The sequence below is a fragment of the Grampus griseus genome (assembly GCF_964374135.1).
Source record: "Grampus griseus genome assembly, chromosome: 9".
NCBI lineage: Eukaryota > Metazoa > Chordata > Mammalia > Artiodactyla > Delphinidae > Grampus > Grampus griseus.
This window is the reverse complement of record NC_139003.1, coordinates 12343294-12480008: the sequence shown is the minus strand read 5'-3', so window position 1 is coordinate 12480008 and position 136715 is coordinate 12343294. Positions and strand designations below refer to the sequence as shown.

Genomic DNA, 136715 nt, shown 5'->3' with positions numbered 1-136715 from the left:
GTCTCTGTGGGGTCCTTCTCCAGAAGTTGTCTGATACGATGGAGGGTGCACAGTCCTGGCTTTTCTGATGGAACGGGGACGGTTATTTCCAACTTCGGTTTCCATTACCTGGAGAATGTGTATCCAGACCGTGGCCTCAAGGAGGACAGGCACCAGCTCTGGTTTCTTCCATCATCACCGTAAGCGAGGTCAGTGCTGCGCGCCACGGATTCTGCTCGTGCCCTGGGCTGTTGCTGCTTCCTACCACAAGCCGTATTTCTTGGACCAAGTGAAGGACTGCAGCACACATGTTCATGTTAAAATGTGAATTTTAATTGTAAAAACTGTCTTCTGTAAATATAGTTATATCAACCTCTCTGCATACAACTTGGTTCAGATATATACACATATGATATACACAGATGTTATTTGTACCACAGAACAAAATCAATTCAAGAAACATTTACTCTTCGGGATGAACCCCAGCTTCCTTTAGGCCTTTAAAATGATCACCATTGAAGAGAGAGAACACCACACCCAGATGCAGTATATTCAGGGTGAGATCTATGAACTGTCTTACTAATTTCATACTATGAGGTAAACACTTGAAACAAAAACAGATTCCGTTTCTCTTATTGCTGTAACTCTTGCACTGGGGTAGTAATCAAAGTAGGGGTTTGACGTTTAAGGCGACAGGGAGACTATGCTGATCCTACCTTGGCAAAAACAGAACTGTTCCCAAGGCTTACAACTGTTTCTTTTTCAAAAAAGGTTTCTCTCTCAGACCTACAAAAAATTTAGCCAACAAGCTTGGGATAAACAAAGGAGGTTGGTTTGTTCTTCGTCTACTCTGTACCCCTGAAGCCTCCTACCCCGTCTGTTCAGAAGCACAGAATCTGCAGCTTTCCTCACGGGTCTTGGAGGGCTAGACCGAAACTCATTTCCTGATGCTGCCTTCAAGATGTTCTGAGACTTTTATCTTTGCTTGATTTGGCCAAAGGAAGGAGTTTTCACTCCAGTGTCAATGGTACATGTTAACAACCAGTGAACTCAGTGACCCGTGCGTGGATTTGTCATTTCGTGGATCATCTCCAGCTAGTTCGTAACACCCTGCACCCCACCCCTGCATCCCCCAGCGGTCCTCAGAAAGCAGAGTACATGGACCATGAGTCTAAAGAGGCATTCCACAGCCAACAGAGGTCATGCATACCTAGCCTTCCATGGTAGTTAAATAAATGTTCTGAATTTAGATCCTATTACCTCTAGAAGCCCACTACGCTGAGCTTCTAGAATAAATGCTAAAGAGATGAAAGCAGGGCTTTACTTCTCCGTCATCATTTCTCTAGCTCTGGAGAATTCTTACTTCCCTTCTAAATGTGCAGGTTCACCAAGTGGCCCCTGTGTTCCAGCTCCACAAATGAGTCGAAGTGCCAGTTATAAAAGTACCCCTGCCTCTCACCTGCCTCCAGCATGATCACATTCACCCCCTCTCATACAAGAATCTTACTTAAGGTTGGTGAATGTGTGTCATCCTCCATCGGACTGTCAACTTTATCTCCTCAAGAGGCTGTGTTAGATTTCACAGGACAGTCCTTATTCACCCACCCAAACATTTAAATAACAAAACTCTTATGGGGTCTCAGCTGCTTCCAAATTGCAATACTGCCCGTTTCTTCTAGGATTATAGTTTTGAAATTTCCTTCCAACATCTGCATACTCAATTCATCACATAGTAATATCGATATAAAAATAAACTTCCATTTCTTATAAGAAAAACATGAACTAAATTCACAGTTAGCCTTTTTCCACAGCACTCCACCCCAGTAGCTCCGGGGAACAGAGGTATACTGGTAATACAAATGGAATATTAAAAATCCATGACTTGGGAGTAAAAGGAGCCCTGAACTCCTCTTCCCCTACCTGAATCACAAAAGGGCTTTCCTGAAATGAGAGGGGACGGACTGGCCTGCTGGAGTGAGCCCCAGGTCTGCAGGATCCTCACTGCAGGGCACTAAGTACAGCAGGAATGCAGGGAAAAGACCCGAGGACTGGCCCTTTCGCAGAGTCTAAGCCCACCAGCCAGGAACCTAACGGGGAGATGAAAGCCCGTGTGAGACACGCCAGTCCCCATACTAACCTTGCCTGTTGGAGAACTGTCATCACACCAAAGCAAGTTCACTGTCTTATTCTATTCAGCAGCGCCCTCCCCCTCCTCTACCTCTGCAAGTATGATCCGTCCTGGGAGTGGAGGAAGCACCTCAGCTCATTCCCTGGGCTCTGCAGTTTCATTTAAAACAAAACAAAACAAAACAAACAGTCCCTGAGGTCCCCGCCTCTTCCTGGAGGGTTGCTGTACTGCCGTTAAAAGGTTAACTCTTCACTGCCCTTTACAAAAGGTTCCCCAAAGGCCTCGGTTTAAAGGTGAATAATCTTACCTTTTTATTGCGTTTGAAGGGCTTTCAGTGTATCAAGACAAATAGCAAGTTCATCCTCAGAACCACCAGAATGAAAAACAGTGATTCAGCCATGATTGCACTTATCTTTACCTTCTAGCTAAAATACAGGAGTTACACTGATAAATGAACCTTCACACGTGGCACTGAGAATTATCTGCACCCTGTGCTATACTTAAATTTCCCATCTTGATTTTCACGTGGGACAAAACAAGGTAAGTTATAAATGCAAATTCCTATGCTAAATTATTTCTATCGCTATATCAATGAAGTTAGCGTCCCTCCTTCAGCCAAATGGAAGACATGATGCCAGGATGAAGGATGGCTCCGGGAGACAGATGCCTGCTGACCCACAGCAATCCTAACTCACCGGGGGCTGTACAGGCACTTCCGCTAGCAGGGATCTACACCAGGCCTACAGAGTGCTTCAGGCTTAGTAAAAGCCAAAGCTAATTCTAAACTATTATTTGGCCCATACTTTTTGGTCTGGTGAAAGATAAGTCCTACCATTTCTGACTCCTGAAGAGTCCTCATCCAGAGGACAACTGGACATTGTCCCAAAGGCTGAATGGTACCATCTGCCCAGCCTGCATAAGTGAAAAGTCCATTTCACCAGAACTCTGTCGTACCTTACAGACATCAACAAACCCCAAGCCTGGGTTCTAGGTCCCACAAGGACTCTCGCCACCGAGAGTTTCTTCTAACTTGACTCAGGGGTGACCTGGCAGCCCCCGTGTCTCAGGTCAGCAGTGTTTCCAAGTTAGGACGTGGCTCGCAGCTTGGCGTTAGATCAGGCTTAAAGTCCCCCAGCAGGACCACGCCAGCTGGTACAGTGGGGAGGGAGGGAGGTGGTCCAAGGGTCTAGAGGGACAGGAGGCCCCCGACCTGCTCCAGAAGGCCACAGTAGCAACAGTAAGCCCTGTCCCTTCTGGGGACAGGGAAAGGGACATTCTCCAAAGCTTCCAAACAAAAGCAGGGGGTTCTCAGAAAATATTTCCACAGTGACACACAAGCAGGTCTGTGTGGCTTCGAGCTTCTGCCGTCCCTGTGCAGGGAGTCTTGCCTGGTACCTCACCTACGAACTCCCCTTTCAGGGACCTGGCAGCAAGCGACGCTGTGGGTGCTGCCCACCTGAGAGAGCCTTCAAACGGTGACCTGTGACCTCGGAAGCAAGAGGTGCCACATCTGCATTCCCGGGGGAAGACAGGCAGTGACGAGGGTAACCACAGGGCAACGGCGCGCTGGCCGGCCCAGCAGAGGGCGCTGCACTAGACTCCTGGCCCCCCCGCAGGAAGCTGGCAATGCAGGGAAGAACCAATGCTTGGGTTTCCTCTTCAAGGTCGGCCGAGCCCAGGGTGCGTATGACCTCAGAGTGGCACTGCCTCATGGGTGCACCCCTCCCAGGACCACCCCCAGCCCAGACCTCTGCGTGAGCATCGGGGGGACACACAGAGATGCCAGATGGACAGCTGCCTAGGACGGCAGGGAGCTAAAAGGAGCACAGAAGCCTGGGCCCACCATTCAAAGGGAGATACAGGAATCTCATCTTCATCCTACTACCTTTACATCAGCACGTCTGAACTTGGAGTTACAATACCACAAAAACAAAAGCGTTCTCACGCAGAAGGCCTCTGGAGCAGAAGTGCTTAAATAGAGTATTCTCCCAGCAAATTCCCCAGCTGCACAGAAAGAGGGTCTGCCTGTGTCCTCCACGAGAATCTGACCTTCCCTTTTACGCCCGCCCCTACTTCTGACCACCCACCCCCAACAGAGAAAGCCCTGAGCCTTCGGATACCACTAAAAGTATATAAAAGTAACCGTAACTTGACCCAAGTTAGAAAGGCCACTTCTTCTCCAGTCACTCTTCCAGGAAAAAGGCAGTGAAGCTTCAGCTTCTAAACACAGATTCTTTTTTTCGTTTGTAAACATATGTATTACTGAAATGAAGGCTAAAGCCACAGGGGAGACAAACGTACAGTTTACAATTCAATGCCCGACGTGATTTATGTACTTACAGAAAAGATGCCACCTCGATTAATCAATGTCTGTGCATTCCCACATGCGGATTTCTTTAGTCTTCAATTCCATGTCAAGGGGCTACAGTGAAAATATTCTTAAATAAAGCAATAAGCCCTATAAAGCTAGTCTTCAGATAAGACATGGGACCCATCTATTTGGAAGTCATCTCTGTGGACATTTGCCTGGCTGGAACTTGGTCCCAGACATGGATATACGGATGGCTACTCCAATAACAGAGCCAGGCAGGAATGGCGAAGGGCAAGAAGTTATTTGTCACCAACAACCCAGGATCCCAAGTCAAAATCCTAAACAGACCCCAAAAGACCTAAACGCTGCTCCAGGAGCTCGCTTCTCTGGCTAACAGACTGTGGCTGTCTCACCTAAGCTGGCATCCACCGAACGCCCCAGCCAAAGAGAACAGGCAGGGCCGACAGGAGCTGTCCCGGGGCAGAACACTCCGGAGCAAAGCAGAGGAGCTCACTCTCAGGGTTCCCAACTACTTTCCTGGGTGGAGGGACTGCCACGTTTGCTCTCTAACAAACCTGTACCTCTCTGGTCCCAATTACTCAGCTCGACAAATGTCGTCTCTGCTAAAGAGAAGTTTGTTTATGAGGGCTCCAAACTGGTACACACTCTTGTTAACATCGGCCCGAAGGAATCTGCCGGTCCGTCCCCAAGAGGAGGGGATTCAGAGAAAAAGGACTATTACGTGGAGTGGCCACCATTAACTTAACTCAGAGAAAGGTTTCAAGGCTTCATTCTACAATTTTAGCTCTCAGGTGACTGAGAAGCAACCTCTCCCTGTCATCTGTCCTTAGAGAAGCTCACACTGGGTGACAGAAATATCCTTTGTCCCTCTTTGAAGTCTCTTACCTACGTGAACAGAGAAAACACAGATTTACTCTAATAAACAGGAAAAGGGATTTGATCCCAAGACTAGACTCCCAGAACTGATTAAAATAACCTTGAAAGGCCACCTGGTCTAGCTTCTGCTTCAGGCAGGTGGACATCCAACGCCACACTGGATGGACAGCTGTCTTATTCTTGATATGTCAAGCGACAAGGACCAGACAGACTTTCTCAACAGTCCAGCCCCACGTTTCCAGAGCTCAGCCCGCGCCTGGTGATACGCGGCCTTCGCCCCATCTCCTCAAGTCCCTCAACAAGGCAATGAGAGAATCTGCTTTGATAACTCCTAAGACCAAACCGGCGGCAGCTCTGAAGGCGGTAGCTTTCAACGACCTACAAAACCAAGGTGCTCTCACCTTACCTCTTGGGAGGGAGGAAGGGAGGGAAGGCGATGCAAAAGTTACATTTGTTGGAAGTATAAACAGTATTCCTTTGTGTCAACTTAATTAAAAATCAGGCCATCTGGGGCCTGGGTGAACTCATCCTTCCTATGGGCAACAGGGGTTGTCAATGACCAACATGACATCGATGCCGTAGGCCTCCAGCAGGTCCATGAGAAAGCTTCGGTCTCCTTGGGGGTCTAGACCCATGCCCCGGGCATGCTCAGCCGTCAGAGTTTTGTCTTGACTGGCAGACACCTCCAGTAAAGTCTGAAATATCCGATTGTTTTGCTCTAGGAAAAACCTGCATTCACAAGACAAGACGTGGGAAAGGGAGGGCAGAAAAGACACGAAAGCTCACCAAGTAAGCCGCACGTGGGGAACCAAAACTACACTGCTTTGCTTGATATACTTTTAAATAGTTTCAAATCTCAGACTGTCTTTTAAAAGAAGAAAACAGGATAGAAGTTAAACGGTTATTCAAGTGCCGCTAAGGTCAGCAAAAAACTGGCGTTAACCGTGGTACGACGAGCAAAATCTCTAAGCAACTGATGGTCTGACTGCCAACAATTTCTTTTCCGGTTGAGAGGGAGGTCACTAGGGGTTTAAACACAGCTGCAGGGAGAGGCCCCGTAAACTTGGTTCCCCTCTTTCTGCTTAGTCATAAAGTGAAGAGAAGGACAGAAAACAAAACCAAAAAAACTGATAATGCAGTTCTGAGGTCAAGACTTAATGTGAGAAAGTGAAATTCACCTTCAAAGCCCTGGCTGGGTAAGTAGAGCCCGCAGCAGGAGGTGAGCCTTCCTAGAGGCAGAGAAGGGCTCTGAATTGGCTCTCCAGGCCCTGAGGCACCCACACAGAAAAGGTGGAGCTCAGGGGCGCTGCGGCGGGCACGGGGCAACCTGAAGCCAGCCCTGCTGGAGCGGGCAGTGAAGGCGGAAGGGGAGTCAGCCTGGAGGTACCGGTATCGCCACAGCTCACCACCATCTGTACGCAGCTGTGTGCTTTCAAATGCTTTTTTTGTTTTAATTATGCACAGAGCATGATTTGAATGTCACGAACTTAACAGTACTGTATGAATATATGAACTGTAGTCAGAAAAGGCATTAACTGTCTGGACTTTTCAGCTGTGTTCCACAGAGCAAGGTGCCTAGTGCCCAAAGCAGCTCCGGGCGCTCTGGAATGTCTGATTCAATAGACCGTGTCAAGCCTTGATGAGTCTGCTGCTTCTCTGCTCAGTTCCCAGATACTTTTACAGCTAAACAGCATGTATGCATTAGAAAGTACACTTTATTAGAATCAAAGTACTGCACCTTTGTTGAATTATCAAAGCCAATATCAAAGCCAGAAACAGTTCTAACTCAAGTGCTATTCCCCACCCCCATCCCGGGAGGCGGGGTAGGAAGACCAAGCCGGAAGCTGGGAAGATTGTTTCTGGTTCAATTACAATTCTGTTCTTATCACTGAGCACTATTTCACACAGCTGCTTATGAATGGGATCAGTGCTATGAGGTATAAAGGCCATGGCTCCCACCCTGACCACCAACAGCTCTGAAGGAAAGAAATGTCCTTCGATTCAAGAGTTAAGTTTCTGATTAGCCCATAATACTCAGTACAAGGAACTGCTCCATTCAAAGGAAGCAATGGAATGAGAAGTCCCTGCATCTCGAGGGACACACAGAGCTCCTACGCAGCAGACATCTGGATGTAGATGCCCAACAGGAAGACAGCTGCGGGGACTCCCATTTTCCCTTAAAAACCTTCCCCTGCTGCTTTAACTTTTCTGGGTCCCCCTAACAGCATTTTGGGGCTCAGGTTGACTCTGTGTGGAGCCCAGCTCTAAGTGCCCTTGGTGGCAATAAAGGGCATCCTTGGGCTGCAGCAGGTAACACGGGAGGGATCCAGGCTAAAGCCGTTAGTGCTAAGAGACCCACGGGGAGGCCCACGACCGCCGCCTGGGCCGACTTACAGCACAAAGAGGTCCTCTTCACAGGGGTTATAATCTCCTTCTACCTCCTGGGAATACAACAGCATCTGCCTGTCGGGGAGGAGACGCCCGTCAGCCTCTGGCGCAGCTACGAGGACCCCAGCGATGGGCTAGGTCACCAGCCAGGCATCTGCACGGGCCACCGCCTCTCAGGAAGGAGGCTGATCCAGAGCGACACACGCACCCTGGCCCCCGTCCAAAGGCAGGGAGAGCAGCAAAGATAAACGGGGCTTGGAGTCCAGGGCTGGTTCTGCCCGTGTGTCATCCCACTCAAGTGACCACCTTTCCTAACTGTCATAAAATAGGGATGAGGTGATGAGACCATTTATTTCGCCACTGATACTAACACGCTCCCTCGGGCCTCACAGATTCCAGAGGCCGCCAGAAAGGAGTCTCCCCACACATGCCTGCTGCCCATCGGTATGTGCTGGGAGCTTCCTCAACCCCGGCTCCCGGCAGAGGGGCAGAAAGGTGCCCAGAGGGAAGGGGCGGCAGGCGGGCTTGACGGGAGCCCCCACCCCACCCCCCACCCCCCGCCGCAGCCCCGGGCTCTGAGCTACCTCTGCTCGCTGAGCCGCCGGTACTTCTCCCGGTCGGCACTGTTGATCTTCAGCAGCGGCTGCAGGTGCTCGTGGTGCGTCTTCACATTCTGGTTGTCCACGTAGACGTCGTACAGCTCCCGCTTCTCCTCAAAAATCTTCTCGGTGGTGCCTGCGGGAGCTGGGCTTCAGGCGGCAGGACCCCGGAGGACGGCCCTACAGGGAACCAGCCCGACGCTGCCGGGAAAAGGAGGGCCCCGGGCGACCCCGCCAGGGATGTGCGGGCAGGATGGGGCGGGCCCCGTACTCACAGGCCACGTAGGACACCTCTACCTCCAGGCTCTCGATGTCGGCCACGTTCACGTAGAAGAAAGGCTTGGACTCGGGAACGGTGCCCCCGATGCCGGGCAGGGAGACGTTGGCTAGGCAGCAGCAGCAGTACACTGCGGGGAGACGGCGGAGGTGAGGCCGCCCGGGCCCCTCCGGCCCCTCCCTCCCAGCCTGCGGCCACCTTCTCGGAGCTGTCAGCTCCACCAAGGCGCTCAAACCCAACGGACACGTTTCAGTCTGCGTCTCACGAGGCCCTGCTTAGCATTTGGCGCTGGTGACCCTCTCCCTTCTCAGAACTCTTACCCACCGCGACCCCCGCATCTCCTGGTCCCCTCCCCTCTTCTGACTGCACGCCAACACCCCCTCTGCCTTCCGCCTTCGCTGGCTCACCTCCCAGGCCTGCACCTTACACGCTGGCACGTCCCTCCTCACTCACATTCTCCCCAAATGACGGCACCCACCCCCCGCTATCAGCTCGGCCTCTGTGCCACCCCCAGGTCTGTCTCTGTGGCCCAACCTGTCCCCCAAGGTCCTAACCCAACTGTAGCAGTGCCTAGAGTACCGCTCGAGAAGGCCTCAGAGCAGCACACACTCGTCACGTCCAAGGTGACTCTGTCACACTGCCCCCCACCTGCTCCTCCTTGGTCCCCCCCCGGTGGCCTCACCGTCCTCAGCATCCTGGATCCTGCCTCCGTTACGTCACATACATCAGAACCTTACAACCCAGACGCCAGGCTTTGCCAGGTTTCTCTCTAAAACATATCAAGCATCCATCCTCTCCGCTTTAACCCAGACCCTTCTCCCTCACCAGACCACTGACGTGTTACCCAATCCGTCTTCCGTACCGCCAGAGTCCACATTCTACAATACTAATCCAACCGTGTCACTCCCAGGCTTAAAACCCCTGAAGCCCTGATATGGCTCAATCCCTTCTGGCCTTGGTCAACACTGGAAAGACTGGGGCAGTTTCTGTTGCAGAGAACTAGGGAAGAGTCCCTGACTTTGGCTTCTAGTTACCTCTATAGCACACGACGCCCACTGGAGGGGGAGAAAATATCAAGATGCGCTTTCGAAGTAAGGCAAATTTCCAAAGGATGAGTATCTGTTCCCCAAAGAACTTAATAAACTGAGACATGCAGCCAGCTGGGTGTGTGATCTGAAAAAATTAAAAGGGGGTGGGAGGGGAATAGCTTGTTAGAAATATTGCAAAAAATATTGAATACAGGTGTATGCTAACCATCCCTTCCCCTGCCAACAACGACAACAAAAAAAACAAGGTACCACCAAACAGATTCAATAAGGGACGGTTACTTCCACGTAAAATGGTATTTTTCACGTTCAAAGTCTTATCTTTAAACTAGAGGTCCATCATTCGACAGCTCCCCTGATACACCGAAGTGTGAGTTTAGGGATCTTATAAACTACTTCAACCGGGGGAAGCGGTGCAGAGGAAGCGAAGCTGGGCGTAACTTCTGAGAGTCTCTCCGAGGTGACGGACACCTCAGTGAGAACGTTCAGCTCCCAACACGACTGAGCACCGGAAGGAAGAAAAGGATGCGCTGACAGTGCCGGGTGAGACCCCAAGCGTACAGGGACCCGGCTCCCGTGCGAGGTGACGTGTGGGCACAGATGACAGGTTACCCCACGGGGCTCCCTGACACAAGCCCCCGCACCTAAGCCCACCTCCGCCTCCTCTCAGTGCTGGATGCGAGGACCCTCAACCCTGAGGGTCGCCTCCCGGGACCCTGCCGCCAAGGCACATCCCGGCGTCAGGAGCTCGAGCTCTGACCCAGGGAAAGCTGGGGGCCTGTCCTGCTCTGCCCTCTACTCACAGGGAAGCCTCGGGAAAGCCAGCCAACATTTCGGGCTCTCTTTCCTCATCTGTAAAATCGGGAGACCATCCTTCATCTGGCTAGAAGGACCGTTTGAGAAAAACCATGTAGAACCCTTAGCACGTGGGAAAAGCCACATGCAGCAGCCACAACTGTCGCCGACGAGACATGAGGCTTCAAGCCAGGTGCTCTGTGAGCCTTCTGGAAGGTCACTTTCATGCTAAAGCGTCATAAGGGACACTGCTCTTCACCCGTTCGGGACGCAGGTGAGAGCACTTCTGGAGGCAGGTGCCACCGGCACCAAGGCCGCGCGCTGGCTGTGACACCTGCTAGCCCCCTGGGGCACCCGCCACCTGAGCCCCGGGGTGGCCGCAGCGCTCCGCCAGGCCCCCTCCTCCGGACCACCCGGGAGAGGGCTTCCCTACCCAAGGCATCGCCCCGCACCACAGCCACCCCCCGCCCCGTGCCTGCGGAAGGGCTGTCCCCCGAGGGGCCCCGCCTGCCCTCTGCCACTCCTTTGCCACCACGTCCCAGCTCTCCGGGAGGAGGGGCAGCGCGCGACCACGGCTGCTCCCTGCGTCCAGTCGCACGCTCTCGTGAAATAGCGCATCCTCTGCTTCCCTCCCTTCTCCTGACTCTTCGCTCAGCCCCTGCCGGCCTCCACCCGCCAACCAGACAGAACAGAGCCAAAGGCCCTCAGGTTCTTCTCAGCGCCCACTCTGCTTATCTTCACGCCCTAAACGTGTGCCTCTCCTGCACGAAGGTCTGGCAGGGTTTTGTCCAAACGTGTCCTGGGCCCTAGAATCCTAGAGTAAACCAGCAGTCCTCAGTTCTGCCTGTACTTATTTATTCATTCATTCATGGACACGTGTACCTTCTGGCAAGAAGCACTTCCCACGTGCTCGCTTTGTGCCCTGAGCTAAGCAGTCTGGCTCCCACAATGAACAGGAGGCCAGGCCCTGCCCTGGCACAGGGTATAGGCTGGCGGCAGAGGCGGGTGCACAAGCCCTTAAAGGCCAGGCTGATGCGAGCCGCGACGGGGGGGGGGGGGGACTGCAGGAGGGCGTGCGGAGGCTGCCCCTCCTGGGCCCGGCGAGGGGCCCTCCTCACTTTGGAGAGAGGCGGCCCCGCAGACGGCGCCTCGACCCGTCTCCGGCCCAGCTGCACGGCGCCACCCACATTTCTCCTGCTTTTGCTCCAAGCCGTTTCCCTCCTCGTGGCCTTGCAGCTGCTTCTCTTGACTGGCCCAGTTCCCACCTGTCTTCCCTCTGCCCTTTCATGCCAGGTACACTCTCCGCTTCCTGTTCTTTCACCATTGCTGGCAAGCCCCTCGGGGTTCATGCTTCATCCCTCACCTTTCACCTGCAGCCCCCTAGGAAATGCATCTGCTCCTGCGGCTCACTCCCCCCATTTCTGTCTCTCTCCCACTTTCCCATTTCCCTGGGGGAACATTTACCAGCCACCGTTGGGCCTCAGAGAGACTGCGATCCTGCCTTCCTCTCACTTTCCAGGTTTTTTTTTTTTTTCCCTCTGTAACAGTCTTAAATCTGACCTCTACTTTATAAGCTTATTTAAAATTTTTCTTTATGTATGTGTTCACTTTGTAAAAAACTCACCGAACTATATACTTAAAATGTCTTAACACGTCACAGGTGCACAGTGCCAGCGGTCTGAGCGCCAGCTGTGCAGCGCCCCTCCTCCAGCTCCTGTGGTTTTGATAACGTCACTTTTCCCTCTTTGTTACTCCAGCCCCGGGAGCATGTGGCAGGCAGCCTCCAAACCCCCAGGGACGTCCCCACCTATTGGTGTTTATGGCCTTATGCAACCCCCTCTTCCTCTTGAGGAACTTGCTTTTAACCACGAGAATACGGCAACATTGCAGGGCTGTGACTTTCCACGGTTAGGTACAAAGGATTATGACTTCCATCTCGCCAACAGTCTTTTTCACTTGTTGGCTTTGATGAAGCAAGCCATCATGTTGCGGAGAGACCCACTGGGGGCAACAAACAGTCCGCAAGGCGCTCAGTCCAACAGCCCTCAAGGAACTCAATCCTCCCAACAACCACGTGAGCTCAGAAGTGGCTATTTCCCCAGTCAAGCCTTCAGATAAGACCCCAACCTTGACTGCAATCTCATGAGAGACCATGAAGAGGGGACCCAGCTAAGCCACGCCTGGATCCCTGACTCACAGAAACAAATATGTACTGTTTTAAGCCATTAATTTGGGGGCAATCTGTGATGCAGCAACGGATAACTAATATAGGGTGGTGCCGCTGTCTGTATCTCTAGTGTTTAGGTTATCTTGTTACCTTTCTGTGCTTTTGGTTTTCCAATTCCTGTATTACCAATTCCCTGTATTGAATTAGTTCGAAATATCTGACATAGTTTGTGTTTTCCTAACAAGACCCTAACTGGTACTTATTCAGGTTCAAATTCCATGGTCTAGTATTTAAGATTCTCTACAATCTGATTCCAACCTATTTTTCCAATCCTTTCTCTCCTGGCCGGCTGACATTGAAATTCAATCCCAGTCAAACCATTCTGCTCACATCCCACGAACTTGCCCTGGGCTTTCTCACGCCCACGACCTCACAAAGGCAGTGGGGTGGGCTAAGGAGTGAGCGGTGGCCTTGGCATCAGGCCTGTGTTTACATCCTGGCTCTATCTCCTACTAGCTATAAGGCCTTAACCAAGTCACTAAACCTTTATAAACCTCAACTGGTTTATCTGTAAAACATGGATTTTTAAAAAAAAAATCCACTTTAAAGAGTGCTGCAGCAGGTACTGATAAATAGCTAGCAGAATGTCTAACTCACAGAAGGTGCTGACAAAGTGACGGACCGTGGTCCCCACTGTCGCTCATGCCTTCCCTCAGTCTGGAATTAGCTCCCCTCACTTTCCCCCAGACAAATACTTCAAGGACCAACTCCTCTTGCAAGATGCCTTCCCAGAGTTCTCTAGAACTCATGGCATAATTTCTCTACCAGGGAGCCTGAACTTTCCACTGAAGTATCTTGTGACCACCTGTAGGAGGCGGGAGATGGGAAGGGGGAAGTGCAGGATGGAGGAGGGGGGATGGGGGAAAAAGAAGGAGGAGGGGTGATCTTTGTACCCTCCCAACGCCTAACACTTGGCTGGGTGTGTCGTTAATGGTAAATAAACACATTCTAGTATTTACAAAGTACTTCAGGAAGAAAATACACAATAAAGGAATACCGAAACTACTGTAACTAAGAAATAGCTTAACTGCGCAAACGCTTCATCTTTAGTTCAAATATCTGCATTTAAACTACCTGAGGCAATCGCTAGAACCAGGAGTCCACCACCGCTGGCCTATCAGTACGGCTCTGCACCATGACAGAAGTATTAGAAAGCATGTTAGTTTAAGATAACTTGCTTTATGTTTTAAAAGCATCAAATGCTTAGGTTACAATCCTATTCTATCAAAAGCAGACTTTGGGCATCAGCCCAAGACACAATTTCCTTATTCATGAAAACAATAATCAACAACTGCTGTCCCCAGACCTAAGTCCGGGGCTGACCTACCTTCATCTCGGGGTACATGTACCGGTGGATGGAAGGCAGCCAGTAGACAGGGGGCAGGCTGCCACCTCTCCCCGGACTGTCATGGAGCACCCCCTTCTTGTCCTCGTAGAATGCAGCCAGACGAGAGTAATGTCCCGGTGTCTCCAGCTGGTGTCTGCACGACACACACGCACAGTGAGAATGGCTCTTCCCACAGACCTGCCACTCACTCCCTGGCCCCAGGGGAAGTACTACTTTGGTGGGGGTGGGGAGGGCAAAGGCCTGGACAAACTAAAAGACCCCCTTCTTGAGGCCGCCTAGAACGCCTCCTTTGGTGTTACAGAAGCTCCTTATGAAAAACTCTAACATAGGCTCTGAAGCTCCCCAACAGTGCTGTGGACGCAATCTCCTCCTCCTGGGAAAGAGGAGGAATTAACAGTCTGTAACTAATGTCTATTGTTCTCGAGCAAAGGATGCTTCCCAGAGAAGGGGTAACTTGGAAGACCACAAATTCCCTGCTTGAAAGCTGCTCTTTGTTGAGAAAGCATGCTCGTGTTCTTGCTTTGCTGATACAAAAGAATAAGACGGAAGAGTACCCCTCAATGTCTCAAATAACGGAAAACAATTACTGGATGTCACGAAGGGCTTATAATTTTTGCACCAAGTAATAAAGTAATAAAAAGCTCAGAATCTCTTTTATTCCCCAACCTAGTCTGCTCGGGTGGCAGAGACTCGGCTGTGTGTAGTTCTGTCAACTAACCCCCAAATCAAGAAAGCAACACTGAGGCCTTGGAGCATCTGGGCAATGGAGAATCCAATCCTGTCTTCAGGTCAAGCACAGGAGGACCGTGGGTACCATATTGGCACTATGATTACTGACAGCACAATGGGCTGAATTTTAAATGAGGCCATAATCCAGTATCACTGGTGTCTTTATGAAAAGGGGAAATTTCGACGCGCACGCGCACACACACACACACATACACACACACACACACAAGAACACCATGTGAAAATGAAGGCAGAGATCAGAGTGGCGCATCTACAAGCCAGGGAAGAGCAAAGACTGCAGAAGGTAGGAGAGAGGCAATGAATAGATTCTCGGAGCCCTGGGGAGAAGCCAAGCCTGCTGACACCTTGATTTTAGACTTCTAGCCTCCAGAACTGTAAGATAATACATTTCTGTTGTTCTCAGTCACCTAGTTTTTGGTACTTTGTTAGAGCAGCGTTAGGAAACTAATACAGGGAGAAATAAAAGGCACTAAAACCTTTTTAGTCCATTTAAATTTCTTTAGAACCCTATAATTTCTATTCTCTTACACTGAAAAAGAATCAAAATATAGCTTTACTGAGAAGGGGAGGCATCGCCAATGACGGTTGGCCCTGGTACAATGATGGCTGAAAGGCAATGATGCCTCCAACCTGTCACTGCCGGCTTCCTCCAAACACTGACACAAACTCAGATTCAAGATTTGCACAATCCAACCGGTACCCAGCTGCTCGCCAAACATCTCTGCTCCAGGGGGACGTACAGCTCCTCATGTCAAGGCCACGGCTGCCACTTCTTCCCTGTGAGATCTCGGTCAAGCTACCGAACTTTTCAAAATCTGCTTTTTTTCCCCTCCTTAAAAACACAGATACTAGTAACACCGCGATATCATTTTGAGGTGTAAATGGAGTTAAGCAGAAAATGGGCCTCATATATTTCAGCCCCTCACAAAACACTAGGTTCCTTCCTCCCTAGCACGTGGGGCAGAGTCTAGCCAGGTGCACAGGGAGGGTTTGGAAACAGTGGGTAAATGGGGAAGATTCAGGCCAAGCCCTGGAAGAGAACTTAGGGCAAATTTACATTTTTTTAAATAATTAATTAATTTATTTTTGGCTGCATTGGGTCTTCGTTGCTGTGCACGAGCTTTCTCTAGTTGCGTTGAGCAGGGGCTACTCTTCCTTGCGTTGCGCGGGCTTCTCATTGCGGTGGCCTCTCTTGTTGCGGAGCACAGGCTCTAGGCACGCGGGCTTCAGCAGTTGTGGCGCATGGGCTCAGTAGTTGTGGCTCGCGGGCTCTAGAGCACAGGCTCAGTAGTTGTGGCACAGGGGCTTAGTTGCTCTGCAGCATGTGGGATCTTCCCAGACCAGGGCTCGAACCCATGTCCCCTGCATTGGCAGGCAGATTCTTAACCACTACGCCACCAGGGAAGTCCCAAATTTACATTTTTAAAAAGAAAAAAAAAATCATCAAGTACACCCAAAAAAAGATTACAAAAATAAACTCTCCTCTGAGTGAAAGCTCTCTAATTTGGGGGCTCCTATACATTTTGTTTTAAGCTTTGCAAAAGGAGGCAGTCGTGTGATGTAATAACAAATGACCTTGGGGGTATGCGTGCTTATAATCATTTCTTTCACTCTTACAAACGTTCACACGCTAGATGGGAAATCCATGGGGGCTAAGCTGTGTTTGACAATTCTGATGGCCGACTTCAGACACCTTTCAGGGATGTGTCAAAGGGATGAAAGCTTGATTACTACAAAATAACAGATAGACAATTAAGTTCAAAGCTGTTTTCATTAGGACCTAATTTCCTTAAAAAGAACTGTGGGAAGCATTTTATTGTATTTCTAATACTATGTTTTGGCTACTATTTTCTAGGTTCCTTGTTGATTTGCTTCTGAATTAACTGTCTTACCTGTTTGACTACATTAAACTCTATACTTGAACCAAGATTCGAAAGAACAGCTCACTATTAAGTTAGGGTCTCTTACACAAAAAGCTAGTTTCAGGATCCTGTCCTCTGACAGCCTATACCACTGGCTGATGGGACAGAACAAGGCAATCATATGGAATACAGAACGCGAACACAGACATAAATATAAATTGGTAGTTCCCGGATAAATGTTAAGCAACCGTTTTAGGAAAGCCTCAAATTTTAAACACGATATAGATTTTGCAATAAACAAGACTGATTATCAAAGTGTAACATCAAGATAAACCCAAAGGTACTGAAACAAGGCTGAGAGTGTTGGAAGATAAGCTGGGCTTCAAAGATGATTCAGGAGGAGGCCTTCCTGGTGATCTTACCTACACAGATACATGGATTAAGGAACACAGCCCAAGTATCTATGGAAAGTGCCCAAGAGACATGACAATGTAGAAATGAGAGAGTAACCGGCACAATGTGCGCTACTGACCTGAAGCCACGGGCTCTGGGCCAGATCAAGGATTCCCCTGAAGGACCAGAGACACTGGGGTGTTACGTAAGCCCGCAGCCCCTTCACTGATACAACATAAGCTATGTGTCCATGCTGATGCCCACCGCAACTAACCCTCCCTTCCCCACCACACCAGGCAATAATGCACCCAATGTAAGTATCAGAGATGCCCCTGTACAGCAATTACACTTCATCACTCCTGTGTACTCATTACTGCTCTGCACCAGTCTGTCTTCTGGCCTTGCAAGTACAGAACAGGCATTCCCACTTGCTGCTGGTGCAGGTACAACATGGTACCACCTTTCTGAAGGGTCACTTGAAATCTGTATCCAATTGTACCCTGTATATACCCTGAAACCCAATGATTCCATTTCTAGGAACGAGGCCTAAAGATCTGTATATGGATATGAACAATCATTTACCCGTAAGGATACTCATGTTCACGGTGGTGAAAAATAAGAAACCGCTTAAAAGCCCAATAACAGTGAAACAACCGAATAACCTGTAATCCGTCTGTATACTGAGACGCTATGGAACCAGCACAATGACGACGAGGACTATCATTATTCACGATCAGTGAAACGTTAACGTACCTTTTGGTTAGAAAATTTAGATACTGAACGACCTCAACATTCTTTTTTTTTTTTAAATTAATGTGTATGCACACATTTATACCTGGTAAAAAGACCAGAAGGATATAAATGTTAACAGCAGATATGTCTGGCTAGTGGGATTACGTTCTTTTTTTTGCGGTACGCGGGCCCCTCACTGTTGTGGCCTCTCCCGTTGCGGAGCACAGGCTCCGGACGCGCAGGCTCAGTGGCCATGGCTCACGGGCCCAGCCGCTCCGCGGCATGTGGGATCTTCCCAGACTGGGGCACGAACCCGCGTCCCCTGCATCGGCAGGCGGACTCTCAACCACTGCGCCACCAGGGAAGCCCAACGTTCTTTTCTTCCCGTTAGCCTTTGTCCATTTTTCAGTCTTCTGCAATAACTCTATGTTAATTTTATATTTAGTCTTTTTAAACTTTTCAATACGGAAAATTTCAAACATAAAGTAGAAAGAAGAGAATAATAGACCCCATTATCCACCACTTAGTTTCAACAATATTTTATCAATATGGTTACATCTATACCCTCTCCACCTGCCCACCCACCACTCTTTTTCCTGAAATGTTGTAAAGCAAATCCCTTATAACATTTTACCCATAAGTATGTCAGCATACATCTCTAACTAATAAAGTCTATTTAAAAAATAACATAACCACCACGGCATTATCTTGCCTAACAAAATAATGGGTCTTAATCCAAACTAATACCCAGTCCACCTTCAAATTATACCAACTGTCCCTGAAATGTTCTTTTACAGTAGGTTGTTTGAACATGATCTAAGCAAGGTCAAAAATGTGGTTTAAAATTAATCCTTTAAAATTATATAGTAGTTCTCCAATATCTTCTGATTAATAAGAAATAGTCATAGAAAACACTCTCTAACTAGTGAGATATCAAAGCCAAGAGTTATGGATGAAATACTAACAAATAACGTTAGGATATCATAAGTAAGAATAAATATAAAACATGGATTCAGTGTTTTCAAAAATCAAGTCTAGTTAATTTACATAAAAGTCATTGCTGCCGTCAAGTGTCACCCCTGCCTAGACCTGGGCTTACAGCACTGTGCTTCTTCCTTTTCCCCGTACCTTCTCATGCAAGTCCTTCTCTCATGTTATCCTGAGCCCTCTTTAATCACCAAACTGCAGAACCATCCTAGCTATGACTCAAAATCTAGAAGCCATAGGAATATCATCGAACTCAAGGAAGAAGAACATCTGCATGACAAAAAGTAATGTTAAACGACAAAGTGGAAAAAATATCACAAAGAACAAATCTCCATATTACACACAGAACTCCTAGAAATTAATAAGAAAAAAACAACGATCAAAAAATAATGTAGCAGGGCTTCCCTGGGGGCGCAGTGGTTGGGAGTCCGCCTGCCGATGCAGGGGACACGGGTTCGTGCCCCGGTCCGGGAAGATCCCACATGCCGCGGAGCGGCTGGGCCCGTGAGCCATGGCCACTGAGCCTGCGCGTCCGGAGCCTGTGCTCCGCAACGGGAGAGGCCACAACAGTGAGGGGCCCGCGTACCGCAAAATAATAATAATAATGTAGCAAAGGCTCGGAACAGTTCACAGAAGAGGAAATATATGTGACTCAAACATGTATGAAGGTGCTCGTCCTCACTCCTAAGAAAACTGTGAATTAAAATTATACTCACGTACCATGTTTTACCAATCAGAATGCCAAAAATCCACAAGTTGTACTTTTGTGTGGACAATGCTGTGAGGAAACAGCATTCTCTTGCATTACTGCTGGGCATGTAAAATGGTACAATCTCTATGTAAAGCAATTTGACAATATCTATTAAAATTACAAACACATATGCTCTTTGAATCACCAATTTCATTTCTAGAAATTTAATGTACACATGTACTACTCATGTGTGAAATTATACTTGCTCATAGGTATTCAGTGCAGCCTCATAACAGCAAAAGACTGGAAACAACCGAATGTCTATCAGTAAGCAACCTGACAAAGCAAGCATGGTTCCTCTACGCAGGGCACGCAATACAACTGTGAGAAACAATGAAGCAGCTCTCCATGTACTAATATGAGAAGATCTAGATATACTGCTGAATGAAAAAGGCAAGGTGCAAACAACATGTATAACATGCCACCTTTTGTACGAAAAGAGGGAAAATAAGAATATACATTTGTATTTGTATATAGACAAACTCTGGAAAGACACATGGGAAATCAGCAGGGATTACTGGGATTACTGGATGGATATGGGAACTGGGTGAAGGCTTCGTTTCATGCCAGTGGTTGAGGCTGCCACTCTCTTCTTCCCTTAGTAACAGAACCTTCCAAAATTTAGCTGGTCACGTGGCCACCCAGTTAAGGACCCCATTTCCTAGACTGTCTTGCTGCTAGAGGTGTGGCTAGAAACTAAGCATAACTCAATGAAACGTGGGCAGGAGCGATGTGTCTGATTTCTGGGATTCCTGTAGGTTTCCCCTTCCTGCATGACCTAGTAATGGTGAATCAACTTTTACCATGTGGGTGAGGACAATACTCTAGCAGATGGCAGGACACAAAACAGAAAGACTTGGGTCCCAGAAATGACCCAGTGGGACAAAGCCATCTACCACACTGGACCACTTCCCTTCCTCTGGGATTGTCATCCTAGAAAAGCTGTACTTCTACCTTGTTTGAGTCACTGTATTTTGGGTTTCTTTGTTATAGCAACTTAGCCTGGATTTGAGCTAAAGCAGAAAATGATATTTAGGAATGATTTACCATAGTATCAAAAACCACATTGTAGCATTGGCTTAGTAGCTAGAAAGGGAAGATCGCTAAAAAAAACAAACAAACAAAAACTTTGCTAGAACTTCAATAACTTGGAAAACAGGCCTTGTATCATCTGAACTTGTAACTTTAAGGGAAGCAGTGAGAAACAGAGCACTGATAGCTCCTTGATGTTTTTAGTTTTTAGTAGTTTTCATCTTACTACTACAACAGCAAGATGAAAATATGCAAGACTTGGTCAGTTTGCAAGCAGAAATGGTGGGATATACAGCAGCATAAGGGTGTACATTCTGAGTTCTGCAATATAAATTAATTGAGGCTTGAAATATTTGGGACCCCACGGGACTGAAAAAAACAATTCCTCTGTACCCCAAAAGCAGGAGATAACCTAGAGAAATGGAAATAAAAACAAAAATAGACAAATGGGACCTAATGAAACTTAAAAGCTTTTACACAGCAAAGGAAACTATAAACAAGACAAAAAGACAACCCTCAGAATGGGAGAAAATATTTGCAAATGAAGCAACTGACAAAGGATTAATCTCCAAAATATACAAGCAGCTCATGTAGCTCAATATCAAAAAAAAACAAACGCCCCAATCCAAAAACGGGCAGAAGACCTAAATAGACATTTCTCCAAAGAAGATATACAGATTACCAACAAACACATGAAAAGATGCTCAACATCACTAATTATTAGAGAAATACAAATCAAATCCACAATGAGGTATCACCTCACACCAGTCAGAATGGCCATCATCAAAAAATATACAAACAATAAATGCTGGAGAGGGTGTGGAGAAAAGGGAACCCTCTTGCGCTGTTGGTGGGAATGTAAATTGGTACAGCCACTATGGAGAACAGTATGGAGGTTCCTTAAAAGACCCAGCAATCCCACTACTGGGCATAAACCCTGAGAAAACCATAATTCAAAACGAGTCATGTACCACAATGTTCACTGCAGCACTATTTACAATAGCCAGGACATGGAAGCAACCTAAGTGTCCATGGACAGATGAATGGATAAAGAAGATGTGGCACATATATACAATGGAATATTACTCAGTCATAAAAAGAAACGAAATTGAGTTATTTGTAGTGAGGTGGATGGACCTAGAGTCTGTCATACAGAGTGAAGTCAGAAAGAGAAAAACAAATACCATATGCTAACACATATGTACGGAATCTAAAAAAAAAAACAGGTTCTGAAGAACCTAGCGGCAGGACGGGAATAAAGACGCAGATGTAGAGAATGGACCTGAGGACATGGGGAGGCGGAAGGGTAAGCTGGGACAAAGTGAGAGAGTGACATGGACATATATACACTACCAAATGGAAAATAGATAGCTAGTGGGAAGCAGCCGCATAGCACAGAGAGATCAGCTCGGTGCTTTGTGACCACCTAGAGGGGTGGGATAGGGAGGGTGGGAGGGAGACGCAAGAGGGAGGAGATATGGGGATATATGTATACGTATAGCTGATTCACTTTGTTATACAGCAGACAGTAACACAACATTGTGAAACAATTATACTCCAATAAAGATGTTAAAAAAAAAAAAAGAAAAAGAAAAAAAAATGCAGGAGATTAAGAATTTCTCTCAAAGCCTCTAAGAAACTCTCCCAGACATGGGAGTCTGCCCATTTATACAGCCCAGATTTAGGCTTCAGTCTCAAGGTAGTTGCCACTAAAACCAGGGAAAGATAGACAGGCCAAGAACAGTGATCAGTAACTAGGCCACCATCTACTGACTTAAAAACTAAGACCCAGAGGAGATCTTTGGCAGTGGATATTTTTACGTGGAATTGAGTGGAAGCAAACAGAACAAGAAGCCTATTCGGTTTCTGAGGGATCTGTACTGTCACATTCTTGTCTACGGCCATGCCACTCTGAAATCGCCAGATCTCATCTGTATTGTCATGTTCTTGGCCTATATAAGCCGCTGACTTCTCAACCCTTAAAGAAATCACTAGACCCCCAAATCCACACCAGCAGGAAACATGTTCCAAAGCCATGCAGCTTTCTCCCATGTTCACCAATGCCTGTTTCAAAAGTGGTTATGGGACAAAACGGATAAAGAACGCTCAGAAGGCAAAGCCAGGAGCCATGGAGGAACATGGACAAGGGGATTCTAGTGAGCAGGACCAAGGTGCAGCCAGGAGCATGCTGCTCTGTGAGGACAAGGGGTCTCTGCCGTCCCTACTCAGCAAATTTCATTATGATGATGGACTAACGACCCCTCATATTATTTCTGATTCTTCTTTTCCAAATGGGAGCTTGCACTGTGGTTCCTTCTCTACTTCTGTATTGCATTTAGGAAGTGGGAATGGAGGACGTGACTGTTCTTTCATAGCTTTCCAGGATAAGAGAACCATGTCCTGATTGCCTCAAATCACACAGAAACCCTGGATTTTAGACTAGAAACATTAACCACATGAGACTCTATGATGTCTCGGGGTGGGAGGAATGTCCTCTATGTCTGGGAAGAAGAGTACACACGGATACCTAGGTCGCCAGGGGGGGCAAACTGAAGCAGAGGCTGCTAAAATTTCCTCCAAATCCATTCTTCTCTTCTTCCTGTTTGCAACAGGAGTCCCCGAATTTTAACCGGTCACAAGGTCACCCAACTAGAGACTACCTTTCCCAGTGTCCTGTGCTGTCAGGTGTGTCTTTGTGATGGAGGACTTGACAATGGGATATGAGAAGTGATGTATGCAACTTCCGGGTCCTTCATTCCTCCCTACGGGCTGGAATGCAGACATAATAGTGGTGAGCAGCTTCCAACAGGTGAGAACACCTTAGAACACAAAATCCCTCTTAGGCTACGGCAGAATAATAAGAGAAGCAGCGTGGGCCCTGAATTGTGGGGACAGGAGGCTGCTCACCCTGACCACCCTGCTACTTCTAGAACATTACATGGGGCAGAATCTTCTGTCTTATTTGAGCCAGTGTATTTTGGGGCCTCCGTTATCACCATTTAGCCAGGACTCTAATATAATACCTCCTTATAACTTTTGGCTTTTGAACGATGAGAATGTATTGCCTCCTTGGGAAATTAATTTTTCAAAAGCAGTAATAATTTTTTTAAAGTGTCAAGATCCCAATAAAAATGTTTTTTATTTTAAATTCAATGTTACTTCTGAGACACAAAACTGAGGAAATGTTTCAAATACAGAAAAATATGTATCACAGCTCCAAAATGTAGAGGAGCAGTTAAAACAATTAGAAGCATGCTAACTGCTTAACCATAGGGAATAATCGAGTAAACTAATGGGACAGCTCTAGCACTACAGAGCTATTAAAATAATCATCAACGGTTTCCCTGGTGGCGCAGTGGTTGAGAGTCCGCCTGCCGATGCAGGGGACACGGGTTCATGCCCCGGTCCGGGAGGATCCCACATGCCGCGGAGCGGCTGGGCCCGTGAGCCATGGCCGCTGAGCCTGCGCGTCCAGAGCCTGTGCTCCGCAAGGGGAGGGGCCACAACAGTGAGAGGCCCGTGTATCACAAAAGAAGAAAAAAAAAATCATCAAAATGAAAAATATGGAGGACAATGGGGAGAAAACATACACATAACTCGTGTTCCTGAAGAAGAAGGGAAAATGCAGAGGAAAAGTTTAGTATTTTATTGTAGAAAAAAAGGTTCCTGAAATTAAAAATAAATGTCATATCTATAGATAAAAAGGGACAAACTACCCAGAAAAAAACTGTTCAGAAACATCACAGATAAAGAATCTATAGGGATCTAGACAAAAGAGACTTCTCTGAAACAACCAATATCAGAATACTGCTGTGCAATATTTATAGCATCCTGAGGAAGAAAGAAAAGATTTTAGGATCTTATACCCAGCCAAGAGTAAAGGTAAAAGACCAATACTATCAAGCATGCAAGATTTCAGAGAAGGCAGCACCCATGATCCTTTCATGAAAAAAAAAAGAAACAGAAGATGCTTGATGGCAAAATCTAACCAACCAAGAAATAAATCACGAGCTCTGGAACGTAGCAAGCCACAGTTAAGCCTTGGATGTGGTCGTAAACATGTAACTGAGACTTAAGAATCATGGGAATTGTGATTACAGAACTAAACGTAATAAATCTCACAGTATATGAAAGTTGAGAAGTAAAGTCGGGGAGGGGTTCTGGGAAGAAGTATAAGATACCTGACTGTCTACAACTAAAAAAACACAACCTAAAAGCACCAATGATACCTATACAAAGATTTGTGCACTTTATTATATATACATTATTTCTCAATAAGAATGACACTGTATCTTCATGTTTTGCAGTCTTTTTTCTTAACTCTGGAAGAACATTCTAAGAAATAACATATCTTACTGTGAAAAAAAATTAAAGTTTGACAATTCCTTCAGTTTCACTTTTTTTCTGATATTTACAAATAAATTAAATATATTTCAAACTAGCCTATTTGATAAAATTAAATCTTCATAAAATATTAATCCTATTTTTGTAAAATTATGTCTATTTTAGAATGGCATTCGCTGAATACTGACAATGGATATCTCACTGGGTGTCAAGATTTGGAAGAATTGTTAAAATTCATTTGTACGTTCACATGAATTTTTCAATAATAAACATTTTTTTCCCACAATTTCATATTCTTTCAAAGATGATGATCAAGATAGATTATATCAAAAATTAAAATAATAACTTTTAAACGCATATGACATAAAAGTATGTATGTCGTATGGTGCCAAGTATGTATATATTGAAGTACACACACGGGACTTCCCTGGTGGCACAGTGGTTAAGATTCCACACTCCCAATGCAGGGGGCCTGGGTTCGATCCCAGGCCAGGGAACTAGATCCCACATGCATGCCACAACTAAGAGTTCACATGCCACAACTAAGGAGCCCGCCTGCCACAACTAAGACCTGACACAACCAAATAAATAAATAAATATTTAAAAATAAATAAATAAAGTACACACACATGCATACCAGAGGAGAGGCAAATGTGCTAAAATTTTAACAGTGCTTCAGGGCTTAGGGGTAGATTTTCCCTTCAAAATATGAAATAAAATTAGGTTACTCACAGGATGAAAAAAATATGAAGTAATTAATAGTTCTGCAGCTTCTGTTAAAAATTCCCTTCCTATTACCCCCAATGATAATAATTACCTCCAATAATAAATGATTAGGCTTAAAAAAAAAAGTTGAGAGTCTACTTGCCTGGGGCAAGGAGATAATTATTGTGGTTTAAGGTAAAGCAAAGATCACATCAATGTCAACAAATTAATTCAACAAAATTGATGACAGGGCTTCCCTGGTGGCGCAGTGGTTGAGAGTCCGCCTGCCGATGCAGGGGACACGGGTTCGTGCCCCGGTCCGGGAAGATCCCACGTGCCGCGGAGCGGCTGGGCCCGTGAGCCATGGCCGCTGAGCCTGCGCGTCCGGAGCCTGTGCTCCGCAATGGGAGAGGCCACAACAATGATAGGCAAAAAAAAAAAAAAAAAAAAAAAATTGATGACAATATTAATATAAGCTGAAAGCGAAATCTACCCCAACTTTCATTCGAGGATGAAGAATCATTTATGCAGGACGCTGGTTGAAACACGAAGACCACCACCCGAGGTGTGAGACACAGCCATGGATGTTCTTGGTGAGGAATCTGCTGTTCTGATGGACAGCCTTTACCGCTGAGGGCTCATCACAGCACACCACCTGGCAGAGCCCTGCTGCCTCTGCCCTCCCTGCACCCCACCCCGTATGTAAGCCACATACCGAACTTGGTTCTCCAGGAAGTGCATGTACCGGTACAGCAGGGTGTAGGATGGAGAGAGGATGCCCACGGATTTCATCCGGGCGCCACGCTCCAGCTCGCTTTCCACAGGCATGTTGGCGAAGCAGGCCAGGCCAAAGAAGGGCCCCTTTCGGAAATAGCTAAAATAGACCCAATGTGTAGCGTGGCTCGAAATCAGAGAGAGAAATTTCATTTTACTCTGTGTTTTGCCTTTGAGATGCAGTCGCGAACAAAAGACATAACTGCGTCCAGGGCTCTACGTGAGAAAACTCAGCCTGAGAAAAACCTTTTTTAGAACCTCAGCGGGACGATCAGCCCAAGCCCCTCAACCTCACAGATGGGACAACCAAGGCTCAAAGAAACTGTGGAACCCGCCAAGGGTCATCCCGCCGCAGCCAGGACTTGATCTCTGCAAAGCCTGCTACTCAGTCGCCCACGACCATGGGTACAGCCTTTCTCCTCCTGCATAAAAACTGACCTGATGGGGGGACCTCTGTTTTATTAGCATAAACTGTGTTGATTCTCTCCTCGCTTCCTGAGTCTCTGATATTTTAAATAGAACATTTGACCAGAGCTTTCACTTTGTTTCCTTCCCGTTTCTCACACTTATGTCTGTCATGGTTTCAGCCCAATGAGAAGATGAAAGCTATTCCATCGCCCTGACATTCTCTCAATTTGCTCCTCACGAGAACCTTAATCACACAGGACTACAGACTGGCCTTACTTAAAGCTGGAATTGCAAGTTTTAGCACGTACGTGCCTTAAGTTAACCCAAATGTGACCGAAACTCTATTCCTTTATTAAAGCCAAACCCCAAGCAAGGCCCAATCATTTCTTAGGAAAGGAGAGAGAACCTCTAGGGCAGGAGTTCTTAACATTTTTGGATCATGAAACTCATCGAGAACCTCAAGCTTGGGAACCTCTTGCTAGAAAACTGATATAAAAACACAAACCAGTATATATTTTCAGGGTATTTACACACACTTCCTGAAAATGCCCCGAGGAGAGCCCTTATTCTCTGGGGGAAAGCACAGAGCGAGAGGAAATGGTACAGAGAAGACTTGCAATCGGCAGTACTTACATGAAATCAGACTGAATTTTATGGGACCCACTGGCCATAGACTTGAACTCAACGCCTTCAAGGTCAATATCTTGAGGCAAGCACCATTCCACCATGTTTCCTGTGGGGAAGAAGGGAGGATACAAGTTTAAAAGAGACAAAATCATTCAAAGGGCTTAGTGCAGGGCTAAGTGCACATGGCTTCGGAGTAAATGTACTACTGACTTGACCACCAGCATGCTCCGGTGGCTCATCCCTCCATCGCCTACATGCCAGCAGAGTCCCTGAGGCATCCCGAGGGCCAGGAGATGGGTGTTGAAGGCACCTCCAATCTCTGCCTTCAAATGAACACAGTTCTTCCTAGCGAGGCTGCTGGCTTTGGTTCTCCCATTCTGCTTGGCCACCTCCAAATCTCCTTCCTTTTGCAGCCTCACTTCTAAGCGCATGTTTTGACCCTCCACCCCCATTTCCTCATCTTGTACTCTCTCCTTAACCCCTCGAGATCCTGCTTCCATCTTGCCTTTTTATGGCCACTAATAACTCTGACAAACCCCCACACTCTTTTTAATTTTTAAATTAATTTTTAATTTAATTTTCATTGATCTCTTTGTGGCATTTGATAATTCCTCAAAAATATCTCCCCTTTTTCCCTTGACTCCCGTGACAGAATACTATTTTGGTTCTTTTCCTTCTTCTCTGATCAAACGTAGCTCTGCTTCCTTCCCTAAATCTTTCTCCTCTCTCCTCAAAATGAGGCTCTTCTCCAAGGTCCAGACACCAGTTCTTTGCCTGCAGAATTTAAGAGCTCATTCACTTATCCCTAATTACTGCGTTTCTACTGAGCTAGATGCTGGAGCTACAAAGTCAAATAAGACACAGTCCCTGACCTCAAACAGACTAGATTCCAGGGACAGATACGGAGATAAACAAGGAGACCAGCGATTACAGTTCTGGAGGCTGAGGGTGGTGGTATGTGGTAAATTCGATGACAGAGGATAACGTGGGATTTTAGAACGTAGCAATCACAAGCAGCCATAAGATTGAGGGAATCAGAGAAGTTCACAAGAGCAGTGTTTCCTCGAGGATTGAGAGGATGCTACAGGACATGCCCTACTGTTTTCTTGCATATTCAAAAATTTTCCAAATAAAAATACTAAGATACTTGTAAGATTTCACTTTAGAACAAACTTCTCATCAACACCTCAAACCCTAATTGCCCAAGCATTAGAAACATCATTAATAATCCCAGACAACCAATGCTTTCAGATAATTGTTCGGGGCATCAGAGGTACCGCATATCAAGTCTACCCGGACACGACCCAGTCTCTGAATGGGGTGGGCATCACGGGGGATCAGCCTATCCCATATTCAGCAGCCTAAGGCACTTTCAAGTAGTTTATTTTCAAAAGAGGACTCTTAAACTCAAACAACTAATCAATGGGCTAAAAGAGAAAGCATGAAAAAAGGAATTAAGATTTCACACAACAGAGAGGCCAGAACAATGTTGTATCTGTCAGGGTTAAAGACGAGCAAAAGCATGCTGCACGCCGAAAGAGGGGCGAACGTGGGGAGAAAGGTAAGGTTTCGCACACCGACTTCCCCCACGTTCCTGTCTTTCCACTAGCATCCCTGTCTACGGTCTCCTCGGTCCAGTGGCTCTCACCCTGTGTTGTGCAACAGGACACCCAGGAAGCTTACAAGGGGGCTGACCCTCCCCCCAAATCTACACCGTCACGGTCTGTGCCACACGGGCACTTCAGCTGATGAGCCCCCTGTGCACACGGTCCTAACCCTTCATGATGGCAACAGATGGCTCGCCTAGGAGAGGGACAGCCTGCCACGGACCCTCTGGCAGACTCTGTCCTCTCGCTTACCTGCTCTTCTAGTATCTGCTGCCTTGTTCCCCGCCCCCATGCCACTCCATGCAGGGTTCAACTTGCTCTTAGCTCCTTTCCTCTGACCCAGCCTGTCCATGACTACTCAATGACTTGTTAAAACTTTAACGTACCTAAACTTTGTGCTGAGGGATAAGTTCACAAAAGCGCACAGATCATAGCTCTGCAGTACAATGAGTTCTCCCAGCATGAACATACCTGTGTGAGCAGAGCCCAGACCAAGCAGCAGGACATGAATAGCAAAACAGAAGCCGCTCTTCTGCCCCGTCCGAGTCATCACCCCTCTCTCCAGGCTGACTATTATCCGGACTCTGAACACGATAAATTAGCTTTGCTGTCTTTGAAATTTATAGAAATGCAATCATAGTTTGTATTCGTTTGCGTCTGTCTTCTTTGGCTCCATTTTTTTTTTTGCAAGATTCATCCATGTTGATGCATGTAGCAATTATTTCTTCATTTACTACTTCCATCCTATGCATGTAACACAGCTTACTTACCTATGTGACTGTTGGTGCACATATAGCTTACTTCTTATTTGAAGCTATCACAAACAGCACTGCTGTGAACAATTCCATACCTGTCCTCTGGTGACTACACGTGCGGTAGCTTTGTAACGCATGACCCGGCTGGGCTGATTCACATTTCTCAGAATTCCCACTTGCGTCTGAGACTGGGGAGGCGAAGTGAAGCAGTAGCCATGTTGTGTTTATGTCAGAAGGCCAGTGTGAGGGCATCAGGTAACTCATGGGCGTTGCTGCTTATCTTGCAGGCTCATCACACTTGGGGGGTGGCTGCCAGGCCTGCGGTCGATGGATCCACCTTCCCTGGATCCCCTGTCAGCTTCTCGGACTCCCACCCCAGGCGTGTGCTTAGTTCCATAATGAAAGGCATCAGCTTCATCAGGTCAGGGCACCACGTCATTAGAACAGGAGGCAGTGACACGCTGACCTGGGTTCCCACCCACCCTCATGAGTTCCAGCTTGTTCTCCTTCTTCTCAACTTTACTCTCTGCTTCCTAACTGTCCGCTCAAGAGACTTCAAGCTCCACCAACAGACACAAGGCAACAGCCTTACACAGACTTTCTAACCAGCTCCCACAATTGCACAAGATCAAATCCCTGCAATAAATCCCTTTATTTGTCTCCCAGTGGTTCTGTTTCTTTGATTAAACCTTTACTTTGACTGACACAATATGCACACATTTCTGTTGACTACATCCCTAGGAGTGGAACGGCTGTAAAAATGTTTGCATCACTGCAAACTAAGGAAACTTTAATGATCCCCAAAGCAGTGTTTCCCAAAGCTTAGGTGACCAGGGCTTCTGCAAAACACAAAATTTGTAAAAAGGGATTTTGGCCAAACAATCTTTGTTTAGGTTAAACAAAGACAGACAAGTTCCTTTACTGCAGAACTTCTCAGAGCCTCTGATGTTTCTCCACATTACGAATCTCTGTGAGATCAAGACCATGCTAAATGTTTCCAAAATTATTTGGCCAATAGACCTATTTTTAAGGAGCATCTTAAGGACCAAATTTTATAGAAGGCTTTTTTTTTTTTTTTTTAAAGAAATAGCAGTATATTAGGGGCTGCAAGTTGACCCTTAGTACATACCACTCCTCCTTTCTTATAGGGACTAGGACCTCCTATTCTTAGCCTGGCATATGGCCTTCCAAATGATGACTATGTTTCTCTGTACCTTCTTGCAAATAGGTATGGCTACACAAGTAAATTCTGGCCAGTGGGATATAGGCAGAAGTGAGGTGTGTCTTTCCAAAATGTGCCTTAAAGGGAAGGCGTATGTAGTCCCTTCTTCCATCCTGCTGCCTGGCATATGGATGCGGTGACAAGCCGTCTTGAATCATACAGGTGAGGGCACCAGCCCACATATCAAGGAGGGGATGATGGCGCGAGAGCCAACTTGAGTCTAGGTCCTTGGATGACCCCATGGGTATGAACCGGCATTCCAGCCCTGGACCGGCTATCTCCTGACTGTTAAGTGAAAACTAAACTCTTATCTTGATTAAGTCACTGCTAATTTGGGTCTCTGGTATTCATGGCCAAACATACGTCTTCTTACTTAATACAGCTGATCTGAAGAATAAAGCCCCCAATTCCTCAGCCTGGTCCTCAAAGCTTCTCTCTTATTCCTCTGTGCCTGGCCAATCCTCATTGTATAGGAACTGAAAGAATCAGACGAAGTGAATGACACCCTGTTAGTTACATCCTTCACTTCTAGATGGATGCAAACCCCTCTAGGTCGGGAAGAAAGGTCCATCAGGGTCAGGCTGGTGAATCACAGCATGGAGCATGGACTCCAGAACACCACTCAGGGAACAGTTCTTTATCCCACAGGAAGAACATTTCTGCTGACACACTCGTTGAATTAAAGGAAAGTAGATAAAGCTACTATGGCCCTCATCCCAGCCTAATACAATCATTGTCTTAGATGTCTGTCTCCCCAGGAGACTGGACTTCTTAAAGGTAGGAACTCTGATTGTTTATCTTTACATTCCAACATAGCACAGTGCTTAGCACAAGACAGGATGGACATTAAAAACAAAAACAAAGCAAAAACCCAGCTTTATAGAGGATATGCATGTTTTTAAAAAGCTAGTAGTAATGATATTGTGGTTATGTAGAAAAATGTCCTTCTTCTTACGAGGTTTATACTCAAGTATTTAGGAGTGAAGTCACGTCTGCATTTACTTTCTTTTTTTTTAAATTAACTTATTTTATTTACTATTTTTTATTTTGGGTTGCATTGGGTCTTTGTTGCTGTGCGCAGGCTTTCTCTAGTTGCGGTGAGCGGGGGCTACTCTTCGTTGTGGTGCGCGAGCTTCTCATTGTGGTGGCTTCTCTTGTTGCGGAGCACGGGCTCTAGGAGCACAGGCTTCAGTAGTTGTGGCACGCGGGCTCTAGAGCGCAGGCTCAGTAGTTGTGGTGCATGGGCTTAGTTGCTCCGCGGCATGTGGGATCTTCCCAGACCAGGGCTCGAACCCATGTCCCCTGCATTGGCAGGCGGGTCCTTAACCACTGCGCCACCAGGGAAGCCCTGCATTTACTTTCAAATGGCTGAGGAAAAAAGTTTTTATCTGTATTCAGTCAATTCTAGTACAATGCTTGTTGAATTTGTGCCAACACAATTGATATATTAAGAACAATGTGCACATAGGGAATTTCCCATTTGCTAATGCTATGGATTCAATGCAATCTCAATAAAAATCTCAATAAGCTATTTGTGGATATTGACAAGTTAATTCTAAAGTTTACATGGAAAGGCAAAAGGCCGAAGTTAGCCAATACAATACTGAAGAGAACTAATACTGCCTGATTCTAAGACTCACTATAAAGTAAACAAGACAGTATGGTACTGGCACAAGATTAGACAAATAGATCAATGGAACAGACTAGAGAGCCCAGTAACAGACCCACGCAAATACAGTCAACTGATCTTTGCCAAAGGAGCTAAGGTAATACAATGGGAAAAAGATAGTCTTTTCAACAGCGGTGTTAGAACAACTGGATATCCATACGGAAAAAAATGAATCTAGGCACAGACCTTACACTTTGCACAAAAATTAACTCAATATGAATAGTATACCGAAATGTAAAATGCAAAATTATAAAACTTCTAGAAGATAACACAGGAGAAAATCTAGGTGACTTTGAGTTTAGCAACGAGTTTTTAGATACAACACCAAAAGAATCATCCATGAAGAAAAAATTGGTAAGTTATACTTCATTAAAATTAAAAACTTCTGACCTGTGAAAGACACCATTAAGAGAATAAAAAGACAAGCTAATGATGGGGCAAAATATTTGCAAAAATATATCCGATAAAGGCTTATATCCAAAATAAGAACTCTTAAAACTCAACATTAAGAAAACAACTCGGGCTTCCCTGCTGGCACAGTGGTTGAGAGTCCGCCTGCCGATGCAGGGGACGCGGGTTCGTGCCCCAGTCCGGGAAGATCCCACATGCCACGGAGCGGCTGGGCCCGTGAGCCATGGCCGCTGGGCCTGCGCGTCAGGAGCCTGTGCTCCGCAAAGGGAGAGGCCACAGCAGTGAGAGGCCCGCGTACCGCAAAAAAAAAAAAAAAATGAAAACAACTCAATTTAAAAAATGGACAAAAGATCTGAACAGATATCTCACCAAAGAAGACACACAGACGGTAAACGTGCATAGGAAAACATGCTCAATATCACATATCATCAAGGAATTGTCAATTAAAACAACAAGATCCTACTACACACCTATCAGAATGGTCAAAATCCAAAACGCTGAAAACACCAAATGCTGACAAGGATGTGGAGCAACAGGAAGCCTCACCCACTGCTTGCGGGAGTGCGAAACGGTGCAGCCGCTTTGGAGGACAGTTGGGCAGCTGCTTACAAAACGAAACACATTCCTGCCACGTGATCCAGCAATCATGCTCCTTTGTATATTTATCCAATGAGCTGAAAACTTAGGTCCACACAAAAGCCTGCACGTTAATGTTTATAGCAGCTTTGTTAATATAACTGCCAAAAACTGGAAGCAACCAAGATGTCCTTCAAAAAGGTGAATGGATTAAAAAAACCTGTGGGATATCCATATAACAAACTACTATCCAGCAATAAAAAGAAATGAGCCACCAAGCCACGAAAAATCATGGAGGAAACTTAAATGCATGTTGCTAAGTGAAAGAAGCCAGTCTAAAAAAGCTATATTCTGCAAAATCCCAACGATGTGACATTTTGGAAAGGAAAAACTACAGATAGTAGAAAAGGTCAGGCGGTAAGCAGGGATGAACAAGCAGAGCACAGAGGATTTTTAGGGCAGTAAAACTATTCTGCATGATACTGTTATGGTGGACACCTAACATCATGCATTTTCAAAACCCAGAGAACGTACAACACAAAGAGTGAACCCTTATGTAAACTATGAACTTCAGATAACAATAATGTATAAATACTGGTTCATCAATTACAACAAATATACCACGCTAATGCACGATGTCAATAATAGAGGTAACGGGGGGGCCAGGCGGGCAGGTAGGGGAAGAGGGTACATGGAAACTCTGTACTTTCTGCTCAGTTTTCCTGTAAACCTAAAATTGTTAAAAATAAAATAAAATTTATTAATTAAGAGAGGTAATAAATTAATTAACCTAGGTTAATTATCCTAGGGGTAGTAATGATATTGTGGCTATGTAGGAAAACGGCCTTATTCTTAGGAGATTTAAACTGAAGTATTTAGAAATGCAATGTCATGATGTCTGAAAGTTACTTTCAAATAGTTCAGAAAAAAAAAGTATATTTATACATCCTCAGCTCTGCTATAATGCTGGCCGAATTTGTTCCAAAGCAATCGATATGTTAACAATTCATAGGGAATTTCATGTTTGCTGATATGTGGTTTTGAGCTCAAGGTTCAAAATGTGAACACAGAAAACTGCACCCAGCTGTAGCACTACACAAAACGCATCCCCACACGACACTCAAACGTCTGCCTGCTACCTCGGTTCACCATGTGTGTTCTGAGCCACACTTATCTCCTCTAGTGTTACAACTTTCCATCCAATTTCACAAAGCCCTCTTCCTCTGCTTCATTATAATTCACAAGCTCAACCCTTCCAACACCCACCTTCGTATGCAAACTGCAGGTCTTTTTTAAGGTAGAGTGCCGTATTTTGAGTATTGATGCATTTCTTAATTATTTAACATATGTACAACCATCCTACCACTTTTATTATGTTCCTATCTTTCTTTAATGTGTCACTGACAAAGTTTTTGAGTGTTGTGCCCCTCACCCCATCTTCCCCACAAGCCCTGTGATTTTTACTGCATGATTTGCTTAGCACAGTGGTTTTTAGGAATGCGTATTTCACATTATTGTGGAACTGACTTTAGATAAAGCAAATATGGCAAAATGTCAACAAATGCGGAGTGACACATATATCTCAACAAATGCAGAGTGACACATATATCTAAGTCAGGGATATACAGATTTTCACTGTACTATTCTTTCAACTTTTCTGAGGTTTAAAAAATTTCAACATATGAGAGGGAGACAAGATGGCAGAATAGAAGGACTTGAGCTTACCTCCTCTCACGAAAACACCAAAATCACAACTAACTGCTGAACAACCATCAACAAAGAAGACTGGAAACTACCGAAAATGTATTCTACATCCAAAGACAAAGAAGCCACAACGAGACAGTAGGAGGGGTGTTTTCATGATATAATCAAAACCCATACCCACCAGGTGGGTGACCCACAAATTGGAAAATAATTGTATCACAGAGGTCCTCCCACAGGAGTGAGACTTCTGAGTTCCATGTCAGGTTCCCCAGCCTGGGGGTCTGGCATTGGGAGGAGGAGCTCCCAGAGCATTTGGCTTTGAAGGCCAGCAGGGCTTGAGTGCAGGAGCTAAACAGGACTAGGGGAAACAGAGACTCCACTCTTGGAGTGTGCACACAAGGTTTCATGTGCACTGGGACCCAGGGCAGAGCAGTGACTCCACAGGAGCCTGGGCTAGACCTACCTGTGGGTCGTGGAGGATCTCCTGGGGATGCAGGGGTCGGCTGTGGCTCACTGTGGGGGCAAGGACACTGGTGGAAGAGGCCCCAGGGAATATTCATTGGCATGAGCTCTCCCAGAAGTCGCCATTTTGGTACCAAGACCTGGCCCCACCCAACAGCATACAGGTTGCCTAAAGTCATCCTGAGTGCACAGCCACCTCTAAACACACCCCTCGACACGGCCCTGCCCACCAGAGAGACAAGACCCAGCTCCATCCACCAGTGGGCAGGCACCAGTGCCTCCCACCAGGGAGCCTGCACAAGCCCCTGAACCAACCTCACCTAACGGGAGTAGACACCAGAAGCAAGAGGAACTACACACCTGCAGCCTGAGAAACGGAGACCACAAACACAGAAAGTTAGACAAAATGAGATGGCAGAGGAATATGTTCCAGATGAAGGAACAAGATAAAACCCCAGAAGAACAACTAAGTGAAGTGGAGATAGGCAATCTGCCTGAAAAAGAATTCAGAGTAATGATAGTAAAGATGATCCAAGATCTTGGAAAAAAGAATGGAGGCACTGACCAAGAAGATACAAGCAATGTTTAACAAAGAGCTAAAAGATTTAAAGAACAAACAGAGATGAACAATACAATAACTGAAATGAGAAATACACTAGACAGAATCAAGAGCAGAATAAATGAGGCAGAAGAACGAATAAGTGAGCTGGAAGAAAGAATGGTGGAAATCACTGCCATGGAACAGAATAAAGATAAAAGAATGAAAAGAAATGAGGACAATCTAAGAGACCTCTAGGACAGTGTTCATCACACCAACATTTGCATTATAGGGGTCCCAGAAGAAGACAGAAAGAAAGGGTCTGAGAAAATATTTGAGGAGATAATAGCCGAAAATTTCCCTAACATGGGAAAGGAAACACTCAAGTCCAGGAAGCGCAGAGGAGGCTAAACACGTGGAGGCTAAACCATATGCTACAACAAACCAATGGATCAATGAAGAAATCAAAGAGGAAATTAAAAAATACCTCGGGACAAATGAAAATGAAAGCATGAAGATATAGAACCTACGGGAGGCAGCAAAAGCAGCTCTAAGAGGGAAGTTTACAGCCATGCCATCTTACCTCAGAGAAAGGGAACCCCCATACGATTATCAGCTGATTTTTCAGCAGAAACTGCAGGCCGGAAGGGAGTGGCCTGATATATTTAAAGTGTGAAAAGGAAAAACCTACAACCAAGTATACTCTACCCAGCAAGGCTCTTGTTCAGATTCGACAGAGAAATCAAAAGCTTTACAGACAAGCAGAAGCTCAGAGAATTCAGCACCACCAAATCAGCTTTACAAAAAATGCTCAACGAACTTCTCTAGGCAGAAAAGAAAAAGCCACAACTAGAAATAAGAAAATTACAAATGGGAAAGCTCATGAAATAAGAAAAAAGAAAATTACAAATGGTAAAGGCAAACATACAGTAAAGATAAGAAATTATCCACAAATATGGTATCAAAACCAGCAATTGTGAAAAGAGGTGAGTACAAATGCAGGATATTCGAAATGCATTTGAAATTAAGAGACCAGAGACTTAAAACAATCTTGGATATATATATATATATTTATATTTATTTATATGCATATTTATATATATATATAGACTGCTATATCAAAACCTCATGGTAACCACAAACCAAAAATCTATAATATATACACACACACAAAAAAGAAAAATCAATCCAAAAACAACTCTAACGATAGTCATCAAATCACAAGAGAAGAGATCAAAAGAGGAAGGGAAGAAAAAAAGACCTACAAAAACAAATCCTAAACAATTAACAAAATGGCAGGACTTCCCTGGTGGTCCAGTGGTTAAGAATCCACCTTCCAATACAGGGGATGTGAGTTCGATCCCTGGTAGGGGAACTAAGATCCCTCATGCCACAGGGCAACTAAGCCCATGCACTCTAGAGCCTGTGCGCCACAACTAGAGAGCTCATGTGTTGCGACTACTGAGCCCATGCACTCTGGAGCCCGCGCGCCACAACTACTGACCCGCACACTCTGGAGCCCGCATGCCACAACTACAGAGCCTGCGCGCTGCAACTACTGAGCCCGCGCACCACAACTAGAGAGAAGCCTGCATGCTGCAACGAAGAACCCACATGCTGCAACAAAAGATCCCACGTGCCACAACGAAGATCCCACGTGCCGCAACTAAGACCCAAGACAGCCAAATAAACAATTAACAAAACAGCAATAAGAACATACATATTGATAATTACCTTAAACGTAAATAGATTAAATGCTCCAACCAAAAGACATTGATTAGCTGAGTGGATACAAAAACAAGACCTGTATATATGCTGTCTACAAGAGACCCACTTCAGATCTAGGGACACATACAGACTGAAAGTGAGGGGATGGAAAAAGGTATTCTATGCGAATGGAAATCAAAAGAAAGCTGGAGTAGCAATACTTTTATCAGACAAAGTAGACTTTAAAATAAAAATTGTTACAAGAGACAAAGAAGGACACTACATAATGATCAAGGGATCAATCCAAGGAGAAGACATAACAATCATAAATATATATGCACCCAACATGGGAGCTCCTTATATATTAAGGCGAATGCTAACAGCCATACAAGGAGAAACTGACAGTAAAACAATAATAGTGGGGGACTTTAACACTCCACTTACATCAATGGACAGATCACCCAGACAGAAAATCAATAAGGAAACACAGGCCTTAAATGACACATTAGACCAGATGGACTTAATTTATATGTATAGGACATTCCATCCAAAAGCAGCAGAATATACATTCTTCTCAAGTGCACATGAAACATTCTCCAGGACAGATCAGATGCTGGGCCACAAAGCAAACCTCTATAATTAAAGAAAACTGAAATCATACCAAGCATCTTCTCCAACCACGATGCTATGAGATTAGAAATCAGGGCTTCCCTGGTGGCGCAGCGGTTGAGAGTCCGCCTGCCGACGCAGGGGACACGGGTTTGTGCCCTGGTCCGGGAAGATCCCACATGCCGCGGAGCGGCTAGGCCCATGAACCATGGCCGCTGAGCCTGCGCGTCCGGAGCCTGTGCTCCGCAACGGGAGAGGCCACAACAGTGAGAGGCCCGCGTACCGCAAAAAAAAAAAAAAAAGAAATCAACTACAAGAAAAAATTGCAAAAACACATACACATGGAGGCTAAACAATATGCTACAACAAACCAATGCATCAATGAAGAAATCAAAGAGGAAATTAAAAAATATCTAGGGACAAATGAAAATGAAAGCATGAAGATATAAAACCTATGGGAGGCAGCAAAAGCAGTTCTAAGAGGGAAGTTTACAGCAATGCAATCTTACCTCAGGAAACAAGAAAAATCTCAAACAACCTAAATTTGCACCTAAAGCAACTAGAGAAAGAAGAACAAACAAAACCCAAAGTTAGAAGAAGGAAAAAAATCATAAAGATCAGAGCAGAAATAAATGAAACAAAGAAAATAGAAAAGATCAATGAACCGAAGAGCTGGTTCTTTGAAAAGATAAACAAAATTGATAAACCTTTAGCCAGACTCATCAAGAAAAAAAGGGAAGGGGCTCAAATCAATAAAATGAGAAATGAAAAAGAAGTTACAACTGACACCACAGAAACAGAGTCATAAGAGACTACTACAAGCAACTATATGCCAATAAAATGGAAAATCTGGAAGAAATGAACAAATTTTTAGAAAGGTACAGTCTTCCAAGACCAAACCAGGAAGAAATAGAAAATATGAACAGACCAATCAGCAAGTACTGAAATTGAAACTGTGATTTAAAAAATTCCAACAAACAAAAGTCCAAGACCAGATGGCTTCACAGGTGAATTCTTCTATCAGACATTTAGAGAAGAGTTAACACCTATCCTTCTGAAACTCTTCCAAAAAACTGCAGAGGAAGGAACACTCCTAAACTCATTCTATGGGGCCACCATCACCCTGGTACCAGAAGAAGACAATGATAACACAAAAAAAGAAAATTACAGGCCAACATCACTGATGAACATAGATGCAAAAATCCTCAACAAACTACTAGCAAACCGAATCCAACAATACATTAAAAGGATCATACACAATGATCAAGTGGGATTTTTCCCAGGGGTGCAAGGATTTTTCAGTATCTGCAAATCAATCAGTAGATACACCCTGTTAACAAATTGAAGAATAAAAACTATATGATCATCTCAATAGATGCAGGAAAAGCTTTGGACAAAATTCAACACCCATTTATGATAAAAACTCTGCAGAAAAAGTAGGCACAGAGGGAACCTACCTCAACATAATAAAGGCCATATATGACGAACCCACAGCTAACATCATACTCAACAGTGAAAAGCTGAAAGCATTTCCTCTAAGATCAAGAACAAGATAAGGATGTCCACTCTCACCACTTTTATGCAACATAGTTTTGGAAATCCTAGCCATGGCAAACAGAGAAGAAAAAGAAATAAAAGGAATCCAAACTGGAAAAGAAGTAAAACTGACACTGTTTGCAGATGATATGATACTATACATAGAAAATCCTAAAGATGCTACCAGAAAACTACTAGAGCTCATCAATGAATTTGGTAAGGTTGCAGGATACAAAATTAATACACAGAAACCTCTTGCATTTCTATACACTAACAGCGAAAAATCAGAAAGAGAAATTAAGGAAATAATCCTACTTACCATCGCATCAAAAAAATAAAATACCTAGGAATAAACCTATCTAAGGAGGCAAAAGCCCTGTACTCTGAAAACTATGAGATGCTGATGAAAGAAATTAAAGATGACACAAACAGATGCAAAGATATACCATGTTCTTGGATTGGAAGACTCAATATTGGCAAAATGCCTATACTAACCAAGGCAATCTACAGATTCAATGCAATCCCTATCAAATTACCAATGGCATTTTTCACAGAACTAGAACAAAAGAATTTTCAATTTGTATGGAAATATAAAAGACCCCAAATAGCCAAAGCAATCTTGAGAAAGAAAAACAGAGCTGAAGGAATCAGGCACCCTAACTTCAAACTATACTACAAAGCTACACTAATCAAAACAGTATGGTACTGGCACAAAACAGAAATATAGATCAATGGAACAGGATAGAAAGCCCAGAAATAAACCCATGCACCTATGGTCAATTAATTTAGGACAAAGGAGGCAAGAATATACAGTGGAGAAAAGACAGTCTGTGCTGGGAAAACTGGACAGCTACATGTAAAAGAATGAAATTAGAACATTCTCTAACATCATACACAAAAATAAACTCAAAATGGATTAAATACCTAAATATTTTTAAGACCAGATACTGTAAATCTCTTAGAGGAAAACATAGGCAGAATACTCTTGACATAAACTGCAGCAATATCTTTTTGGATCCACCTAATGAAAATAAAAACAAAAATAAACAAATGGGACCTAATGAAACTTAAAAGCTTTTTCACAGCAAAGGAAACCATAAACCAAATGAAAAGACAACCCATAGAAGGGGAAAACATATTTGCAAACAAAGTGACTGACAAGGGATTAATCTCCAAAATGTACAAACAGCTCATACAGTTCAATATCAAAAAAGCAAACAGCCCAATCAAAAAGTGGGCAGAAGATCTTAATAGGCATTTCTCCAAAGAAGACATACAGATGGCAATAGGCACATGAAAAGATGCTCAACATCGCTAATCATTAGAGAAATGCAAATCAAATCTGCAATGAGATATCACCTCACACCGGTCAGAATGGCCAACATCAAAAAGTCTACAAACAATAAATGCTAGACAGGGTGTGGAGAAAAGGCAACCCTCCTACACTGTTGGTAGGAAGGTAAATTGGTACAACCACTATGGAGAACCATCTGGAGGTTCCTTAAAAAACTACCATATGATCCAGCAATCCCACTCCTGGGCATATATCTGGAGGAAACCATAATTCAAAAAGATACATGCACCCCAATGTTCACTGCAGCACTATTTATGATAGCCAAGACATGGAAGCAACCTAAATGTCCACTGACAGATGAATGGATAAAGAAGATATGGTACATATCAATATATGCAGTGGAATATTATTCAGTCATAAAAAAGAATGAAATAATGCCATTTGCAGCAACACGGATGGACCTAGAGATTATCATACTAAGTGAATTAAGTCAAAAAGGGAAAGACACATACCATATCACTTATATGTAGAATCTAAAATATGACACAAATGAACTTATCTACAAAACAGAAACAGATTCACAAGCTTTGAAAACAAATTTATGGTACCAGAGGGGGAAGGTGCGGGGGGGGGGGGAATAAATCAGGAGTTTGGGATTACTACTATATATAAAATAGACAATCAGGCTTCCCTGGTGGCGCAGTGGTTGAGAGTCCGCCTGCTGATGCAGGGGACACGGGTTCGTGCCCCAGAGCGGCTAGGCCCATGAGCCATGGCCGCTGAGCCTGTGCGTCCGGAGCCTGTGCTCCGCAACGGGAGAGGCCACAACAGTGAGAGGCCCGCGTTCCACAAAATAAATAAATAAATAAATAAATAAATAAATAAATAAATAAATAGACAATCAACAAGGATCTACTGTACAGCACAGTAAATTCTACTCAATATTCTGTAATAACATGGGAAAAGAATCTGAAAAGTAATGGATATATGTATAACAGAATCACTTTGCTGTACACTTGAAACTAACAACACTGGAAATCAACTATATCCCAATATAAAAAAAAAATTAAATTAAAAAATTTCAACATATGAACTAAGAAACATAACTGAAATAACAGAGATTTGCAAAAAACCATAAGCTAAGCAGAAAGGACTTTGCAAAAGCAAAAAATAATTGAGACAATGTGTTATATTTAAGGGGATGAAACAGCATGATGGCTAAAGGTCATCCTTTAACAGAAATAGTACACTAGTCTCAAAAATTAGAAACCCGTTTATATATGAAACTTGTAAGAGGCTTAAAGGAAAGTGATTTGGCAGAAATAACAATCCTTGTCGTGAGCTATTTAGGGCCAGGAAAACCTCACAGAATGCTGCCTACCTCAGGCTCAGCCTTCACACTCAAAGACATTTTGGTTTTCCAAATTTCCTCACCACACTTTAGGAACCCAGCCAGGGAGGTGGGGCCTGGCAAGATTGAACAGAAGGGCTCATCCCAGGGGTAGGCAATCAAAGAGAGGAGTCAACACTGACAAGTGCCTTATTTCCTGACTTGCTCTCCTTCCATCTCCATGTCCCCCCTTGCCTTGGGCCCATCACAGGTACCCACAGGCCCTGCCTAGCCTCTAGAAGGGATGGACATGACCGCACGAGGAACAAACGTGGCAATCGGCTTTGTGTACATTCAGTCAGTCATTCAGTCAATATTGGTGGAACATAACTTGGCAGCCCAGTGCCAGATTCTGGGCTCAGGCAAAGGAACTTGGGCTAACAGATTACTGAGTTGGCGGCTCAGGTACCCAGGGAAGCCACAGGGCAATGCTGAGCCTGGCTGTAGATGCAGAGATGGTCTGAACCTCGTGGCCCTGTGTGCCAGGGCCTCCCAGAGCTGATGTTTCACAAGCTCCAACGCTAGGTGAGATGTACTCTGTCCTATCTACATACAGGGCTGCCTCTGCCTTCTATTTCTGTTGAAATGTGAAATGACCACACCCCCAAGCATATTTGGATTTCATCAACCACCATCTCTCCAGGGAGAATAGTATTAGCTGCTACTGCTACTGCCTGTTAAGAAAGCTGATCTCAGAATATTTAAAATGGAGAAGGCAATGATCTTGAACCAAAATAATCTGTCTAGTGGGAAATACGTGGCTTTCCTTCCTCCTTTTCTCCCTCCGTGTTGGGCGGTTCCCAATCAAGAATTTCCTCCTGAGCCCTTGATTTCATAAGCAGTGGCTGCCTCAGCTCAAGGTCCTGTTACGGCTCCTCTGACCTCAAGAGTGGAGCTCTGTACCAGCTCTCGCCTCTCCAACATGTGCGCTGATTTTTACTCTTTCCATCAGCTCTGCCCATTGGCATACCCACAAGCCCTGAATAAAGGCAAGAATCCAGGTGTACTTGTGGTCCCCACTTTTGCAGGAGGCCCCCAAATCCCAGAGATGGAAGAAACCTCAGAAGCTTATATGGTTCAGACTCTAACGCCAGAAAAGTCGACAACTCTGGGTCTTAAATAGTTTTGAATTGTCTTACCACCACCTAGGATGAGAGTATATCCAAAGCAAAGGAAGAAAGAATCCGTATAAAGAAACCTGAGGCAGGAAGAAATTAATCCTGGTGATTTCAAGTCAGCCATATGCCAACCCATGGCTGAATTCCAATGCATTAATTTTACATGGAAGAAACTTTCCATTTCACGGGCCCCATATCGTTTTGCGCCAGGCAGTGGTGTGGTGCGATGTGGGAAGAAGCACAGGAATTCTGCCCGTCTCTGCTCTGTGACTTAATATGACCTAACTGCCCTGTGCCTCTGTTTTTCTTGTCATTACAGAGCAGACTGTTGAAAGGATTAGCTAGCTCCTGGTCCATGGTGGGCACTCAGTAAGTGGTGGTTGTTTTGATTCCCACTCCTACTCTAGTTTCCATCCACTTTCAAGAGGAGAAACAGAAGTCCCTGCAGATGGTGATCAATTGACTTCTCCCTGAAAACCACAAGCAGGTGAATCACCAACAGCCTGAGAAAGAGTTTGCCAATGTGGGAATTACTGAAATTCACCACAGTTGTGTTCCACTGACATCTGATAGAAACTACAGAGAAAGGACGCGGCAGAGTTAATCATTCGAACCGGCCTTCTCTTGGCCTCTTTGAGCTGGTCATTCGTAGGACTGCTCTTTGAGACTCAAAATGGCGCTCCAAATTTTCCATTCTCATTCTGCTTTGTCACTTTCCCACCAGTGGCTGGAGCCATTTAGTATTGCATGAGTCAGATGACCTGGGCAGCCCTCCAAGTTATGCCTCAGATGCTACACCTGGCCCTGTCTCGCTGTGCCTCCACATTGCCATTGTTTAAAAGAAAATGCCTGTATTCTGCTGACTATACGCAGAATGTATGGGGGTTAAAATTAGCGTATGTGAGTGATTTTAAATACTACGCTCATTTAACGGGAACACAGAAGCATTTTGATGCACTAAGTAGGGGCTTAGCTGTAATTTAGGCACTGGCTAGAGGTTGAGGGAGGAACAGGTAATTCATCCCTAATCAGGAAGAACAAAGGAAAAAGAGATATCTTACCAACCTCAGCAGGTTTTCCTCTGCTCAGCCATTCCAACACAAACACGCACAGCATAGGAATTTCCCCCAGACACTCACCAAATAACTCGGGGGAAAATGCAGCTGTTGAAAGTGAATCTCTTATAAAGAAACAGTCCAGAGAGGCTGATTCACAGGTGTCATACACTGCAGATCCAGAGCTCTAGCTACCTCAGGCCCACACACAAGCCCTCAGTCACATGGTGAGACAGCTATGTCACCTTCATAGAGGGGATGGGGGAAGCAGGCTGATTTCCAAGTGCGACAGTGACTTTTCCCTTAATTAAGCGGACAAAAGAACGAAAATTTTACCAGAGACCCAAGGAAGAGAATCAAAATTAAAACCCAAAGCTCTAAATAATGGGTTGGACACAATGAAAAAGCAGGATTCTGGCTGCCAACCTCTCCCACTTGGCTCCCATAGTCGGCATCTGGGCCTGGTTTCAATAGCAGCTTTGTAGCCCACATGGCCAGCACCACCACCATCCCAGGGACTCCCTGCTCCAGATAAAGACTGAGTGTGTCAGGGAGTGAGTGAGAGAGAGACAGGGGAAGGAGAGTGTGTGTGAGAGAGCGAGAGCCTCTGCCTCACTTGACCCTGAAGCCCCTACAGACCTCACAACATCGGTAGATCCAACAACCATCATTTTCAAACCGTGACTCTGATGAAAATAACATTCTTTATGGCCCCAGCCTCTTCTCTGATTCTTTCTACAGATGCCCAACCCAAAATTAGTAACCAAAAATACAGGAGAATTACTCTTATTCCCATTCACCGGTCTGAGGATCACTGGGCACATCCCTGCCCAAGAGTGTGTGAGTGTGTGCGTAACCAGAATCCACTCACACCTCTCTCAGCACCCAGACCACGCACACCCTGACAGATGAACCACGGCTGTGGATTCTCTCCTCCCCCATCCCCTCTTGTACTCTCGCAGGCACATGTGCCAACAGTTCCCTATACCAGGTGGGAAGATGAATGAAATACCCATGGCCTGGGCAGCAGGTGACTGGAGAGGTTTCGGGAGAAGGGAGGAGCTCCTGGGGAACACTGAGGACACAGCTGGGAGACACATGGGGAGCAGACAGGCAAGCGCAGAAACTAGACAGTTTCTCCCATGGAAGAACTTCTGTGATATGTTCTGATTTGGGTAAAGAAGCCAGTATTCACTTTACTACTTTGGGTATCACGGGCTAAGGAAGGCAAAAGCCTTGGTGGACCAAGATTAAATAATAACACATAGCAGACCTGCCTCCGTAGCAGAATGAGGAAGACACTGAACTATTAAAACTGGGAGACGTAAGTCTGGCCCCAGTGACATCTCCCGCTCACTGGGCATCCAAGGGCCTCCATCTCCCCTCTCCAGACCGCGATTTCCTCAACCTTCACCCAAGGGACACTCCACGGGCTCTCTGAGGCCCTTGTCCTAGCGTCGACCTTTGCAGCCCTGGGAACCCCAGTAGCATTCATTCATTCCATCTTCTACTCTTAGAATTATACTGCACCATATAACTTTTACTTGCTGTAGGTACTATCACAATTTTTTACAGGAAGTAAAGTGCCAATTGGGACTGAGAAGATGACAAGAGAGTTATGGGCAGGAAACAGCAGCTTTCCAAAAAAAACAAAACCATCAACCAAAGTTAAAAACACACTCTCTCCCCTCCCCCACTCCTTCTCAGCCTCTTCCCTCTCTGCACCCAGTAGGATAAAAAGTTAGGGGCCAGAGTTTAAGGCAGTGCTATATTCTAGAAAGACAACCAGACTCAGAGTCAAGTATTTATTGGCTAGTTAATATTTCCAAGTTACTTAATCATCCTTGGTTATAAACGATCATCAAATTACAATGGAGATGAGAATTAGATGAAAAACCATTATAGGGGACTTCCCTGGTGGCGCAGTGGTTGGGAATCCACCTGCCAATGCAGGGGACACGGGTTCGAGCCCTGGTCCGGGAAGATCCCACATGCCACGGAGCAACTGGGCCCGTGCACCACAACTGCTGAGCCTGCGCTCTAGAGCCTGCGAGCTACAAGTGCTGAGCCCGCATGCCACAATACTGAGGCCCGCGTGCCTAGGGCCTGTGCTCTGCAACAAAGAGAGGCCAACACAACGAGAAGCCCGCGCACCGCATCCAAGAGTATCCCCCTGCTCGCCGCAACTAGAGAAAGCCTGTGTGCAGCAACGAAAACCCAACGCAGCCAAAAATAAATAAATACAAATTAAAAAAAGAAAAACCATTACAGTAAAACGCCTGCACAAAGCAAGTGTCCAAGTATCAGTTAAATTCCTTCTTTCCACAATAACCTTAATCTGAAAACCATTACTAATACATACTTGTGCGTGTGTGCACATCACACGTACACACAAATACTCCATATACACATACCCACAAAATCATGCTCACCAGCTGTGACTGACAAGGCAGGGGGAGGGTTCCAATTCTGTGGTGCTTTTCAATGTTATTAACTCCATCTGTGGTTAGTGTAGGATTTTTTTTTTTTTCTTCTCCTCTTCCCCTCTCTAGGCTCTACCGCCAGAGCGACCACTGCTAAATCAGACCCTGTTAGCGCTTTCTCTCCATTTCTTCTAGTTACTCTTAAACACTTTCCAGAATGAATCTCATGCTCACATCTATTTACTGTATGTAGGTGATGGGGTAGGGCATAAGGAATATTATTAGTTACAAAGTAGTATCTGTTTTTGTCTAGCAATAAAGGTTACTCTGGTCAAAAAAAGAACAGGTTTTCTGTCTGGGAGTCCCAACCGTACGTGAGCCAACCAGCCTATGTGATGAGCATTAAAAAAAAGAAAAATAGAAAATGCCAGTATGCACTACATGTAAAAGGGGTTAATACCATTTCATGAAACTTCTGTTTCAGTTACGTATGTGAGCACACTGATTGGTATGTAAAATGAATTTCATATGGTGGGTCACAGTCAAAAATGTTTGAAACCCACTGGGATGGGGGCCAAGGAATAGGCAGGAGTCAGAAAGGCCTAGTCTCCCCACAGCTGTTCCTACTTCTTCCTGGGTCTTGCTGGTTTATAATCCTCCCTGGATTGTATCTTCTGCCATCCCAAGACCCTCACCCTTTTTCCTCCCACTCCAGCGCACAGTATCAAGTTTTTCAGAATGCCTTCCATACCTCATCCTTGCCAGACCAGGAAAGGAACTCCGGAAAGAAACTGTTCTGTTTTTTTTTCCCCTAATAGACACTCCACATTCCAGCAACCTCAGTGGAGTTAGGATAGAAAGACACACCTGCGCTTTTTTAAACCCTAGAACCAAGACTACAGCTCTCATCCCTCCAATCCTGAGAGCAGGGTCCTTCCCCGACCACCTAAGGCTCTCGGAGGGAGGTATTTACTCATTCACTTTTGAACCCCATGAATTCTCTCACCAGTAAAATGCACACTTCCTTACTGGATGGTCAGGGTAAAGCCTACCTGAGGAGGCTTCTCTTTTCATCGGTCTCCAGCTTAATCCCTCAGTGCCACCCCTTAATGCTCCAAGCATCAATTCCTCAAAATAATACCGTCAGAGGGAGTGAACTTGGCCGCTCACAAAGTTACCGTGCAGGGAGGGATGGGGAGCAAGGGCGGGAAGCAGAGAACACGGAAGCTGAGGACGCTCAGTTTCGGACGGAATTCACCTGGGGGGCGTTCCTCCTCTTCAAGGGAGAAACCTTTTAACCGAGCCCGAAACAAAAACAAAAGCCAGCGTGCCTGTGGCCACAAACGAGATCCTCTGTCACCGGAGAAGCGCAAACACGACTGTGGGGACGGGCGCGCGGGCTGGGGATCCGCTGAGAGGCAGCGGGACGCAACGGAGACGGGGTCAGAGGGGCAGGGAACAAAGCCCCACGCCCCGACCTCCCGGGGGCACCCGGCTCGCCCAAGGCAGCCAGGTCGGCGCGGAGGGGGTTGCACGTGTGCGGGTGCGCGCGCAGCGAGCCCCTCCCCCGCCGCCCCCGAAACCCAGTGAGCGGCGACCCTCTCCCCGCCCGCGGTCTCGGAGCGGCTCTCACCGGAGCGGGGGTCGAAGGTGACCACGAACACGGCCACCACCTGGTCCTCCTCCACGTCGCCCAGCTCCAGACGCCCGGGCTGCAGCAGCACCTGGGAGGGACCCAGCTCCTCGGGCTCCCGCCTCCTCGGCGGCTCCGCGGCCGCCCGGCCGCCCCCGCCGCCGCCCCAGCCCCGGACTCCAGCCTGCTGGTCCGGGGCCAGCGGCGGGGAGACGGCGGGGCCCTCGGCCCAACGCAGCAGCGGCGCCGCGTCTCCCCGCTCCACCATGGCGAGGTGAGGCGAGGCGCGGCGCGGCGGCGAGGAGGAGCCGCGGGCGGCGAGGGGCGGGCGCAGGGGCGGGCTGCGGGAACTCCTCTCGCCGGAGGGCGGGCGGCCGGCCGGCCGGGCCTCCGCGCTCACGCCGCGCCTCCGCAGCCCCAGGCCCTCACCTGCCCCGGCCGCCCCGCCCCGCCCCGCCCCGCGCCGCGCCCGCCGCCCTCCCACCCAGCTAGGTGGAGTTGCGATCCTGCCCGAGAACGCGTTCTCCCTACGGGCTTCGCTGAACTGCGTGCCTGGTTTGAGACTTCACGGATGTATCTGCGCGCCCGGGGATAGGAAGAGTGCGGTGACATGGGCGCGCAGCCACTTGGAGCTGTCTACCTGCGCCTTCTCACCTAGGATTCCGTGGGATGACTGTACCACCGTGAACTGTTATACGCCAGCATGATTTTGAAAGTCCCTGGCCATATGGACCGTGACAGATAGGTGTTACATAACCCTGGATGTGTGTTCAGAGCTTCCGCCGTGCCGAGAGTGAAGCAGAAGCGGGGAGCCCCGGCTGCCCGCGTTGTTTGCGCTGGGGACGTGGCCTGATCCGCTGAAGCTTTGGTGTCCGGCCTGGAGTAGTGTGTGTAGCACCCAGTCGGTGTGCCCTTGAATGAGCTGGATAGTGCCTGGCCCTGGCCTTCCTGGACCCTGCTTGGGGCTCCCCATCCGTTTCAGTGACTTAGTCTCTACAGAGAGTGGTGGACGACGGTCACTTACTTGCCCTTGAGGGGTGGGGGAGAGGTTGATAAATATAGCCAAGGTGAAAGCAGTCTCCATTCTTCAGGGTAAAATGCTGCATAGATTCTTTTATTGTTGTGTCATAGATTTTTGTCTGGAAGCAGCAGCCTTGGGCAGTCATTGATGATCTCCTTGGGAAGGGGGGTTAAATCATCATTGCGTGTCTGGTACACAGATATCACTCTTCATAAACACCCCCCGGGTAACGCTTAGTGTCCTTCTGAGGGCAGGCAAACCCCAGGCCTTCCTGAACCTTGGAGGAATTGGGTGTCTGAACAAGTCTCTCTCCTCAGTTCATTCTTTCTCATTATTTTAGTGGCTATTCCTATTTGTTTTTCCCACCTCCTCTGATTACTTAACCACCAGATTTACCCCAAGGGGTGAGGCATTCAAAATGTTACTTCTAAATATAAAATGGGGAACTCTTAAAAAATCCTTAATCCATTTCCAAAGCCATCAGCTTTAGTCTGACTTTCCTTTTTTTTCCAAGGGACTTCCTTTTCCTGATCTTTTGTGTGAGCTTCCCCCCAGCCCCGAATTCCCTAGTTTAATACCCTCAAGCTGTATATATATATGAAGAAATAAACTCATAATCTCCATCCCAAACGATTTTCTGTATAAACAGAAGACCAAAATGTCCAAACCCTAAACCTAGTGCCTTTTCCAATCTTCATTTAAGCGTGTGTTCTAGCTCACCAGCAAGCAGGTCAATCTTCAGACCCTAGTGCCTTGCATAACGGGTGCTCAACAAATATTTGTCAACTAAGCAAATGAATGAAAGTAGAGACTTAAACCTCTGCACAACCGGCCCCCTCCTGCCAGGCTTAACCTAGTATCTTGCACATAGTGGGTGTTCAAAAATGTTAATGACGCTGTTGACACTCTGCTTGACATACATTCACAGACTGAGAGAGGCCCTGTACCTGACCATCAGATTCATCATCTCTATGTCTACTGAATTTCATGAGATGATAGGAAGGGAATTAATTGAACTTAGCTATTAGAATAGATCTGGTGGGAAACTAGTGTTAAGGGCAATAAGAAATGAAGGTCGGTCACATTCAGAGACCCTCGGGTAATGTTAACTTTTTTAACGAGTTTCCCTAGAATCCCATATGTCTAAATTTTAAAATAAAATTATTTCACTTTTACAAATAATATATCTACATTATGTAAAACATATAAAATATATCTATACTATATAAATATCTCTACAATAAAAATACAATGTACATAAAATACATTATATAAAAGTACTTTTGATCTATCATCTCACTGCTGAATTGGCCCCTGCGAAGATTTTGCTTATCCTATCTCATCAGTTCTAGGACGCAAAATTTCTCACTTGTTAGGATTGCTATGGCGACATATAACTGCTGCCAGCCCCACTGAGGTCTGGGTCTCACAAGGGAGATTTGTGTTTGCTTTTGTCAGCCATCTGGAGGTACCACCAACCAGAGACTCTTCTGAGTTAAATTCTCTGCTGGAGGTTCTTTGGACCACGCTGGTAGTGTGAATTCAAAATACAAGCTAGTGCGAGCCCTGCCTTTTAATTCCTAGGTGAGATTTTTTTCTTCTCTGCACCCAATGACAAAGTTGAGACAAGAAGTCTTCCTTGCCTGGCCCTCTCTGTGTGGGAGGTTTACTTGGCAAAGTTGTGTAGGGGGTATCATATTAGACTCCCCATCATGGGCATTTTTTATTCTTAGTGGCATGTAAAAATAATGGTATAATAATGGTATATCTTAAAATAAATGATAGATTTAGTTGTTTTTCTTTTCTGTGTTTACATGTTGAAATCATACTGTATATCAATTTTGTATTCTTTTTTCCCCCTTAATTTCAGACTGTGAACAGTTCGCCGTTTTATTAGAAAGTTTTATATGCATCATTTTAATTCTTTCTCTTGTATGTGTGTTTGAAAATGTATTTACTTAACCATTCTCATTGTTAGACAATCAAGCTCTTCCCTTTTTTGTTGTGCCTAAATTTCACTCTGAACTAACACTAGGTTCCTATTCTATGCCATGTCCAGCTGTGAAGAAAACAGACATCCCTTTGCATCAAGCTTATAGCCCAACAGGGGAGGCAGCTATCAGGTAAAAAATGAAATCTAGAATGAGGGGGTGACAGGCAGGGCAAGTACAATCAGCTCTTCAGGCTGCTGACATGACAGATTGCCAGAGGTGGCCGTACTGGATTAAGGTGTATCCATGTTTTGATTGTACTGCCAAATTGTTGATTCCCAAGTGTACAAGGGCATCGGTCTCATTTCCCTCTTGTCCCAATTAGATAGTGCCATTTAAAATCTTTTTTTTTTTTGGCCAATTGTCAGATGACCGTGGCATTTTGTTTTAAGTTAACGTTTTGTCACTGGATCTAATCATGGTTTCGAAATATATGTTGGTGATTTGTGGTTCCTCTTCAGAACACTGTCTGAAGACACGGTCTGAAGAATTTTTATCAATTTGCATGAGTTCTTTATGCAGTAAGAATATTAATCTTTTGTCATAATTTTTGTTAATATTACTTCCAATTTACTGTATGGTTTCAATGCTGCTTAATTGCTTTATGAAATATAGAAGTTCTAAATTTTATGTCATCAAGCTTATCAATTCTTTTTGTGATTTCTCACGTTGCTTTGACATTTATAAAGTTGTTCCCCTCCCAGAAATTTGATCAACCTTCACTTTTATTTTCTTGTAGTTATTTATGATTGATTTTCCACATTTGATCTCTTCATCTATTCATTGTTTATACTGATATGTGATAGGAAGTGAGACTAAAATATTTAATATTACTGATATTTACTAAGCTATATATTCTTCACCACTGACCTGCCTATTCGACATACAATTTAAAGTTCTATTTCTAGGAGAGGTAGTCTTCTCTGTTCACTCTTTTTAAAAAATCTTCAGCTATTTCTTTGACAATGATTTTTCCATGTGAAATTTAAAATCATTTTAGCCAGTTTCAAAAAAATGTGATCTTTGTTCATTTGAAACTGCACGAGAATTACAGTTGACCCCTAAGCAACACAGGTTTGAAGGGCACGAGTCCACTTACGCATGGGTTGTCAGTAGTAGACACTACAGTGCTACACCATCTGTGGTTGGTTGAAAGCGCAGATGGGGACCCACGGATGCAGGGGAGTCTCAGATACAGAGGGCCGACTGTAAGTTACATGCGGATTTTTGACAATGCTGAAGGTCGAGCCCCGACCCTTGCACTGTTCAAGGGTCATCTGTACATATTTACTGGAGAAGGGTCAACATCTTTATATAACTAAGCCATTTTATTTGGCCAGGTAGTCTTCCATCCATGTGAGGAACAGGTTGCTCTGCCTCCATGATCAGTCTGCATAATTAGTGGACCAGGGCAAATACCAGTGGTCCAGACAGGAGTCCAGATTGCGGGACAAGCTGAGGTGTAACGGGGTGAAATTTAGAACGTGAATGGAGGAGACACATTTACTTTATACATTAGCCACACAACTGTAATGTCAGCCCCATCTACACTGAATTGCATGCAGGACGTATAATGAGTAGCAATCTCCTTCTCCCCCAGTCCCCCATACCCACACACTCTTCTGAGAGACTAATATTTTAAGTTTCTGTCTTTAGAGTTTCTGCTGGTCACCTCCTGTGGAAGAGCTTTAATTCCTAATCACGCTTCAAAAAAATCATTAAAACCTCGCCTTGCTTAGTTTTATGAAGGCAAAACTTCAGTGTGGGGATCTTGTAATTGGGTCAGAAGTGTGAAGAAATGACTGAGAATGTTTGACCAATTCCTTGGGACTTCTTGAGTCCCACCCCTCAGAGCAGAGACAGAGAATGAGTCAAGATTGAGGTACAGTAGGTCCAGCTCTGAGAATGTCTTCTCCATCCCTACTAATTTCTTCCCATTAAAGCAGTGAGTGTGTGTGTGTGTGTGTGTGTGTGCGTGAGTGTTGTGTATGTTGTGTGTGTGTGAGAGAGAGAGAGACAGAGGAGACAGAGATCTCGCCTCTGTGGCTGCAGGGCTGGCTTTGGACTCAGTCACATAGGCAACTACTACCTGCTCTAATTTTAGAGAACCTGGGAATGGTCAAATGCCACTTAAATTCTCCTAACTGTGGCCCATAGAGAAAAGATCAGACTAATGAATCTATATCATTTTAAACTATCTGCTCCTTAAAGTGTGGGCCGTACATCAGCCATCTCTAAATTATTGGGATATGAGGTTAGAACTCTGTACCTGTTCTAAGAAGAATACTGTCTTGTGAGTGGACAAGTAGTATATCTCTGTTATAACAGCTATTTTGATGACTATCCTCTAGTTCTAGCAAATGGAAAACTCTGGCAAGAGAAGCAATTCATTAGAATCTGATTACTCATTACATAGATATAGTAGATTTCAAATAAATAGATTAATCTAAGGATTTTTACTAACGGCACCAAAGTATTCATGGGTGAAAGGACATGTTATCAGTGATCTGCTCTAAAATACTCCAGCACCCACCCCCAAGGAAGCTGCAGATGTAAACGAAACAAGACTGTAAAACTGCCCCCAATTTTTGAAGCTAGGTTATTGGTACATCAGGACTCATTATACTATATTTCCTCTACTTCTGCTGTGTTTGAACATTTCCACAAGAAAAAGCAAAACAACAAGAAGAAAAGTATTCATGATAGACTCATAAGCTTTAAGATGACTTCCAGGCTTTATCTTACCCGGCCCACAGTCTTTCCTTGGAATTCTGTTCTGCTGGGAATGCTACTCATTAGACATAGATGTGCAAGGACTTCAAAAGAAGAAATGTGGTGGCCAAATATAAGGACCGCTACTGAATATTGTTAATGATTGTCGTAATTATCACTAGACTGACTGCGACTGACAGCCGCTGCTTCTGTGCACTCTCTCTTGGTGTGGGAAGGAGATCAAGAGAAGGTCCCCTTCATGGTTCCTGGCTTTGCTGACCACCCTTGTCATGGGAAGAGAGCTGCTAGGAGTCAGGAGCACCTGCGACCCTTGATGGGAGGGGTCCAGGCCCAGCACGTGCTCACCGTCACTGCTGCTGATGGATCTGTCCAGGGAGCTGAACAGTACACGTCGGTGATGAACATGTTCTGCTTTTTTCTAAGGTATTGCAAACATTGCAAGATAAGGGCAAGGAAGACAATGGGGTTGAAGTAGGAGGGACCCGAGAGGTACCACTGCCTACTCGTCCCTTTCCTCAGTGAGCTCGAGATTATTCCTCCATATGTTGGTGAGGTCCATGGGCCCTTGTCTGAGAGCACTGATGCTGCACTGTTGCCTCTACAGGGCACGTTCTGGGGATACAAGTCAACTTCTCTCCTCCACCACCTTGGAGTTCCCTCAAGTGTGTCTCTGGTCTTCAGATTCTAGGCCCAACAGTCCAAAGCCCAGAGAGTTGCTTTCTGCTTAAGCCTGCTTCAAGTCTTCACTTCCTGTCCTGGAATCTGCCAGCTTCCCATTAAGCCTGGCAGTAAAAATGTCCAATTCTCATCAGGGAAACCAGACCTCCCAATGGTTCCCAGTGGGGCAGTCCCATCAAATACATCATAATCCAGCATCGGTATTTTTTCAGAGTCTGGAATGAATCAGTCTTAATTCAGTCTTCAGTAAATAATGTGGTAGAGCTTCACTTTGGCTTGTTCAAGCATTTTTTACATTTCTCCCTCCTAACTAAGGAGGCAATCAGGCTAGCATGTCCCTCCTCGGAGCAACAGACCCTCAAATATCTCATTTTCCACGGCCTTAGCTTTACTTTTGCAAAGGAACAGTCTACCTCGAAGGTGAATACAAGTTTCTACCTCCTGTGAATCCGATTTGAATTAGCTGGATTTCCCTGCTTCTGTCCTTCCCATCAGTGTCTCAGAGGCCTCAGAACTGAGGTTTGGTCAGAGCGGAGCTCTGAGTCTAGGAGCTTTCTCATCACTCAGCAGTGTCTGCAGAAGGAGAGTTTCCCCCAAGCATACGGTTTGGGGAACCCAGCCCTAAGATGCAAAGCTGACCTCCTCCTTGTACCTCTTACTCCTGGGAACATTACCTTCCTGCTGTGCAGAAATCCCTATAACAATGTGAACAACATTCCACCTTCAAAAAAGTCAAATACTGAGTATTTTAAACAAAATGAGATATGTTAATTTTACTTTCCCAAGTCCATTCAAAAGTAGTTTATGGAACACCCACATGTGTTCCACATTAAGGGAAAAATCCTCCCTCCTTTTCCTCTTACTGCCACAGGCTATTTGGGTTCCCCTTTTGACACCTCATCTCAACTATGATGCTAAGCTTTGTGCCTGGGATGGATGCCTGTGGTATTAACATGCACTGGAGCAAAGACGGGATCTTTCACAATGTGAAGAGGCTAAGGACAGAGAAAACAGTAAAGCATGACACCAGAAATAGTGGGGCTGCATGCCAGAGGCCAGATGTGCACCTCCAGGGATTCCCTTGGGCCATCAAGGTCAGCAACTGCCCAATTCTCATTGTTCTATTTTCCAAATCGGGAATATTCTTTTCGTACTTGTTATTATACCTTTCTTATTCTGAAGCCTTAGCCGCAATCATCTGCTGAGTGATAATATATGGATGGTGAATGGTACAAGTTATATACCATTGGTCATCACGGTGGCATAGTTGCCTCCCTAGGCAAACAGTGCAGTCATAAGTAAAGGGAATTGAGAATTCTAGCAAGGCAGAGAGGAAAGGCAGGGGTGATGATAAAAACCAGCCTGGCCTACTGGATAACACCCAATACACCAGCCCCTGTGCCCTGGCTGCAGGCCCGTGATACAGTCAGAGGGTTTCAGGTTGGTCCCATCCTGCCTGAGAGCAGAGCAAGCCTCTAGCTGGCCTGGAGAGGTGACTAGCCACAGCCTTGAGAGGGGAAAACTGATCAGCACCAAGGCTGTAGTGAAGGAATTATATCCCATGGCCCGCTGGTTTGTAAACAAGAAACTCACTCCGAAGCCCGGAATCTCAGTTAATAGGAACTTCTTTACCGGCCTCCCCTCCCTGTGGATGACTCTATTTTCCTTGGCCCCTGTGGGATGCCAAGTGTCTGACAAAGGTGAGCAGTGAGCTACCCTGTTGAGTGATTTGGAAAGTTTGCGTGGCCAGAGGGACTGGGGAAGGACAAAGGAATGATTGGGTGGTGTGCGCATCTACAAAAAGCTGGGGCATGAGAAGGCGTTTATCTGCAGAAACACTTTCACAATCACCCCCACCCCAGTTACTCTCCACTTGGATTAACCTTCTCATGAGTTCAGGTGGGAAATGGGAAAGGAGAGAGAAAAAAGAAAGGAGCGGAGGGATTGGTGAAGAGAGAGAAGGTGGAAGATGGGTGACAGGCAGTGAGTAACCAAAGACGATCGTGAGAAAGGACATTGAATTTGTTTCAGTCAAGACCAAACTCACCCTCAGCACCTCTCTGTGGGTCCACGTTTGTTGTGTAAATAATTCCTCATGTCCAGTCCCTCCAGAGTCTCCCCTGAGGGCACCGGGGGCTCATGTACGTCATTTTCCTTTTTCATGTAGTGCCTTTCACATGGTTTCTCCTACAAAGTGATATTGGTGGCCTTTTTTTTTTCTTCAAAGAGCTGTTTTTTTTTTCCCTCTCCATAGGGGCCTTTCTGAGAAAGAAATTGAATAATGTATGTTAAAGATATCTAAACAGTAAGAAAACATATTTTACACAATAAGGTGTCTGGGGCCCAAGTAATTGCTTTTTTCAAGTGATACATATATCTGCTTCTCTGTTTGCTGACCTTTCTACCTTTCTTTTTTTCAGTGTGAAAATGTGTCCGGTTCCCTAAAAGCTTTAACTGCTAATACCTGGGGGTGGGCGGAGGGTGTGGAGGTGCCTGAATTAGGACAGGTGTATCTAGCAGAGATCTCAGGTGTGTCTCTATTAGGGAGATGAACTCCCACCAAGATATGTTAGCGGTTGTTTAAGGATCATTATGATATCCAGGTGATACTGAATTCTAAGGAACTACTGCTAGCCACTGGGTAGGTGGGAAGTGGGGGAGAGGAGAGGGTGATATTTCTAAATGGTAGGTGTAAAAGAGTGAAAATAATTTCTTTCCAATAATGAGCTCATTCCCAGTTGGCGAATATGTATTTTTAAAGCCGTGCTAAATTAAAGAATCCAACTGTTTCCCTAGTAGTTTGTTGCACATGGGTTCAGGGAGACTGTGGGATATCCAGAAGCGTTCTATACATAATTGGATTTAATTGCTCAAAGAGTTACTGGAGCCTTCTTTAATCAGAATGGAAATAAGGAGAAGCTGAGATCACACAGATACGTGGTACTTAAGTGAGTAAACCAAGGGTGTGTCTCCATGTAGCTGTTAGTTGGCAGAAGGAAAGCGGGGCTAGAGTTAGGGAACTTGCCAGGTTACTTTTTCTCCTCCTTATTTCTGCAGCTCTGTAGTGTTTCCTGCTGAGAGGTCTCCTTGCCTAGGTTGTAAAGGTCTTTGGCTGAGATGGGTGACAACGATGAGGACAAAGAACTGAAGCAGAAATTAAACTTTTCCTCTTGTGAGGAAGAGCATGAGAACGAAGGGCAAAAGGAAACACAAGAGAGCAAGGAGCCCCAGAGCCAAACCCCAGAGAAGCCTGGAGCTCAGGATTCAGGATCTGTTCAGGCGGCAGAGCTTACACCTGTCAGGACTCCCCTTAGTGACGTACGTGACCTCAACACATTTCAGGAAAAAGGCCAAGCGAGTCCAGGTCAGGGTCTGAGAACTCCAGTGTCACACTCTCTCACACGTCCTGAAACCCCAGCCCCGCCAGACAAGGGCAAGCCGCCACGCTGCGAGAGCCCCTTCACTCCCAAAGTAAGTCCATCGCTGGGGAGGAGGGAGCCAGGCCGCTGAGGTCTGTGTTCCTTCGGCGGACGGAGAACGAGGGCCCAGTCCTATGTATGTGTGACAGACCTGTTTCACAGGCTGTATCTATCTTCAGTTACGTATTTCCTGGTGAAAATGAAGAAGAGTTTAAAGTTACCAGAAAACAGAATTAAGTGTCTTGCCAGCTGTCTTCTTAAAACCATTGGTGTAGGCCACAGATAAATCTTGGGTGGGGAAAAGGTCCTAGTGAAAGGATATTGGAACTGGAAAAAATACTGAGATGTACAGCCTGACCTGTACTCTACCTGTGAGAAAACCAAGGTCTCAGGAGAGAAAGTGGCCTGTAGCTCAGGCAACGGCAGAGAAAGGACTGAGAAACATGATCTTTGGGGCTTGGTCTACTGTTCTTGCCATTACGCCAACCGGCTCTATTCTTCTGTGATTATTTACTAATATTTCCTAATATAAGAATGTTCACATTCACTATTTAACGTATTTTTTATCTCTTTGATGCTGCTCTTTCCAGAAAGAAGTCCTCTCCCTTCCTTGGTCTAGTGAGGTACAGGCTCTTATATGTGAACACAGAGGTAACTTGTTGATACTCCTTTATAAGCTGAGGATGGCAACTAGGTAAAGGTCCCAAGTAAGCAGGTTCCTTTATCCTTGCTGTGATTGAGCTCCTATTATATCATTCATGTTATTAAAGCCGGGACTGGGGCAGGGTTACCTCTAATAGACTGGTGCCGCGGTGTGTGAGCCTTAGGCCTGGAATCAGCTCTGCTTCCCGCGGCCTCGACTTGAGGTGTTTAAATCATCGTAATAACATCTGTGCTACTGATGGCAGCACAGTCACTGTCAGCAGGTCTCTTTTGTACCTGCTGAGTATGGGTACCACAACTACCAGGAAATACTAAGCTTCTTGTTTGAATGGTAGACAAACTACTTGAATACGCTCGTGCGTCTGCCTGTGGGTTTTTCAATGGTCCCAGTAACCAGTCAATTAACCATTTATTTTCTGAGAACCCACTGTGGGCTGGGAGCGCGAGGCAGTCTCTGGCAGGGGAGATGTGCCTACGGATACTATGTGAGAGGTGATTCAAGAGTGGTCAGAGTTCTCTGGGTGGACTGCTTCTCAGTGGGTAGTCAGGAAAGAAATGAAGGTGAAGGAAGCATATGAAGGGCAATGAAAGTTGGTATGGTTTTAATACATGGAAATTATGGGGAGAGTGGGCTAGGAGCATGTAGTTCAGAGCAAGCGTAAGCAGGAGGAGACATGGCACGGTATGTGTATTTCATCCACTCATTGAAAACTTAATTGAACACCTTGATATGCTAGCAGACCTTCTGCTGGCAAACCCTTCACTACCTCAGAAAGTGCCTATAGAATGAATAAAGGTAAATAACAACAGTAAATAAAGTTCAGATGAGGTATGCTAGAGGACTTGTAGAGCATGATGAGAAAGAGTGGGGAATTAAGTTTCGAGATATCCAGGACACCTTTCCAGAGAAAGTAATGTTTGAGAGCAGTCTTACAGGATGATTCGCAGTTTGCTAGGAAAAGAAGGGAGTGAGAGCTCGAGGCTGAGATAAAAGCATCTACCAAGCTATGGAGGGGAAAGATCACGCTACACCTGGAAAACCGCTTGTTATTCAGAGTGGCAGGGGTCTGGCAGTGAGGCCAGAGTAGGTAGGTAGCAGCTACACCGAGATTTTATCCTGAAAGTGTTGAGAGAGCCATTAAAAGGTTTTGGTCAGAGGCAGTTTTGAAAAATCATGACCTTCATGTGAGGGATGGAATGGAGTGGGAGAGACCATGGGGGCAGGGCAGTATTCATAATAGATCTACTGAGAAAAAAGAAGGGCCTGAACTTGGATAGTGGTAGACAGTGATGAGTTGAGAGATGCTTAGGAATGGCTAACTGACTTGATGGAGGGGTTGAGGGAAAAGCAGGGACCTAGGGTGTTGTGAGGCTTCCTGCTTGTTTGACAGAGTAGATGGTACCTTGAATCAAGGTAGGTGACCTTAGAGGATGTACAGGTTTGGAGAAAGAGATGTGGTGTAAATCGTTGGATAAGTGGTTCTGCAATGCAGGAAAACCACCTAAGTTGGAGATCTGTATTTGGATATCATCAGCATTTAGGAAGTTGTTGAAGCCATGGGTGTGTATAAGTTTACACAGTCTGTGTGCCAGAGTAAGAAGAGGAGTGGTCCAAGCTAGGGACCCTAGAGATGCCAAGATTTGAGGGACAGAAAGAAAACAACATTTGGGAGGGAAACTCGAAATGCAACTGGGAAAGTACACACTTTACAAAAAATATAGTTTGGATCAAGGTCAGAGGAGAGAGGCCAGGGGGATGATAATTCGTAATGTTGTGCTAAAGACAGGGATGCAGAGGAAAGGAGGATTGGCTTAGTTCAGCCTTGCTCAGGGGATAGGACCAGAAATCATGGGAAACGACTTCGGGTCCCCATAAGGACTTCCTAGCACAATTATCTAGAGATAGCAGAGCTTCCTTAGGAGGTATAGTAAGGTCCCTGTGGCTAAATGCATTCAACGCTCTTTGATGACCACTTGGTAGAAAAACACTGTACCAGGGATTCAAGCATCAGGGAACTAATTGTACCAACTGGGCCTTTAAAGCCTTTCCCAGTCCCTGTGATGTTGTGTCTTGGTGGGAGGTTGCCTCCCTCTCCTCTCACCATCTTCAGAAGTCAAGGAGCTATTCCCCAAATTTCCTTTCTGTTAATTGTCTGTAGTAAGAGCTGTTACTTATACAGAAGTAGCTACACTCTCTGCACCACGTTTATACTCTCAACCTGGTCATCTTTCCAGAAATTTTCAGTCTACTTTACTTCTAGGCAGAACTCACTTTCATACATCTTGTTGCAAGCTGTGTTCTTTTAGATTTCAAAAGGATTACTCATAATTCTATCATTTTGGCAATAAAATGCATATTAACATAATATCATTTGCTATATTGTAAGTGGAGTTCACAAAATCTATCAGCCCTCATATTTCCAGACTAGGAATTCTGATAGTCTTCCTTGATAGGAATACTTTTCCTTACTTTTATCTGAAAAGTTTCTAGGCCTTTTTGTTGTCCTTGAACTGTAGCAACTGGAACTATGTGAAACATACCAGGTGTGGATGCCCCACTGTTTCATATGTGACAGATGCATTTTATTTTCCATATGATAATCACCATCACAAGAAAACTGTTTCAGAAAATGATTTACTATAATTCTAACTTCATTTCCTGAATCACATTGACAACTGAGAAATATCATATAGTATAGTTTTATTTCTTTTGAACCAATACTCAACCCTTACAATAAACTTATGGGAAAATTGTTTGTCATTGATGGCTTTGTCTGATAATATCCCCAGGGCTGTTGACCCTCTGAACTCTAAGACATATGTAAAACCCTTGGCAAAACTCTTGACTGTGTCAATTTTTCTTCACTTAAAGAAATGCTAGGCTGCTATGTGTACTCTATAGCTTCCTTCATTTCTGCTTCTATCAATCATTTAATGAGTATTTCTGCTTCTATCATTAATCTAATAATGAGTATTCATTAGTAAGTTTAATAGCCATTCTTTGTAGCCTCACATTCTTCAATTACATTTTTATATACTGAATCATATTGTAATCTAGCTTCTGCTTCTACACTCGAAAGTCGTGTGCAGAGAATATCAAAACAGAATTCTTTTCCAAAGAGCCTCACAGTACAATGATGACACTATGAGGTTACATCATGGCCCCTGTGTCTACTACTGTCCTCTTGAGGATCTATTACCAGCTATTCCTCTGGCCCCTGGCACTTAGGTCATAATAGCATTCTGCCGTCTCATCAGAATTCGTTGTCTTTGATTTCTCCCCTCTGTCGTTTGATTTAGTTCTGGTTAGGTTTTAGGCCAATGTTCTCTTACTGTACCCCACTTGGAGTGGTAAGCCCTGCACATTTTCCTATTGACTGGTATGCTAGCTGTAGCCGCTGCAAAGCCTTGCATCTTAAGGGCTTAGAGTATTACTTTTCAGTCTCCTTACCCCACTTCCTGGAACTTTTCTCAATTTGTGCTACATTTTTAGTGGACTTGGAAACTTCTTTTTCAATGTTTAGATAGTCTATGAAATCTTTACCTTACAAAGTGATTATTTCTGAAACATCAATGAACTGCTGATGAATGGACTGTGCATTCCTTAAGAGCCAGAATTCACCTCTGGTCCCTTCAGCACCTAACCCAGCATCTGCTACTTAGTAGGTACCAAACAAATATTGGGATGAATAATTGAGGGGAAATTAACTATACAGTCTGAGAACATAAGCACCAGGTCTTCTAGAGTCATTTTCATTTATCTAAGCTGAAAGGTCATCTTTAAAAAGCTGGAGGTAGGACTAGAATTGGTGGTCTCATAGCTGACTATCAGAATCGCCCAGGGGAAGAGGGTGGAGCTTAACAGAAGTACAGATTGCTGTGCTGATCCCAGGAATCAAAATATCTAGAGGTAGACTGGGAATCTGTATTTTTCATAAGAGAGCCAGTTACAATGTTTGCAGTGAACCAGATACCCTCTAAGGGGTATCTTTCAGCAATAACTTTCTTTGGTTCAAATATTAATTAACTAACTGATACAGAACCATTTTTTAAAAATTACCTCCATTCTGATTTGCCTTTTATCATCCTCATTCAGGGCCAGGTGAGCCAGTCGGGGATCTCTTCAACAGGGAAGCTCCCCTCTCGAAGCTCTAAGCATCTGAAGCTCACACCTGGTCCCTTCACCGATGCGATGACCTCACTGGCTCTGGTCAATATTAATCCCTTCACTCCGGAGTCCTATAGGAAACAATTCCTTAAATCCAATGGCAAGCGGAAAACCCGAGGCGACCTGTAAGTGTCCTGTTGCTATGACTTTTGAGAACTGATCTTACTATTGCCAAGTGGAAGGGGGAGTGTTAAACATTAGGAATAAACAAGAAGTCTGTCTGAATGAGTCGACATCGTGTTTATATATTCCCTCCTTTCTAAATGTCAGCGCTGGCTTTAACCTTCTTTGTCACAGAAATCTCTTTGTGTTCAGAGATTCTGAAGTGCACCGTAAAATGCCTTCTCTTTGAAAGAACAGGGCAGAGTAAGCAATAGATCTGTCTTATATTAGGAAGTTGAATGGGCTACGGAACTGCACTCAAGGGCTCCCCTCTGGTTACTACGAGTCCAGCAGCTGGGGAAGGTGTACTGCTCGTTCCAGAGAGTATATTGCTGTTTTGAGTTTAGTGGTGTGACTGGCGATGAGAGCTACAGAGCAAGGATTTGCACTTCTCTGCAGGTGATGGAAGGCTGGCTGAAGAGAAAAAGAGAGTGCTGCTTTTGGAGGTGCTAATAAATGGAAAGCCAGCTGCACTGTTCCACAAAGGCCACTGAATGGTAGAAATCACCTAAATAAGGAGAGTGCAGATTACTCAGGGACATTTCTTTACTGTATCCTCAATGCTGCTTTTTTATAGACTGGAAGCACCTCTAAAACAGGCCAGTCATTTATGCTTAGATGTACTCAGCAGAATAAACACACAGCTAACAATCTAAAAGCCTGTAGAACAGTTAATGTGCTGTGTTCTTTCGGAATGCATGACTACATGTTAATCAGCCTTGTAGCCAGAATAGGTTTTTCTCAATACTATTTCCTGGATCTTAAGTAAACGGGACTTCAGCACAAGCACACTGGTCTATTCTTGTTACTAGTCCACTGCTTTTAGCTCTTTAGGATCTTTGTAAACCTTCAGAGTGAATGGCTTCACCTCTCACTGAAGCTAGCAGGAAAAGACTGCTGATTTGAATTCCTGGCCCTGAAAGTGATGACATTTTAGCACAATAACTTAGTGATGCTGAGAGGGTATTTTCCCCTCTTCTTCACTGTGGCGTTGTTATTTTATAAAGTATTAGAATGTAGTATTAAATGTAAGTCACAAGTGTCCTGCATCACCTAATTTGCACGTGTGTAATGTCCTCCACTTGCCCCTTCTACCCTGTACTCGTTCAGAAGAAGAGCCTAGCTGGCTGATCTAGAAACTGAAATTTTGCTTAAAGATCCAGGATGCATCTGCTCGTGCCAAAGAGGGTGTCCGTCAGAGACTTCAGCTTAATGAAAAGTAATTGAAAACATCTTAGCCAGGATTAGAGCACATTCTGCTATACTTACAGTTGGCTTGTGACCCTAAGACAGGCCTGGTTCTAAGGGAGGCGGGTGTTGCAGGGGAAACGTATACTGGTGGTGAAGACCCCTTAGAGTTTCAGGTATGTTCTGCGCACTCTCTTGATCCGCATCTCAGCATACCTTGTTCCATTTGCCTAAAACCCTGTTCTCTTCTCTTAGCTGGTTCCTACTCATTCTTGGAATCTTACCTTACATGTCCTCTTTTTTGGGAAAGGCTTTTACTCTTCAAATAATGAATTGGGTGCTGTCTATGGTATCCCTCGATATCTTGTTTTTATCCTGTCCTAAGTTCTTGTATTGAAAATTTCTGTTTATCCCTGTGCCCAAATATAGATTGAAGAGGGGAAGTAATTGTCGTATTTACTTGTAGAGCCCCCAAACCTAGCATAGTACTAGGCTCAATAAGTGCTAATCATACTCTGATATCACTTTTTTTTTTCCAAGTGAGGAAGCTGGTCCAGGAGAAGGCAAGGTAGAACAAGGGCTGCCTGCCAAGGTGAGCACAGTTCTTTGGTCCAGCCGTCATAACACAGTCATTTCATCCTAATGTCTCCTTCTTTCTCCCTCCCTCCCTCCTTTCTCCCTTCTCTCCTCTCCAACCCTCCACATACCTTGTAGTAAATATGTTTTGCAGCTAAATTTATCTGGGCTCTTATCAGGGTCTATATTCTTAGCTAGTTGTTACCTTAGCAGACAGTGTCTAACAAATCTATTGCTGAACCATTACCTTGGAGTATTCTTCAAGGCTACTGCTACTGTCTTTGATCTGGGGAAAAATTATATACGCCAGAAGAAGTGAAGGGAAAATCAAGATATTTAAGGTCCAAAAATGAATAAGACAAAACAGAGAAAAAGGGCATAAAGCCAGAGGTCTAGACGTAAAATTTACCTCTTAAATGTGTCAGTATCCATTGATTTTTATAATGTTGATCTAGTATCCCTCATTTGATAATATAAACTAAGAAAATAATGCTGTAAATATTAATACCAGAGATGTTTGTTGCAGCCTTAACTGTAATAGCAAAAAAAAAAAAAAAAAAGGGGAGTACTGAATGTCCAATAATAGAAGAATGGCCAAGTAAATTATAGTTTAAAGTCAGTGGAATATTAAATTACCATTAAGGTGCTTGAACATAGGCATGTTTTCATGATATTATAATGTTCAGTGCATGTAAGTGGGAGGGGGAGGGTCGGGGAGGGGGAGGGGGAGGGAGTGATATGGATGGTAAGGTGGTACTTGGTGTCTGAGATGAGGCTGGTAAGGTAGCAGGTAAGCACTACCAGCGCCTTCAGGCCTCTGATCAGAAGTGTGGGTTCCTAACTGATTCACTTTGTTATAAAGCAGAAACTAGCACACCATTGTAAAGCAATTATACTCCAATAAAGGTGTTAAAAATAAATAAATAAATAAAATAGTAAAAAAAAAAAAAGTGTGGGTACCTCATGGGAAACAATTAGGTTTGTCTGATTCTACAGCATCATTTTGCAAAAGCAATCTTCCTATTAGAGGAGATGGAGAGAGGGCTGGTAGCTGTAGCAAATCCAGACTTGGAGGAAACAGAGCTTGAGACTGGCTAAGGGCAAGGGAAATTATAGATCTTGTTGATGAGGACTGGTTGGGACTGCATGTTGAAAATGAAGAGCTAGTAAGAGTCAAGATATTTTAAACACTTAAAGTTGGATGGCAGAAATTCTTGCTAAGGAGGATATTGGGGAAAAGATGAGTTCACAGAGACGAATCAGCTTGGACTGAGATTCATATAAATCTCTGCATATTTTTGTCATCATAACCACCATTTACTGAGAATTTTATATATATATATATTTGTAACATATATAATTCCCATGTGATGTTTGACAGGACCCTGATGCATAGCTGCTATGATCCTCATCTTACAAATGAGAAAACTGATAAAGGGGTTCAGTGATTGCTCGAGTTATTTACTAGCAGAGCAATGAGTGATGTCGCTAGTTGGCCAGTAGCGGGAGTGGTTGCTATATCTGAGCACACATTCTGAAATAATCAATTTGACAATTTTGTTCTCCAGACTAAGATTTTTTTGGGAAGCAAACTGAACACAGTATGTTTATTCAACTTGAGATGAAACAGCAGCAGCCAGACTGTGAGACAAGTAAACAAGAGTCAAAGAGAGGTGTTCTCTTTGTTTAACATCCTCCTCCAAGAGCCCACCCGCTCCTTCAGCTCAGGACAGTAGCTCTGGCTGTGAGTGAGGTGTCCCCTCTAGGCACATATAGGGAAGAAGAGTATGGCCAGACAGAGGAAATAATACAGAAAAAGATGTAATAATATAGCAAAGAGAAATGCCAGTACAGAGTTGTATGACAGGTTATAAAGAACACAGAGAAGGTAGTCAGCAATTGTGGCAGGGTTGCAGAGGCGTTTGCTACCAAGAATATTGATGGATTTGCCTCAAAAGGCTTTTTGAAAACTTAGAGAAATTTAGGAATAATATGCCTTAATTTTATTCTCACAATATGTTAGGGAGAATTATTTTTTTTACTGAAATATTTCAGAGATGTGTTCTACGAGAAACCAACATGGCTTCCCGCTATGAAAAAGAATTCTTGGAGGTGGAAAAAATCGGGGTTGGGGAATTTGGTACTGTCTACAAGTGCATTAAGAGGCTGGATGGATGTGTTTATGCAATAAAACGCTCCACGAAACCTTTGGTAGGATCATCAGATGAGTGAGTACCTTTTAAATGTACTAGAAATACACACTTGGATTTGTCAAAGCATTTTGAATCAGGGCACTGACGTCATTTGCTACATTTCTTTAATCACCTCCCCCACCCCCGACCCACTGAAAGTTGTCTCACATTCATAACCTTTCTGAATTTTCAAGATCAGAGATAAGTTATTTCCTGAAATATACCATGAGCATTTGGGATCATGTTGTGTTTTTGTTTTGTTTTTTTGTAGTTCTTGTGGCTTTTACTACTGATCTTACTGTTTTTTTTTTTTAACAAATAGATTTATGGAATGATCTTCTGGTGCCTGTTTAGTTCATCAGAAATATTACCAAGTTATTATTAACTCACTGGTTATCTCTACTTTGCATTAATAATAAATTCAATAGTCAAGTTTCAAAGTTTCCTTCCTTGTAAGCAAGGAAAAACTAACAAAAATTTAAATTTCATTCCCAGAACTAAGTGTTCAAGAGTTCTTCCTTTCCACAAGGAAAACAAATATTTTCAGATTCAGCCACTGCTTTTTATGAACTCTGGGGAATATAATACTAAAATGCTGAATCTGACATCAGTCTTTGGAATTCTTCATTTGAATAATGAAATTGATCAAGTACTATAGTTTGCTTTTTGTGTGTTGGATTTCCTATTGCATAATGAATATCTGCTCCCAAGACTGCCCCTGTGACTACATCATACTGGCTGAGTTTAATATTGACTATAACGATCGTTTAGCCTTCATAGGGAAGGTAGAGGTCCCATCACAATATCCACCATCAAGTCCATTTCTTCCTAAGCCCATCAGGGTTTTTACATTGTGATATAGTGAAAATAAGAATCAAAGCAGCTCTGGGCTTCCCTGGTGGCGCAGTGGTTAAGAATCCGCCTGCCAATGCAGGGACACGGGTTCGAGCCCTGGCCTGGGAAGATCCCACATGCCGTGGAGCAACTAAGCCCGTGCACCACAAGTACTGAGCCTGAGCTCTAGAGCCCACAAGCCATAACTACTGAGCCCACGTGCCACAACTACTGAAGCCTGTGCGCCTAGAGCCCGTGCTCTGCAACAAGAGAAGCCACGACAATGAGAAGCCCGCTCACTGCAACAAAGAGTAGCCCCCGCTCACCACAACTAAAGAAAGCCCGTGCACAGCAGTGAAGACCCAATGCAGCCATAAATAAATAAATAAATAAATTTATTTATTTATTTAAAAAAAAAAAGAATCAAAGCAGGTCTGCTGCTGAGGTAATAACCACCTAAGATTCCTCTCTACATATGTCATGTTCAATCAAAAAACCATGGACTTTGGTCCAGGACAACCAAGGTTTTGGTCTTAGATCTACTATCACCAGCTTGACTTTGGGTCAGTCACTTAACTTTCTAAAGCCTTAATCCTTGCCACTATATCATACTGAGGCATTACAAACATTAAATGTGATAAAATAGTAAGCAAGCAGTGAACACTCAGTAAATGTTCTGCCGTTGTTAGTAATGCCTCAGAGCTTGTCTTTTAAAAGCCTTTGTATGTCTATTATCTTGATTCTGTTTTCTCAGTGCTTTTCCGTCTCTTAGGAATTTGGCTATGCATGAAGTTTATGCTCACGCGGTGCTTGGGCATCACCCCCATGTGGTACGTTACTACTCTGCATGGGCAGAAGATGACCACATGGTCATTCAGAATGAATACTGCAATGGTAAGTACGTGGTCTCATATCTATGGAGAGGGAGATGAACTTTTAAGTCTTCAGAAAAAAATCTCTGCCTCCTTCTTGTAGCTTATGGCAGGTATATTAGAGTCATACCTAAAAGTCTGTACTACTGTTTTGTTTGGAAACAGACAGCTGGAGAAAATGAGTTGAGCTGCAAAGGAATTTCAGGCTTATGCTGTTATGTGTTTCTTTCAAAGCTGATGCACAGCTAATACACAGAAGCTATCACATCCTTCACACTTTAGTTAATACTTAAAGAGAAAACTTTCACCCTGGTGGTTTGAATGGTAAATCATCCTTTTACCATTTACTAGGTATTCTAAAAGATGTAAGCCATAGTCCCTACGATTTTGGGGAAGGGGTGGTAAACTTATATAGCCAACTTCTGGTTAACTTTGAAGTGGATTCCTGTGTTTGGGGATTGTTCATGTTTCTTGCTGCTTCTGACCTTTGAGCTTTAAGTATTCTCAGAAGAGTAAGGGCATGGGGTGGGGTGCTGGGACTGAAACTTAGTGACCTCAGATATATTCTCCTAGATCCTTCAGGACCATATATACACCGTAACCAGTAAAATCTTTTTTTTTCCTGGGCTACTTAAATTATAAAGAGTGGTCCTTTGGATTAACATATTTCTAATCCATGATTAATATTTCTAATCTATGATTAAGGGGTGACGTAACAGTAGTTGTGTATTGTTATTCTCAGAAATACATTTTCATCAAAATGTTCGGTGGTAAAGTAGAAAAGTGCTACCAGTTGAATAGAAGCTTGCCATCATTTTAGGATGCATCCATATTTTACAATCCATATTTTAGCCACAGTAATATTGGATAACGGCATCCCCCCCACAACATGTACACCCACCCTGTGCTTCTTTAATAGTACAGTCTGTCTTTGGGTAAGTTTGATGACCCCTGGATAGCCCTGAGTATGTATGTCCAGCCTGGCTTTTGAGGGCAGTGATCACTGATAAAGCTTCATCACCGTATACATGATTGATTTTATAAGTAGGTAAGTAAATAACATTATGAGTTGCTAAAAACATAGAAAATGGTATAGAAGACATATCCTATAAAATAATGATTTGGCATTTCCCTTATTGTTTCCTTAGAGCCTGATTTTCTCATAGCCTTACCTGTGAACTTCATGAGTTTTCTTCCTTAATAAGCTCACCCCAAATCCCTTTTTCTAATAGTTTCTTTGGGATTAAAAAATGGACCCTTTCATTATACTTGTGATTGAGAGGTTGAGACTTTCTTATCATCTTCTCTTCTTAATTTCCTCTTATCATAACCTGAGATTCCCTATTCTTTTTCTCTCTTTCCTCTCTCTATAAAGAAGATTGATTTTATTTCCATGACATTTAGCTACTAACAAAGAGAATATCAAATTAAAAAATTAATAAAGGGAAACACAACTAATTTTAACCTGCAGGCAATGTAAATTTTAACTGGGGCAATGTAAAAGTTTCAAATTTTCAAAAAGAATAAGATGAAGTGATCTATTACAAATCATCTTCTAATTCTTTTCAACATTTCAATACCTTCTATAGGCTCGACCCTGTATTAAGCTCTAGGGTGAGAAATACTGTAGAGTGAGATAAGGTAAGTAAGTCCTTATCTTCAAGGAGCTTTATTCCATCTCCTCTGTTAAAATGAATACAAAAGAGACAATCTGATGCAAAGCCATATGGTACAACTGTGGATACAAAGCGTTCAGAGAGGATGAATGTGAACAAGAGGCAGTGTGGTGGGATGGGCCTGGGCTTTAAAGCAGACCTAGGTTCAAAATCCAGCTCTGTCACATAGTAGTTGTAGGATCACTGGGCTGTCATTTAATCTCAATGAGTAAAGAGACAGTAATATTTACCTAAGGGAGTAGTTTGAAAATTAGCAGCAATATATGTCAAATGCTAGCACAATATCAAGTCCCAATACATAGTAAGAACTTGATAATACTTGTCATTAGCATATCCGGAGAAAGTCTCATAAAGGAGGTAAGACTTGAATGAGACCTTGCAGAAGGATTACTAGAGTTTAGGCAAGGAGAAGGAAAACCACCCAGTTAGGGGAACAGCAGGCAGGCTAAGAGCACCGTGCTGGGAAGGGTCTGGCCTAGCAGATGGTAAGGAGACTAACAGGCCTGAGGTGACCCTACAGGAGGAAATAAGATCAGCAAGGTAAAGGGTGGGAAGACTGCAGTGAGCCGTGAAAGCCAGGCAGTGAGTCTGACTAGATGGGATAGATTATGGGGAATCATTGTTTGTTCATCATGGAGGTTCACCAGCTTCACTCAACGCTTGCCAATTAAAATGGGACTGTGATTTAGCAAAATGTAATTCACATACATTGAACCTTTCATATGTGAACTGATCATGGAAAATAAAGCATGCCCTTATACCTTGTTTGTAGTTAAGGATAATCCATGTTGAGACTTTGCCTGATGGCTCTAAGTGAAGGATAATAAGCCCAAAGTATGTGTAAAGTAGCGGAGCAGTCGGTGCCTCATTCTTTCCACTCCCTCCCCACTGCATCCTCTCCCTCTTTCTCACCTCTTCATCCTTATGCCCTGTTTCCCCATGCCCACCCTTACCCCTCACCCCTAGCCTCTCATAGCAGTCTGGCTGGAACATGTACTCTTATGGTGTTAACTCTGATTATAAGTTAGATGATTTTGATAACTTAGATTTTAGCTATTAGAGGCTAACAGTCATCTGATTTCCCCTCCTGTCCCTCCTGAACCCTGAACTAATCAAAAGTTCCCTGCTTCTCTGACACCCTAGCCAAGATCCCCTACAAGCCACCTCTGGGCCAGCCTCAGAAATCTGAAGGTTTTCCGGTAGCAGGCTGATTCTGCAACAACCAGGATTCTAACCGATTCAGGACTGGATGATTAATCTCTCCCTAAAGGCAGTATTTTCTTTTGACGTCTCTGTCACGGAAGTTTTACAGGACATGTTCCCCTAGAATGGTGGTTCTCATACTTGCTCAAGTGACGTGACATTCAGAAGTCTGTGTCTTCTGTGGAACACCATGAATACTGGTTATATTTTTCCACCAAATAAGGAACAACTTTACCAGCAGAAAAATATGCTTTGTGTTGTTGGTGGCAACCTAAAATCAAGATTGTGAGAATACAAATGTATGAACACAATATCCTGTTGAGTCGTTGGCCTGCTTTTTGCATTTCATTGTTGGAAGGCATTTGCTATTTATTTGTTTCGGTATCTGTTAGGCCTCACGAGCAGACAGGAAAACATGGATATGTTTTTCTTAAGTTTTTTTTTTTTTTCCCTGCCAAGTAGGGTGAGTATCTTTATTTTATCTAAAGGAAGGAATTCAGCAACTCATCTCATAAAGGTGGTTTGAAAAGAGCTGCCAGGAGCTGGCTGTTTCCTCCTAGGGCACCATGCTGGCAGGAGCCAACTCCAGGGGGGTACCTTGGGTTACAGAGCTAAGGCTCCAGTGCAGCTGGGTGAGATTAGGAGGGATTAAGTTTTCAGTTCATTCAGTGTTGCTATGTCTATAAACACATACTTCCTTGTTAATACTATTTAGTAAAGAACAGTTAACTATGCTCTTCCATAAGAGTGTGTGGACAACCAGCTTTAGCTCTAGCAAAATGAGGATATTCTAATACAGTCGTATAAACGAGTACTTTCCAGTAACTTCTACTCTTCTAATTACCTCTTGGCTATCTTTAATATTACCTATAGAGATTCTAAGTAACTAAAAGTGCTGCTAGTACTGGTCTAGTTACCCTTACTAAATATCTGCAGCTCTTCAGGGGATTAGAAATACCTCTGCTTATAATCTAAAGGAACATATTAAGTGGATCCTAAGTAACCTAGGATGCTTCTTTCTTTCCCTACCTTTCATAGGGTCCTTGACTCAGCCTTTCTTTTCCCTCTGTTGCCAGAATAGACATTCAGTTCAGAAAATACTTATTACATGCCAGACCTTGGCACAGTGAAGATGAATGAACCGTGGACCCTGTCCTAAAGGAACACCGGGGCTAGTGGGGACCCGGCGGCTTTGTCGCAGCTCATAACCTTATCCGCAAACTTAGTATTGAGGTGACTGCACTTTTAACAAGCACAACGCACTCTTTCTTTACTTATTCTTCCTTTCTAATTAATGTCTCTGACATTCCATAAATTCTTTTCTCAGAAGACTCCCAGGGGGGAAAAAATAACCTTTACTTTAGCCCTTTTTGTGTTTCTGAAAGGGGCTGAATTCTCCTTTCTGAACTTACTTTAACATGGCAGCTCAAGCTTTAAATTCAGTTTCACATAGATACTTTAAAATATTGATTTCCTTAAAAGTACAGTTACCATCTCAGATCCTCCTGTTCTGATATATACTTGGAGGGTGGAGCTGTGGGCTTTCTGACAGGGGGTCCCAGGAGTCTCTAATTCGACTGAAGAGGCTGCCAACAAATGCTAATTAATGAAACAAAGGGTTCAGAAGCATTCTAATAACTTAGGATAGGAGCATCTAAGATCAGGTAGTCAGATGAGCCGGGGCCTTATCTTTTTATTGATAACAATGATAAATAGTTGATATACAAACACGGTGGCTCAAATAGGGTTTAGGTGTATATGGAGGTTTTATATTTTCCTTGGGTCAGCAATCATTACATGTTCTTATTTCATGATATATATATATATATATATATTTTTTTTTTTTGCGGTGTGTGGGCCTCTCACCATTGTGGCCTCTCCCCTTGCGGAGCACAGGCTCTGGACGCGCAGGCTCAGCGGCCATGGCTCACGGGCCCAGCTGCTCTGCAGCATGTGGGATCTTCCTGGACTGGGGCATGAACCTGTGTCCCCTGCATCGGCAGGCGGACTCTCAACCACTGCGCCACCAGGGAAGCCCTCATGATATATATTTTAATGGAATGAAACTTGAAGCCAATTACATTAAAATTACTAATGGCCTATGATTACTAACTTGATACCAACATGGAATTATTCCTCAACACCATAGTAGCTACATGACTAGGCCTGATTGGCCTTCTGGTTAATAACTAGGTAAAGCTTTTAAAATGTTAGTTGGGGCATACTCAAAGCAATAGGGCCACATATTGGATACCTAGGATATGGCATTTTCTTTTCCTCTTTAAAGGCCTTTAATTCCTCTTTCCAATATGTCTATGGTATAGACAGGGATCAGATCTTATGTTTCAGACTGACACTGAAGCAGTTTATACTTGCTGGACTGCGTTCACTCATGAGGAATTTATTGAATACGTACTATGCTTTCATTTATAAGATTCATACCTTTTCTCTCATTTTGCGGGGCTACTCTCTGTTTTTCTTTCCCAGGTGGGAGCTTGCAAGCTGCTATATCTGAAAACGCAAAGTCTGGCAATCATTTCCAAGAGTGCAAACTCAAAGACATCCTTCTACAGATTTCCCTTGGGCTTAAGTACATCCACAACTCTGGCATGGCACACCTGGACATCAAACCTAGTCAGTACAGCTCTCCTCTGGCCGTATTTAGTTCTTTCCCCACTGTTGTCAGAATCTGTGCCTGCGTGTCTATCAAGTGTCAAAGATGCTGTTTGCTGGCAGAATCCCTTTCATCAGTTCCCCTTTCCCCCTCCCCTGCCCAAATTTCAGTTAAAGAGTTTTAACCATTTCCCCCCGGGCCTAGAGGACAGAGAGTAAAGACTCCCAGATAGTGAAGCAAAAGTATGAAAATAAGTGTTTAATTTACCGCATAGATAAGTGACAGCATATTGGCTGCATCCTGACTTTTTACAGCTAGTGCTCTACTCTTTCTAACTCAGCCCTGATCGAAGTGAGCAGAAATGAATGGTTTAGGCACTCATTAATGTGAAATGCGAGGAAATGTTGTTACTATTTTGTGGTTTTGATTATTTCTTTGTTTTGAGGCCACCAGCCTCTTCAGAGGATGGAGTATGTTTGAGGTTTAAGTTTCACTGAAATAGGTATTATCAATCACTCAGCTGTTCAGAAGTAGTGTGAGAGATTCCATGGAAGAAAAGAAACCTTGGTAGTCTTGTTACATTCACACAGAAAAGGAGGGTGACTGAAATGTTATTTACAGAAAAGAATCTCGGGTGAAAAAGTTTAGGATTCATTACTTAACGACAATTCTGTATTTTTTCAGGTAACATCTTCATATGTCATAAGATGCAAAGTGACTCTCCAGTAGTCCCAGAAGAGATTGAAAATGAAGCTGATTGGTTTCTCTCTGCCAATGTGATGTATAAAATTGGTGAGTCTGTCTTGTAACCTGATTGGTATACTATTATCCTATAAAATTTATGCTGATGACTCTACTCCATTTATTCCAGTTTTAAGAAAGACATGCTTTTAAAGAACTCTATTTCTTTTTTTCTTTTTTTAGGTGACTTGGGTCATGTGACATCAATAAGCAAGCCCAAAGTGGAAGAGGGAGATAGTCGCTTCCTGGCTAATGAGATTTTGCAAGAGGTATAGATTAGGGAAATGGAGGGTATTTTATAATCCATTGAACATTTTGAGTTTCAAATGAATGTTGACAGTGCAGGAAATGAAAAGTATATATTTATAATTTAAATTTATATTATCCTTTTTCTATCCAGAATGGAGACCAAAGATAGGAGAGAAACTTTTGCAAAAAAAGCGTGGGGAAAGCTGGCTCAAACATGGATTAATCAAAATTTTTACTGTTTTTCGTGAAGGTCCTTTCTACTTCTTAGAATTCTTAAATTTACGGATTTCCTAGTAGAAAGGAAGCTGTTATTGGTTGAACCCATCTTTATCATGCTACTATCCTTTTGATAGCACCTCCAGCTTTGGTCATTGGAATGACCTTCAGTTATTGCTCACCTTCTAAGATGTCTGTGAGTCTGGCCTAGGAAGGATATAACTTTCTACAGGATACAAATCAGGGGGGAAAAAGAGGAGTCTTTCCTATGTGTGATCAGACAATCTATGCTTCAAGCCTCTTTGAGCCTGAGAGAGCAAAATGGCGCTGAGATTCTGCCTCAGACTCTTTGGGGCAGGGCAGTGCTAATCAAGTGGATTTGTGCCCTGAGATAGACCACTATCTTCCCTAGAGATAGACCACTAACCACAGCAGATATAACCTTGCCCACTGCGTCTGTTTAAGTTCATGTGCATTCAAATGAATCTCTCTTACCAGTTGTGTTTTAGTCTAGACTCCCTTCACTTGGCGAACTAACCGGCCTTCCTGTCTTCTGTTTTGAAGAATTATCAGCACCTTCCTAAAGCAGACATATTTGCCTTGGGATTGACCATTGCAGTGGCTGCGGGAGCAGAGTCATTACCTACCAATGGGGCTGCGTGGCATCACATCCGTGAGGGGAATCTTCCAGACATTCCTCAGGAGCTCTCCAAAGAATTTCACCAACTACTCAAGGTGGTGTCTCTAATGAAATGAAGAGAGGATGGAAATGTCTGTTTTTTAAAAAATGTAATGGCAAGTAGGTGGGAAAAGGGAAATGATGGTGCCATTGACAGCAGGGAAGCATGACTAGGAAGCCCAGAAAAACAGGACAGACTGAAAGGTTCTCTAGGAAACTTAGAGCATATCATGAAAACCTTTTGTTATAGTTTAAAACTCCTATTGTATTTTTCATTTACCCTTCCTAATAACCCCGTGAGGTGGGCAGATGAGGAAACCAAGACTCAGAGCAGTTCCTTGACTTGTATTTCACTTTCGATAATTGATTAATTCCAGAATCAAACCTGCTCTTAGGCTCCTATGTCAGGGTTTTAACTACCGTCAATGGTAACAGTGATGTTACTCAAAAAACTGAATTTTGCTTGTATAGAGGAAATAGAAGTTACTTTATTGATGGATAACTGACAATCCCACCAGTTATTTGAGCAGAAGAAAGGCATAATGTTAATTTAGGAATCTATGTGTTCCTTGTCCTTAATGATACCTGAGTATGTGAAGGGACAAGGAAAAGAAGGTATTATGTTGAAACAAAGAGAGGTACAAGAATACCTACACTGTCAAGAAGCTAGAATTATACTAGAAAAGCAATGTATATGTAAGACTTACTTCATAGCTTAAGGAACAGGATTGGTTAGAATCCCTAAAATAGCCTTAGAAATATCTGCTCTCTTGGAGATTAAATTTGAGTTTCACAGTTTACCTGAACACTTCAAATTTAGTTCCAAACTTGTCCTTCCTCACTTCTGCTTTCCTGAAAGAAGGCAAACCTTTCCTCACAGTGGTCTTCTGTTCATAGCCTAATCACCTGTTTCTATGTGTAAATTGCTCTTAGATTTAGTTGATTCTGAGTACCTCACTGCTGTCCCTGTGCTAGGTAATACGCATATGTGAATTCATTTAATTCTCACAATAGCCCAGAAGGTGAATATCGCTATCCTAAATATAGGAAAGGGAGACTGAGTTTCAGCAAAGGTACGTGATTTGCTCAAGGCTTCATAATAAGTGGTGGAGCTGGCTCTGAACGTTGCTCCCCAAATGGAAGGGTCAGTGTTTTCTTCATTATTCAACACTACTAATTTCCATATATTAGGTATTTTCAACTGTATTCCAGTCATTTTAGGCTATACACATCCTCTACCTGAAGATAAATGCTGTAGGAATACTGTCATGGTGGGATATCCTTAATTAATTTTAAGTGAAAAATGAGCACGTTATGGTAGAAAGTGAGCTGAACTAGCAGTTGAGTAACCCAAGTTTTAGTCTTGGGCCTGTCAATAACTGAGACAAGCCACTTTCTATCTCAGGACCTCAGTTTCTTCCTGCTTAAAATTAAGGCAATTAAGCTGGTTCATCATTCATCCAGCTCTAAAATATGCTACTTAAGGACAACTCAAAGGTATGGATGGCTCATGCTACCAGATAAGGATGATATTCCTCTCCCAGGTGGAGCTAAGTTTTCATTTATTTCTTCCCTTTGCACAAAGGAGAAGCGAGTTTCACAAAATCCACCAGCAGAAGCTGGGTTGGAGTTGGCTTGGGGGGGAGATTTTTCTCAACAGTGAAGGTTCTATTTCCTCCTCTTTGGTCCTACCTCATCAGAACATGATCCACCCCGATCCAGCAGAGAGACCTTCTGCAGCAGCTCTGGCCAAAAGTCGAGTTCTCTGTCCCTCCCTGGGGAAAACAGAAGAGCTTCAGCAACAGTTGAACTTGGAAAAGTTCAAGACAGCCACACTGGAAAGGTAGATTTTGGATGCTGGAGTTGAGAAAGAATCTATTGATGTACTACTCACAGTGACATGACTGGTCTGATGTGTCTTCTCTATGGATTCGAGTGGAATCCAACAGTATGACACAGGGGCCCCTGCCCACAAAGAGGCTAGTAGCATGGGGCCCTTTGTAACAAGGGGCTGGATGCTCCATGACTAAACGGCTTGAGAGAGAAAATTCCAGTCAGTGCAAATGAATACAAGGAAATACAACTGGTAAAGAAAAATTAGCAGGATTCTGAGTGACCAGAGTTTTAAAGTAACTGGTGGATGATCACCCGATATAAGATAACCATAGTTAAAGAGGGAAGATATCTATTAGAGATCCATTCAATCTTGGGGGCAGGCAGATATTCTGTCTTGGCAAATGTTTAGAGAAAGAGGTATTTTTCCAAGCCAAAGGAAGCAGTCCTATTACTTGCGCATGTAAGCTTGTATTCATGCATGCATTTACTTATTAACCTATTCCTTCATTTAACAAATTAATTAATTAGATAGGGGGGGCTTGGTATTATAAAGGTCAGGAAGTGATGTTTGAGCACGGTTCTGAAGGCATTTTAAAGTAATTATTACATACTGTGAACTGTTGAAAATATAAAAGCAGACGAGAAATGGTCCTTGTCTAGAATAAACTTAGAGGTCCAGTTTCTTTTGGCTGCACAACCCATCTTAAAATGATTAGTCTGAAAAGTCCCCCAAATGATTTCGTGGCAATGAGTTGTGGAAGCTCTAACTGAGCCTTTAGTCAGGTAATCCTTCCTAATAAGCAACTCAATAATTTTTTGCTTTTTGAAATTGTCTAGACCAGGGGTTGGCATACTTTTCTGTAAGAACAAGATAGTATTTCACCCTTTGTGGGCCATATGATCTTAGCTGCAACGACTCAACTCTATTGGAGTGATGTGAAAGTGGCCATAGACCATATACAAATGAATGGGAATGGCTGAGTTCCAGTAAGACTTTATTTACAGAAACAGATGGCAGGCCAGATTTGACCCATGGGCTGCGCTTCGCGGACCCCTGGAGCTTTCATATATAGCCTCTAGAGTTGTTCTCTTATTTTTCTTTAATTTTAAAGACCATTTATGCCCCAATCAGTAGAATTCAGTAAGCCAAGCCTGCTGTGTGTTGAGGCATGTGTGAAGTAGCCATTTTTTAAGATAATCACAAGAGCTAATTTTCTATTCCGTGTATAATTCAGTCTTGTTTCTATAAATACTGAAATAAAAAGAAAAATCTCTATCAGTTTTTTTTTCACTTTTTAGAAAATTTTTATTTTAATTTTTTTTAAACATCTTTATTGGAGTGTAATTACTTTACGATGGTGTGTTAGTTTCTGCTTTATAACAAAGTGAATCAGCTATACACATACATATATCCCCATATCTCCTCCCTCTTGCGTCTCCCTCCCTCCCACCCTCCCTATCCCACCCCTTTAGGTGGTCACAAAGCACCGAGCTGATCTCCCTGTGCTATGTGGCTGCTTCCCACTAGCTATCTATTTTACATTTGGTAGTGTATGTATGTCCATGACACATCTATATCAGTTTTGATCATAAATATTATCTCTAATTTAGGACTAAGTAACGTACATTTTTCCTCTTTAACTCCAGGGAACTGAAAGAAGCCCAGCAGGCCCAGTCCCCCAAGGAATGCCACAGTGTCCCTGGGGTCTCTGGGACCCCCACGGGATCAAGAAGCACCAAACGCCTGGTGGGAGGAAAGAGTGCCAAGTCTTCAAGCTTCACCTGGGGGCAGTCTTCCCCATAAGAACTCCTTTCACACCAACTCACCTTTTATCCCCCAAATAGATACCGACTGTGTCAACCTTTCTCTTGTAAAGGGAGAAACTAACGGACTTGGGTGCCCAAAGATTTCAAAAGCCACTCCTAATTTAGCATTTCCAGCCAAGATCCTACAGCTATCAAGACTTCCTAGCAGCAATGGTCGTAGGTATTATCATTGGTAGCCATTTCTCTTCTCTCTTGCTACATTCCTAACACCACCTGCCAACAGTTCGTTCACTTCTCAGATTTGTTGGTGCGCAACGGGAAAGCATGGACCTCCGAACTGAAAGCAGCCCTTTGTGCAGCCTGTGGGCTATGAGGCTGCCTACCTACCTATCAAGGATCCCAGGGACTCTCCGGGCAAACAGAAAGGAATTCAATTTGGTTTTGAGTTGAGGTAACAGCTTACAAGAAAATGTGCCTGGATTTCAACCTTTCCCAGGTTAGATGAATTTATTCCTCAAGGAATTTTCAGCCACTTTGAGCAAGTAGTTTTCCTAGTGCATTCTCTGAATGGAGCCAACCCCTTTCTCTGATGTTGTATTTATTAAGTTAATGACTTCACCACCATATGAAGTGGGTAGAAATAAGACTACCTAACTTCACATTTCTGAGCTGGCTATGAACTTGTGGAACAAAGCCACTGGGTAGAGGGTTCAAGGGAAATTTGATGTGGTTTGTTGTCCCTCAATCTATTTGCTTTGAGCCTCTTGTAACTGTTATAACTGGTTTTGATTCTCTGGTTGTCACCAATTTCTCCTTGATTTTAACAGACGTTGGCTTTGCTTCCTGTGATTTAACTTATTTTATCCAAATCCTTTACTCTGTATATATATTTTTAAAGGACTAGAATGTTTGTAAATAAAGGTTTTTATCTTGTCCAAAGCCAAATATGAGTAAAGCACTCATCTTTATAAATATGCAACTAACAAAGAATACGAAATTTATGTTGGAAACCATGAGTAGATAGGAGAGAGAATCCAATAGGCTGGTACTAACAGGTCTTGGCTTTAAGGTCCAGCTTCACGGCCCTAAAAGCTAATAATGGCCAAGCTATGATACAAAATAATGTTGGTCGTAAAGGCATTTGAGAACTCCTAGTTGTGTCATATTGATGACGTTAGCCTCTTCATGGCTCGTAGGCTTTTTGGCTGCCTTGTTTTCTTCTTTTCCCTTAATTTTTAAAAGCAAATTAAGAAGTTTTTAAAATTGAATGAATCGGGCTCCCCTGGTAGCGCAGTGGTTGGGAGTCCGCCTGACGATGCAGGGGACACGGGTTTGTGCCCCAGTCCGGGAGGATCCCACATGCTGCGGAGCGGCTGGGCCCATGAGCCACGGCCGCTGGGCCTGTGCTCCGCAACGGGAGAGGCCACAACGGTGAGAGGCCCGCGTACCGCAAAACAAACAAACAAACAAATTGAATAAATCATTGAACAAACCATCACATCATTCTTCTGTTTTGGAGTAGCAATTTCTTCCATGCAATTAAGTGGGGTATAGTGCTCTGTATTGCCCATTGACATTTAAAAAAATGAGTCTTTATTCAGGTTTTTTTTTCCCCTGTACTCTTATGTATTTTTTTTTAATTTTAATTTTTTTATATTGGAGTATAGTTGATTATTCAGGTTTTAAAACTGAGTTAATTTATCTCTTGGCTCCCTGACACCAGCCATGTCCCTTGTGGTACAGTGCTACAAGGTCAACCACACTTTACGATTTATAAGCAGGTATGTTATTAAGAGTATGCAATGTATAGCCCACAGTTCTGTGGTTACACTTTTCTTCTCAGGCATTGACAACTACTATTAGGGCCTATGACCCCTTCTCTACTACGTTCCTCAAAGATTGTTCTAGCACCTGAATGGACCCGATGCCAGACTGTTGGTTTCTCTCCATTTCTCTCTGCTGGGCTCCACAGTAGCAGGAAGTCACCAAAAGAGCAGGCAGCTGCACAGACACTGAGTGTGAGAGGGACTGGATCCTCAATGGGTTCGGAATTTAATCCCTTCCATTTCAGTTGGAAGTTGACCCCTGGCTTCAGTGAGAAACTCCATCCTCAGTCATGAAGTTCTGTTTCTTAAACATGAACACTGACGTTAAGGCGCCAACAGACAATCTTGAGTTAAAGAAATCTTATAAAGAAATACTACTGTGCTTTACTAAGCTCTAACACATCTACCAATTTATAGAAGCTATTTATCTAAAGCTGTAGAAAGATGAACACTGAAAGTTAAATGTCAACATTTCAGCCTGAACAGTTAGGTATCTTAAAAATCTCTGTATGAACCATACTGTCAATCTTGAATTGCATAAAAACTGTCAGGCTGAGTTTTTAAAAAAATTTAACAAAATGCAAATCAAAACTACAAGGAGGTATCACCTCACACCAGTTAGAATGGGCATCATCAGAAAATCTACAAATAACAAATGCTGGAGAGGGTGTGGAGAAAAGGGAACTCTCTTGCACTGTTGGTGGGAATGGAAGTTGATACAGCTACTATGGAGAACAGTATGGAGGTTCCTTAAAAAACTAAAAATAGAACTATCATACGAACCAGCAATCCCACTACTGGGCATATACCCAGAGAAAAGCATAATTCAAAAAGACACATGCACCACAATGTTCATTGCAGCACTATTTACAATAGCCAGGTCATGGAAGCAACCTAAATGCCCATCGACAGATGAATGGATAAAGAAGGTATGGTACATATATACAACGGAATATTACTCAGCCACAAAAAGGAACGAAATTGGGTCATTTGTAGAGATGTAGATGGATCTAGAGACTGTCATACAGAGTGAAGTAAGTCAGAAAGAGAAAAACAAATATCGTATGTTAATGCATATATGTGGAACCTAGAAGAATGGTACAGATGAACTGGTTTGCAGGGCAGAAATAGACAGAGATGTAGAGAACAAACATGGACACCAAAGGGGGAAAATGGTGGGGATGGTGGTGGTGGTGGGATGAATTGGGAGATTGGGATTGACATGTATACACTGATGTGTATAAAATGGATAACTAATAAGAACCTGCTGTATAAAAAAATAAATAAAATAAAATTCAAAAAAAATTTACCAAAAAAATAGCCATAGTAACTATGGAGTATTGCTAAAATTGCTTTTGAATCAATGTAAAACGTGATAGTAATCAGTTTAAGTAATAAGTGCTGTAATTTTCCAATAGTTATGAGGCTTGAGGAAAAACTGATTTAAAAGCAAAGTGAAAACTTGATTAAAATATCTAAAAAATGTTCTTGTACAGCACTGAAATTGTCCAAAGCTTCCTATCTGTGAGAAAGCATTGCCAACCCTGGTCTCTACCACTTGATGCCTATAGCTGAGACTTTTTTTAATTTAGGGGGGAAAAAAAGGCAAGGCCAGTGCTCGCTTTGGCAGCACATATACTAAAATTGGAGCAGTACAGAGAAGATTAGCATGGCCCCTGTGCAAGGATGACACGCAAATTCGTGAAGCGTTCCATATTTTTAGCAAATATGCTTTCACAGCATACCATGTATATATGTAAAGATAAGTATTTCATTCTTACTGTTCACTTTTCACTGACAAAGGAAAAAAAGTGAAAACTACAGAAACTGTGGTAGATGCTGTTCTGGTCCTAGTTGTACCCACCTTTGGCCAGTCACATAGCTACTCAAGAAACCTTCCCAACAGAGTACAACAGGATGAGAATCTGAAATCACTTCCGATATCCCCTACTAGATATTGACTGTTATATCAAGTAGTAAGTGCTAAAACATTTAATTGACAATGAGTATAACTGTGGATGACTTCTGATTTTGTTTTTAATTCTATGGATTGTGTTTAAACAATTCCAATGTATGTTCCTGATTTTGAGATACTAAGTGGTATTGCACAGTTGTCACTTCATCGAATGTGGACAACAGTTCCATGAAGTTTATAATGCACACCCTTGTATAGCTGCAGGTGCTAGAATTAAAATTGATCTGTTATCATAAGGAAAAAAAAAGGCAAGGCCAAAGATAACTTTGTGGACTTGGGCATATAGACATGTCTCTTTCTCAGCTAGCTTTGTAAAGGATGAAAGCCCTGAATTATTCCACTGTTGCCAGGGGTAATTGTAACTGATTAAAGCCATGATGCTTTCACCACTTCTCAGCATTGGGAAGGTACTTTCTGGGTCTGTGGATGAACTACAGAAAGTTTATGATTATGTTAGAGTGTGTGCAGGTATATGCACACCATGAAGAGGTTTCAGGAATTCCTCACCAAAATGCAAATTGTAGATTCTTGTAAAAGTGGTATGTTTAATTAAAAAATACATTTCAGCTACTCTTCTAGATTCTTTTTCTTTTTTTAATTTTCTAATTTCAGGCCTATTTGAGTATCCTTCTAGGTTCTTTTTCTCTGTTCTGGCCTGTGGCCTGTTCTTGTTTAAAGCATAATTGCCAACTGGATATTCACAACAAGGTCCCTATTCTCTAAGAGCTCACAATCAATGGGGAAGAGGAGGCACCTTCATGGGCATTTAAATTCTAATTCAAGATAGACTGAGTGTGTAAAGAAAGTGAAATGGGAGAACAAAGGAAAGACGATTTGAGTAGAGAATTTTGAAAGTATGTGGAAAGGACATTTCTGATGCTGAAGAGTAAAGCAATGCTGAAGTATTTGTCATATTGTGAAGGAGGATCTATTTGATGACAGAAGAAAATGTTTTAACTCTTGTATAATTAATGTATCATTAATGTATAAATGACATTATACATCTTAATATGTTTTTCTTTGTCAAAGAAAACAGCACTTGCAACTTTCTCCAGCCAACAGTCTAAGGAGAACGTGTATTGGTAACTCCTGTCTGAGAGAGAATTCAGATTAGCCCAGATTCTCCACTGAGATGTTATTCATAAGGTTATAAAAGTTTGCCAGAGGTGTGTCTATTTTCAATTTGCGTGGTGCTTTCTGCTTACCCCAAAGTGTTTGTGAACAGAAAGAAAGAGGGAGAGATCTGTGGCCTAATGAAGATAGAACTTTTAGGGCCAAGTGACTGGATATGGATGAACAGATGTAGGTGATCAGTGAGATGTGTCAGAGATGATTCCAAACTTCAAGTCTGGGAGAATCTTGGTACCATTAAAACAAACAAGGAGCTTAGAAGGGGGAAACTGGCTTTGAAGGAAAGGGTGAATTTGGTTTTTCACTTGACTCCACAGCTCAAGTGGAAATAGGACTTTTAAACAGGAAATCATCAGAGGGTATGTTACAGTAGTAACACAGTGGAGTGTGGGATGATTAATGCCTGTGCAAGACCTGAAGGCAGCATAACATCGTATGTTTCCAGGACTAAACATCTTGAAGGTGGAAGTAAAACAGAGGTAAGCGTCAATAAATATACCAAGTAGTAAGTCGTACTCTTAAGAGTGAGTTAGGGTATGTGTTGGAAACCACATGAAGTAGTTCGTGTTTTTTCCTTTTAGGGCAAGAATGGGCCATTGAAAGGTTTTAAGTAGGGTCCTGAGGAGGAGATTTGCTTATTAGAATGATGTGGAGGGTACCTTTTCTAGAAGCTGGACAGTGCCAGGACCAGGTGATGGACAGGCCTGGGGAGGCTCCCTCTGGCCTGTATTCTGCAGTCTATGGGCCTCTAATCCCCTTTTCTTTACCAAGGCCAGGATTAGGGGGAACAAGACAAAATTTAAGGGGGGGCCAACAAACCCAGCATTCAAGATTAATGCTACTTTAATGCAATAATTTTAAGATATTAAAATTAATGAAAAATCCACAATTAACAAAATATCAGAATTCTAAATAAAGGCAAGTTCAGTAAGCTGAAGTTAATGCCACTTCCTCAGGAAAAATGATCAGGCACGGCAACTCTTGCAATTGGAAATAAAGTAAGCAAAGAAGTAGATTTTGAAAATACTATCAGTCAGTTTACTTCTATTAAAGCCAGGAAGGTAAAATTATGTTTTTGGTAAAAGCAAAATATTTAAACTTAAAGCAACGTTGTTAGTTTTAATACACCTAATTTTCAGATGTTCAATATTTCTTCAAGTACTTTAATGTTCTTGGAAAGTTTTTTTTAAATACATAAAAACTTGTATATAGGGGCACACGTTTTTCCTGGTGCCTTAGGATCCTATCTGGCTCAGATACTGTATTTAATAAAATTTTTCATATTTTATTCACGAATTTTTTGCCTTAATTCTGACTTTTGAAAACATTGCATTACTATTTATTTTGATTCCCATTTTTTTGGTGACCCTTAAATTTTGCGCTTTCGGCTCTTTCTCTACTTTTTCCGTTTTTTGTTTGTTTGTTTTTGTTGTTGTTGTTTTGTTTTTTTCTTCTTGCTTTTGGAGGCCTGAACCTTTCTAGTTTTTTCCAGAGGCGCAGCTAGCCTTTGTTTGGTCCACCCTGACGAGTCCCGGGCCGGGAACCTCTTCAAATAGTAATTTCATTTCGCTACAAACTTGCAAATAGGTTACCTGAACCACTTGGCGGCGTTGACTCATTCGCTTCCGCCCAGAAGGAAGCTCTCGGAACTACCGCGTTAAGCCGGCGTGCTTCCCGCGGCGCCGGCCGGCCTCATTTCTACGACGCAGCAGCGGGATTTCCGTTCCTCCTTCTTCTCGCGAGTCTTGCGTCCCAGCAGCAACCGGAAATGAGTTCCTGCCTGGAAGCTGTCGGAGCCTGAGCTTCAGGTGAGGGAGGGAGAAGGGGCGGAAGGCTTTGCATAGGTCCTGGAGGCGGTACTGTGTCGGTGTGTGGACCTTGTCTTCTCCCTCGCGCAGAGGACTCCGTGGTTTCGTCGCCCCTCTCAATTCCTTTACGTTGTTGGTTGGGAGCGTCATCTTGGAGAAGGGGCGCCCGCACATCTCGGCGGTGAGGCGGCGAAGCCCAGGGATCTCCTTGGTCTTTGGTGACGGGGCTGGAGGCGGTAGTTTTTACGGCCACACGTTTCAGATTGAAGCCCCGTGCTAACATTTTAATATTTATTGAGCCCTTACTATGTCTTAGGAACTTTTAGGGGTATTGGGTGTAACAGTGAATAAGTCCGACAGAAGTCCCTGCCCGAAGGGAACTTGCATTTTAATAACATTTGAGAAGACAGTGGAACGGAAATGGGGATAGAATCAGGATTTTTTGGTGTGGGTTGGAGGAGGAGGAAGTTAAGGGGGATCAGAGAGGCATGAAAGTGCGAGAGGGGCTTTCTGGGAGCAGAAGGGAGTCCTTCCCGTCCCCTGTGCAGGGCTGTTGATGCGATACGGTCTAAAGGTGGGTTGCGTAAAAGTCGTGGCTGCAGTTAGGCACTTAGACTCAGTGAATTCATATTCTTGCTGTAGGACTTAATTGATCTCTTTTTTCTTCAGGAAAAGATTAAAGGTTAGATTGTAAGAAAAGGAAATAGAAGCCATGTTTCGAAGACCTGTAGTGCAGGTAATCACTTCTTCGTATTAGTGTTGGGATGTGTTACTATAAGCCATAGTGATCAAATTTCTTTAGGCTTTTGCCTGCAGAGGCAAAAGTCCTTTGAGCCCACACACCCTGGTGTACTTATTTGACATGAGGGCTGGGGACAGATTTTACTTGGGTAAATAATGTTCACTAAAGCAAAACGAAACTTCTCTAGTGTGTTCACATGTATAATGGGAATAATTACTTTTAAAAACACGTGCTACTTGCACGTAGATCAGTTAGAGAGCGTTGAAGGTCGTTGTTGATCTGCAGACTATGAGAACCGTTGTTCCAGCTTTTTTAAATTATTATATTTTTAATAAGACAGGTGGTTTCTTTTCTGACCACGTGCCTCATGTGTTGTCAGCTGCCCCCCACCCCGCCCTGCCTCCTTGTGCTGAGGAGAGCAGGTGAGGTCTCAGCATCACCACACGTTTACCAGGTCCAGGATTGCTTCTCATGTCACCCAGTCAGACTCCTCCCCTGATCTCCTCAGTCAGCCTCGCCAGCCTTGAGCCAGCCTAGACCGCGTTTTGCTTGCTTAAGCTCATCTGGGCACCAAGTGCTATAGATTCTCCTTTAGAACCCCTCTCGCACTCATCTTGTGAAGATAAGGAAGAAGCAATTCCTCTGTGAAACCTGTTCCTATTTCCCCCGCTCTGCTGTAGAGTTGGCCCTATATTCTTGGATCCGTACTAACTTACACGGACTTTTGAAACGTATACTTTTTCATGTGTTGAAATGTGGAGCATGGAAAAGCTATTCCTGTCTTAATACACGATTCTACAGTGTTGCGGTATCTTTAAAGCTGTGTATAAAAGAGTAAAATGTTTAATTTAAAAAAGTATCCCAGTTAAATTAATTCTTTCCCCATTTCTGCTCCTCCGGTAGGTCTTGAGTTTTGTGTGCCCCCAATGAGGCAGACTGTTGTCCCATGAAACTTAGGAGCTCTGGCTCATGTGAGCACTCAGATGAGCACCTTTCTGGAATCATGACACAGGTAGCAGTTAGCAGTCTGATCTTTAATATGTTGTAACTCACATTTTTATTTTCGTACCCACTCTCTGCTCCCAAACATAGCGCCAAGATTCCATAGCCAGAAGTACCACCCCTGGAGTGGGTATTGTTTTAATTGGTCGCTTATTAACAGTGCCACCACTTGACACATGTTTCTCTGATGTAATGGTTAGGTCTCTGAACCCAGTGATGTTCCCAGTGATGTGTCCTCATATCTTTGCAGTAGCCCTTACACAGAATGTCCTTAAAGACATTAAAAGACATTAAAGAGGCAGCAGAGGGCAGTGGGAAAAGCAGCAGCCTTGGGGTCAGACGGCCCTGGGATCTCGGCGTGACTTGCCACTTACTTCCTGTAGGATTTTAGGCAAGTTACTCTGTCTCTTTGAACTTCATTTTTTTCTTCTATAAAGTGGTGGTAATTTTACATAGTTTATAGATTTAGTCTGAGGAATAATTGATGAGAGGTAAAGCAGTTAGCGGGTACTCAGCAATGATAGCTGTTGTTATCGAGTGCTGCTGTTACATGGCAGTGATTCCCTTTGTCTGACAGACCGATTTGGGCAGGCATATCTTTGCACTTTATCAAAGAGTCATGTTTGTTTATCTTAGACTTTATTTTTGGTCTGTCAAAAGCATGACTTTTTCCAACATGTGTTTATTTACCTTTTGTGTACAAACACAGAGGCACCGTAATCAGGAAGATTGCCACCAAAGAAGCGGGAGAGGACTGTAAATGAACTCTCTTGGGTATACTGTGTAGTACCTCCTGTGTGCCTGTGGGCTTCTGCAGTAGGCTTAAGTGTTTGCATAGTCCTCCTGGCTCTGTGTGATGGGCACACCTCTTGTCTTGGGTGGATGTGTGCCATAGGAGCTGCTGACTAGATGGTGACCACGTGTGACTGGGTCTTCTGTTGGTATTTGCCTTTCCCCCCGGATTAAAGCTGTTTTACTTATTTGTTCCACTTTAGGTCCTTCATCAGTTTGTGAGACATGAGTCTGAAATAGCTGGCAGTTTGGTTCTCGAAAGATGTAAGTAGCAGCTGATTTCCAAGTTTAAAGCGTGTTATTTATAGCAGTATGCTAATATTCTCAGTGTTGCACAAGAGGTGTATTCGTTGGGTTATAATCTATTAATCGTCACGCTCTTGACTCACATTTGCCTCTCAGATCTTGGCCTTGCCCCATCAGGCTGCAGGGCTCCTGTAAATTGGGCCCTTCTTCCTTTACCAGTCAGTTTTTACTCACTCTTGTCACTTTCCTGCCAAAGAATTTCCTTGAGTCCTATTTGGTTATCTAAGTCTTCCAAGGGTATGTGGTATTTGGCTGAAGAAGTGAATGTTTGTGAAAGCTGTTGTTTCACAGAAATAGTCCCTTGTGTTTATAAAGATATTCAGATTTGTTCTTTTAACTCTACAGACAGTTTAAAGAAGTTTCTTTAGGTATTTAAAAGAAGAATTTAGATAAAGAGCTTAACGTTTGTTTTGTGGGGCTACTTCCTCTGAATATTTTCTCCTTTCTTGCCAATCCTTTTTCCCTCCCAACCTCTGTCTATTTTCCCCTTCAACTTACTTTCAAACCTTCTAGAACTTGGGTTTTGCTTAATGCCAAGACTGAAGTTGGAGTAGTGTTTGTAGCTGTTCCTCCCTAGACATTTCTCTCAGTCTCGTTTTATCTACACATTGCCTTTCAGCTCTGAATCGTGTGCAGTTACTTGGTCGAGTAGGTCAGGACCCTGTCATGAGACAGGTAGAAGGAAAAAACCCAGTCACAATATTTTCTCTAGCAACAAATGAGATGTGGCGATCAGGGGAAAATGAAACACACCAAATAGGTGAGTACAAAAGCCCGGGCTCTTAATTTTATCAGCAGTAAATAGGTATTATTTATTGTGAATTACCTAATTAGATACTTTTAGAAAGGACCTTCTCTAATTCTGTTCTGCTCTTTTAGAAATCGTGGATTGGTTTTGCTGGGACATGTTGTCCTTTGGCACTTGTCTTTTGCATTTGTAACCACATTCCCTATTGTGATTTAGGTGATGTCAGTCAAAAGACAACGTGGCACAGAATTTCAGTATTTCGACCAGGCCTGAGAGATGTGGCATATCAGTATGTGAAAAAGGGGTAAGTTGAGGAAGGAAGGATCTTACAGATTGAATGGTTTAAAACAGGGATCCCCAACCTCCAGGCCACGGACCGGTCCTGGTCCACGGCCTGTTAGGCCCTGGGCCGCACAGCGGGAGGTGAGCGGTGGGCGAGCAGCGAAGCTTCACCTGCCGCTGCCCATGGCCCACGTTACCGCCCGAGCCACCCCCCCCACCCCCCCCTCCACCCCCGTCCAGGGAAAAATTGTCTCCACGAAACCGGTCCCTGGTGCCAGAAAGGTTGGGGACCACTGGTTTAAGAAACTGGTAACGTGTTCTTATGGACTGCGTAGCTCCTTTATTTATGTAGTACCACTAATTACTCTGTGTTAACCCAAGAGGTATTCGTGCAATGCTTAATACTATAAACATAGCGCATTGCCATGTGTGACTAATTTAAAGGTTTTAACATGGTTTAGCCTTTTAAGAACTTATACTTTAGGGCAAAGAGGATGTGTACTTAAATGGAGCTGATGAGGTAAGAGAGAAGGCAAAGGGTACTGAGTACCATGTGAGCAAGTGTCTCCATGGCCAGCGATCCTGAAGGCAGATGTCTTGCCTCTTGGCATCACACGATGGCCTAACAGAGGGTCTGGAATGTCGGAAGCCTGACCCAGTGAGGTATTATGGTAATATTCACAGCAGTTATTTCATATTTGATAATTTTATGTAAACTTAGTAGTTCCCTTTTGGAATGCTTGGATTGATTATGTATAAAAAGTATCTTTTCCAAACCCACAGAAGGACAAGAGGATGTGTTTAACAGCAGTTGTAGTCATAGTATGTTTAGAAATGTACTTGTTTTATAGAAATGAAACATTTCATGTAAAATAATTTCAGCAGTAACTAAAATTTCTATTTTTTAAAATAAGTGCATACCTTTTCTTCATATATACCTCCGTTGTCATGTCTGTATGATATGTGCATATATACACATATAAACACAGGAAATTTCAAGGAAAATGTCTATATGCAATTTCACCTACTGATTGATGAATCTGTGTGACTGCTCCCTTTGGCACCCAGTCATTTTACCAGTCTTGTCTATGTTCTGTATTGTACATTTTTGGTGGTGTTAGACTCTGAAAATTGGTGTCATTATGGCCATTTTCTACTCTTTGAAATCAGAGTTACAGTTGTCTTCTAGTTCAGCCTTCTAGAGAGTGCAGCATAGTCTTAGTAATTAACTCTGAGTGAAATACTAAAGCTGAAAATTTTGCATTTTAGTAATCTAAGTCTTTTGAGAGTAAGTTTATGAACCTTAATATAGAAAGGAACTAACTAAAAAATAAATGAAAAAATCTACAAATCTGTTAGAGAATCCAAAATCAGCGGTGACAGAAAATAACACATTGGAAATTAACCATAGAGATTTAAAGGATGCCACTAGGTTGCTCTTCATGGTCTTAAGGTTGCTTTTTTTTTTTTTTTTTAAATTTTGACTTAAAATTTTGAACAGTTTTTTTTGTTTTGTTTTGTTTTAACTTTCATAAGGACCACAGTTAGCTCAAGGATGAAAACATTGTCTTTTTTCCTAGGTGTGGCAAGTCTGTGCACATTCTGTTCCACTACTTTTTCTTTTTGGCTGTACCACGTGGCTTGTGGGATCTCAGTTCCCTGACCAGGGATTGAACCTGGGCCCTGGCAGTGAAAGCCTGGAATCCTAGAGCTAGCATTCCTTAGGAATCCACTAGGCCACAAGGGAACTCTCTGTTTCAGTACTCTTAATTCTGAATTATGAGAAGTGGGAGCAAAAATGAGGTTCTGTATGATTATCTGTTTCATCCTTAATGTATACTTACCCTCTCTAACCTGACTCTCTCCTGTAAAGTACATTAGAATCTCCAGACTAAAAACTGTAAATTTTATTCATATCAGGTCTCGAATTTATGTGGAAGGGAAAGTAGACTATGGTGAATATATGGATAAAAATAATGTGAGACGACAAGCAACAACAATTATAGCTGGTAAGGCTCTTGTGATAATAGCTATTCTGTTTTGGTTTTTTTTTCTCCTTTCCGTTTTTGAAAGCTTGGCTATGTTGTAACTTTACCTGAGGCTGTTAGTACTGATGCCAATGAGATTGTAAGGCCTTCACCAGGAGAATTCCAAGTGAGGTTTGTGGGCTTGCTCCAGGTTTCTACATTTATCTCTTCCTTTAGAAAATTATCTCTGTACTCACAGTTTTAGTTCACAAGTAACTTATCAGTTGAACTGTCTATGCCAGTACTTACTATTTGGACTTAGAAAACCTTTAGTGTTTTTGAAGGACATGGCCTAAACAGGGAAAAGCATGTGTCGAGACAGAGTTATACTAAAGTGAGTGGCGTTAGACATTTGTGCAGATTTGTTCAGAACCTGTTTGGTACTTAACATGATGATTTTGTTTTAAATTCCTTTTGTTCTCATTAAACAAAATACAAAACAACATAGAAAAGATGGACACATGGAAGCTTCAGGAGGTTAAGAAGGTATGCTCTAGAACAGAGTTTTAAACTTTTCTGAAAATTCTACAAGAATTTTGAAAATAATATACCCCTTTGGACATGTTTAAGTTGACATTAAATTTTTTTAATATAAAATTATGTTACTCTTAAAGGTATTAATGGATCTAAATATTATAGCTATTTGGTATCCATCATCATTAAAAAAGATACAAACTCCTCAACATTTGGAAATTTTACATTATTCCCTTTTCTCTGAACTTGTTTTTCAATTTCATTTTCTCCTCAGAAGTGTACCTTAATATATTGTATAGTCAAGACTCTTGTCATTCATTCAATTAACTGTAACAAAAGTACATGCATAAATAGAAATTTAAAAATATTAAAAAAAATTCTGCAACAGTAGAACTCTAAATGTTAGGTTTCTCCTTGAATTGGGTTATCATTACAGTTGTTTTTAGAACATAATTGACCAAAACAACTTTAGTATATATGTATACAAACTAAAATTTTATTGAAAATGTATCTTAATGAGATAAATGATGCATTTTTTGCCTTTTGGATAAATTGCTAAAAAAGTATTCATTCTGTTTTCTTGTTTTTTATCAATATAAAAACTGAGAAACCTTGTTTTGATAAATAAGTAGATGGGAATAAAAGAACTTTTATTATAGTATTATCTCAATATTTATGAACTTCTGAGGTATGCCCAAATTAGATATCATTTAAAAATTAATTTTTTTATTATGGAAAATGTCAAACATACACAAAAGGAGAGAGAATAGTAAGAAACGAAAACTCCCATCATGCAGCTTTAACAGTTATCAACAGATGGCCAATATTATTTCATCTATGACCCAGCCCCCTTTTCCCCCACCTGGATTATTTTGAGGGAATCTCAGACATTATATCATCCATAAATATTTCAGTAGGTATCTCTGAAAGATAGATTCCTTTTTAAAACATAACTATAGTGCTATTATCACACCTAATATTAAGAAATTATTGTTAAATTTTTTTTACCAGATGTCATAGTATTGAAATTTCTTTGACTGCTTCATAAATACCAGTCCATACATCATATTACATGGTTTATATGTATTTAAGTGTCTCTTATTTTCTTTTTATAAACAACAGAAATGAATTTTCGCACAATTCTGGAGGCGAAAAGTCTGACAACTTAAGTCTCCTAATTGACAGATTTTTCTCTTATCTTTCTCTTTTCACTTGCTCCAGAGTTTGTCTTAACTACTGTGCCATATGGATAAATTATAATTTGTTGTAAATAATAATCGTATATTTTCTTACTGGTTTCTTTGAAAGTATACTGACCTTGATAACTTAGATGAGGTTTTTTCTGACTGGTTTGCTTTCATAATTCTTGAGTGTTGTGACAGTAAATTACTTCCTGCCTGCCCTGTTCCTCCTTGGGTCAAGCCTCCAGACATATCTACCTATTCAAAAATTTTTTTCTAGACCTGTATATGGTATAGAACTACCCCTGTGATTTCAGCAGTGGAAGATGAAGCTTTCTCATAAAATAATTGACAGTTTAAAATCTATTGATCATGTATTTATGAAGCATTCAACACTTTCATATTCCACTGTAAACTGTAAACCTATTGTGAGGGCAGATTTTGAATTGTTATAAACCAGGCCAAACAGAAGCATTTCAAATTATCAGCCTTTTTTTTTTTTCTTGTCACCAGTATTCACTAGCATGAATGCTTAAGCAGTTAACATAGGTTTATGGCTAATAGTAAAATTGAACAGGTCTTTAGTGACATTAGAATGGAAGAGAATAGAGTTTTAATTTGGCTTATCTGTTTTATAGGCCATATTTTTTTCTCCTTTGGATCAATGTAGCTTAAAAATAACCACCAGCAGGTGGCACGCTTGTCTTTTTTACACAGTGATGTCAATTCTGATAATCTCTTATACTAACCATTCTGTTCCAAAACATTCTAGTTTTAGAAGACTACAGTCGTCAACAAATATTCAATTACTATATAACAACCGTTTTTGAATAATTCTGAAGTTTTAAGAATGTAGATCTTTCGGTGTTATACGGGAGATACTACTTCTTTTCCTTTGCTTGTCCTAAACTAACTCTTTCTGCACAATATTTTAAGAGCAATGTCTGATGTTTTTGGATAAAAATGTTCTCTGAAATACTGATAGTAAAAATTTTCTCAAGAGTGAATATATAAAACTCATTCTGTTTTAAAATTTAAAAATAAAATGTGTTCTGTATAAGTGTTCAGACTTAAAAAACATAAATAAGTCTGTCTGTGCGCTGGGGCCATTTGTTGAACCCTGTCCTTCCTCCATCCCTCCAGCCTGTGGACTGTGTTGCCGGGATCCTTTTCTCTGTGAGGATGTGCTCCCCGGTTTAATGGCATCTGTCTGAGCACTGCAAGCATCAGAATTTGTGACTAGCTCTTCTGTAGAAAGTTATCACTGAGAAGACCTTAGCTATCTTCAGGGAAGATGAGAAGTATCCCACCTTTTCTCACAAGGTCTGAGCTGTTGATAAACGGTTGAAGCCCAGCTTTTAGCTCCATTATGCCTATTGTATATACCTCTCAAGGACATAGCAAGCAATATAGCAAGAACATAATATTTTGAGAATTTGTCTAAAGTCTTTTCAGTGAATAGCACTAAAATATGTATGTGGTAGAGGGGAATGATTAAATGAGATGGAGGAAGCATTCTGAAAATAACATTTATGCTTTGGCTTCTTTACAGATAACATCATATTTCTGAGTGACCAGACAAAAGAGAAGGCATAGAATGGACGATTCTTCTTTGGCCATTGTTTGGTACAGTCTCGTTTCCAAATCTTGATAGTCTTTATAGTTTCTGAAGACAAGAATTAAAATACTCTATGTAAAATGAGTGATAATATTTTTCCTGACTGCTGTTCTCCTTCCCCTTTTCGTGTCATGAACCTTGGTAGCTCCTGTATGTTATGGTATTCACTAGTTTCTTATTCTTTAAGAGACAGTTTCTATGTATAAGTATACAAGATAGTGAACTGTTAGGGTCATCCGTGTTATGGCAGAGGGATAACTGTCCTTTCGGAAGCCCCCCCCTTTTTGTGCACACTTCTATTATAGTATTGATTTAGCTACTCAGTGTTTATTGAGCATTGCTGTACATCATACATGTATCCCATGGTTGTAAATACTGATTTCCTTATCTGTTTGGTTTATAGACTAGAAGGCAAGAACTGTATCTTCTTTATGTACCTGCGTCTTAACCATTGCTTGGCACAGAATAGGCAATAAATGTTGACACATGAATGATCCCAACGGGATATTAAGCTTTAGCCTAAATTGTAGGGGCTTGCTGAACAGTGGTTAATATCTAATCTAAATAGCTTCAAGATGAACCTACATTATTCACGTCTTCTGTTTTTGGACAATTTCACTAGTAGCATTTGTGAAACAGAGTTTACTAGCAGTAAAGACCTAAAGTATAACTAGGGATGAAGTAGTCCATCTCCAGGTGATGACATAGGCTCTGGTTTCACTATTTTCTATCTTTCTAAACCCCATTCTCTGTCCTTTTAGTCTCATACAGACTCTCAGGGGAGTCCCTGCCTCTCTAGGTTAGCGCCCCAGGTATAACATTTTCCTCTTATTTTTCTACATGGTCTCTTGTTGTACATACTGTGTACAATTGTGTATGCACAGTTACCTTTATTATAAGATTCTGACAGAATACTAGTAATTTACTAGTAAAGATTACATAAAACAAACTCAGTTTTTTAATGCATCTTTTACTTCTACATGTCCTCTCCCCTCTGCCTGAGAGAGTGTGGTGCTAACTGTAGCTTAGACCCTGCTGGACTTTAACAGGTTCAGAATTCACATGCTATTTTATGGACACTTGACTTTTTGTTTTAAGGTATTTTCTGCACACATCAGCAGCATTTTGTACTCACAGCTTGTTTAAGGAAAAATGGAGTTCCTTAGCTTTATCCTTTCTTTCGCCCAGGAACAGTAGAAAATTAATTACTGTTTCCTCATATCAGCTATCTTTATTTATTTTTAAATTTTAATTTTTTTTTTTCAACCATCTTTTTCTTTTTTTCCTGTACCTGGGACCATTAGTCAGCACATTAAGTCTGCTCTCTTGAGTTCCCACATTAAAACTGGTGACGTAGTCCTCACTCCTTTACGCCACATTCCTTAAGCAAAATTGTAAAGTAGATAAAATTTGTCTTTTGGGCAACTTTTAATTTTTTTCCTCAGCAAAGGTACTTTTATGCTCCTTCAAAGTTGTGAGAAGTTAATGCGGATTAGTATTCCTGTTTAAACTGAGTGATGAATCTGTGCTTTGGGAAAGTGACATGGTGAACAAAACTGCTTAATTACCAACCCCAAGCGATTCTGAGTCCAGGGTGCAGGGGCAGAAGAAGAGTGTGTCCTCCAGGATCCCCGCGAGCCGAGGGGCTCTTCTGCAGACTCCCACTGGAGATTGCTTGAGAGGCTCTGAGGCTGGGCAGCAGGGCTTTCAGAGTCAGGTGTTCAGTGCAGAGGCCTCAGCGTGCGTGTGATACTGCAGACCTGGGGTCCACAACCAGGCAGGCTGTGGGAGCATAAACTCTGCCCTCCCCCCGCAGGCAGCCCCGTCTCCTGAGAAACTTTCTACTGTTCCGAGCCTAGTCTCAGAGTAGACCTGTGGAATCTGATAGCAGTAACAGACCGTAGGGGTCTTCTAGTCCAAGTTTTGTGTCCTGCATTTCCTTTTTTCATGTTCTTATGGTGTCAGGGAATGTACCTGCAGAAAACTGCCCTGTGACTTTGATTTTGGGATTCTGGGTTAGGTAGAAAGATGAGTATGATACATGGAAGTGTGGGAGCAAAAGTATCAAACAGCATGTGTGGTGTTACTCCCATATTTGAAAAAAAGTAATTGATATAAATATATACTTAGAAGAGTCTGGAAGGAGAAAAATCAAAATGCTCTGATGATCTCTGAGAAGATTATGTATGATTTTCCTTATTTTTTACAATTTTGTAATTTTTTTTTTTTTTTTTTTTAGCATTGAGTATGTATTACCTTTATAAGAAGAAGTAAATAAAGCTCTTTACATTTTTGGGGAAAAAAATCTTTCCATTATTTCCAAGCCAGGCTTGCTCTCCTCATTCATGTTAAGCTAGTACCACTTCATGTGCTAGAGGTGAACAAGATATTCTTTCATGCATTTTTTTCCCGCATTATCTGTATCATAACATCTCATGCTTAAACACTTCATTTCTTTTTTTTTTTTCTTGTATTCTCTTAATAAACGTACACAACCCAGAATGGCTGACTTTAAAGACCAGCCCAGATAAGATCCACTATTTGCTGCGAGGTGCAGTTCTCAGAGTCATCCATTTCTTGAAAATCGGACAGATTGATCAGTCCAAAGACATCTGAAAACACCAAAGACATGGTTCTGTGGCTGTTTTGGGGATTACTTGTCATTGCCAACTGCGTTTCAGTCTAACCTTTGCAGCTCATTTAGGGGAAATTAGTGGTAGTTTCTCATTGTTCCCGAAAGATATCGTGTACTTCTTGAAGGCAGTGTTGTCTTTTACTCAGACTACCCTTTTGCCTTTGTCCAGCTCGGCCGAGCACAGTGACAGTTTAGTACTTTGTAAATGTGTGTTGTTCAGTTGAACTGTTTAGAGAGTGAGACTTTTGGTAGGCACCAACAGCATTGAAGTCCCCTCTCAAAACTACTATACTTGGCCCCTGTGCTAGTCCCACAGTCTGTGATAGGATGATGTGTAGCTTTTTCGGCTGTCAGAGTCATGCATCCACAATACTGAAATTTTTCTTTTTCTCTCTTTACCCTTCATCCATTAGCTCTCTGCCATGCTTTGGACCTTAGGGTCCTATTTGTCCAAATAAGTGTACATCTTGACTTTTTTTAGTTTTTCTGCTGTACCAGTCATTTGGGAAAATGGTGGTCTGTCATAATAGTTCACTTAAGGCTGTGCAGTCAGAAAGCCTGCATTTGAATTTTTCCTTTACTCAAGAGCAGCTGGGTGAACTCTGGTGTGTTTCTTAACTTTCCATGCCTTTGATTTTTGTTGTTTTGTTTTCCTGTGAATAAAACAGGGATAATAGTAGTTGTACTTTTATAGGCCTACTGTGAAGAACACAGTAAGTAATACATGTAACTTACTTAGCACATAGTGACTGAATCAAGTGCTCAATACATGCTGGCTATTGTTACTGCTGTTGCAGTTATTTTAAACAAGGTGTATCTCTCAGTCACCATGCCCATCTCACCAAGTCTCAGGAGATACTTAGGAGAGCATTTTAATTTCAGTTTATTGTACTCGACCTTTTTTTGTTGAGTTATTAATGTCCGTGGATTACTGAGCACGTAATCCACTTTGGTCATTTTTTTTCTTTGGTTTGTTGTTAATCTTCTATGGCTGTTTACTATTAACCTGGGCATCTTTTTTACACTCAGAGGCCACGTGGGCACCTGCTATATGCCACGCAGCCGTACAGCGTGGATGTAGCGGTGAATATAACAGGACTCCTGCACTGAAGGGACTCGCAATGTAGGGTGGTGCGGGTTGAATGGGGGAGGTAAAAGCAGGAGTTGTGTAGGCAAGTGTGATACGATGGGAGAGACACTCTAGTCACGGTAGAAACAGAGTCCAGCGGGGCGCAGAAGAGAATAGTTAGGTTAGTTTTCAACAGAGGAAACGGCACGAACGAAGGTCCAGAAACTTAAAAGTATACAAAGCATTCGAAGATAAAACACAAAAGGTATTTGAGGCTAGATTGTAAAGGGTGTTGAAAGCTTGCAGAGGACTTTGGCAATGGGGACCCATAGAAGGTTTTAAAACAGCGACATCTTATCAGAATTGTGCTTTAGAAAGAACTGTGAAGATAGTTGAAGGGTTAGAAGGAGCAAAGCCTGGCGGTAGTTAGGAAGCTACTGAATAAGCCTGGAAAGGTTGGTAAAGTGGGGATGAGAGGTGACACGAGGGATGTTTAGGATTCACATCGACTCATTCGTCGCGTACCAACTATGTGCCAGATCCTGTGCTAGGCTCTGGGTTGGAGACAACCGAGGACGCATAGCTCCTGTCCAGCACCTAGTGGTGACAGAACAGGTGTTGGTGGTAAGAGAAAAGGCAATCAGAAGATAATTTTTTTTTCTAAATTTTAATACTTTTACTTAACCCAGTGTATACAAAATATTCCAACATGTCAATATCATACACTCCCCTCCCATCCGTCCTCAGTCTTGGCGTCCGGTGTGTGTTACACTTACTCCTGGTCACGCTGTCCGGCCGCAATTTAGAGCTCTGTGGCCTCTAGTGACCCCCCTGCTGGACTGCGTGGGTCTACCCGGGTGCCTGAAAGCATCCCAGAGGCCACTTCGGGGGACTCCAGAAGATACTTTTGAAACTTCTGCTTGGGCAGCTGTGTAGATGATGACGTCTTATTAGAGACTAAGGAACATGGATGTGGCAGCAGATTTGAGAAGAGCGAAGATATTGAGTTTAATTTTGAAAATAGTTTAACTGTAGACTTTCTAGCTTATATTTGGGAGGGTGAAGGTTAACGAGTCTGGCGCTCAGAAGAGATGCTGAGGCAAGAGTGACTTTATTTTTCTTCTGCCAGACACATTGTAAGCAGATTTTTGTGAGATAACTTTCAGATGATGCCAGGATTCCAGCTTCCTGTTGTGGAAAACCATATTGTGGGAAGGATTTCCAGTTGCCTACCTGTTTTACGATGTACATGGGATTTGTTCTAATCAGGAATGGTATGATGACAGACACAGAGACAACTGCCTTTGAACGAAGAGTTTATTACTTAACAGTTCTCAAGAGGAGGGCGTGCAACACACCATGCCAGCACCACACGGAGAGGTACCAGGGTAGGTCAGGAGGCAGAAGGAGCAAGGGAAAAGCGTGGGTCAGAGCTTTTATTGTTGTTTTCATGGGGAAAGAATGGGTGAGACAGGATAGGAGCGCTGAGCAAGTTTAGGATTGGACAGTTTGAATACATTTCAGCAGGCAGTGGGTAATAGGGGTGGTCCCTAGTTGTCAGGTACCTTGCCCTGGGGTGATTTCAGGCAGAGGAGTAGTGTCCTGGACTTCAGGAGCCTGATGAAAGGCCAATGAGGGCTATGAACTCAGGGTTGCTTGGTGTGCATATCAAAGGCATGCTCGTGGGCAAGTCCTTTACTATTTCTGGGAATCAGCTATCGTTTGGGGGTGGAGTGGGGAAAGTCCCTCCCAGGGTCTGCCAGGCCCCAAGATGTCAAAGCATCGTAAAATACAGAAAATTAGAAACGTCATTAAAAAACAAAAACCAAAAAACGTTAATATGATACCCAATATCTATTACTCCTTCTACATTTACAGAACCCATATTTTATTGGGGATGACAGTGTGAACAGCTAAAATATTGTATTTCTATTCTCCTTTGCAGTTAAGGATTGCTAAGGGGCTATAAGCAGAACTTATTTGATGGTGTTTCCAGGGAAGTTCCTTCAGTGAACTAACTCTGTTGGGAGGCTCATCCTGTGTGCTTCTCTAAACCCTCATTTGACTTTTTCTTGTCTGAAATGTGGACTCTGTGGCTGAATCTCCACTAGTGGTCTTGGAGCATGATACTATCTTCAGGATGGAAGACAGAAGAAGTTGGGATCCGTGATGACCATGGAACCACCATACCAGTCCTGGACAGTCTACTTCTGGACTTCTTTTGGAGACACAAATAAATCTCTACCTTGTTTAAGCCACTGATTTGTGCTTTGCAGTTAAACCTAATCCTTACGAATTTACACATTCTTACCTTTATCTCCATATACGTGATCAACTCATTACTCTTGCCTTTCTCTTGGGCGCCTTCCACTGTAAGTAGAAGAAAAATCTCACCTCTGCTCCCACAGTCCTTCGGGCTTTTAACTTATGTCTCATTCTAAATTTGAGGAGGGGATTGGAACAAAGACACACAAAACCTTAGCAATTAGCCTTAAAAAGCATGAATATGAGCACACACTCATCAAATAAATATTAATTTTGCTTGAAGTCCCTAATGAGGACCCTGAGTTAACAGCCCCCTGTTAAATAAAGGAACACTTAAGAACAGAAGTACTGCCCTTATGCTTCTCCTGGCAGTATAGCAGACTAGATAATCTGGAGTGAGGAGATTTCCCACAGGAAAATAACCGGATCCTAAGTATAACATAGTTCTTATTTGCATCATTGGATGTCTTAGTTGGGGCTGCTATAACAAAATACCATAGGCTAGGAGATGTAAACAAGAGGCATTTATTTTCTCACTATTCTGGAGGCTGGAAGCCCCAAGATCAGGGTACCAGCATGGTTTCTTGTGAGGCCTGTGTTCCTGGCTTATAGGTGACCACCATCTCACTGTGTGCTCACATGACTTCTTATTTGTGAGTGTTGGCAGAGAGAGAGAATGAGAGCTCTCTGGTATCTCTTTGGAGGAACTAATCTGTTGTATCAGGGCACAGTTAGGAAGGGAAAGAAAAAGTTTTAAGACAGGAAAGGAAGAAAGTTACAAGGCTGTGATTACATAGAAGATACAAAAGAATCTATGGATGAGTAATTAAGTGTTGCTGGAAATAAGATCAGTATACCAAAGTCAATCGCAAACAACAGCAGAGAAAATGTAGTTTTAAAAAGATGCCGTATACAAGAGCATCAGAAGATGAAAGATGTCTCCAGGTGTGTGGTTCCTATGGAGGACATAAAACTTACTGAAATACATTAAAAGAAGACTTAAACACATTGGTACACCATTTTTATTTATTGGAAGCATCACAATGTAAAGATGTCAACCTTCCCCAAGTTGATGTTTACAGATCAAAAATTCCCAGAAGTGTTTTGGGGCAACTGGACAAGTTGATTCTAAAGATGTATTGTTGAGCAGAGATCTAAGACCAGGCAGCATGTTCCTGAAGAGGAAGAGTGAGATGGGGGGCTTGCTCTGCCAGTTGGCAAGACAGTTTTCCTTTTTGAAAGTAACGTTACAGTGATAAGTATACTATGGATACAGGAATAAACAAATAGAACAGTGGTGTAGAATAGAGAACCCACAAACAGACCATGCATATATGGAAAGTATATATGATGAAAGGGGCATTCTCGATCGCTGGGTAAAGTATAAATTATTCAATAAATGATGCTAGGAAAATTTGTCATCCATAAATCAATAGAAAAAAGTGAAATTGGATCTCTACCTTACACCTTATGCAAAAGTCAATTCTTGGTTATTTAAAGAGTAAAAGGAAAAACGAAAATTTTGGAAGAGATGAATTCCCTGGCGGTCTAGTGGTTAGGACTCGGTGTTTCCACTGCTGGGGGCCTGGGTTTGATCCCTGGTCAGGGAACTAGGATCCTGCAAGTCGTGTGGGGTGGCCTAAATAAATAAACAATAGGAGGTAAAAATTAAGAGGGAACTTTCCCCCTTCTTTAGAAAAAAATTTTTTGGGAAGAAAATATAGGACAATGGCTTTATAATTTGGGGGTGTGGAGTTTTGTTTTTTTTTAAATAACTTGAATTTAGAAAAGAGTGATAAATTTAACTGTTAAAAATAACCTTTTTTTAAACCAAAAATCACCATAAAGAGAGCAAAATGACAAGTCACAAACTGGCAGAGAAGATATTTGAAATAATATAACTGAAATACAATCTGGAACATATAAAGACCTACAAAGCAAAAAGAATATGATCTAGAATATATGAAAACCTATGGAGAAATAAGAAAATGACAGCTTAGTACAAAAATGGTCAAAGACACAGGCATTTCACAGAGAAGGAAATATAATCCATTAATATATTAAACTGTGGTCAACCTCATTAATCCAGGAAATGAAAACCAGAAACTGCAATGAACTTTCAAGACCTCCATGCTAGCGAATTTCAACACATTTGAAAGAACAAAGTGTGAAGGAGGATGTTGTCGACCAATGGAAACTAGTGGGGGGAGTGTGAATTGGCACCTCTTCTTGAGGGAGATTAACTTGCCTTGTTTGAGAAATCATTTTGATATTGTTGAAATTTCACCTAGTTATTCAACCTTTAAGGTATACTCTATAGGAAACTCTTACCCGTGTGGCCCAAGAAACAGGTCCAAAGGTGTTCATAGCAATAATGTACCTAACAGTACAAAACTGCAAACAACCCCAAGGTTCATCCACAGAGAATGGATAAATAAATGCTCACACAGTAGATTATCATAGAGCTGGGTAAATGAATTACAGTTATCCTGTAACAGGAATAGCTTTTATAAACAGAATGTTCCTCTGCTTGCAGAGGGTATTTGTTATAGCATGTTATTTTTATAAATGTTAAAATCAAGTATACAGTATTTTAATGGGTAGATACCTATATGATAGAACTATTCGAAAAGGAATGATAAATACAGAATTCAAGAAGAGTTACCATAGGAAGCTGAGGGATGGAACAAGGGGTAGGACAGAGAAGAAGCACTCGTGTGCCATGGTACCACTGGTGATGTTTTACTTAAGTTGGGTGGTGGGATTATGGGTACTTATTTTGTTTGCTTTATAATTTACCTATATGTTACATGTATTTTTATATGTATTAAATATTACATTAAAAGAATAGCAGTTTTCATAAAAATATCCTAAGTATGGGTAATGTGTAGGGCAGTGACCCAATTAATAGATAACGTTTAAAAAACACTCCTGCATTTTACATTTTTATAGTCACTGTCTTAATCACTGTAACAATTCTGTGATAGGTACTATTATTATGCCTATTTCACAGATGAGCAAATTTAAGTTTAGGAAGATTAGCTTGCCTAAGGTCACATAGCTAATGAGCAGTGACACTCAGATTCAAATCTAGGCCTGATTCCAGAACCCAGGTCCTTAAAGCATTCATTCATATTGACTATCTGGTACCTCCTCTTTATTTCCAACCTGAGGATCAGAAAGATCAAGACACTTGCCTAATGTCACATAATTAGCTTAAAGCATTTCTATGGGAAGGATGCAAGAAACCTAGGTTACTATCTTCTGGGATTTTTTCCATTTTACCATAGTAGCAGATCCCTAATTGATAAAATGTGTTATATAGATAAATGAGGAGTAATGTTAAAGGAAGAGAATGGGACCCAGAGGGTTCTCAATAAAACACCTGTTGGTTTGAGGTGCAGCCCATGGTTTGAGAGTTTATAGGGACCATTAAGAACCAGAGCAGATGATGCAGTGTGATCTAGAAGAGAGGGGATCTAAGATCTTGTCTCTGACATAACATTACTGCTCAAGTCCCCATTTTTTTCTTGTATTTATTGAGGTGTCATCAATAGGTGATCTTTGAGGTCTTTAGTTAAGGCAATGGATTCTGAAGCCAGAGTGCCTGGGTCAGAATCCTCGCTGTACTGATTACTAGCTCTATGAGAATCTCTGAGCCTTAGTTTCCTCCTCCTTAAAAATGGGGACAATAATAGAACTCACCTCATGCATTGAAAATTAAGTGACTTACTCTAGCTACCTTAAAGCAGTGCATAGCCTGTAATTAAGTATTATGTATGTTTATTATTTTCTTGCTTGGATAGTCTGTGGGTATGTTGGTGGATAAATCATCATCTATTTCGGTAGTGCATGGAATTCCCATTTCTTTACCTTGCCTGCCAGGTGAACTCCCATTTATTTTAAAAAACATATGTCAAATGTTATCTCCTCTTTCAAGCCTGTGACTATTCCAGGCAGAATTTGGTCCCTTCTCTGTGCAAACATGTATATTTTGTATCTATCTCTTAGAGCATTGGTCACATCGTTATGTAATTTTTTTGTAGATATGTCTCTCTTGCTTTCTAGTCCATGATTTCCTGTACCTGGTACACTTCCTGTCACATAGTAGATGCTCAAGAAATGTTAGATGAATGAGTGGCAGTACAGAAATAACATTTAATTTCTAGTTCATTTATTTTCCATTATTTTTCCTGAAATCCAACGATATTAGAAAATGAATCTAAAACTTGAGATAAAAGCAAAAATAAAACTTCTGGAAAATTTATTTATTCCATATATATTTATTGAGGTTCTACTGTGTTCCAAGGACTGAGCTTAGGGCCAGATGGTATTCAGTGAGTAAAACACCAAAAGGGTGCATTATTAACAAATTACTCGGAGCAACAGGCACCTAACCATAATTGTCCCGGACAAACTGGGAAATTTGAACACTTCTTATAGGAAATTTATACTGCAAAGATGAAAGTCATCCAAAAATAACCCTAGGAGTTCAATCTAGGTTGCCTGGACAACAGGTTATCTGGAAAAAGATAACCTGTTTATCTTTCTTTCACTTCTGTGGAGCACTTATGTGTTTCACATAAGCTCAATTCCCACAGAATTGATGACTTTCTCCTTCTAACACTGGGAACTAGAACATCTAAGGTCCCCAGGTGTTGGTCAGGTGGCCTTCCTAGACAGCTCCTGTAATAGCTGGCTTCCCAAATCCAGATTTTCTGGCATTAGGCAGACTGTTTATTTTCCTACTGACAAAATTGCTTTCACACTTTTGTTACAAGAAGTGAGACCAATAGAGAGGATGAGGTATCTCCATTGGCATACAGATGTATACTGCTAACCTAACAGTGCCCAGGTCCCTCTGTGCAGTCATAGGAGGGTGAGGAGGAGCCATGCTTCCATTTCTGTTGTGGATATAGAAGTTTTCTCTTACTCCAGTAAAACCTGTTCCTTAACGCAGACCATGTGATATTATAAAATTTATCTTGAATTCTGTTGCATGCAGAAGGAAATTTAGAAGAGATTCTCAGTATACAGTATACTATGAGGAGTTTATATTTTGTGCAGTTGCACTGGGAAGCCAGTGAAGTGTTTTAAGTAGTGGAGTGGAATGATCTAATTTACACTTTAACAGGATCATTCTTGTGGCTGTATGGAGAATGTATTATGGGAGAAAAGATTAGAAGTAGAGAAATGGGTTAGGAGGCCATTGAGCAGTTCATATGAGAGATCATGGTAGCTTGGACCACGGTGGAGGCAATGGAAATGGAAAATCGTCCATGTTAGCCACATACAGAATGGATTTATGCATATATAGTTTGAGGGTGGGCCTTTAGGATCCTGATAAGATGCTCACTTAGACTTATTACTGGCCATTGTGCATTCTCCAGGTCAGGACTTTAAGGGACTTGGAAGGCTGTATACTACTTATCATTTTATATATATTGCTGATCTCTCTGCTGTGTACACTCAGCTCTACTGACTTCCTTCTGTGTTCTTCAGATTACTGAACTTTGATTGGTATAAATGGATATTATCTATGATTTGTCTTGATGTCAGTCCGAGTGTACTCCTGACGTTTATCAACACAATTGTCATGCAGATTAGTATCAGAAGCGGGAATGATGCAAAGACCTGGACCATGATGTCTAAGTCCTTGTGGAGAAAGTGTCAAGAATAATGAAGGAGTGGAAGATGATCTCAGAATGCCTTGTTAGTCTGCTGATCTGTGTTTTGAAGTGTATTCTCTCAGCTCACTCTCTTCAGGGTCTCCCAACTGAAAAATCTCAGCTACGGTCAGGAGGTCCCCTCCTCACAGGTCTCTCTCTCTCTCTCTCTCTCTCTCTCTCTCTCTCTCTCTCTCTCTCTCTCTCAGTGGTATCATGGTATGGTGCCCCACTTTTCCTAGCCCCGAGGTACTGCACTATCTGTTTATGGCTTCCCTGTACTCTGTCCATCATTTTGTAAATAATCCCTTTTTAAAACTCTTCTAGAATTACCCAGTTTATGCAAATTATTTTCTGCCAAGGCCTTCACTTATATACTTACTTTGGTCTTTTACTCATGGACATATATACACTACTAAATGTAAAATAGATAGCTAGTGGGAAGCAGCCGCATAGCACAGGGAGATCAGCTCAGTGCTTTGTGACCACCTAGAGGGGTGGGATAGGGAGGGTGGGAGGGAGGGAGACGCAAGAGGGAGGAGATATGGAAACATGTATATGTATAACTGATTCACTTTGTTATGGGGCAGAAACTAACACACCATTGTAAAGCAATTATACTCCAATAAAGATGTTAAAAAAAAAAAAAGAATGAAGGAAAGCAGGTTCATGATCTCTAAGTAGTTTTTCTAGATGTCTGCAGCCTGGGGTGCCACAATATCACAGCTCTAGTATTGATCCCTCCAACAAACTGCAGGCTTAATAGAGTTGGACTTGGCGTATATGTGGTTATTTGGTTGACCATGGCCAACATACATTTTGGAATCAGCCATTACTAATGCTATGGTATTAGTTATAGTATGATGGTTTTAGTATTTATGTTAAGAGGTGAGAATGGTCATAACTATGGGCTCATAATTCATATCACTGGTACCTGATGGAATAATAGCAGTGATAATGATGATATTCAACAAAAGTCATTTGGGAAATTGAACTCTGGTCACCAGCTAATGTGGTGTACATGGAAACACACTGTCCTGGGAGAGAATCAAAACATGAGAAAGAAAAATGACAGTTAACCCTAAATTGCTCAATAGCAACTTAAGAAGGGTACAAGTTCTAATTTTGGAAGGGGTAAAAATAATAGGGGTAGTAAAAAAGTATGATTGAACTGAAATGGTAAGTGAAATGCATTCTGATATGTTGTATATTCTAAACTTTTTCATCATGGATAATTCTAATACATGGGTAGAGGAATCTTATTAGTGTATTTCTTCTTATGAGGGGAGGTAAAAGGTGTTATAATGACAAAAATCTGCATCTATAGATCTGAGGCCCTGAGAAAAAAACTGAACAGGATCGGTGGTAGGTTGCAGGATCAGCCCTACAACTGGTCTAAGGTTCTGTTACAAGACTCCCAGGGACAGCTGGGAACTGGCCTTATTCTAATTCTGTAGCACAGAGTTAAGGAAGCATTTGGACCAGGTTGTCAAGTTAGCCTGAGAAAGCTGAGGGTAATTAAGGAGGACTGTGTTTATGCCTGAGTGTCTCTACGATGCTCTGTAACCGTACCGTACACCACATAATGCCAAGACTGATGAGGTTCACTAGCTCGGGTGAGTGGCTCCTTGGCATGTATCCCTCAGTCTGTTACTAGATAGTGTTGCTGAACTCTCTGTTTTGTATCTTGATGGCATGGATTTCTTTCTTTACCCTTCAGATCAGTGTTTTCAAACAGTAGTTGTAACAACTCGTTGGTAGGTTGTAAAATCAAGTTTGTGATATACAAGCAGCATTGAAAGAAATAGAATAGGATAGAAAATATCAGAATGCCACACATGTAGAAAGGGAAGTATGGTTTTGTGAAACCTTTGTGTTCCAGTATTATATACATATATTGGGTTGGCCAAAAATTTCGTTTGGGTTTTTCATGACATCTTATGAAAAACCTGAACGAACTTTTTGGCCAATCCAATATTTAGATTGTGACATGTATATATATATACATACATATATATGTTTTATATATATGTAAGACAATATAAAAAGTATTACTATTGGTTATAGTCAAAATCTGTAAGGCAGTGTTTTGGTTGACGGAGTGTCTGTGTGTGTTTTCTGTCAGCCTGAACTATTACTGACATATCAATACAGTGGTCGTCCCTCTGAAAAAATCCATACTTTGAGTAGCTCATATGATACTTCATTATTGTTATCACTAAATATTCAGGTAGTTAAGAATTTCCGATGCTATGGCTCACTAGGGAAGAGCTTGTAGCCCCTTCATGTAAGGCATACTCTAAGAGGCACACTTTTTAATTCTAATCCAGGACCATTGACACTGAACCTTTTCTATTTTATGAATGTAAACCTCCCTCCAGGGTGACTGTAATAGTGCCTTATAGTGGAATTCTGATATTTCGCCCTTTTGTATATGTCCCTGAGTCCTCCCTCCTGAAGAGTAAGACTTCTCACTCTTCTGAGTGATTCTGTGCGACCCTTCTGGTGACACACCTTTCCATTCTGGGTGGCTCAGAACCCTTCTGCCTTTGAAACTGAGTCCAAATCCTGCATCTTCTTTGTGACTCAGATCTCTTCTTTCTCTTTGTGACACTGGACACTACTCTATTTGCATTTTGGCAAAGAGCTTCTGAGTTTAGATCATAGATGGAATATGACAGTCCATGTTGTCTCTGAAGAGGACCTGAAAGAGCAGAGAGGGTTTGCTAAATTGTGCTCCACAACAGACTAAATTGGGCAGAGACAAGAGACAGGTACAGAGAAGCAGCAGGTAGAGATGATTAACAGATTTCAAGTTAGCAAGAGAGTGTTCATCCACAGAAAGAAGGAAGATCAGGTCTGCCTAATAGCTGACATGCTGGGACTCACCGAGTGCGGGTTTCTGGTTCTGACTGCCACTCAGTTCATTCTGGGAATGCCGGGGAATAGTTTCATGGGTTGGTCAATGGTAGCAGCTGGTTCAAGAACAAGAGAACCTCTTTGTCTGACTTCATCATCACTAACCGGGGTCTCTCCAGGATTGTTCTGCTGTGGATTCTCTTTTTTTTTTTTTGCGGTCCGCGGGCCTCTCACTGTTGTGACCTCCCCCGCTGCGGAGCACAGGCTCCGGACGCGCAGACTCAGCGGCCATGGCTCACGGGCCCAGCCGCTCCGCGGCATGTGGGATCTTCCCGGACTGCGGCACGAACCCGTGTCCCCTGCATCGGCAGGTGGACTCTCAACCACTGCGCCACCAGGGAAGCCCTCTGCTGTGGATTCTCTTGATTGATGGTGTTCTCTTCCAAACTCCACGATGAATAATTTGCAATCATGCAGACTAGTGATATTTTCTGGACATTTACAAACCATCTGAGCATTTGGCTTGCCACCTGTCTCAGTGTCTTCTAATGCCTGAAAGTCGCCAGTTTCTCCCATCCTACGTTCCTCTGGCTCAAGTGGAGAGTTTCCAGGTTGGTTGTATGGATGCTGTTGGTACCCTGCTCTTATCATGTAGCAGTGCCGTCTCTCTGATCCATGAATTTAAGATCTAGTCTGTTCTCAGTGGAATTGATGGAACAGGGAATGTGACTGAACCCTTTAGAAAGAAAAGAAATGAATATAAGCTGATCCATTTTCTTGGCACTCTGTGGGACCTCCCTCCCTTAATTGTATCTCTAGCTTCCTACTTTCTGCTCATCCTCTCTCTGGGGAGGCGTATGCGGCAGATGCAGCAAAACTTTACCGGCTCCAGATATCCAAGTACTGAGGCCCAAAAGAGGGCCATCAAAATCATCCTTTCCTTCCTCTTTCTCTTCCTACTTTACTTTCTTTTCTTTGCAATTTTGACATCCAGTTATTTCTACCAGCAACTGAGGTGATTATGATGACTGGAGAAGTAATTACAATGTTATATCCTGCTGGCCGCTCATATATTCTCATTCTGGGAAATAATAAGCTGAAGCAGATGTTCATGGAGACGCTTTGGTGTGAGCCTGGTCATCTGAAGCCTGGATCCAAGGAACCTGTTTTTCCATAGAGCATCTGCGGGCACAGGAGGGAGCCTAGGAGTCCTTAGACCTGGCTCAGGATTACAGGGCTCTTCCTTACCCTCCCTTGGCACCACTTCTGTCACATCAGTAGGAGAGACACTACTGCTTCATTCTGTCCCACTCGGGACACTTCTCGTGGCCTCTCCTTGTATGGTTGTTTTGGAGAGGATAGTCTTTGGAAAGTGTCAGTGTGGTAAAACACTCACTATATAGACATGGAGTTGTATTTTAATAACTATCAGCTCAACATAATGAGCTGATTATTAACTTTAACTTAAAGTTTATACTGATAGCAATGTAGTGATCTACAGGGGTGAGAGTAAAAGCATTGCAGTCCCACAGACTTGGATTTGAATTCTGGTTCTGTCCATTTTCCAAGACTTTTTGGCCTTAGGTGAGTTACTTTAATTACCTCTCTTCCCCCTTTTAAAAATGCGGACTGTGATACTGACCTCACGGGGTTTTAGAGATTCATGAGACAATGTGTGCCATCGTTTCAGCTCAGTGTATCGTGTCAGCATGCAGTAGGTGAAGCTGTTAGCGTAACAGACCGTGAATTGTGTGGTAACAGCAATTCCCACAAGAGATCAGTTTCCACAAATCCACTGTGTAATGACAAGCAGTGGAATGAAAATCAAGACCCTTGGATACTAGGTTCTAATCCAGTCTGGTGGTTAAGTCATTTTATTTCAATTTCAGTCGTCCTTTGCATTCCTTTATCATTTTGCTAAAGTAGATTTTCAAGTCATTTTTAAGTTTTTAGACTGGGCAAAAATCCCAACAGTTTTTTGGTTTGTTTAATTAACCAAGATGCATATCTGCTTTTAAAATTTCAGAGTTTTATAAAAAAAAAATATAAGCAGTTTTTATAAGTATAATCACTTTTATTTTAATAAAATTATGTAGGTATTGATTTCCTTCCTGTCACTGAACAGTGCTGACAAGTCAATGAGAATATTGTTGCTTGAGATCTCAAACTTGTAAACATATTTAGGACACATGGCAATTCTGCATCTGGATTTCTATCACTAATGGGGCTCTCAGGTATAAAGTTTTGGGGCTAAGAATGTGTACCAGACGGCCTGTGTTCAAATCCTGACCCTGCCCTTACAAACTGGGTGACCTTGGGGAAGTTTCTTAACCTCTCTCTATTTCACTTTCCTCATTTGTAAAATGGGAATAGTAACAGTATTTTCTTGATAGGTTGTTGGAAGGAATGAGTGAGTTAACACATGAAAACTGCTTAGAGTCCCACATGGAGTAAATAATCAATAAATACTGCTATTATTACTATTGTTGTTATTTTATGAAGGGGTTACATTCTGACATAGCATGAAAGATTACCACATTACTTGGCATTTTGTCATATGTAACCAAAAATGAATTCTTGAGTTGTTCTGATTTATATATTCATTTTCAAAATTATAGACATTTTCAAAATGTCTTTTGGTCTGTATTGTTTGCTTTCAAATTGATACATACCTCTCGGGGCTGCTAGGAGAATTCCTAATCCTGACATAACTTAAAATTCTCTTTCAAAAAGGTATCTGTTGAAACTTATAAGAATGATTTAATATTCATTCATAATTCACTAAAAAAGAAGGATTCTGAAACGAGTACTTCTGTAATTAATAAAAATATCTGCTGCTTTTCAGCACAGGGAAGTTTAACGGTGGAATAACCATGCTGTCTCAGTTGGTGTCTGCTTTGTTCACCCTAAAGCCTGCTCTGGGATTCATCCTCACCCACTCTGAACACTCGTTCCTACTTCCTGTCACTTTGACAGCTTCTCTACCTAGCCCTGACTTTCTGGTTCTTTAGCCCTTACCTGAGTTCCTGATTCTGCCTTCTGCTTTGGGTGTGGGGATTTTCTTCTCTTTTAATTGAACATAACATTTTACTAGAGATTTTGGCTTGGTTGTTGTTTGTTTCCTGGTGCCTTTGGCTAACTTCTGAAGGACTCCTCCTCTGACTGAGGAATTTCTCCTGAGGCTCCATTAAATCCTACCCTGATCTAGCAGATTCAGATGTGGTGCAGTAAACTTGCTCAAGTTACCACTACTGTTCATTCCACTGGAGCCTGGAATATGGATGGAAAATGTAGAATTTCCTGATAAGGGAGCCTGTTGTGGTAGTCCAGTTGGCTGAGTGCAGAGTTTCCTTCCCTGGGAGTAAATGAAATCAGATTCATAGGTGTGGCATTCCCAACCCCTCTCCTGTTTCCACTTTCAGAGAAATTTGGAGGTGACACATGGAAAAGCTCAGACTTTGTTATGCAACTTCATCAATATGTGGACTTCCCTTAATCCAGGTCTGGGGTGGGAGTGGGGATATGGGTCTGAGTAGTGGGTGGGTTGCCGAGGAAAGGAGTCTTGCTGCTGGAGGCACACTGAAGGGAAGTGTAGCTGTTTTGGGGAGGATATGGTCTTCTGAATCTATCAGGGAAAATACTTAATTTGCCAGCTCCTCACCAAGTCCCAGGCCATGGGGAAGAACTACCTAATGCCTCACTCCCATTTCTGAGAAACCCTGGAAGCGGCCATTTTGTTTGTTTGGTTTTGCTTTCAATAAATTAACTTTAGTTGCTAAATCCTTTAAGACTCTTAAATCTAGTTGTTTCACGCACAAAGGACCAGAGCATGGCTTGGTTCCCACACTGTGACCAGGGTCAAAGTATGGGAATGAGAATTGTCCCCGCATTTGGAGTCCAGTTGCATGCTGGAGCTTGTTCCTAAGCCGTGTCTGTGCCAAGTGCATCTGTTCTTCGGTGTACTGCGTGGGGCTTTAGCACAGGAATCAACAGCAACTTATGACAGTACCTCCTGAAACCTTCCAAGTTTCCACCAGGGCCCCCTATGTTCCATGTCTCGTGGAACTACTCGTTTTTGATACTCTCTGACCTCTTAGGCCAAGTTCATAGCTCCTCACAGTTAATGAGATTGAACCATCGTTTGGTCCCAGGAGGATTATGAATGGAAAACAAACAAACAAAACCAAACCTCCGCCCCCAAATTACATTCCAACATTTCTTAAACAGTTTCAGAGCTTACCAATGCTCTTTACCTTATACCAATACAATATCCCTGATATTTCCCAGCTGTTGACGAACAGGGCTATCTAGAGGATCTGCAAGTTGTGTTTGTGATTTTCTTGATTTGGGATAAGTGGAAAGGAAGGTCAATGTTATTTGTTCATAATCTGTGAGAAGTTCTGTTTTAAGAAAGCAAAAGTGACCTTATAAACTCCAACAAGTGCTGCTGCTGCTTGTATATTATTTTCTGGTATTTCTACGTTTTGCTGGACTAGAAAAATGTATAATGTAGTGGCTAAGAATGTTAGTTCTGGAATCACACATTTGGGTTCAAATCCTGACCCCACCACTTGTTAGATGCATGATCTTTGGCAAGTTACTAAACCTCCTTGGACTTCACAGTTTCCTTTGCTATAAAATAGGCATCCTTCATGGGATTGGTGTGAGGATTAAATGTATAGAAAGTGTTTTAGCAACTAAAGCATAGTAAATGCATAACAAATACTAGCTATTAGTAACCTACCAAGGGTTGAGCTGGAAGTATGTACCTCTTGGAGTCCTACTCTTATGACACTGAATCCATGAAGTTTATTGTTGCTGGTGGTATAAGGGGACATGATATAAGGGAAAGCCTATTTTCAGCCCCCAGGGGATGGTGGAAAGGAGAAGAGGGAGAAAGAAAAGGGATTGCAGGTAGTGTAGGTGAGAGTCCTGGTTTTCCTCCTCTTTGAAGACTGGCTGCAAGCTCCCTGTTTGCAGTCAGTAGGAGCAAAGCGCAGGCACAGACTCAGCCTTGAATGCTGGCAGGAGAGAAGCATGGCATGGGGAGGATGTCTCAGAGGTTTTTATTTTTAAATCTGTAGAAGATGAACATTTTTCTGAAGCTATTCTTTGCATTATCCCATTGGATTAAACTCTTCCCTCAACCACAGGTGGAGACTCAGGAGGAAAACTCTAATACTTTTAGACAAAATTAGGAACATTATTTTTTCTCGACATATCTTAGTTTGCAGAGTGAGTGAATTTTGTTGCCCACACTATAATTAAATTGTCCTTGTAACTTGGTGGAGCTCGCCCAATGACCAGAGTGATATTTCCAGGTTAACCCTGAAAAATATATTATCAGATGTTCATGAGTAGACTTTCTTGACATGTTCCGTCTAGGCTGGGTATCTGTCTGTTGCCAAATAGGGCACTCACAGCCACAGAGAGGGATGATTGCTGAAGCTTTCTTGGTTGCTCAGGTTTGTACCTTACTGCTCAGCTGGCAGATCTCTTTGAGAAAGGGATGGGTTCTGGCTACCTGTCAGACGCTGCTGTGATATTTCAGGAATAAATAAATTCCTTACTCCGTTTTGATTCTGGATTATCCTGATCTAGTTCATTCATTCATACCACAGACATTTATTTAACACTCTCTCTGCACCAAACACTGTACTAGATCAGTTCTTATTCTCAACAACATTGCATCCAGTGGGTAATAAAGACACAGAAATGAGTATTCCATGTCTACATCATTGAAACAGATGCTTCAGATATGATAAAGCAATCCTCTTATCACCAGAGGGTTCTGGCACAGGTGATCTTTTGCTGAGATCCACACTTCCTGCAGGTTGCTGTCAGCCAGTGGTGGAGACTGTGGAGTACTAAGGTAGGTCTGTTCTACTGAGACATGAGACTCTTCCAACAGGCAGTTTTGGCCCAAGGACTCTCCATCAGCTTGGGTGAACCTTTTTTGGAACTGTGTTGCAGTCTAGGGCTCTTCCTATCCAATTCTTCCTTCTCCCTCCCTTTTTATAGGTGTCAGACCTACATTGCTGTCTGAATACTCTATTCACCTTCCTTTGCTCCCTGCCACCTAAAATCTCTTGAATGCCTAATCCTATTTCAGCCTATGCTTCTTGTCTTTTTAAAAGATATGTTAAGTGTTATGTTTTCTCAAGTGCACTAGAATTTTGGAAATCATCCCAGATTCTTCCTTCTTCTTCAGCTTTAATATTCATTTGGTCACTAGATCCCTTTGGTTGTACTCTAAAAATTTTTCTCTCAAATGCCCCCCAGTCTCTTTTTCTGCTCTTTTCAACCCATCAGAGTGACTGCAGCAGGGTTCTAACTAGTTTCCTGTTTCAATTTACATCCCCTTCCAGCAAAGCATTTCCACATTACTGGGATGTGGGCTTCATACAGTGAACATACAATCATGGTGCTCCTCTCTTAAAATCCTGCAGTGACTCTCCATTGCTTTGGATAAAGTCCAAATGCCTTAGCTTGGAATGAGAAGCCATTCATCACTTGGCCGCTATTTTCCTATCTGGTTTCATCTTCCAATTCCTTACTTTTTCAAAAGAACCTTGAACTACTTTAGTTCCCAAATATCCATACTCTTCTAGCTGCTACTCTCTTGCATAAGCTGCTTTCTTTGCCTAGAATTCCCTTTCTCACTTACCAGCTTTGTTAAATCCTCTTATCCTTAAAGTCCTGTCTCCTCCAGGAAACTTTCTCTGGCTTTCTCAGATAAAGTTAAGGACTTATTCTGTGTGTTTTCCTAAAATGTTAGATCAAATTTCTGTAATGATTATTTATGTCCAAAATCTGTACCTATGGCGTAGATACTTCATGATCTGTCTCTTATTTATCTTTCCAGTTTTATCTGTTACCACTTCTTCCTCTCCTTGCATCCCCCCATTCTTCTGTTTTCTGAATTTACCACACTCTTTGTCACCTCTGAGTCTTCAGGTAGAGTTCTCCCCCTGTTCTAATATCCTTCTCCCTCCCACTGTAGCCTTTTGCTTGGATAACCCCTTTGCATCCTCAAGAGTTAATTTATATGTCTCCTTAATGAAGGCTTTCGTGAATGTCCAAGGTTGTGTTAAATGCCCTTCCTGAACACTCCCACTGTACCCTTTGTTTTTCCTTATTATAGCACCTAATACACTGATCTAATAGTCTATATTTGTCTCTCCCACTATTCTGTGTGTTCTTTGAAGGCAGGTTGTGCTGTGGGTGATTCTTCTTTGTTTCCCCAGCACCTAACGTATAAGGGACTGGCTGATAATAACAATTTATTGAATGAATGAACCAATGAGGGGCGGCCTAGTGTACTGGAAAGAGCTCAGTCTCAGAAAGACGTTCCAACTTAACCACTGATTTTTTGTGACGCTTGGCAGTCACTTATTCTCTTTGATCTTAGTTTTCCTCACCTGTATGTGGAAATAACCAGATCTCCCTCCTAGAAATGTTTTGAAGATTAGCTGAGATTTGTGATGCCTGGTACACTGCTGGGAACATAATAAGCACTCAAAAAAGTCCAAGAAATAAAAGTTTTCTTCTTTCTTCCTCCTAAGCAATAGTGGTACTCTTTTGAAAACAATTCAAAGTTTGTAATTCCTATTGATCCGTGACTGATCTCATTATTTAAAGCCTTCATCAAATAAACTAAGTCACCCTTTTGCTTTGACTGTTTGCCCTAAAACTTTCCCTACAGATCTGCCAGGTAGTGGAGTTTGGACTCACAGCTGCAGCACACCCACAAGTGAGCCTTCTTGGCTTCCAGTAAGTAGTCAGACTTACAAGACTGTCTTAGGCCACTCTGGCACCAGTGTACTCAGATGGGTATAGTTCAAGGATCCAGTTCACTAGCAGGGAAGTGTCAGACTTTCTTCTTTTGCAGAGTCCTTGCTGCCAGTTATACAGTTCAGGTGCAAGGAGAAGAGATCCACATTTGGGTAAGGGTGGAAGCTTCCCTAAAATAAAAGCCTCATGTCCCAAAGGATCCAATTTCTCTTGTAATAATTTCATAGACATAGCTCTCAGGGTTGAGCCAAAGGATACACACCTAAGAGTCATCCATCACACTCAAGGAAGCAGGAGGTCTCCGTAAGATATTTATATTTAACTGAAGGTCAAATTCTCATGCAGGGGGAGAAAGGATTTTGTTAACACTTTTTCCATAGCGACCCTTTTAGAAGTAACTTCAGATGGAGCCAGCTTACTCGTTCTCGCTAGCCAACATGATCACATCTTAATTATAGTACCTCCTGCTACCGAGAACCCAACAGCTTGGTATATCAACCTCTGAATTGGGTCTGTTACTGCCCAACACTGGGTTTCCCCCTCTTTTTTGGAACATTTAACACTTTTTCTTTTAATTGAGGTATAGTTGATTTACAATGTTATGTTAGTTACTGGTGTATAGCAAAGTGATTCAGATACATACATATATATATCCATATATCAACATATATATATATATCCATATGTCAGCATACATATGTGGGTGTATATATATTCTCTTTCAGGTTTTTTTCCATTGTAGTTTATTGCAAGGTATTGAATATAGTTCCCTGTGCTATACAGTAGGTCCTTGTTGTTTATTTTATACATAGTAGTGTATATCTGATAATCCCAAACTCCTAATTTATCCCTCCCCTATCTTTCCCCTTTGGTAACCATAAGTTTGTTTCCTATGTCTGTGAGTCTGTTTCTGTTTTGTAAGTTCATTTGTATCGGTTTTTAGATTTCACATGTAAGTGATATCATATGATATTTATCTTTCTCTGTCTGACATTTCACTTAGTATGATAATCTCTAGTTTCATCCTTGTTGCTGCAAAGGGCATTATTTCATTCTTTTTTTTATGGCTGAGTATTATTCCATTGTATATGTGTACACCACGTCGTCTTTATCCATTTACCTGTTGATGGATGTTTAGGTTGCTTCCATGTCTTGGCTATTGTAAATAGTGCTGCTATGAACATTGGGGTACATGTATGTTTTTGAATTAGAGTTTTCTCCAGATATATGCCCAGGAGTGAGATTGCTGGATCATCTGGTAGCTCTATTTTTAGTTGTTTAAGGAACCTCCAGACTTTTTTCATAGTGGCAGCACAACTTACATTCCCATGAACAGTGTACAAGGGGTCCCTTTTCTCCACACCCTATCTAGCATTTGTTATTTGTAGACTTTTTGATGATGTCTGTTCTGACAGGTGTGAGGTGATACCTCATTGTAGTTTTGATTTGCAGTCCTCTGATAATTGGCGATTTTGAGCATTTTCTCATGTGCCTATTAGCCATCTGTATGTCTTCTTTAGAGAGATGTCTATTTAGATCTTCTGCCCATTTTTTTATTGGGTTGTTTGTTTTTTTGATATTGAGCTGTATGAGCTGTTTGTATATTTTGGAAATTAAGCCTTTGTCAGTCGCATTGTTTGCAAATATTTTCTCCCAGTCTGTAGGGTCTTTTCATTTTGTTTATGTTTCCCTTTGTTGTGCAAAAGCTTATATGTTTGAAAAGTTCCATTTGTTTATTTTTGCTTTTATTTCTATTGATTTGGGAGACTGACCTAAGAAAACATTGCTATAATTTATGTCAGATAATGTTTTGCCTATGTTCTCTTCTAGGAGTTTTATGACATCATGTCTTATTTTTAAGTCTTTAAGCCCTTTTGAGTTTGTGTGTGTGTGTGTGTGTGTGTGTGTGTGTGTGTGTGTATGGTGTGAGGGAGTGTTTCACTGATTTACATGCAGCTGTCCAGCTTTCCCAACACCACTTACTGAAGAGACTGTCTTTTCTCCATTGTATATATTCTTGCCTCCTTTGTCGAAGCTTATTGACCATAGGTGTGTGGGTTTATTTCTGGACTCTCTGTTCTGTTCCATTGATCCATATGTCTGTTTTTGTGCCAGTACTATGATGGTTTGATTACCATAGCTTTGTAATATTGTCTAAAGTTTGGGAGGGTTATGCCTCCAGCTTTGTTCTTTTTTCTCAGGATTGCTTTGGCAATTCTGGGTGTTTTGTGTTTCCATATAAATTTTAGTATTATTTGTTCTAGTTCTATGAAAAATGTCTTGGGTAATTTGATAGTGATTGCATTAAATCTGTAGATTGCTTTGGGTAGTATGGCCACTTAAGCATATTAATTCTTCCAATCCAAGAGCCTGGGATATCTTTCCATTTCTTTGAATCACCTTCAGTTTCCTTTATCAGTGTTTTATAGTTCTCAGCGTATGTCTTTCATCTCCTTGGTCAGGTTTATTCCTAAGTATTTTTTTGATGTGATTTTAAAAGGGATTTTTTTTTACTTTCCCTTTCTGATATTTCATTATTGGTGTAAAGAAATGCAGCCAATTTCTGTATATTAATCTTGTATCCTGCTCTCTTGCTGAATTTGTTTATCAATTCTAATAGTTTTTGTGTGGAGTCCTTAGGGTTTTCTATATGTAGTATCATGTCATCTACATATAATGACAATTTTACCTCTTCCCTTCCAATTTGGGTACCTTTTATTTCTTTTTCTTGTCTGATTACTGTGGCTAGGACTTCCAGTACTATGTTGAACAGAAGTGGTGAGACTAGGCATCCTTTTCTTTTCCAGATTTTAGTGGGAAGGCTTTCAGCTTTTCACCTTTGAGTATTATGTTGGTTATGTATTTGCTATAAATAGCTTTTATTATGTAGAGATAAGTTCCCTCTATACCCACTTTGGTAAGAGTTTTTATCATGAATGGATGTTGAATTTTATCAAATGCTTTTTCTGTGTCTATTGAGATGGTCATGTGGTTTTTGTCTTTTCTTTTGTTGATGTGGTATATCACAATAATTGATTTGTGTATGTTGAACCATCCTTGTGACCCTGGGATGAATCCAACTTCATCATGTTTTTATGTGGTGTTGGATTCGGTTTGCTAATATTTTGTTGAGAACTTTTTCATCTATATTCATCAAAGATATTAACGTGTAATTTTCTTTTATGGCAGTGTCTTTGTCTGGTTTTGGTATCAGGGTGATGGTGGCTTCATAGAATGACTTTGGGAGTGTTCCCTCCTCTTCAGTTTTTTGGAAGAGTTTGAGAAGGATTGGCATAAGTTCTTCTTTGTAAGTTTTTTAGAATTCCCCAGTGAAGCCATCTGGTCTTGGACTTTTGTTTGCTGGGAGATTTTTTTTTTTTTATTACAGATTTCTATTTCACTTCTAGTGATCGGTCTGTTCAAATTATCTATTTCTTCTTAATTCAGTTTTGGTGGGCTCTGTGTTTCTAGAAGCTTGTCCATTTCTTCTAGGTTGTCCAATTTGTTGGCATATAATTAATTGTTCATAGTATTCTCTTACGGTTTTTTTGTATTTCTGCAGTGTCAGTTATTCTTCCTCTTTCATTTCTTATTTTGTTTATTTGAGTCCTCTGTCTTTTCTTCTTGGAAAGCCTGCCCAGAGCTTTGTCAGTTTTGCTTATCCTTTCAAAAAATAAGCTCTTGGTTTAATTGTTTCTTTTCCTATTTTTAAAAATCTGTATTTTATTTATTTCCTCTCTGATCTTTATTATTATTCCTTCTGCTGACTTTAGGTTTTGTTTGTTCTTCTTTTTCTAATTCTTTTAGGTGGTAGTTTAGGTTATTTGAGATTTTTTTCTTGTTTTTTGAGAAAGGCCTGTATTGCTGTGAACTTCCCTCTTAGGACTGCTGTTGCTGCATCCCATAGATTTTATATGGTTGTATTTTCATTGTTATTTGTCTCAGGTATTTTTTTTTTAACATCTTTATTGGAGTATAATTGCTTTACAATGGTGTGTTAGTTTCTGCTTTATAACAAAGTGAATCAGCTATACATATACATATATCCCCATATCTCCTCCCTCTTGCGTCTCCCTCCCACCCTCCCTATCCCACCCCTCTAGGTGGTCACAAAGCACTGAGCTGATCTCCCTGTGCTATGCGGCTGCTTCCCACTAACTATTTTATGTTTGGTAGTGTATATATGTCCATGCCACTCTCACTTTGTCCCAGCTTACCCTTCCCCCTCCCCGTATCCTCAAGTCCATTCTCTAGTAGGTCTGCATCTTTATTCCTGTCTTGCCCCTAGGTTCTTCATGACCTTTTTTTTAGATTCCATATATATGTGTTAGCATACAGTATTTGTTTTTCTCTTTCTGACTTACTTCACTCTGTATGACAAACTCTAGGTCCATCCACCTCACTACAAATAACTCAATTTCGTTTCTTTTTATGGCTGAGTAATATTCCATTGTATATATGTGCCACATCTTCTTTATCCATTCATCTGTCGATGGACACGTAGGTTGCTTCCATGTCCTGGCTATTGTAAATAGAGTTGCAATGAACATTGTGGTACATGACTCTTTTTGAATTATGGTTTTCTCAGGGTATATGCCCAGTAGTGGGATTGCTGCGTTGTATGGTAGTTCTATTTTTAGTTTTTTTTTTTACATCTTTATTGGAGTATAACTGCTTTACTATGGTGTATTAGTTTCTACTTTATAACAAAGTGAATCAGTTATACATATACATATGTTCCCATATCTCTTCCCTCTTGCATCTCCCTCCCTACCACCCTCCCTATCCCACCCCTCTAGGTGGTCACAAAGCACCGAGCTGATCTCCCTGTGCTATGTGGCTGCTTCCCACTAGCTAGCTGTTTTATGTTTGGTAGTGTATATATGTCCATGCCACTCTCTCACTTTGTCACAGCTTACCCTTCCCCCTCCCCATATCCTCAAGTCCATTCTCTAGTAGGTCTGTGTCTTTTTTCCCATCTTACCCCTATGTTCTTCATGACTTACTTCACTCTGTATGATAGACTCTAGGTCCGTCCACCTCACTACAAATAACTCAATTTCATTTCTTTTTATAGCTGAGTAATATTCCCTTGTATATATGTGCCACATCTTCTTTATCCATTCATCTGATGATGGACACTTAGGTTGCTTCCATCTCCTGGCTATTGTAAATGGAGCTGCAATGAACATTTTGGTACATGACTCTTTTTGAATTATGGTTTTCTCAGGGTATATGCCCAGTAGTGGGATTGCTAGGTCATATGGTAGTTCTATTTGTAGTTTTTTAAGGAACCTCCATACTGTTCTCCATAGTGTCTGTACCAATTCACATTCCCACCAGCAGTGCAAGAGTGTTCCCTTTTCTCCACACCCTCTCCAGCATTTATTGTTTCTAGATTTTTTGATTCTGACCGGTGTGAGATGATATCTCATTGTAGTTTTGATTTGCATTTCTCTAATGATTAATGATGTTGAGCATTCTTTCATATGTTTGTTGACAATCTGTATATCTTCTTTGGAGAAATGTCTATTTAGGTCTTCTGCCCATTTTTGGATTGCGTTGTTTGTTTTTTTGATATTGAGCTGCATGAGCTGCTTGTAAATTGTGGAGATTAATCCTTTATCAGTTGCTTCATTTGCAAATATTTTCTCCCATTCTGAGGGTTGTCTTTTGGTCTTGTTTCTGGTTCCCTTTGCTGTGCAAAAGCTTTTAAGTTTCATTAGGTCCCATTTGTTTATTTTTGTTTTTATTTTCATTTCTCTAGGAGGTGGGGCAAAAGGGATTTTGCTGTGATTTATGTCATAGAGTGTTCTGCCTATGTTTTCCTCTAAGAGTTTTATACTAAGTCCAGCTTATTCTCAAGGGAAGGGGCATTAAGCCATGCTTCCTAGAGGGTCTCCCAAATCTTGTCTACTTATTTCTCGTCCCAAATTTTCATACTTACGGAAGCAGAGAAAATAGCTCCTGCTTTCTTATCTGCCAAGTCCCCTCACTACCATTTACTTTTTCTACCCCAGCAATGCTGCTGCTGCTTATACTCTTATCGTGATCCTTGCTGCATGCAGGCCATGGAGGGTGGAGTTTGGCACTTCATCCTCCCTGCAAATACCTGAATCCAGTACCCAAGAGGTGGTGCTGACCCAGTGAGCGAGAACTCCACCTCTTCATAAAGTGGTGGGGAAGAAGCTGGAAAGACGATGAACATGTGTATATTTATAGCTTTTGTTCCTATTACAATTAATAACAATTAATAACATGCTTAATTTTCTCAATTTCTGAATTTTTAGACACATGCTGTACATTAAGAGAAGAATTAATTTGCTCAGGTTAGCAGTTGCTACAGAAGAGTTGCCTTCTAGATGCCATCTAGTGGCAATGTAGGCACAATTTGGGGTGGCATTGGAAAAGTCTATGTCCAGGAATACAAAATGTTTGAGTCCCTGAGATATGTCAGATGTAGAATAGGAGATGGAGCTGTACTTGGTCTGGCAACTTGTGGGGGGAAGGCATTTTTTTGGATGAAAGTGGCAGACCTTAGTCTTTGAAACCAAAGTCCCTTAGCTGCTGCTTCCTCCTTCATGTGGCTTCTATGCCTTGGCTAGCCTCTCTGCCATCATCTCCAGCTCTTCCCCCTCTGAGCCCACCACTGGCTCATCCCTGAGACACTGATGGCTACCCGTCCCTCTGTTCTGTCATAATGGTCACGAGGAATCAGACCTGTTGAAGGTGTCCACGACATGGGAGAAAGATCTAGTCAGCCCTTACTCTAGAGAATTGCCAACAGTAAAATTAACTTCCTGTAAAATTGTCAAGTTAATTAAATTTTTGTTCTCAATTCTTCTTCTCATTTCTTCTTTAATTTTGAAATAAAATGAGAGAGTAACATGCAAAATAGAATAGAAACCAGAGCTATTGCTCTCTAAGCAATGCAAAGTGCTTATTTTAATAAACTCCAGAAGTCAAAACTGAGTTCTCATGTTTTGCATGGAAAGGATCACATTTTTCTAAATTATTGCAGGTAATCCAGTTATCTTTGCCAGTAGAGACTGTGTATCCCCTGATGAGATGAAGTAGAAAATAGGTATAATTTTGAAATAATGTGTGTTAAGAAAAAGATGAACCTGTGCATTAATTGCTAGATATTTTTTAGACAAACATTATTCTTATTAGAATTAACTAATTATCTCAGTTCTCTACGTGGTTTAGCCTTTCTTAACACCACTTGTAAAGCAGCCTGTCAAGAAACCATCTTTATATTTCTAGTGATTTTTTTTTCTTTGAGCCAAGACCAGGCTTTCTGGATACACGTCAGTTGGCTGCCATGCTTTGCATGAAGTTCCACTGCCCAGGACCTCAAGTGCGGCAGGGTGGGAGAGAAGGGCAGTTTTGTTTGCCATCCAAAAGTCACTGTAGAAGCCTTGGAGAGGTTCTTGCCTCATCCAAATTTTCTGGCCAGTGGCAGTTATGGCTTTCCCCTCTGCCTCTCCACAGCTGCAGGCAGAGTTCTCAGGCTCCAGGCCCTCAGCTGGGTGGGGTGGTGCACAATGTGTGCACCCTGGAAGCAGGGCCTGCTCCCTGCTGTGTTCCTGTGCCTCCTCCACTGCCTGGCACATGATAAGCGCTCTGTACATCTTACCTAATGAATAGAAATCCGGTCCCACAAGCTATTATATTACTAGTAGAACAGCTGAGGTCCAGAGAGGGTGCTGGCTTGATTGCAGCTTCATAGAGTGCCCAAGGCAGCGCGGGCACCTGGCACAGAACCTTTTTACTACACCCGTGCTGCCTTCCTAAGAAGCCTGGCCTTTCTCCTTCTTTCCAATCTAATTCCACTTTCTTCTCATTTCCTCATAGTTATTTCTAGCCTGTTTTGAACACTGTACTGGTTTTCTATTTTTTGTGAAGACAAATTTAGCAGCTTAAAACAACATCTATTTATTATGTCACAGTTTCTGTGGATCAAGACTCCTGGCACAGCCTAAGTGGGTCCTCTGTGCAGCATCTCACAGGCTGCAGTTAAGATGTTGGCTGGGCTGTGTTCCTTCTGGGGCTGTGTTCCTTCTGGAGCTGTGTTCTTTCTGGAGCTTGCCAAGCTTACTGGTTGTTGGCAGGATTCAGTTCTTTGCATTTGTAGGACGAAGTCCTGTTTTCTTGCTGGCTGTCAGGTGGTGGGATTTGGGGGTGGGGTGGGGTCAATCTAAGCATCTAGAGGCTTCCCACAGTTTCTCACCATGTGACTCTCTCACAACATGGCAGCTGGATTTTTTAAAGCCAGCAGGAGGGCCCAGTTCCTCCTCCAAGACATTAGCTGATTAAATCAGGCCAACATGGGATAGTCTACTTTTTGATTAACTCAAACTTGACTGATTAGGAACCTTAATTACATCTGCAAAAGCCCTTCATCTTTGCCATGTAATATAACCTAATCACAGGAGTGACATCCCATGTTATTCACAGTCCCACCCCTGCTCAAGGATTATTCAGGGTATGTACACCAAAGGGTGGGAACCTTGGGCGCCATCTTAGAATTCAGCCTCCCATAAACACATTTGCATTTGGCTGGTCCCAAGGAAGGTGGAATCTGAACAGTAAATGAAGCACTTTTCCTATATTTCTTGATTACTCTGCTAGTCTTTTTTCACTTCTTTGAGCTCATCTCCTTCCTCTAAGACCTTGATGTGACATATATGTTAAGTCAAGTGTGTGTGGATAATTGATCATAAAGGGCAGATGATCTCAAAGATCCTGATTAACAGTAATGGCTCCTTTACCTGACCTCCTATATTTTTTATTATTTGGCACTTAAAATATGTTTTGGTTCTCTGATTGTTTTCTTTCCCCAAACTTCCCCTACTTCTCTCTTTAATAATGAAATATATTTTTAATTTCTGACTTTATTTGGCTTTCACGCCTATATGTTCAAAGTTCTTTTTATGAAAATAAATTTTCCTTTTTGTAAGAATGAGCTCACATCTGGCACTGTATGGAACCTAAGACTGTTTTGGTCTTTCTTATTGAGACATCTTATTATATTATGTGTTGGTATCTAGATGTTAGCCCATGACCCTTGAGAAGGAGAGTTGATGTTTCTGATATGTTTCAAATCTCTAGTCTCAGGGTTTGTTCAGGGTTCATTCATGTGGATGCAAATATAGAGGGGTTTATAACTTCTAAACTCTCTGTTCCTGGTCACAGCTGTTCAGTCTGTGCTTGAGGACAGGTTACAGAAGGGTAAGACCAAATCCAGATTTTGTGATATGAAAATTTACTGTGAGTGTTGTATCCTCTTCAGGGAGTCTGCAGTTTAGCCAGGAGCCGTACGCATTCATCGACACTGAAGCAGAGCACCTCCTGAGACGGCAGTGGGAGACTTGCCCAGCCATGCTGACTGCTGTCCTAGGACTGTTAATGCTGGTAGCAGTGGCTGAATTTCTCATTGGCCTGGTTGGAAATGGAGTCCTCGTGGCCTGGAGTTTTGGAGAATGGCTCAGAAAATTCAAGGGGTCCTCATATAACCTCATTGTCCTGGGCCTGGCTGTCTGTTGATTTCTTCTGCAGTGGTTGATTATGGTGGACTTAAGTCTGTTTCCACTTTTCCAGAGCAGCCATTGGCTTCGCTATCTCAATGTCTTCTGGGTCTTAGTAAGCCAGACCAGCCTGTGGTTTGCCACTTTTCTCAGTGTCTTCTACTGCAGGAAGATCATGACCTTTGAACACCCTGTCTACTTGTGGCTGAAGCAGAGGGCCTGTTGTCTGAGTCACTGGTGCCTTCTGGTGTACTTCATGATCAGTTTGTTACTTATAGTTCAGGGTAGCTTAGAGTTCTCCAATCTTTCCCAAGGAAACAGCAGCATTTTATACCCCCCTTCAAACTGGCACTGTCTGTATATATTATGGCTCAATACAGGAAGTATAATGCCCTTCATGGTGTTGCTTATTTCCTCTGGGATGCAGATTGTCTCTTTGTGTAGACACCGCAGGAAGATGAATGTCCATACAGTCGGCAGGAGAGATGCTCAGGCCAAGGCTCACATCACTGTCCTGAAGTCCTTGGGCTGTTTCCTTATACTTTACATAGTTTACATCCTGGCCAGCCCCTTCTCCATCACCTCCAGGCCTTTTCCTGCTGATCTTACCGCTCTCTTCATCTCTGAGACACTCATGGCTGCCTACGCTTCTCTTCATTCTGTCATATTGATCATGGGGAATCCCAGGATGAAGCAGACTTGTCAGAGAATCCTGTGGAAGACAGTGTACACTTGGAGAGAAAGGAGTGGTAAGGAGACTGTTTTGAGACACTTTTTTGATAGCTCTCCAAAAGGGGGCTGACTTTTACATATTTAAAATTTTTCCTTCTTTTTAAAAAATTTTTTTATTTTATATTAGAGTATAGTTGATTAACAATGTTGTGTTAGTTTCAGGTGTACAGCAGAGTGATTCAGTTATACATAGACGTGTATCTTTTTCAAATTCTTTTCCCATTTAGATTATCACAGAGTATTGAGCAGAGTTCCCTGTGCTGTACAGTAGGTCCTTATTGGTTATCTATTTTAAATACAGCAGTGTGTACATATCAATCCCAAACTCCCAATCTGTCCCTCCCCCACCCCCAGTAACCGTAAGTTTGTTCTCTATGTCTGTGAGTCTGTTTCTGTTTCATAAATAAGTTTGTTTGTATCATTTTTTCTTTTAGATTCCACATATAAGCGGTATCATATGATATTTGTCTTTCTCTGTCTGACTTATTTCACTTAGTATGATACTCTCCAGGTCCATCCATGTTGCTGCTAATGGTATTATTTCATTCTTTTTTTAAAAAAAATTTTTATTGGAGTATAGTTGATTTACAATGTTATGCTAGTTTCAGGTGTACAGCAAAGTGAATCAGTTATAGATATACATATATCCACTCATGTAGGGTATTACAGAGTATTGGGTAGATTTCTCTGTGCTATACAGTAGGTTCTTACTAGTTATCTATTTTATATATAGTAGTGTGTGTATTTCATTCTTTTTAATGGCTCAGTAAAAGTTTTCCTTCTTTAACGCTCTATCAATAAATGGGCAATAGAAAATGCAGAATAAAAATCAATACTGTTTCTCTTTTCACAATGCAAAGTACATTATTTTAATGTATGATAGAAATCAAGGCTAGGGCCTTATGTTTGGTAAATGAAGTGTTATGTTCTGTTTATATATAGAAAATAATTCATTTCTTTTAAAATTACATACATAAGTTGTGTTTTTCCTATTATATTAAATAGAGATTAGGAACAATTAATATAGTGATCCTTAATTTTTGTGAAATTTCATCTATCTGTTAATGTTAGTCATTTTAGATAAGCTTAAAAAAAAGTACCAAATAAGTTTCCCATTTCTCTACTGTAGTTGGTCTCGCTATCTAACTGAAAAACAAAACAAAATATATTTCTATTTCTGGGAGTTTCTTTGAGCCCTAGACTTGCCTTTCAGGATAAAAGTCAGTTGGCTGCCACAATTGGTATTAAGTTCTGAGCCCAGGACCTAGGGTGGGGCAAGATGGGAGTGAGGGGCACTTGCTTCTGCTCCCCGAAAGAACATTGCTCCCTGGAGAGGTCAAGCCTTATTTTCTTTGGTCATTTGACCATCCTGACTGTCCACTCTGGCCTCTCCACAGCCTAAAGTCAGAGTTTTAGCATGTTGGGTCTTTGAGTTGGATGGAGATCATCTAGAACATCAAATCCATGGAACTGTGTCTGTTTTTGTTTCTTCTTAAGTTCTTGGTGCCTAGAATATTACCTGACCCATAATAAACAATAAATGTTTTGTAAATGATTGATTAGCTGTGTTAACTAGTCTTTTAACTCCTTTTATATATTATAGAGAAATTGAGGCCCAGAGAGGGCAATGCCCTGCCCAGAGTTTCGTAGAGAACCAGAACTAAGTTTTCTGACTCCTGGTCCAAGGCTCTTTCCTTTATATCACACTACTTTGCTAAAGAGTTAGCTTTGCCTTTCCCTCCTTTGAATCTTGTCCGTTTTTGTATATACTTTCTCAGCCTTCTTTTTAGGCTTATTTGAACACATTTCCTTTGGTTCAGTTCTAAAGGATCTGTAATCCAAAGGACAATACTTGATATACTTAAAATTTTTTTTCATTTCTACTTTCATTAACATGTTCTAACACATGTCTTTTCCTTATCCAAAGCTGTGAACTGAGGTATGTGCTAGCCATATGTGGATGTTAGTCATAGTTCAAGGGAGGGATAGCTCCACTGATGTCACTGTGAGCTGTGTGAGGTCAAGCACCATCTTTGTCTTCTGGAAATGATAATATTCATCCTTTGCAAGGATGGAGATGCTTCTCTAGGGTTATATTTTTAGTAGTAGAATGAATTTTCCACTATGCCATGCCTATTTTTCTACAGCTGTCTGTTGTGACCAGCTGTCATAATGATAATAACCTAACATTTGTATTGGGCTTTACACTTTATCAGGTATTCTTATATGTAGTCTATTATCTCATTTGATTTTAATAGCAACTGTATGCAGGTAGTAATTCTATCCCCATTCTATAGATGACAAAACTCAGGCTGGAGTGATGATTTGCTTAACATCATCAGCTAGTAAACAGTCAGATAAAACAGTCCCAAATGTTTGGACTCCAAGTCTTGTGATTTTACCAGTAACCCTTAAGTTCCTCTTGTTCATACTTGTAAGACTTCATGCCGGGCTTAGCCTGTGGAATGCTCAAGTTTGAGAGTATTTTTAAACAGGTGAAATAAGCAACTAATCTTTCATGTTTGGTGATGCCTGGGAGTCAAGATCCAAAATCATGACAGACTGAAGTATCTATGACTTGCTTTTCTTAGGGACAAAACACTTGCGTTTTCCCAGTCATCTTTTGGGGTTGGATTTCCTTCCTTTTCCGTGCGTGATTTAGCCCATGATGGATGTGAGGCTACTTTGTGTTTTATCCAAGAAAACAAATCTGGAGGCAAATCTGTGCTCTTGAATTGAATCTTCTATAATTAAATCTTTTATAGTTTGCATTCTCCGAGCTGCAGCTGGATCCATGTTCATGTGCATAAGTGTGTATGTATGTGTGTAGGTCTTACTACTTCCCTTTCTGTTATGTGGTATGATCTCTGATGGTGCAGCCTAGAGGGGGACTAGAAAAAGATGTAAACAATACAGAAAGGTAGAAAATGTGCAGCAGCATTTCCCATTCCACTCCCTGTTATTAGTCCCACTGCCCAGATGTGGTCACATTTTACCATTTGTCTTAGTTCTTCTGGTGTTTATTGTCACATCTCTAAATAATATTTCGCCTTTCTTACTTGGTTTATCAACTGTGAAACTGTAACTTTTGAATCCCATTCATCAAAGTTTGGGAATCATCTCACTTAACCCCAGATTTATTCCCCTCTTCTATATTTGATTAGTTTTATTTACTTGTCATTCTTCTGGTTACTAATTTTGTAACTTCAAGTAATATGTTTTTCACTTTACTTTTTGAACCATAACTTATGACAGTGTCTACAGAATCTGACTATGTAGAAGGAAGAAATTAGTGCTTTAACTCTCATGTACTTTTCCCACATCCCAACTCACGTGTCCAACTTGAAATGACTTAAGGAGGAAATTAATTTATTGGAAGGAAATTTGCTATCTCTTAGAATCAATGGGAAGTCTGGAGAGTCAACATCAGAATGGGAACCAAGAGGGTTTAAACAACTGAGAACACAACCAAGTCCCTCTAGAGAGACTGATGCTGGCAGCAACACTCACATTTCAACTGTCAGCATTATGTCCTAGACAGTGCCACTGCCTCTGTGAATGTGTCCCTTTGCGTCATAGTACATAAGCCCTGGCTAAGAGCTTCTGGTTGGCTGATTCTAGGTCACACACCTGCCCTAGATGATAGGTCCTGTGGTGAAAAAAAGTCTGATTTCCCTTTGGCTTCTAAAATATGTATTTTTAAATTAGATGAAATAATGTACTCAACAATGAGGTTAAGTAGCAGAATCGATACAGCAGACGGTCGATTAATGAACTGGAAGGTTAGCTCAAATAACTCTCTCAGAAGGTTATCAGGAAGCAATAAAAGGATGGAAATAGGAGAAACAGGCAAAAAATTAAGCATATAGATTGAAGACAAAAGAAACTACTGTGGACAATTTTCTCTCAATTAAAGAGAAAACGTTAGCAATATATAAGCATTTTAAGAGCAAAGCTGAAAACTTTGCTGAGGGGCTTTCCTTTAGTGGGAGCTAGTGGAGTGACTTCAAGAACTTCTACATTTTATGTTAAATACAGTTATCATAGGAGCCAGCAATTCCTCTCATAGGTATATAGCCAAGAGAAATGAAAATATATGTCCACACAAAAATTTACCAATGACTCTTCATGGCAACACTGTTCATAATAGTCAAGAAGTGGAAACAACCCAAATGTCCATCATCCGATGAATGGATAAACAAAATGTGGTGTGTGTGTGTGTACATGCACACACATATTATGATGGAATATTATTCAGCCATAAGAAGGAAAGAGGTACTGATACATGCTATAACACAGATAGACCTTGAAGCATTATGCTAACTGAAGGAGCCTGTCACAAAGACTGCATATTATATGATTCCCTTTCTATGAAAGGTCCAGAATAGGCAAATCTATAGAACCAGAAAGTTGATTAGTGGTTTCCAGGTGCTGGGGAATAGAGGTATTGGGTAGTGACTACTTATGGGTATAGGTTTCTATCAGGGTCATGAAAATGTTCTAAAATTAGATGGTGGTAATAATTGCTTAAGTCTGTGACTATATGAAAAACCACTGAATTATACATTTAAAGACACATTGAAGAAATTAAAGATGTAAGTATTGGAAAAGAAGAAATAAAACTCATTATTTTAATATATGATTGTCTACATAGAAAATCCCAATAATCTAAACAATTTTAGGAAATAAGTTAATTTAGAAATGTAGCTATATATAAGGTCAATACCCAAACGTTAGTGTGTTTCTATATAGCAGTATGAAACCAGTAAACCTGGGTTTTCAGAAAACCATTTTTCGCAGCCTCTAGTGTGCTGTAAAATTCTGGGAAAGCTTTAGTTAGTACAAGCTTCATGGTGAAAGTCAGTTTCAGGTTCTCAATCTTGGCTGCATATGAGAATCACTTTGGCAGATTAAAAAGTATCCCAAGTGCCCAGGTCTTGCCCAAGAGCAATTACATCAGAATCTCTGAGATAGGACCCAGGCATTATGTCTTTTAAAGTTCCTCATGTGATTCAGATGTGCAAAAAAGGTTAAGAAAAATAGAGTATTAATCTCATTGAAGTTTTCTTAGCATAGTATCACTGAGATGAACTTACCTTGAAAATAAGGTAAAAGATAACTTTAAAAAACAGGTATCAACATTTCAGGCTTTTTTTCTTTTAATAAGGTTTTATAATTCAGCACTGGATAATTCTGAGGAACTAGTAGAAGAGTTGGAGGAACATCTGATGACAGCGGCCTTCACTTCAAGGCCCCTAGCTTTGCAAACTGGCTTTGGGTTTTCCCAGTATCCCCACAGGAGCAGTAGCCAATCCACATCCTTACCCCTAGATCCATGTCCTGGATGTTCCCTGGATGGATCCCTTACCCTCTTCCCTTCTTTTGTCCATTCATCGTCATCGCCTTCTGGGTACATTCAGGCTCAGGAGCCACATTTTGTCACACTTTATTATTACAACTTGTCATAAACACATTCCTCATCCTCACTTTCTCACCCCTGATCGTGGCATTTTCACTGTTCTCTGTTTATCATGATATCTCTAGGAGAGCAGACACCACCTTTCCCAAACACCTTTCAACTCTATTTTCTGCATTCCCGAGGAGAATTCTTAGAACCTGCTCAAGTTTTGGGGATCCTTGTCAAATGAATCTCAATATGTACTCTCTTTGAAATGTTACCCCAGTGCTCCCAATTCCACTTTAGTTTTCTTTCACAGTACTTATCTGACATACATTTTAAAATTTAACTACCTGTACCTTTAAACTAGAATGTATACTCCTTGAGGACAAGAATCTTTTTCTTTGGTTTTCTTTGTGTCTTCAGTGTTTAGAATAGTAGATATTGTTGAACGAATAGCTATGGGCACAAAAATGGAGCCATAACATATATACTATTTCATAACCTGAGTCTTATGCTTATAATTTTTATGACAATACATATTCTTTTACAACACCATTTTAAATGATCACACATATTATTGTATATGGTTGTACTGCCTTTTTAGAAATAAGCGATACTCTGTGGCCCCCACCCCACCAGTTTTTGCTCTCTACAGTGCTGCAGCAAACATCCTTGTAAAACTCTAAAGGTAGAAGGCGGAATATGCATAATTCGAAGGTTTATCATATGCATTGCCAAATTTTTGTAGAAAATGAATATGTACTTCCACCAGAAGTGGGATCCTAATTTTAAATAGGGTAGTCAGACAAGACTTCACTAAGAAAATATTTAAACAAAGATTTTAGGAAGTGAGGCAGGTAGCCATGCAGGAACCTGGGGAAAGTGTAAAAGTTTGAGGTAAGAAAGTGTCTAATGTGTTCAAGGAGGAGCGAGGAGTCCACTGTGGCTGGAGTAGAGGGTGTAGTGGGCACTGAGGTCAAAGGGGCCATGGAGCCCATGCTTTTAGGGACTTCATAGACCATTGTTCGAATTTTATCTTCTATTCTGAGTGAGATGGGGAACGATTGGAGGGTTTTTAGCAGAGGCAAGTGACAAAACTTGACTTAGGTTTTAAAAGACCGCTTTGGTAGTTGTACTGAGAATAAGTTCAATTTAGTAAGGCAAAAGTAGAAGAATAAAATGGGTTGGGGGATACTGCGCTGCTCCAGGTTTACCAGGGTGGTTGCAGCGGAGACAGGGAGATGTGGTAAGATTGTCGAAGTGTTTTGAAGATAGACCCGGCAGGATTTACCTGTAGATTAGATATAAGATATGAGAGACGGGAGGAATCAAAAGTGACTCCAAAATTTTTGGCCTGAGAAAATTGCAGGGTCATCAGCTTGTCATCAGTTCATATGGGGAAGATCGTGGGTGAGGCTGGTTGACTTGTGGGTAAGACTTGGAGCTCAGTTCTGAACATGTTAAGTTTGAGATATATATTAGATATCAAAGTAGACTATATGAGTAAAATACATGAGACTGGACAGCAAGGGAAAAGTCCAAACTGGAGATATATATTTGGGAGCTGTTAGATTATATATCATATTTAAAATCTTAAGACTAGCATAGATCAGTAAGGAAGTGGATGATATGGATAAGAGAAGAGGGCCAAGACTAAAACTTGGGGAACTCTGATGCTAAGAGGTTGGAGAAATGTGGTGGAATCAATAGAGGAGACTGAAAAGAAGTAGCCAGTGAGATAGATGGAAAAAAGATGACAGACATCCTGGAGGCCAAGTAAAGAAAATGTTTCCAGGAAGAGGGAATGACTAACATTTTCAACTGATGCTGATAATGTCAAGTAAAATGAGAGCTGAGAATTGACCTGTGGATTTAGAAATATACAAGTCATTGGTGACTTTAGAAAGAGTAGTTTTAGAGGGAGTGCTCTGCAAAAGCCAGACTTGAGTTGGATCAAGAGACTGGGATGGAGAGGAATTGGTGAAAATAGACAACCTTTTCAAGAAGTTTTGCTATAAATTGTAGGAGAGAATAGCAGCCGTGGCAGGGGACATGAGATCTAAATACAATTTTTTAATGAGAGATATAACAACATAGTTCTGTGTTGATGGGACTGATGGGAGGGGGGAGAGAGAGAGAGAGAGAGAGACAAAGAGACAGAGATAGAGACAGAGAGACTGAGAGACCAAGAAACCAAAAGAGAAATAGTACCAGAGTGATTTTCTTGACTAGAAGAGAGGGGATGGGATCTAGTGAATAAGTGGGGCCTTCGCTTTAGATACAAGCTGTTAAAATTTGCACAAAA

General features: G+C 42.3%; 5 protein-coding genes across 7 annotated transcripts; 4 read left to right on the top strand and 1 right to left on the bottom strand.

Annotated features, from left to right (window-relative positions):
- Positions 1-208: 208 nt before the first annotated feature.
- On the bottom strand, positions 209-27461 carry DENND11 (DENN domain containing 11; the record flags this gene model as incomplete). Its single annotated transcript, XM_082661406.1, has 8 exons — positions 209-6044; positions 7710-7778; positions 8288-8438; positions 8578-8709; positions 9614-9752; positions 13975-14128; positions 26267-26425; positions 27367-27461. The coding sequence occupies 8 exons, from the start codon at positions 27459-27461 to the stop codon at positions 5849-5851; spliced, it is 1095 nt and encodes a 364-aa protein (XP_082517532.1). The 3' UTR covers positions 209-5848.
- A 31148-nt stretch (positions 27462-58609) lies between these two features.
- WEE2 (WEE2 oocyte meiosis inhibiting kinase) lies at positions 58610-80584 on the top strand (the record flags this gene model as incomplete). The annotated part of the gene is made up of 11 exons (XM_082661405.1): positions 58610-58963; positions 63671-63867; positions 65633-65684; positions 67724-67896; positions 69467-69588; positions 74933-75079; positions 75744-75851; positions 75984-76069; positions 76830-77000; positions 78645-78787; positions 80428-80584. The coding sequence occupies 11 exons, from the start codon at positions 58610-58612 to the stop codon at positions 80582-80584; spliced, it is 1710 nt and encodes a 569-aa protein (XP_082517531.1).
- Positions 80585-87216: 6632 nt separating this feature from the next.
- SSBP1 (single stranded DNA binding protein 1) lies at positions 87217-96552 on the top strand. Of its 3 annotated transcripts, none has more exons than XM_082662351.1 (7): positions 87217-87287; positions 87957-88023; positions 90027-90087; positions 90749-90889; positions 91094-91181; positions 93080-93168; positions 96394-96552. In XM_082662351.1, the coding sequence occupies exons 2-7, from the start codon at positions 88000-88002 to the stop codon at positions 96435-96437; spliced, it is 447 nt and encodes a 148-aa protein (XP_082518477.1). In that variant the 5' UTR covers positions 87217-87287; positions 87957-87999; the 3' UTR covers positions 96438-96552. The 3 variants fall into 3 exon arrangements, with proteins under 3 accessions (XP_082518477.1, XP_082518478.1, XP_082518476.1); XM_082662352.1 differs by lacking the exon at positions 87217-87287 and adding an exon at positions 87299-87468; XM_082662350.1 differs by lacking the exons at positions 87217-87287; positions 87957-88023 and adding an exon at positions 88946-89041.
- A 14417-nt stretch (positions 96553-110969) lies between these two features.
- On the top strand, positions 110970-112130 carry TAS2R3 (taste 2 receptor member 3; the record flags this gene model as incomplete). Its single annotated transcript, XM_082661404.1, is given in 7 exon segments — positions 110970-111045; positions 111048-111148; positions 111431-111499; positions 111503-111581; positions 111584-111642; positions 111646-111952; positions 111955-112130. Coding segments are annotated over 7 exon segments (867 nt in total).
- A 16001-nt stretch (positions 112131-128131) lies between these two features.
- LOC309826942 (taste receptor type 2 member 5-like) lies at positions 128132-129079 on the top strand (the record flags this gene model as incomplete). The annotated part of the gene is given in 2 exon segments (XM_082661403.1): positions 128132-128293; positions 128297-129079. Coding segments are annotated over 2 exon segments (945 nt in total).
- Positions 129080-136715: the final 7636 nt, after the last annotated feature.

Bases quoted from the DNA above. Each gene is read 5' to 3' on its own strand.
- SSBP1 (XM_082662350.1), top strand. From the start codon at position 88,976: ATGAAACTTAGGAGCTCTGGCTCATGTGAGCACTCAGATGAGCACCTT. The intron at 89,042-90,026 runs GTAGCAGTTAGC...GTTCCACTTTAG, and splicing joins TTTCTGGAATCATGACACAG to GTCCTTCATCAGTTTGTGAG. The intron at 90,890-91,093 runs GTGAGTACAAAA...ATTGTGATTTAG, and splicing joins AAATGAAACACACCAAATAG to GTGATGTCAGTCAAAAGACA.